This window comes from Glycine soja, chromosome 16, assembly GCF_004193775.1.
Source record: "Glycine soja cultivar W05 chromosome 16, ASM419377v2, whole genome shotgun sequence".
In the NCBI taxonomy this organism is placed as follows: Eukaryota; Viridiplantae; Streptophyta; class Magnoliopsida; order Fabales; family Fabaceae; genus Glycine; species Glycine soja.
In genome coordinates, this window is record NC_041017.1 from 25,026,096 (window position 1) to 25,170,274 (window position 144,179).

The 144,179-nt window shown below is 34.9% G+C and overlaps 7 protein-coding genes and 1 non-coding gene across 12 annotated transcripts in view; 3 read left to right on the plus strand and 5 right to left on the minus strand.

Moving 5' to 3' along the window:
* Positions 1-4,100: 4,100 nt before the first annotated feature.
* On the minus strand, positions 4,101-9,383 carry LOC114389175 (monosaccharide-sensing protein 3-like). The gene is made up of 5 exons (XM_028349793.1): positions 9,177-9,383; positions 8,214-8,780; positions 6,635-7,431; positions 5,513-5,700; positions 4,101-4,806 (listed from the first exon to the last, which is right to left on the minus strand). Exons 1-5 carry the CDS (start codon positions 9,253-9,255, stop codon positions 4,380-4,382), a joined length of 2,058 nt encoding a protein of 685 aa, XP_028205594.1. The 5' UTR covers positions 9,256-9,383; the 3' UTR covers positions 4,101-4,379.
* Positions 9,384-18,066: 8,683 nt separating this feature from the next.
* LOC114390953 (plant intracellular Ras-group-related LRR protein 4-like) lies at positions 18,067-22,633 on the minus strand. 3 transcript variants are annotated; one of them, XM_028351900.1, is made up of 5 exons: positions 22,371-22,633; positions 21,437-22,124; positions 20,123-21,030; positions 19,185-19,382; positions 18,067-18,389 (listed from the first exon to the last, which is right to left on the minus strand). In XM_028351900.1, exons 2-4 carry the CDS (start codon positions 22,020-22,022, stop codon positions 19,230-19,232), a joined length of 1,647 nt encoding a protein of 548 aa, XP_028207701.1. In that variant the 5' UTR covers positions 22,023-22,124; positions 22,371-22,633; the 3' UTR covers positions 18,067-18,389; positions 19,185-19,229. The 3 variants fall into 3 exon arrangements, with proteins under 3 accessions (XP_028207701.1, XP_028207700.1, XP_028207699.1); XM_028351899.1 differs by having other exon boundaries at positions 22,365-22,633; XM_028351898.1 differs by having other exon boundaries at positions 21,437-22,633.
* A 13,929-nt stretch (positions 22,634-36,562) lies between these two features.
* On the plus strand, positions 36,563-44,247 carry LOC114389656 (RNA polymerase I-specific transcription initiation factor RRN3-like). Of its 2 annotated transcripts, none has more exons than XM_028350383.1 (16): positions 36,563-36,772; positions 36,914-37,041; positions 37,143-37,226; positions 37,341-37,412; positions 37,499-37,570; positions 37,662-37,898; positions 38,347-38,457; positions 38,543-38,653; positions 40,590-40,715; positions 40,815-40,883; positions 40,987-41,093; positions 42,323-42,406; positions 42,516-42,603; positions 42,909-43,028; positions 43,230-43,414; positions 43,531-44,247. In XM_028350383.1, exons 2-16 carry the CDS (start codon positions 36,928-36,930, stop codon positions 43,832-43,834), a joined length of 1,884 nt encoding a protein of 627 aa, XP_028206184.1. In that variant the 5' UTR covers positions 36,563-36,772; positions 36,914-36,927; the 3' UTR covers positions 43,835-44,247. The 2 variants fall into 2 exon arrangements, with proteins under 2 accessions (XP_028206184.1, XP_028206183.1); XM_028350382.1 differs by having other exon boundaries at positions 36,901-37,041; positions 43,531-44,211.
* A 20,839-nt stretch (positions 44,248-65,086) lies between these two features.
* LOC114391330 lies at positions 65,087-65,193 on the plus strand. Its single transcript, XR_003662122.1, has one exon. It is a non-coding gene; the product is annotated as a small nucleolar RNA R71 (small nucleolar RNA).
* A 12,296-nt stretch (positions 65,194-77,489) lies between these two features.
* LOC114390962 (trafficking protein particle complex subunit 11-like) lies at positions 77,490-85,731 on the minus strand. 2 transcript variants are annotated; one of them, XM_028351916.1, is made up of 8 exons: positions 85,135-85,731; positions 84,696-84,872; positions 84,485-84,608; positions 84,003-84,083; positions 83,220-83,561; positions 80,565-80,731; positions 79,657-80,483; positions 77,490-79,214 (listed from the first exon to the last, which is right to left on the minus strand). In XM_028351916.1, exons 1-8 carry the CDS (start codon positions 85,491-85,493, stop codon positions 77,728-77,730), a joined length of 3,564 nt encoding a protein of 1,187 aa, XP_028207717.1. In that variant the 5' UTR covers positions 85,494-85,731; the 3' UTR covers positions 77,490-77,727. The 2 variants fall into 2 exon arrangements, with proteins under 2 accessions (XP_028207717.1, XP_028207718.1); XM_028351917.1 differs by lacking the exons at positions 84,696-84,872; positions 85,135-85,731 and having other exon boundaries at positions 84,003-84,067; positions 84,485-84,605.
* A 39,160-nt stretch (positions 85,732-124,891) lies between these two features.
* LOC114390548 (3-hydroxy-3-methylglutaryl-coenzyme A reductase 3-like) lies at positions 124,892-128,897 on the plus strand. Its single transcript, XM_028351301.1, has 4 exons — positions 124,892-126,186; positions 127,014-127,195; positions 127,293-127,639; positions 128,167-128,897. The coding sequence occupies exons 1-4, from the start codon at positions 125,195-125,197 to the stop codon at positions 128,407-128,409; spliced, it is 1,764 nt and encodes a 587-aa protein (XP_028207102.1). The 5' UTR covers positions 124,892-125,194; the 3' UTR covers positions 128,410-128,897.
* A 7,887-nt stretch (positions 128,898-136,784) lies between these two features.
* Positions 136,785-139,783, minus strand: LOC114388975 (thioredoxin reductase NTRB-like). Its single transcript, XM_028349528.1, has 2 exons — positions 138,224-139,783; positions 136,785-137,138 (listed from the first exon to the last, which is right to left on the minus strand). The coding sequence occupies exons 1-2, from the start codon at positions 139,335-139,337 to the stop codon at positions 137,068-137,070; spliced, it is 1,185 nt and encodes a 394-aa protein (XP_028205329.1). The 5' UTR covers positions 139,338-139,783; the 3' UTR covers positions 136,785-137,067.
* A 1,031-nt stretch (positions 139,784-140,814) lies between these two features.
* The window catches only part of LOC114389884 (glucan endo-1,3-beta-glucosidase-like), a 4,083-nt gene continuing 718 nt past the window's right edge, over positions 140,815-144,179 (minus strand). Inside the window, exons 2-3 of the mRNA XM_028350596.1 lie at positions 142,511-142,598; positions 140,815-141,769 (exon numbers count right to left, since the gene is read on the minus strand). Of these exons, the coding sequence (XP_028206397.1) occupies positions 140,841-141,769; positions 142,511-142,598 (1,017 nt within the window). The 3' untranslated portion in view covers positions 140,815-140,840. The remainder of the gene's footprint in view (positions 141,770-142,510; positions 142,599-144,179) is intronic.

Below are 144,179 nucleotides of genomic sequence, written 5' to 3' on the forward strand. Positions count from 1 at the left end.
AAAGTTTCAGGATCATTTTTAGCTCCAATATTATAGTCAGATTCTTTCAAATATACAATATAATCATTAGGAATAACTGATTTTCTTACTCTAGTAGACCTCCTTAATGTTGCATCAACATTTTCTTGGGGATCATGTTGTTCAACTGGTTGTTCATCATTTTCATGAATTTGATGATCAACTTGATCTACTGGATTATCAACAACAGTTTGTGGAATGCCAATCATGTGTTGTTCATCATCCCTTTGAACTTGAGGGGTATGAATTACAACCAATCTTTCATTTGATGTGGAAGGTTGAGACTCTATATAATCAATTTCAGAACCTAAGTCCCTCAACTGATCACTCCCACTGATCAAGTCATTTTCAATAAACTTGGCATTTCTTGATTCCACAATCCTAGTAATATGATGTGGACAATAAAACCTATAACCTTTAGACCTTTTGGCATATCCAATGAAATACCCATTAATGGTCCTCGGGTCAAGTTTATTCTCTTGTGGGTTATATATTCTCACCTCAGACGGACAACCCCAAACGCGCATATGTTTCAAACTCGGTTTCCAACCTTTAAACAACTCAAAAGGTGTCTTTGGGACAGCCTTGGTTGGAACACGATTTAATATATACACTGCCGTCTTTAGTGCTTTAGCCCACAAGGATTTAGGAAGATTGGAGTTGCTAAGCATACTCCGCACCATGTCCAATAATGTCTGGTTCCTTCTTTCTGCCACACCATTCTGATTTGGAGAACCAGGCATAGTGTATTGGGCAACAATCCCATGTTCTTGAAGAAACTTTGCAAAGGGACCAAGTGCTTGTCCATTTTCAGTATATCTGTCATAGTATTCTCCACCTTTATCTGATCTCACTATTTTTATTTACTTGCCACATTGGTTCAACTTCAGCCTTAAAGACTTTGAAGGCATCCAATGCTTCATATTTGTTATGAAGCAAATAAACATTCATATATTGTGAATAATCATCTATAAAGGTGATAAAATATTTCTGACCACGTGCATCCATATCTGGACAACAAATATCAGTATGAATTATTTCTAATATGCTCGAACTCCTGTTAGCACTTTTCTTAGACATGTTGGTCTGCTTACCCTTAATGCAGTCCACACAAGTCTTAAAGTCAACAAAATCTAGAGTATTGAGTATCCCATCTTTCACTAGCCTTTTAATCCTCTCAATGGAGATATGTCCTAATCTCCGGTGCCATAACATAGAGGAATTCTCATTAATATTACACCTTTTAATGCCAGTTTGAACATGCATTGAACTATAAGTGGCACTATTTTGTAAACCAAGAAGATAAAGACCACCAGACAAGATAGCATTCCCAACACATTTAGAATTATAAAATAACTCAAATGATGTGTCTTTGAAATTAAAGGAATATCCAAATGGTACAAGTCTTGAAATAGAAATCAAGTTTCGGGAAAACTTGGTATATAAAAGGTCCTTTCTAATTTTAAAATAAAGCCACTACTTAAAGTCAAAATGCAAGTTCCAATGGCCTCCACATATGAGCCTAGCTTATTGCCTAATAAAATGTTTTGCTCACTTCCCACTGATTTCCTTAGGTTTTGCATACCCTATAACGAATTTGCAATATGAATAGTAGATCCAGAATCAATCCACCAGGTGTTAATATTAACACTAACCATATTAGATTCATAACATACTAATGAGATTGATTTACCTTTCTTCTCAAGCCATTTCTGGAACCCGGGGCAATTCTTCTTCATGTGTCCCTTCTTTTTGCAAAAGGAACACTTTGCCACCTTCTTAATATCAGCTTGAGGTGGTATTTTACCATTCCCCTTCTGATTAGCTTGAGACTTAATTGCTTTGTTCTTCCCATAAGCAGTAGTCAGCAATGCACTCTCACCCATCTCCATTACAAGCCTTTCTTCTTCCTGAACACACATGGTCATTAATTCATTGATAGGCCATTTATCTTTATGTGTGTTGTAGGAAATCTTAAACGGCCCATATTCATGTGGAAGGGTGTTCAAAATGAAATGCATTAGGAAGGACTCAGACACATCAACCTCTAGTTTTTTAAGTTGAGCTGAAATATCGCATTTTTATAACGTACTCACACACACCTTTCACACTGGTGATCCGAAGAGAAGAGAACTTCATGATCAAGGTGCTTGCTAAAGTCTTATATGAAGTTAAGAACTGGTCATCAATGGCCTTAAGCAAGTCTCGGACCTTTTCATGCTGGTCAACAAAACCATGTATCACAGCCGAGATTTTAGTCTTAATGAACATCACGCTGAGCCGGTTGGATCGCTCCCTCCACTCATATAGCGCAATGTCAACTGGGCTACTTTCATCAGTTATTGCAGGTGGTTCGTCTTTCCTTATAGCATAGTTTATGTCCATCCACCCCAATTGTAGAAGAATTCTCTCCTTCCATATCTTATAGTTATCTCATTTGAGTTCGGGAACATCACATTGAATATCAGAAAAACTAATAGTTTGAGAAGCTGCAAAATTCAAAGGCTTGTCAAAATTTGAGGCATACTAATCTTAATTGTATCTTTTACCAATGTAAACATACCATAAAATTGAATCTTATGACATAAAAATTGCCTGTGGGCTAAATTTTTAATTCAATAAGAAACAATTAAACCTTATGATAGAATAATCAAATTACTTGCTCAAATTCATGCTTTACGGATATAACATGAAAATAATTTAATTTCTATCGCAAATATTTACTTTATGATAAAATCGACAAATTATACATACCTCATGATGCCTATGGGTAAATCATGAAAAATAATATATCATTTTATCCCAATTAATTATACAGATATAATAAAAAAATTCCTGTGGGATGAAATTCATTATATAAGTATAATTAATTATAATATTATGTCTAATTCCTTATATGATCTTTAACCAACTTAATATATAATTTTAATCAAAATATAGATGTTGCGGCTAATCCATAATTAATCAAAATTATAAAGATCACTTAGACATAAAAATTTATTATATGAGAATAAATGGTATTATGCATTTTAAAATCAAGATACAATATAATTATGAATAAGATTCTCATATAATTTTATAATTGAAACATAATATTATGCATTTGATTTCATATATATATGCATAGAATACAATTTTCCAGAATATATTCATGCATAAATTAAATCAAAATTCCAAAATTGTAAAGCAGAATGAGTATATAACATATGAAAAACGAGTACATATAAAAAAAAATACTGATTTAGTGGTCTGCACGTGCTATAGTGTCCTATGAGTGATGAGTTTGACACCCAGCTAGCGCAAAACTAGGGTTTTTCGTAAATGTTAGACTAAACCTTTTAACTTGTGATGTTACAAACTACAAAAGAAACACAGGTCATTAACAAAATGCGGAAAATAAAAATCAATCATACCTCCAGTCATTGCCATGAAGAGTTTTCTTGTTTTTTGGTTCTTTCAAGCTCTCTCTCTTTCTGTCTCTAGATGATGTATTAGAATGAATTCGAAGAGATGAACTCATGGACCAAATACATGTGTTATATATGAACATTTTAATCAAGAATGCATTTAGTAGTCATTACCACTCATTATTGACTGTTACAATTCATTGGTGGTTATTACCACTCATTATTGACTGTTACAATTCATTGGTGGTTATTACCACTGATTAACAGCCATTCAATTTGGTTGGCTTCCAAGACTGAGGAGAGTTTTCAAAATGTTAGGAACATAAATTATTACATATTTTTCCAAAATTGTGTTTAGATTTTTGTTGAAAAGTATGAACATCACCCGTTAATTGACTAATAGCCTGTGATTGTTTTATTTCCTAAAATAATTTTTATATATAATTTTAATAATATAAAACTATTTTAAAATTTATATATATTAAATAAGAAAATTTTAGTGGTCTTCTAAAAATAAGGTCTTGGCGATCGTTCAACTCAATCGTGCTATCAGAACCATCACTGTATGTTATCGCAACGCAGTTTATCATCACATCCAATAGCAATACAAGAGCCATGTTAGTATTAGTAGCTTCGGTTAAGAAGTGAAAGATTATGTCAAATGAGTCCCCAATAGTGTATCCAGACAAGCTGTAGGTATAATTACATTGTGTCTAAATAAATATTAGATTATTATAATCTTCTTTTCAAAGGAGAAAAGTAGAAAGTTCCCGAAATGGTGTCAATCTTCCTCCAACAAAATTTTAAACTCATAATTTTAGGGGAATCAAAAGCAATCAAACTTGAAAATATTTCAATGGCAATATCCTTCTTTCCATCTTCCTTGTGATGAAAATTATGTGAGTATTAATTCAGCTTTTAATTTGCTTCCGAACCTTGCAAGATCAGTACGTTTCATTCAGGCTTCGCACCAATAGAGAAGAACTCAATGATGACTTCAAGAGGCATGCCCTTTGTTTCAGGAACTTTCAAGTAGACAAATATCCATGCAATGATGCACCCAACAACGAATAATCCAAAGACCCCAGTAAGACCAAGGAGATGGAGCAAGAAGGGAAATAAAGAAGTGACTATCAATGTGCAGATCCAAAATGTGAGGGAGCAAATAGAAATGCATATTCCGCGAACACTTGTTGGGAAGATTTCTGAACACAAGATGTTTGGAATCACACCAAGTCCCATGCAGAAGCAGCTTTCGTATACCATAACACTCACTGCAGTGATTGTTGCATTAAGGGTGGAACCCATGTGAAATGAGTCCCGAAGTACTAGTACCATGAGAGACACTACCAGAATGGGTATTGTGTATAGCATTATTGACCTGTCATGAGAAAATATATAAAAATGTCATTGTCATCACTCATCATGATTTGTTACATTCTAGTTTAAATTTTGGCTTAAATATTGTTTATAGTTAAAGTAATATATACTTGTTTTATGGTTTTAGTTGCTATAAATTTTTTCTAATAATTTTAATCCAATAGAATTTCATTTTATCATTTTAATCCGGGTTACTGTTCACCCATAATGTGGCAACTATCTATTGAAAAAATAGACTTTGATTTTTCTTAAATAATAGATATTAAAATGAATATCTTCTTTTTTTAATTAAAATTAAAATTTATATCTCCTAATTGAGGGACTAAAATCAAAAGTTTACAGATTTATAAGCACTAAAAAATATCATTAAAAACTAAAACTATAAAATAAAATTTTATAAAAATCAAAAGTGCAATTTTTTTATAAGAACTAAAACCAAAAAATAAATTTATTATAAGAACTAAAAATATATTTAAGTGTTAAATTTTTTGTTTTTGTTGCACTAATATGATGGAATTTAACTACCATGTTATTTTTAATTGGGGAAACGGACTAAAGGGACAGAAAATGGAGATAAATTATTTCAATTCCTAATAGGACACTATCTAGCCTTAGAAATTAATGAACCTTGAAGTAGTAACCTTGTAAAACTGCTATACATTCCACCCATCTAATCGAGTACAAACTAAAAGGAAATTCAAGCATACCTCCTGCCAGCAATATCCATGAGCCTCATGGAAACGGCTATACAAGGGAGCATAGTGAATGTTGTAATGACATTTACAAGTAATGAAGCAGATCTTGAACTAATACCCAAATTTGACAGAAGTGGCCCAACACCTGCCTGTTCAAGAATCTGGGGAGCATAGTATAGAAATCCATTTATGCCAGCAGCCTGCAACAAAAAAACTTCTGTTTTTAAAATCTAAGAAAAGAATCTAGTATAGTGTGTAATTAACACAATACAACTACAGAAAATATGCTATTTTAACTTTTCCTATCAACATATCTCTTTTGCTATAACCAAGTTCAAAACAACACTTGGAAGCATCAAGTACTAAGCATATGGAAAAGAACTTTGAAGATTGACTGTAATAGAATTGAAGTCCTTAGGATGTTGTATAATAGAGTAAATGTGAAAGAAGAATTGAATGTATAATAGAGTAAATGTTCTATATGGTTGGGTTGGTTATATATAACAACCTTTTAGAGTACAAGTGTGTAAATGTATCCATAACAAGAAGAAATTTGATTCTTAGATTTTTTTTATTGTTGAGAAGGAAAGTTAAGAGGGGCTAGGTTGCCCCATTTCAAAAGCAGAGCATCTTAGCAAAGGTTAGATAAAGTACTAATGAAAGATCATAATCAGTTGATTCAGTACGAACCAAAGACTTCTTTTGTTGATATTGTTCAGTTCTACTAGTTGAGCTAAACCTCATTAACTACTATTGCACAATATTTGAGGTACACAATGATCAAACGACACCCTAATACCAAACTCATCAGTAGGAAAACTAGAAGGTTGCAAGGGAGTAATACCAATTAGTACTTTGTTCTTGTTTGGATAAAATCTTCAGTATATACTTATAGGAGAAGAAAATAAGAATGTAAAATTAAGTAAGCTTCTTCCATAAGTTAAAAAGTAACTTATGCATAAAGTAAAATCAACTTTTTAGAAAAGCTTATCAAGATAACTTCTACAAAAAGTGAAGTGCATAGGTTGCTTTTAACTTATAGAAGTTAAATTAATTCATTTTATCTTGTTTTTTCTTATTCCTTATGTAAGTACTTATCGAGAAGTTTATCTAATCAATCCTGTTTTGTTTTACCTGCTGAAGAACTTGCAGTCCAATTCCAACAACCAATGCGCGCCTGACTCCTAAATCCAACAAACCTCCCCAACCAGTACGTTTGGCAGCAACTTCTGGTTTGATGCTCATATCCTTAGGGCTGATAACTGAGTGACTAACAAGTGCAGCTGCTGGAAAAGCCTCAGTACTACCATCTGCATGCAAATCATAGCCAGAAACAAAAGATCCTTGCTGAGACAATACTGCAGCATTAGGATCTGCACGCAGATACACCCTTTGGCGTGCCCCTTCCCTTTTCCCACCCTGGTCAGTTGATTTATAAACCAATTTCCAACCTCCACCAATGTCAGTGTTATTGCTCCCAACTTTTAACATGTCTTTGGATCCAACCCTCTCCACAGTGCTCCCTTGTGCTGAAAGCAATGGAGCATGCAGGTTCTCACTGTTGCCATAGGGGCTCTGATCTGGCTCCCCCATTAGCATGCTTCTTGAACCTGCACCAGCTTCAAGGGGGGTAACATTCTCATGCATGCTCCCAAAGAGATTGACTAGAGGGTCTTTGAGATTTGCAGCCTGTGCAACAATGCTTCCTTGGCGAGACAAGGTTAACATGCTGCGAGATACCATGCTACCTTGTCCACTCAATGGTTGTGCAACCATTGAAACTCCTCCTTGGTGGGGTCCATAGAGCTTTATGCAATCCCTTCCTGCTTCCTTGTTGGCTATGAGGTCACCGGCGGGGGCTACTATGTACTCTTCTATGGTGGTGTTTTCACCCCCTGGATTCATACCCTCAGCCAGCAGAGCCAATTCCCCTATTGATCAAAGCATAAGCCAAATTAGTGTCCTTATTCCTATGTTGAACCTGCACGGATACTGGTGTTGAGCATATTCTAAAAGATTAGCATACCCTACAAATGTTTTTTTTTTTAATCCATAGCAATCCAATATATTATTAAGATATTTATAATTACTTACATACTTTCTTCGATCAACTAAGTTAGATCTGCTTAGTCATACACCACATATGCACAATATTAAATAAGATGTAATTGTATATTTGTATATGTATTATTCAAGGTTTTGTTGTGATCTTTATATTACGAAAATTAAAAAAAAAAAAAAAGTGACTGGTGCGACTGAAATCTCCGTCTAAAACCATCGTATATTATTAAATATTTTATAAAAACTTAGTCAAGTCTTAGTCTTGTAATAGTTTCTTAAAAGCAAAAATAAAACTTCTTTGAAACAAGGATATTTTTATGGAATATAAAAACTATCATATAATAACTAAATGATGTAATTATCCTAATTAAATGTGTACATGCATGTATTGTAACCAAGCAACCAAAAATCATTTTTATATAACAATTATGTTAGTTATTATAAAAATTAATAAAATTATATATATATATATATATATATATATATATATATATAATTGTCTGTGATTTTCTGTTAGACAGTAGAATGTCAGTGCATATAATATTAATTATTGAAGTTGAAGTATTGGAGTTGGAGCATTAGAGTGAGTATAAGCCAGTGATGATGGTAACATTGTTATAACAAATTAAGAAAAGTTTAGCTTTAGAATCACCTGAAACATCGTCAGTGCCGCGAATTCTTTGCAAAACTTTCTTAGCCTCAGTGATTCTCCCTTTACTCACAAGCCAAGGAGGAGATTCAGGGAGGTAAAGCACAGCCAGAAAAAAATAAGCAACAGCAGGAACAGACACAACGCCAAGCATTGCTCTCCAACTTGGATTCTCCATCAGGGACAACCAGAACACCATGATGTACGCCACAAACATTCCCCCGGAACACGAAAACTGAGGGAGAGTGTTGAGAGTGCCTCTGATGTCAGGTGGTGCAATCTCTGATATGTAGAGGGGAGTGAGTGTTATAGTCAGTGCAATGGCTATTCCATCCAACAGCCTCGACAACAGAACCACGAGAACATTAGGTGCCCACAGCATCACCAAACCGCTGAGGAAAAACATGATCGATGATGTTATCAGCATAGGACGCCTTCCGAGCATGTCGGAGACTGTCCCAGAGAATATTGTGACAACAGTGCCAGTGAGAAACGATGTGGACACAATTAGACCCTCTAGGGTGGGGTCTGTTTCCAAGTGGAACTCTTGTTTGATGTAACTCAGCCCCCCTGCATGGATCTAAATGTCAATGCCATTGGCATCACCCAACAACACAAGTTTTTTTTCTTGTTACTTTCTAAATTTTGAGACTTGGAATATTTGTTTCATATGTACTAGAAACCCAAAAGAGAATAACATTTGGGAGAAAGATAAAAAATATATATTACAAATATTAATCAACAATTTCACTTTAATTTATGTCACAATTTTATGATTATATTACAAACCTCATTAGTGTACAATGGTGATGATGATGAGGTTTAAACTTAAGACATGAAGTAAACTATTGGAATTTTTTACCACTAGGTGGACACTGATGAGATTCGAATAAGGACACTGACGACATATATAGATTAGACTATAAAAAAATGTTAAAGAAGAATATGAGTATATTTTATTTATACCAGCAATGGTTGAACTATCCCATCCAACCAGAAGATTCCCAAGTGTAGCAGCAATTGCAACAATCACAACCTCCCTCATTGTTTTTCTTGGCTGATGAGAACGTAATTAACAAAAGAATCCAGAACACAGTTTGGGTGACATGTATGTATTCAAATAAAAAACCTTGGACTATATATTCTGCAGAGATCTGTATATGAAATGTGGTAATCTAGATAGTAGGGTTGTAAATGTAAAAGCACTTTACGGCAATACCAGGGTTTGAACAACCTCTAAAGTGTGCGCATTTTATAGTTAATTACTTGCATACGTGTACGGTTTTCATTAATTAATGCGTCTTAAGTTTTTAAGCTGTCCTCAAGTGTCTCTCATATCTATGGTCTAGCAATGATATTGTTGAAGTGGGATTTTGTTCAGTTAATTAGTTGAAGGTCAAAGGATCAATGGCAACCTCAAATTTCTTGTATGCATGATGCTTGCGTGTTCGTGACTAGTTATTGAAAACGAAATATCTGCAAAGTTTTGTGAGTGCTATGCCGCCACGATTATATTTTACTATTTTAGAACACAAAGGTGGTAGTGATTAGCACTGTAATAGGATCAAAACTTAGCAATATGCCACGATCCATTCCTCAAACCTCCATTTTTTTACGTAATTCTTGTAATAATAACAGAAAAATAAAGGAAATGAGGCAAATCGAATTAATATGAAATTCTTCATTCAATAATAGCAATGATTACATTATTTATAATCTGTATAATGGGAATAAAATGACCTAGAACCTAGGAGAATAAAATGGAATCAAAACATATTCTTGTATTATTTGTAGACAACTCATAATGTAATATATATAAGGAAAGGGAAATAATGCTCTCATAAATGTAATATATATAAGGAAAGAGAAATAATGCTCTGCTCTCGAATAATATTGTTGTTATGTGGTATTTAAGTTAGGATTATATGCTTTCTCTGTTAGCCCGCAAAAATATTTTGTAACAGCAGCTTGGAAAGATTGGTGCCGAAGGATTGAGGAGGGAGAGTCTTTGTGAATATATCCGCAAGTTGATTTGAAAAAGGGATTGGGAGCAGTAACATCAATCCAGCTTGGGACTTTTCACGGACTAGATGACAATCAATGTCCAAGTGTTTGGTGCGTTCATGAAAGATCGGATTGACAACAATGTGAAGAGCACTATGATTATCACAGTAAAGTACGGAAGGCTTGGAAAGGGGAATCCGTAGATCTCTTAGAAGATAAGAAAGTCATTGTAATTCACAAGTTGTGGAAGCAAGTGCTCGATATTCAGTCTCGGAAGAGGAACGTGAGACTATAGTTTGCTTCTTAGTTTTCCATGAAACAAGTGAATTGCCTATAAAGAAGCAATAACCAGTAATAAAGCGCCTAGAGTCAATACACGTTGCCCAATCAGCATCACTAAACCCAAGTAGATGAGGAGAGCAAGTCCTTGGAAAAAATAAGCCTTTGCCTGGACACCTTTTGAGATACCAAAGAACACGGACAGTTGCAGCATGATGGGCTTTTGTTGGTTTTGACATAAATTGACTTAGTTGCTATCTAGCAAAGGCAATATCAGAGCATGTGCTTGTCAAATAGACTAGTCTTCTAACTAGGCGTCTATAAGATAGGGGATCATCAAGAAAACTAGAGGAATCATTATGGAGTCGAAGAGAACTATCCATAGGAGTGGAGGATGGCTTACACCTAAGCATACCTGAATCTTTCAGTAAATCCAAACAATACTTACATTGGCATAATGAAATTCTTTTATCAGAATGTGCAACTTCAATCCCCAAAAAATATTTCAATTTCCCCAAATCCTTAATGTGAAAATTAGTGTGAAGAATATGCTTAATATGTTCAATCTCAGCAAGGGAATTACCGGTTAGCACAATGTCATCAACATATACAGTTAGAGCAGTAAATTCAGAATTATGAGCCTTGATGAATAGACTATGATTAGTATGGGCATGTGAATAACCACAAGTCAGCAATAGATTAGATAATTTTTCATACCATTGTCTGCTGGATTGCTTTAATCCATAGAGTGATTTCTTCAATTTGCAACTCTGACTTGATGTGTAACCAAGCAAGCTAGGAGGGATCTCCATGTAAACGTCCTCCCTGAGATCCCCGTGTAGGAAAGCGTTGCTAACATCTAATTGATGGAGGTGCCATCGATTAATCGATGCTAGAGCAAGAACAACTCTAACAGTGGCCATCTTAACAACAGGGGAGAAGGTTTTAAAGTAATCTATGCCCTCAATTTGAGAGTATCCTTTTGCAACAAGACGAGCCTTGTAACGCTCAATGTTGCCATCCGGTAGTCGTTTGATTTTATATACCCACTTGCACCCAATTGGTCATACATGAGAAGGGGTTTGAACAATGTCTCAGGTTTGATTCAACTGTAGAGCCTTGATCTCACATTTCATGGCATCACGCCAACATTGATGTTTCACAGCTTCACGAAAACTGTTGATGTTTGCGTTCCACTTTTCCATTTTGTTGAGGGGTATACAAACAACTAGTTTGGTGAATTATACCCTTCGAAGAAAAAAAATCTTAAAAACAAAAAATTAGGACCATTATCTGATCGAATGCATTTAATTTTTGTTTCAAATTGATTTTCAACCAAATTAATAAAATTTTGAACATGTGTTTTCACTTCACTTTTTGATTTTAATAAAATCACCCAAGTATATCTACTAAAATCATCAAGTATAGTTAAGAAATATTTATGTCCATGAATTGATGATTTAGAAAATGGTTCCCAAATATCCATATGAATCAACTAAAATTTTTTAGAGCTTCTACTCGAACTAAGAGAATAGGGCAATCGTTTTTGTTTAGCTAAATGATAAATGTCACAAATTTCATTAGAATCTTTTGAAATAAAAGGGAATTGTTGATTTAAGACATTAAAAAGATTACCAGATAAATGACCTAATCTAAAATGCCAAAGCTTAGAGGTATTGGTGTTGGTGGTCGTGATATTGTTGGTAGATGGGCTTTTATCCTTTCCAACTATCAAGTGAAAAAGGCCTTCCTTCAAGTCAGCCAAACCAATCGTCTTCAATGTGCTCATGTCCTATATTTCACAAGAAATTTTAGAAAGATCACTAGAAAAAATAATACGACTTGGGAAAGTATATAATAACTTTGGGATAGACAAAAGATTGAAGCTAAAATCAAGGACAAAAAGAACATTATGGATAACAAAATCTGGAGTGAATTTTATGTTGCCCGAAATGTGAGCTTGGATAGTGGATCCATTAGGTAAAAGAATCTTTACTGGTGCAATTGTAGAATATGTATAAAAACAATTTAAGGAACAATTTATATGGTCTGTGGCTCTAGAATCAATTATCCATGGTACGGTGTGTGAACTAAGATTGTTAGGTGCGTGTGTGGTGGGAATAGAAAAAACAAAATGATGACCAAAACCAGAATTATGAATTTGATTTGGGTTAGAATGAGTGAGGTTGGCTCGTGTAAGAGTAGTCTCAGATATTGCACCACCAGGTCCAGAGGATTTGTTGAGAAGATTCATCAATTGTTGGTATTGGGCCATTGTGATGTGAGACAAGGAAGGTGATGGTGGTGGAGTGGGAGGTGGAGTAAGATCGTCCTCACCAGATGAGTCGGAGGTAGTCATAGGGAGATGGCGACTGGAAGCTTAGAGGGCTCTTGATACCATAACAGAAAAATATAGGAAATGAGGCAAATAGAATTTGTAGAAGCAAATGCCTTTGGTGTTTTGATGATGATCATGATGATTTGATGCAAATGATGCAAATGGGCTTTTCAAGTTTAAGTTCAAGACAATGATTCAAGAATACAAGCCACAACATCAAGATGATCACTAGTATTTTAGGAAGGGAATTCCTAATTGATATAGCAAAAGGTTTGGCCAAGTAATTTAAGTTAAAAAGTGTTTTTCAAAAGATTTACTCTCTGGTAATCGATTACCAGAGGATGTAATCGATTACCAGTGGCCAAAAATGCTTTACAACAGCTACTAAATATTTGAATTCAAATTTTAGACTGTGTAATCGATTACACAATATTGGTAATCGATTACCAGCAGTTAATAAACGTTTTAATTCAAATTTTAAAAGTTGTAATTGATTACACAAATCCTGTAATCGATTACCAAACAAGATTTTCAGAAAAATGTTTCTAAGAGTCACAACTTCTCAAAAGGTTTTTACATGACCACCAATGGTCTATATATATGTGACTTAGAACACGAATTTGCTCAGAGTTTTTCAGAACAACAAGTGTTTATTCTCTCAAAGAGCAAAATCATTTTATCCTCTTAAGAATTCATTGGCCAATCCACTTGCAATTCATTAAGGAATCATTTGAGTGCTCAGATTGTAAAATCTATCTCTTTCAAGAGAGATTCATTCTTCTTCTCTTTCTAATTCTCTAAGGGATTAAGAGACCGAGGGTCTCTTGTTGTAAAAGAATTCTAAACACAACGGAAGGATTGTCCTTGTGTGTTTAGAACTTGTAAAAGGATTTTACAAGATAGTGGAACTCTCAAGCGGGTTGTTTGGGGACTGGACGTAGGCACAAAGGTGTGGCCGAACCAGTATAAATCTGAGTTTGCACTTTCTCTTCCCTTAAACTCTTTTATTTATTACTGTTTTATATTTATATTCAGATTGTTCTATTTGAATCAATATTTAAGAAGTTCATTATTAAGGGAATTTGTAACTTGAATAGAAAGTGAAATAGAATTTTAATTGGGAAAATAGTTAGTAATATCTTAATTCAACCCCCCTTTCTTAAGATATCTGAGGTCACTTGTCTAACAAAATTGATATGAAATTCTTCATTCAATAATAGCAATGATTACATTATTTATAGTCTGTATAATGGGAATAGAATGACCTAGAACCTAGGAGGATAAAATGAAATCAAAGAATATTCTTATACTATTTGTGAACAACTCATAAATGTAATATATATAAGGAAAGAGAAATAATGCTCTGCTGTCAAATAATATTTTGTTGTCATATAATGCTCTGCTGTCAAATAATGTTGTTGTTATGTGGTATTTAAACTAGGATTATATGTTTTCTCTGTTAAATAATTCATTTATAAGGATACATATTTGTTTAACTAGTTCTTTTTACCCGTGTCATACACTTGGACTATTGTTTTAGTCATTTTTATGTATAAAATAATTTTAAAATATTAATTATAATATTTATAAATAAAATTAAATGGTTTCTAAATTTTTAAAATAATATGTACTTAGATAATACTTCTTGTCGTCTTTATTATAAATTAAAATAGTAGTTATTATTATTCATTCAAAAAAATCAAAGTAAATTAAATCTTTTGCAATAAGTTGGTTAAAAAAGTGAGACGGTGGCTCCAATCAAGACTATTTTGATCTACTTTAAAAATTTATTACAAAGTTACAACCTATTGTGTTGTTTATCGAAACATTTACATTAAAAAAGGATGTAAGGACATCAAAATGAAGGTTGCAACAATTTAAAAATTTAACAACAATCTTGAATCTTGATACCTACAAAATAAATTATGATTTAATTTAAACATAAAGATAATAATATATTCATAGTAATAATAATAACAATTTAAATTAAAAATATAAAATATTAATTTTTTTTTCTTTTTCTTTTTTAGTTGTACATTTTCTTATATAATTTGTTGTATAAATATCATTTTTCATTTGTTTTTGCTGAATCTATTCAATTGAAGGGGCAGAAAAGAGATAGGGAAAACGACATATTTGATTCCCACTTGAAAGAACCATTTTTTAGTATAGCGTTGCTACCCCATCTCATTCGATGTTTAAATGAGCCCTGACATTTAGCCATGGAACCATGAATGCGTTTGACATTTATCTTGTTGAAAGAATACACAATGGTATTTGGTGGTCACCGCTATCACACTCTCTGGCATTGGGGAAATTAATTTGGCGTGAATCTTTAATATGGTTCGTCATGTATTTTCACTTGGCTTCTATTAGCTGAAAAACTACGATTTTGAAAGATTGATGATGATTTTGTGGACCCTACTCAAAGAGGTGGAAGAGACTTAAGAGAACTGAGTGTTGACGTTCTTGTCATAAGAAAATATGCAGGATTTTTCTATACCGTGTTATTAAATATCCACTCCCAACCAATTATCATTAACTAATTAATAATAATTTTTGAAAATAAAAAGCAATTACCTCACTTTTTTATATAGGTTATGTTAAATAAGATATTTAAGTTAATTTTAAATTTTTTACTAGTTAAAAAGTTTGTCTAGTTGTTTGATAAATAAATTTTTTTTAGAACTTAGTATTTTTTTGGAATACTATTTAAAATATTATTTTTTAAAATATTAGCTTCTAACTTTTTATATTTTTTTATTTAATTTTCTGTAAAATATTAAAATATTATTTTGGAATACTTTTTTATATACCTGTAATATTATTTTTAAAACATTACCTTCTAACATTAGCTCCTCAATACATTTATTTAATTTTCTAATTATCTTTTTAAATAAATCATAATTTTATTATTTTGATATTATTTTATACTTTTCAACTATTTCAATAATTAGTTTTATCAAATATTTATAATTTAATAAATTAACTTTATATCTTTTACCTACATACCATCTAACTTTTTAATTTTTAATTAACTTTTTAATTTGGAGATAACTTTTGAGATAATTTTGTCAAACGTAACTCTATCTCTTTTCTATTACAACAAATACTCTGGCTGCTTCTAAACTCTAAAGTTACTCCCTTGCAACCAAACTCACTCATCACTCTGCAACCGAAGCATCAAGTTTCTTATTAATCCAGACTTTCCCATTATTGTAGGAGATAAATAAGTATTGTAGCTTATTAAAAAAAAAACAAAGAGGTATCATAGCTCCCTAATTTTTCTTTATTTTTTTTAATTCAAACTCTACTACTCTCTAGCAACAAATGTTTTTTTTTCAAACACAACGCTATATAGGTAAATGTGGGAATGAAAAGTGAGAATGAACCAGAAGTGTAGAAATCAGTACGCGGATTGCAAGATCCCTTTCGAAAGGAGAGAGATAATATGTGAGTTGTAGCAATTAACTTTGGAAGAGAAATTACAGATATATATTATATGAAATTGACTTCTCTGTTAAAACTATTTCTGTATTAACCCTATAAAATAACGTTATTTTGAGAAAATATTAACACAATTTTCAAAATGATGTTATTTTGAAATAACAGCTACAAGATAACTTTAAAAGAAAAAATAAAGAGATTAATATGTTAGTCAAAATTAATTGAGTGGATATTTAATGACTAAAGTTACACAGGATATTTAATGACTAAACCTGTCCAAATATGCAATTCCCTATTGCTGTTAAATATTTAGATAATGACGTGTGATCAACCTTGAAATCATGCCCAAATTTGTCTCCGGGGTAGAGGGTATTATGGGCAGAGCACGATGAAGCTTCAAAAACGTCATGGTGACAGATAGACCTAATTTAAGTTCACATGCCATTGAGTAGTAATCAACTAAACCAAAACAAATACCAATAGGTATGTCAAGCGTTCTACAGAGTGCAACAACAATAGGACTCCATTTGAAGCATGAAAATGAATAATAGGATACGGTGAGATAGCTTAGGAGACATAACATTATAAGGCTAAGATAAAATTTTAATAGATATAATATAAAAAATGGTCTTTCATTTGAAAAAATTGAAACCCTTCTTATTGGATGACCAAGATATTTCCCAAAAATCTCCCAAAAATCTCAACCCTTCTTATTGGATGACCAAGATATTTCCCAAAAATCTCAACCCCTGGAAAGACACAACATTAAATAAGGCCCATCATTTCACAGGTAACACAAAGCGTTTCAATTTTTGACAATGATAGAGTAAAGCAACATACCTGTACACAAAACACTCAAGCTTTTTGACAGAGAGAAGACGAAAGGAAATAATTAGGTGAGAAAATAAAATAAGATAAGGTGAAACATAGAGTATAAAAAAAATTATTTGATTGGAAAATAAGTGAGAAATAGAATAAAATAGAGAGAAATGATTTGAAGAATTAAAGTTATTTGGTAGATAAAAAATATATTAATAAAAATACATACCCTTCACTATTTTTTTCACATTGACTCAAATCATACCCGAATGCATAACCAGTTATATTATATAGCCACTTGGAGGAAGACGGCTCAAGAGAAGGGACAAAGTACCCCACGTTCACGCGAGCCTGCAGTGAAGGAACTAATTTTAGATAAATCGTTTAATTATGTTTGTAATCTTAGATCAGTGGTTCTTTTATTTAATCTCTTAACTTAGAATTTATATTTTTTTTAATCCCTTATATTCAAAAAAAAAAGAAATTTAGTTCCTCCTCTCAAATAAAAATTTACATTTTTTATTCCTTAAAAGACATAATATTCTAGCCAAATAGCCTTCCCCTTGTGTCCAAAGCCAGTGCCAGCCAATGAGACACGTCATCCATCCCCTACTTCTATTTGATCGAGAATGGATTCGACGTTCTTCACATGGATGTATTCAATGAAGAAGTTAGTAAAAGCAAAAAGGTAAATAAAGTGTTATTTCTTTTTGTTCTTTATTTTTATGGTTAACCACAAAAATACTATCTTATTTTTATTTCAGTTTTATTTTAAATTTTTATATAAGATATTAAAAAGGTTTTTACAATTTTTAATAATATTAAAAAATAAATAAGATTATGTTTTTGTAACTAAAAATAAAAGCATTTTTCTGAAGAAAATTTCGGGAAAAGATATTTTAACAGTTTTATATAGAATTAGAAACAGTAAAAAAAGTAAATGGGGATATCAATCATGCTGCCTTCCTCTGAAAAATGAAATATTAAATTATATTGAAGACTGAAGTGGCACTGTGGCAGGAAGATATACATACAATAGAGTGGAAGTAAACATAAATGGCTGTACACTTGTTTCCATTTTCGAGATACCAGAAATACAAATGAAAAAATATTAAGTTCTACAAAGGAAAAAATATATATATAAATTGAACAGGAAATGTACAGTATGTGCCTCAAAGTTAGCAAATTCCAACAGCCAAGGAAGATTCCCATGCCTATTCATTCTCTCGCAATGTTGACCGGAGACTGACAGACATATCTTTGTCCTTTTTTATATAAACAAATGCATCTCCCTGTCATAAACACAACATTAGCCAACAAATGATTTGGTAGCTTTACCAATTAGTACCAATCTATATTGTAAAAGTAACAATTAAATTATGCAATGCATTCACTCTATGCCACTACTTCCTCTAATGGAATTAGACATGACAATGGGCGATGTCGCGAAGAGTATTATTTCTCTAATTTCTAATCCTGACTCTTTAAATATGTTTTTATATTTGTATTCGATACTTGACGGAATAAAATTTATTATTTCATCCTTGTATCTGTTGGGTATCAGATATCTCTGATTCCGTATCCGATTAAATTAGAAAAATATTTGTTTATAAAAAAAATATAAAAATTTGATTTAAAAAAAAATAAATTGATTGTCAAACATTTATTTTTAACTACTTATATATCAATAAATTTATTATAACAATGTGTCTACAAAAATTATTAAGAAAAGAATATTAAATTATGTAAAAAATTTAAAATAAAATTAACTAGTAATAAAAATTCTAGACCTTTTAATTTCGGAACGGATATAATAATCTCATACCCGTACCCATATCCAACTTTTGGTTATCAAAAAAAATCTAAACCCGAACTCATACCCGATTTGGGGTATGGATTTTCTTGCCATATCTAAATGGAATCTAACCTTGCCAAAAGTGCTGATTCTAGGTCAATTAAGGCCACAAGTGTTACAGGTGATTGGTGAACAATGATTAAACCTACAATTATTTCATAATCCATACCCAACTCCCATGTGACATTACAAGCATTGACCAATGACCAGGAAAATTAACTCAACCACTTACTCATGGAATCTTTTGCTTGCCATGAATGGCTTTTGGGGAATTTAATCAGGTTTTAACAAAATCAACGCCGTCACGCTTCCTTTTGTTTGACTTTGAAAAGAAGCACATATGATGAGCCCAACCCTTTTTCTTCTTAATAAGTGGCTGCAATTTAGCATCCTTCTTCTCAACAAGATCAGCCATGTACCTGACCACAGCCTGCGATGCACCATGACTTGAAACATGAGATTCATATAACAGAAGGATTTTTTTTAGCGCAAAAAGAACTTGAAGAAAAAGGAAAGGGAGAGGGGGGGAGAGTTTGTTTTAAGAAAATAATTTCTGTTTTCATTATTTATTTTCAGATATTTCCGTAGTGAAAATAAAAAAAAAATATTTTTCAATAATTTTTTTAAAACAAAGGAAATTAGTATAAAAAAAGTGATACTTTTGTAATTAAAGAAAAATAATATTAAAATGAAAGCCTGCCAATCCACTTTAGTTCTTGATAACGGATAAGCATTGATTTTCAAAATCAAGGACTAACGTGAAATGAAATTTTGGTAAAATCATACCTACCATTATGACAGGCGCAAACAACATCAGAAATTAAGGGTAAGTTTGATTTCTTTTTCACTTTTTAGTTTTAAAAACTGTTTACTAAAATAATTTCATAAGTAATTAATTTCTTGTTAAAAATAAAAAAATTTGAAAATTATTTCCAAAACAAGTATCTAAAAACTAAGAAACAGAACTTGTTAAGAAACATTTATTCATTATCTTCTTTTGTTTTGTAATTCTAACTCAATGATGTGGGTCATTTCCATCCAATGGTGTTGTATGGGGTTAAGCATAAGCTTAGAGTGAGTATATGTTTTCTTTTTAAACTAAAAACAGTGTTTGTAAATAGCAATATGAACACCCTAAACCTGGTTAAATTGAGAAAGGCAGTTAGTTACCTGTGCTCCCTTTTCAGCTACATGTCTTGGAGGTATTTCAAGAGGATTCTCTTCCACTTTCAGGACACGTAAACGAGTGAGCATCCTAAAAGAGTCAGGAAGGACACGAATCTGATTGTTGCTGATATCCAACTCCTCAAGCATTTCAAGGTTCCCAATGGACCTCGGCAAGGATCGCATGTCAGCAAAGTTGTTCCCTATGTTCATCTTCACAAGCGAGGTAGCAAAACACAGGCTCTCAGGCACGTACTCAAGCTCATTAAAACTCACATTGAGCTCCTTCAAGTTCGACAGAGACGACATTGTCGTAGGTAGCTGTTTGACATTGTTGTACCTCACAGACAATACCTCAAGGCTCTCAATCTTCCCCACAGCCTCAGGCAGGGCCTTGAGCCTGTTATAATCTGCACAAAGCTCCCTAAGTGCAACACAACGACCAATGGAATGCGGAATTTCTTCTATGTCATTTGTCTCCACATTCAGTACTTTTAGGCTGACAAGAGACCCTATGGCATCAGGAAGCACTGAAAGCTGGTTGGAGCTCAAATCAAGTTCCTCAAGATGCACCAATCTGCCCAACGAAGCAGGTAAAGATGATAACTGGTTTCCCCCTACGTTTAGATACACAAGACTTAAGAGATCTCCAACACACTCCGGAAGCTCCGCGATCTTATTCGAATGCAAATTCAAACTTGTCAAGGAAGAAAGGCCTCCAATCGTTGAAGGCAGCACCGTAATTCGATTCTCAGATAAATCCAATTTGATCAAACTAGATAACTTCCCTATTGAATCAGGAAGCCAATCAACTTGGTCCATCAACTTGTTCTGTAATATGAGCTCGCGTGTACCTTTCTTCGCAGAAACTTCCATCAAGCTAGCCAGTTTTATCAAACTCAACTTATCTTCACCTACAAAATTAAAACCCAATTTTAGAATAAGCTATTGTAGTTATCCAAATGGAACAAAACAAAACTTACATGCAGTATCTTAAGTGTTTATCTTCAATCCGAATTGAAATTTTACCTTAATAACATACATTGATATTTAATGCAAACATTTTTTTATGCAAATTACTGAGATGAAACTTTAATTCTGATCGAAAACAATACATCAAAAACCTCTAAAAAAATTATGATAATCTTATATTGATCGGATACCTAGTAACTTATGCTGATTTTTAATGCAAACATTTATTATACAAATCACCGAGAAAAAAACTTCAATTCAAATAAACAATACAAATATTATATATATATATATATATGAAACTGCATCAGTTTTGTCCAAAATAGAAACTACAGGAAAATCAGATACCTGAAGTGGACGCGGGTATTATCGAGGAGTCAAGTATCAGCGGTTTGGATGAGACACTGGGCCCAATTGTATACCCATCAGGGTAGAAATTGGGTTTGATCTTATTCATATAGTTATCATCTCTCGTGAACAGTATCTCGGAACTCTTCACAGGCTCTTTCTTGAACGCAGAAACAGAAACGGAAGAAGAAGAAGAAGTTTCCCGTTTCAAAACGGAGTTCTTCGAACCCGAGCGCGAGGAGACGCAATTGGAAGCTCTCTGAATCAATTCGTCGAACAGGACATGGACGTTTTCGAGATCGAGGAGTTTGAGCGCCTCGCGCCTCTGTTCCTTGCTCTGGAAGAGCACCACGCTCTTCTGCATCTCCTGCAGCACCGCGAAGAGCTCCTCCGGCACGTGCGGGCCCTTGCGCTCCCTCGCACGTGCCACGGCCTCAAGCTTCGCCTGGTCCTCGCGCTCCACGTTCGCGACCAGAGTCCTTGCCGCCTCCACTTCCTCGATTCCCAGCCGAGCCGGTAGCGACCGGTGCAGCCTCATTATCTCCTCCACAGTTTCGTCCACGGATCGCGCCGGTAACAGGTTCATTCTCGGTCACGCTCGAGATCATACAACACCAACAACAACAACAACAACAACACCTTCAAATTAAAAGCGTAACTCAATTTTGCTTCGTCGAGTTTCTAGAAACTAGAAAGCAAAAATATTGTATTAGTATATAATAATAAACGGTTAATTGACACTTCACAGTTCACACGCTACCCACCAAAGAAACTTGAGAGCACGTAAAGACTCAAAATTAAAAATGATTTTTAGGAATAATTAAGTAGTTTGAAAAAAAAAAAAAGGAGGTGGTGTTGTTAGAAAGGATTCAAGTTCAAGTTCATTTCAGTTTGGGTTTTCTAATTCGGGGAGGAGTGAGGAAATTGCCTTAACTACTGACTCCTTGCGGTTGCGTGATCTTTCGTGGCAGACATCAACAACAACGACTCTTTCCATGCCTTTTTGGTTTCTCTTGAAAATAAAAGAAGGCATTGAATTTTTTTATTTTTTTCTTTCATGGTCCTCATGATGATAATATTTTAAGGACCAGAGTGGGTTGTATTAAAATGAAAGGGGGGGCAGCAGCGTCTGAGTCAGAGAGCAGTTTTGTTTGAGAAAGCAGAGGGGGAAAAAATGGAGCAAGGAAGGGATGGGTGGAAAATTCAAATAAATAGAGTGTAATCGATTAGAAAAGATACCGGTTATGATTTCACTATGATTGAGTTACATGACTTACATCAACTGCTCTACCCTTTCACTCGTTGGCTACCTTTTTCTTGTTTTTTTTATTTTTTTTTAAAAAAAAAAAACCTTTTTATGTTTGTCTTAGAATAATGATATATCGATCTTTTTATTTTAAATATTTATTTAATATTTTTTAACACTACTGTTTTTTTAGACAACAAAAGTTGCTTAAGTAACTCATCTCATAAGAATCTCATGCATTTAATTCTCATTGATGATGTGAAAATTTTATTAATAAATAATATATAAGTATGTAAATACTTATATTAAACTTTAAAAATTTGTTTTGATGAACTCACGAGATTCAATTCACATAATTTTTTTTAATAAAAAATTATACTACTGTTTTTGTAAGAGACAATCTTATTCCTGTGATGTAAAATCATTACAAGGAGTACAATTTTTCTAATAAAACTCTTTTTTTAATATTCAATGCAAATGTAATTGTGAGACTTATACTAAAAAAACTAATTAAATAGAACAATTTTGTGCTAGTTAATTCATATATTCAATTATATAACTTTTTCTTATCTTTTTTTCTCTTGGTATATTATATTTTAAATTTTTTTCTAATCGTTACTTACAATAAAAATGTGTTACAATATTTTCCCCTTGTTTTATTAGCTCTACTTTGCCTCTTGTCAAATACAGTATAATAACTTAAAAACAATAATTATTTATGTTATACTGTTGTATATTTTTTATTTTTCTCTAATTATGATCCTTATAAGTAATACAATTTTTTTTATTTATTAAGAATTAATTAATATACTTTTAGCTATTGTCTATTTTAAAAATTAAGAGAAAATAATTATCAAAAGACATCAAAATTTATAAGTAAGTTAAAATTGTAAATTCTTGTATGATACAAAATTGCATTTTAATTTTTCTATACATGCAATGAATTATCTTTTAGTGGTTTATTAAGAATTAATGCATTTTTATTTGCTATTTGTTTTACAAATTGAGGGGGGGGAGGAATAACTAAAAAAGTTAAAAATAAAATATAACATAATGTATACTTATTGAAACATATTTTAACTAATCATTAAAAATTAAATTAAATCCATATGTTTTAGTCTTTCCTTTAAATTTATAATAACAAGATTGAAGGATAACAAAATTTATAAACAAGTAGATATAGTATTTTGCCATCAAAATATATAAGCACCAAATTATAACTTCTTGTGGAAACAAACATACAAAATTAAGGGAGTGCATCAACCATAGTCAATTAACAGTCAAGAAAAATAGTGCATTTTGTTGGCAAACAGAAAATTAAGAAGCAAGTGGAGATAGGTTAGAATTGGATTGGATGGGACTTTGTGCAAATGGTGATGTTGGAAGTAACGGAGAGAGAGTGCAAACAGCAAAGAGAGTTTTAGGAAGGGGCACACGTGGTAGTTCATGAGCCCAGCCAAATACAGCTGGCAATGCCATTGCTACTTGGCTTCCTACTACTGTCAGTGTTACTTACTCACACAATAACCGTTTTGCTTCTTTTCCTTTTCTTCTTCTTTTTTTTTTTTTGCATTAGGAAGTATTTGAAGTTTTTTATTTTTTTATTAGCCAATTTAAAACTCAGATTCTTATAAGATATTAATTTGATTTCCACCTACCAAACCAATCATTATTAGTTGAAGTTTCTTATTAGGCATTCGGATAATCTTCTTCCACTAATTAGTCTATTTTAGGATAAAATAATATCTCCAAAATCTATACCCTAAGTTCCTAACCAAAGATTCAAATCTCAAATTTTGATCAAGAGACTCATGTATTGATTCACCAGAACATTTTGCCTTTTTTAACCGTTTTGCCTTTTGTAGCAGAGAAAATTTAAAGCATCAAAATAGAAAGGATATTGTCTATTATCTGATTGGTATCAATTCTATCGCACTCAGCAGCCTCACGTGCTGTGTAATTACCTGTCTCTTCGTCCTTTTCTCCGTTCAGGCGAAGCCCATGCACATGTTGCCGCTCCTCCTACATCTTTTCTACACGTATACACTCCACAATTATAACCAAACATTTGTTTCCATACAACAATTTGTATAGTTTTTATAACCACGAAAAAAATAAGTAGAACCAATGTGATCTAGTAAGTAGATAATCATGTCAACTTAAATATGTTTTATCTTTAAATTTAAATATGAAAGATTATTTGCTAGATGAAGTTAATCTTTAAAATAAATTTCCCTATCGGAAGATTAAGCCCTAACTTGGTAAGAGATATTTTGGGTTAAAAAAATAAAAAGAGAAAAAGTAAACTAAGTAATTTTATAAAAAAAATCAATGAAAATATTATTATTATAAGTCTTTCAAAGTTATTTTTAGAATAATTTAATCACTCATTATAAAAAATAGTGTAATTTATTATAAATTATCTTTATTTTTGCTATTGCATTTCATTTACAGTCTTTACATTGGAGAGTGGAGATTCAAATACACATGTACAATCAGATTTTGAGTTACATGTTTCTAACACTAAAATTTGCATCTCTCTTTCATTTTCAAGAATCAAATCTTTTTTTGATTTAATATTGAAGCAACCTTGTCTCAGTTTTGAAGCAATGCTTAACCTTTGATTATTGAAGTAATCTTAAAAGCAACATTGTTTGATTATTCTTTAGCATCATCAAAATCATGTATTCATACATTCACAGTTCGTCCCCAATTCATTAATGTATTCCACTCCAACTCTCGCATGGTCACAGATTCTAAACTACTTACCTGATACCCAATCCCTTGGACATACCGACATAAGCAATCACCATTAATGGTCGAGAATTAGCGACGTGTAACCAATATTATTCTATCCCTAGAGATAATCTTATTGTTTCACGTTTGAGTTTCAACAAGGCTCATAAAAGCGCAAGTCAATTCCTGAATTCATTTATAAGATGGTCAATCAAATAAAAACATTAAGTATGAAAACAAATAAAGAACTCAAGATGAAATATTGAATTGATAGAATTAAAGTGAAACAAAGTTCATCCTTTTCTCTCCTAGGTGGAAGGAATTGCACTCAAAAATAATATAATGAAACCTAGAGTGTCTAATGGATTAATGGAGGTATCTAGTAGGTGAAAGTCTAAAATATAATTCTAAGAATTACTTGGGACTTCTACCCCATTACAATGAAGGTCTAGCCTCCTATTTATAAAATTGTAGTTAGGTTTAATTAAGGAGATAATCATAAAAAATTACAAACAAATAATATCTCTAATTAATTCAAGTATTATCTTCTTCTTTGGCTGATTTATCTAAGAAAAATATCTTGTTCTTGATTTTTCTAATTTTTATCTTCAATTTTTACAATTTTTCCTTCTAAAACTTTCTTTTGATTTTGGGCCTTTAGAACTCTTATCGCAATGACCTGTTTTTACTGAAAAACTATAAAAAAAATTCATTAAACATAACTAAAACATAAAATTCCATCTAAGATAAAGTAAAAACTGAATTTAAAGCTAATTTGATTAAAAAAAGACCTAAAATTAATTAAAATGTCAAATAAACACCCCCAAAATGCATATAAAAATCCAATAAGCTTAACGTTTATCATTGAACCTCATTAATTTTATTAAATATATATAAATGTGCTTGAAACAATTCCTCCCGACCGATTCTCTTGGGATTTTTACCTCATGTATCTTTTCATAAACATCTTCCTTCATGACGAGACTTTGGAATCCCTTTAGGATTAACATATGATACATATACATTACAAAATTCGATAGTTTCTTCTACGACGTATTTTTCATTAATAGATGTTTTAAGATAATGTTGATTTTTCACAAAATCTAAAAATATCTATTTTATTTACAAAAATACCAAAGCATTTTTTTTATCAAAATGATTCCTTTATAATCAATCTAAAAGGCTAATTTAAATTCTGATTTTTGCACTAGTGACATTAGCAAAAGTCACTTCCCCACCAAAAAGTTGTTCATCTAGAGGAGATTTACTTATACCCCATTATCCCCCACTTTGTAACTTTGATAATCTAGAGGAGATTTACTTATACCCATTATCCCCCACTTTGTAACTTTGATAAAAATTCTTCTTAATTGTTTCCTCATCATATCATACAATTCTTCCGCCTAATATTATAGAAAAAAGAGCCAAAAATCTCTTTCTCTTAAACCCTTACCTTGTGTTTGGATGGAGCAATTAAAGTGAGTAAAGTATTTTAACTGAGCTATTAAAATGCTTCTTATATTTTAATATGTTTGGATAAAGTATTTTAGAAAGTAATTAAAATGTCATCATTTTCTTGAAGCATTTTAATAGACTAAATTAGAAGAATTTTAAATTCTCACAAAAACCACAGGAATTAAAATTCCCCATCCCTCTCTTCCACTGTTAGCCACTCACTCACGCAGCAAACGCTCTCTTCCACTTTTCCCCTCTCAGCCACTCTCTTTTCCCCTCTCAGCCACTCTCTCATGCTCTTCCCCTCTCAGTCACACTCTCTTCCCCTCTCAGTCACTCTCTCACGCTCTTATCCTCTCAGCCACTCTCTCACACTGCAGACGCAAGTAAGTTTTCTTTGCGATTTCGATCCACACTCTTGTTGTGTCAAGTGAATTCATTTTTTTTCGTTAATTTGTGATTTATTTTTTATTTAGTTGTTTGATTTCATTGGTTTTGTACTCTGGGTACTCATTGTTTGATTTCGTTGCTAATTGTTTGATTTCATTAATTTGTACTGTGGGCATTTTTGCAAATTTGTTAGGAACAGACCTTGCACTCTAGGTGCTTGTGTTTATTCTTCAATGAGAACTTTGGTTTCTTCACTTTGTGTTTATTCTTCAATGACAACTTTCTTTTCACAATGTGTTTTTCTGGGATAGGGTTTTGGTTTGTAAATTTTTTGGATTAATTGAAGGGTTTCAATTGTGTGGTTAGAGTTCCAATTACGGTGTATCGTTTGCTATTTTGATTTTGATTGATATGCTCTTGCATTGTAATGTTTGATTCTATTCACCTCCATTCATCTTAAACAAAACTTGAATTTCAGTACATTGTATGGAGGGCCTGTACATTTTTCCTTGCTTCAAGCCCAAAGGGCTCTTCCATGAGGGGACATGTTCAAAATAAAACTATTGGAATTAGTAGTTAAATGCCTATTGTTCACCAAAAATAAAGTAGTTAAATGCCTATTGTAATCTGTAGCAACTAGCAATTATTTTTCAGATTCATGTACATAGCTATTCTTATACTAGAGTATATTGTCTAAGGAACTAGGATCATCCTTAATCTCCTTATAATCATTGTCAAATTGTATATAAATACTAGATAAGCTGAATAACTCCCTCAATCTATTCAGAAAATTCATTCTCAGCTGTTAATTTGTGATTTATTTTTTATTTAGTTGTTTTGGATAATTGAAAGATTACCTCATTAGATTCTGTTGGAATAGGGGAATGTCCTAGAGTCAAGTTTAGTAGTCAATCATCATTACCGAGCATCAAAGTTAGAAATTGTTTCACTAAATTGTAAGTATATAAATATTGCCAATACTAAGTTAACAAGAGCTTTAAGATATTAATTTCTCTATTAGTATACAAACTGATTATAAATAGGTGCTGTGCAGATTAACTATTGCCCTTTGTACTACTTATTTGCTGCATCAAACATAAGTGATAATTTATATTTTATGCAATCAATATCACTAGAAGGTAAAGTAAAATGAGCCAAGAAATATACGTACGAATGGTTTTTTGTTTGTTTGTACATATATTATAAGAACTTGTTCTCTTCACCTGTGGAAGCTTCAACTTGAGACGCCCCCAACATGAAAGTCTCCCTCCATTTGTTTTGCTTCTAAGAGATGAACTTTTTTCCATGACTTCGAGATAGCTTCATTCATGGAACGAAACTTTAGTCTAGCTTGTAGTGTTTGTGCTTGGTGGGGGTGTTATCTTAATTCTCAATTTATTTGCTAAGAATTTTAAGTGTGTGGTAGAGAATAATGTATAACTTAAGAAAAAACCCTTTTTGGGTTAGTAGTAGCTAGATGATATGTATGGAGAAGCAATACTATTAACATCTGGATTAACCTCTTGAGGAATAATGTAGTTATCTCTATTCTTTACAATAAATATTACAAAAGAATAGAATATTTTATGAAAATATAAAATGATAAGTAAGACTTAAATAATATTATTTACATACTTAAATTTCCAAAAAAAAATAATTAATTAATATTATTTTTTAAGAATAACCTAATATAAAAAATCTAATGTGGAAAAATCAAGGGACCAAGGCCCCCCTCATGTAGCCGTAGGTCTGCCCCTGATCATGTATGTTTGAAAAGTTGTTTAAAAATATGTCATTTCCAAAATGCAAAGATATATTTAGATTCATATTATTTAATATATTTTTATTTATTTATAAGAATGGAAGATAAATATACTAAAAGAATTACATCAATTTACGCATCTGTTAAATAACTGAGCTAGAAGTCCCCTTAGTTCATACTATTTAATATGAACAAATAAATTTGATATATTGTAATTAAATCTACACCAGCTTGAAGAAAGTCACAAAAAGATGAAACTGAAGAAATGGTGTGTGCAATGTCATGGGAGGGGGGAAAAGAGTGCAGCTAAAAAGTAATAACAGGAACTATAGTCAACAACCCATGACATGCTCCCTGAAGTCATTATATCATCATTGTTTAAGACACTATTGATCTATAGTCATACCCAACAAATTTTACAAACCATAAACCAATAATAACATGAACTTTATTATTAGCATTCTAGAATCAAAATTTCAACCATTATGCAGTTGTTACTCATATATTGGCCCTTTTTCCATGCCAACTTCCTCAGCTACTTGGTTAATTCATTGTTGTCCAAGTGATATGTTCCTCTAAATAAAGGAAATGTCTTAGACAGTCTTTTAGTCTGTGTTTGATGAGTTAAAGTTGCACTTTTTTTACTGTTGAATATTGATACTCTGATTTTGAAGTCTGTAGATATGGAAATTTATTTTTGTTTTGAAGTCTGTGTTAGTATTTTTTTTTTATAATTTTTTTATATATGTTGAATCTAAAGCACTTCATTATAGAATTAATTAATCAGTACTTTAATTACATACTTTTAATTCTAACAGATAATTTTAACAAATCTTAAAAGCAATATATCTAAAACCTGTACAATCATATATACCGTATCAATCACATCCCCTTTGCCTCGAGTTTAATTTTTTGTTATAGGGGTCTAATCAAACCCAAAAAGAAAAAAAAAACTTCTTTTTTTGTTGTGTATATATAGTTAAGAGACATTTCTTGTCATCCAATTTATATTCTACTAAAGTTAACCTCTAGGCTTTTGCTTGTGACAGCCTAATGTAGAAAAATATGGACATTAAAATTTAGAGCTTATTTACATCTTTTCCCTACATATTTGTTTTAAATCTCAAAATATTATCTTATATCATTATCATGCAGTTTGGATTGAGAAGAAATGGATCCTAGCATAGTTGACACTACAATGACTTCAAGGAAACGTAAAAGAGAAGAGTATAAGAAGATAATCTTATTAGCGGCTGCTTGTGTTGTTCATATGGTCATTGGTGTAGTGACATGGTATCACAATAATTATTTTGTTAAGGAACCAACCCGTAATTGGGAACTAGAACGTCACAGCTTCCTTAATCGTCTTTATAAAGGAACAAATAAAGATTGCATTGAACAATTGAGGCTTAGTAAAAATGCATTTTTTAACCTTTGTAGAATTTTACAAGAAAAGGGTGGATTAGTAAGAACAAGAAATGTTCCAACAACTGAAGCAGTAGCAATGTTTTTACATATCCTTGATCACAACCTAAAGTATAGGGTAATGCAATTTAGTTATTGTAGATCTAAAGAAACCATAAGTAGGCAATTCAATGATGTCTTGAGAGCGGTAATGAAAGTGAGCAAAGACTGTTTGAATTTTCAACCCTGTACTTTAGAAGGTCCGGAAGCAAACAAGTGGAGATGGTTTGAGGTAAGTTTATCAATTGTTAGGAGAGATTAGTTAATTATAAAATTTTCTTAGAATCTAAAAAAATTGTCTTGTTTGTAGAGATGTATTGGAGCACTTGATGAGACTCATATTCCGGTTACAGTTTCTCCTGATGAGAGACCTAGATATCGTAATAGAAAGGGTGGTGTCTCTACAAATGTGTTAGCTTCTTGTGGTCCAGATTTAAGGTTTATTTATGTGTTACCTGGGTGGGAAGGGTCTGCAGGAGATTCTCGAGTATTATGAGATGCATTACGTCATCAAAACAAACTTGAAATTCCAACTGGTAATATTTCTTAGAAATAATTTTTTTCATTTTTTTTGGTCTAGTTTAAGTCTATGTTTGTTATTTTAAACATTGTAGGTAAGTATTTTCTTGTGGATGCGGGATATACCAATGGTCCGGGATTTTTAGCACCATATCGAGGGACTAGATATCATTTCAATGAGTGGATTGGAAACACCCCTCAAAGTTACAAGGAGTTATTTAATCTTCGTCATGCAAGTGCCCGAAATGCAATAGAAAGGTCATTTGAGATCTTGAAAAAAAAGATGAAGTATATTAAGAACTCCTTCATTTTTTGATATAAAGACACAAATAAGAATTATCAATGCTTGTTTTGAGTTACACAATTTCATAGGAGACGAACAACAAACTGATCAACTTTTAGAAGTTCAAGATTTAGAATTCTTATCTGTTGTTGATGAAGAGTTAGTCCATCAATCAAGGGAGGGAGTTCAAAATAATGTCATAGATGATATCACAACTATTCAAGCTACCGAGGAATGGACAAGATTTCAAGATACATTAGCTATGAATATGTTTGCTAACTATCAAGTTAGGAGAAACTTTGCTTAGGCATAGTTCTTTTTTAAATGTAATTTGCTATTGTAGACAAACTTTGTGTGCTTTGTTACTATTGTACTTTTCTATTGAAGATAGACTTTTATGTACTTTGCTATTGCATAAAAACTTTGCTTGAAATATTTTCTATGATTGTGCAGTGGACTAGTCAAATGAATAAAGTAGGTTATATCTAATATTTGTTATGTGCAGGTTGAATAAGTGACATTAACTTCAATGGAGTCATCTAATGAAAAAATGATGGACAAAAGAAAAGTTTTAGGAAAAAATAATAAGGAAACAAGAAGTTATTTTACATGGAATTTGGAAATGGTTGACTAATGTACTTAGAGATCAAAGGAATTTGGGCAACAAGGGTGACGGAGGTTGGTAAAGGTCAGCATTGAATGCTGCAGCCGCAGTGTTGTCTACAAGCTTCAATGTTAATGTCACATCAGATAATGTCAAGAACCATATCAAATTATGGAGATCGTGGTATGGTATTGTAAGTGACATCCTTGGTCAGGGTGGATTTGAATGGGATGACACTAAGCACATGATCACAGTTGAGAATGAAAATGCTTGGAATGAATATTGCACGGTAAGTATTCTTTAATATGTTGCTATTTGTTATTCAAAGTAGATTGGATTTGACTTTTTTGTTGTTCAGTCGCATAAATCGGCTAAACCGTTTCGATTCAAGGTGCTTCAAAATTGGGATGATATAGTGGATTTGTGTGCTAAAGATAAAGCCACCAGTCATGGAGCTGAAACTGCTATGGATGCTGATGAAGCGATGAGTAGAGAAACAAATGAAGTGGAATTCATGGGGTTAGGTGCTACTGCCATAGATTTAGAAGAACCAAGATCTAATACAAAAGGAAAAAGACAAGGTTTCTGGCACACATCCTCACAAGGGAAAGATGGGAGAAAAAGAAGGAATAGCAGCGTCTTTGAATAAAATGGCCAACTCTTTTAACCAAATGGTAGAAAAAAATGGATGGAAAAGTTGATGATGAAGATATCCAAGAAGTATTACGTGAGACAACTTTGATACAAGATCTTAATAGACAACAATTGGCTAAAGCTATTAAATGGTTAGCTGATGATCCAAAGCCGTTAGCTACTGTGAAAGCCCTTCCAATTCACCAAAAAGATATATTATGTTTTAACACATCTTAGAGAATGAAACTTGGTGAGTAACCTTTTGTCTACATTTCCCATTTCAACTTTCAAATTATAAATTTGTGTCTTTTTTATGCCTAATTGAGCTCATATTTTCACTATAGTTATTTGTCTTTTCTCTTGTGACTTATATTATCTTGTTTCTTCTCCCCTAAATGGCAGCATTAGATGTTAATTATTCAGGTTCTTCGACCTTTTACACTTGATGATGAATGAAGATTAAGGAATGAAGAACATTGTTTTTTTTTTAATTTGGACCTTGTAATTCTTGTTTAAGATCTTTGTTTGGAACTTGATTAATTAGGACCTTGTAATGCTTGTGTTGACTGTGTTTATGCGTTGGTGCGTTATTAACAATTTGAATTTTCTTCCCGTACGAACAATGAAATTAATATCATTTGAATTTTGTACGAGATAATTGTCCTTAAATTATATAATTATTTAATTTTAATATGTTTTTTAAAATTATTGCAAGACTAGGTAATTAATTTTTTTTAACAAGAATAAAGAATTACATATCATTCATCTTTTAATTTTGCAGTGTTGTTTAATCCAAGTTTTTTTTTGTGTTATTATAAGAATATTGTATAAGACTCAAAATTGTTTAGCATTAAAATTATTTTGATTATTTAATTATTAAATATTTAAAAAATTTATTATTATATATTTTATAACATTAAATTTATTTTAAATATTTAACTATTTAAAAAATGACTCATGTTTATTTTTATTCAATATTAAAATTTTAATTTTTAAATAAATATTTAAAAATAAAAATTTGAATTTCATTTGTCTAAACAAAAAAATTAAAATATAAAATATTGAATTACCTCGTCCAAACAAAATATTTACAAAATGAAAAGAATTTAAATCTAAGGCAATCAAAATGCTATGAATTTGAATTTCTCATATATCTTTAAATTTCCTATCCAAACACAAGTTATTTTCTTAAATCGTTTGATACCGGAAACTCTTACTATTAATTAAGTGGAAAAACTAAAGAGAATCATTGTTATTGATACAACGATCCGACTGCATGCAGTGTACCACACGGACTGCAATTCTTAGTATTAGAATTCAGAGCGTAATCCTCCTCCATACCACCATACCAAAAAAAAATCCGAACGTAAGATTAAGAGCAAAACGGCAACTGTACCTTAGCTTGCCACACTCTTGCTAGCCTATCAATTCTAGATGCCAAGTAAATTTAAATAAAAATAACGCCCTTTCCTTACATTAATTTTCTCATGTGGATAATAAAAAATATTTTAAATATATGATGTTTTTTTTGGAGCAAAAATATATGATGTTTGACATGTATCAAATATATATGTTCAATATGTGTCGAATATGTAAAAAGTTTAGACATGGCTTCGAATTGACAAGGAAATCTCCGTTTTCTCAACCGTACAGAGAAGGAAATATGTGCGTTGAAAGGCAAACAGAGCGTTCATCGAGGAATTTATATTCGCCATACAGCAAAACGACCTAAAAAGGGATAATTTTTTTTTCTAAATTACCAAGGATAAATTTTAAATAAATATTCATAAAGGGATAAATTATAGGGTATTTTAAATAAAACTAAAAACAATATACAAATTCGTATATTTTTTATTTAAATTAATATTTTTATTTAATAATTTTTATATTGTTTTATTTAATATTTTTTGTATATTTTTTATTAAATGTTTTCTATATTTTTTTTATTTAATATGTTTTCTATAAATGAAGCACTAATAAAATAAATAAAACTCTGACTATGTGTACTACTTTAAAGTTGAATTCGTTGGAATGTATTATAATTAGGAAAAAAATTCTTAACATTAGAAAAATATAAAAAATATTAAATAAAAATAATATAAAAAATATAAAAATATTAAATAAAATAATATAAAGATATAAAAATATTAAATAAAAATAAAAAATTAATTTAAATAAAATTATTTACGACTTATTTCTTTTTAGACATTTATTCAAAATTTATCCCATTTGATAATTTTAAAAAAATTATCCCTAAAGAGTCATTTTGTCTTCGCCATACTCTCCCTTCATTTACGGCTTCATTCATTTTGATCATCTATTTATTTTTATCACTACTTTATATGTTTGAAATTGGTGAGGCTATCCACGAGTTGGTAGCTTCCATATTCCATTCCTGTGTGGCCCTTTTCATGTTAGAAGCTTTTAGCTGTAGGGACTTTATCACCTACTACACTCGTGTGGGTTAGGGTAAATGAGACATAGTTAATAGTTTATACATCATAGTTCTACTTTCTGCATTATTTAAGGACTGTTTGGTTTTAAAAAAATATTTTTAATTTTTGTTCTCATTTTTATTTACAAAAATATCACTTATTTTTATTTAGCTTTTTGTTTTAAAAAAATTACAGAAGAAACAATTGAAACATGTTTTATTATTATTTTTATTTTATATTTTAAACATTTTTTGTGCAAACTTTTAAAAAATAAATTCCAAATAAAATATATTTTTTTGTAATTAAAATATTTTCTCAATTCCGTCTCCATATTGTTTTGTTTCTGTTCATGGTTTAGGTCATGTTGGTCTAAAGGCGAGTAGGCTGGGCTAAGGCAAGTAGGCAACCGTAGGCTTTTTACTTCTTGCACCTCCCAAAACACTTAAACAGACAAGCTTACCCCTGTAGCCAACCACCGAACATCATTGTGTCCCACCGAAACCCAACTGCCTGCAACTCTAATGCTGAGAAGAAGGTGCAAACGGAGTTGAAAATGAAAGACAGGTGTGGAATGCGATCCTATTCCAAAAAAGCTTGTTTTGAAGTCACTATTTTTCTTATACTTCTAGAAAGACCTTTTTGAAAGCATGCTTTTATACTTTTGGCCTCTTTAGAAAGTGTAAAAAAAGATATAGTGTCTCCCAGAAAGACTATTTCATTAGTATATTTTCATAATTCCAAAAAGGCCCTTTTCAAAAGTGTAAAATAAATAGCGAATTCCAGAAACCCTTCTCCCGAAGTTACAGGGCTATTTTGCCAAGTTCCTTACAGAGAGTTGTCTCGCGCCCCTAGGTATTCTCTACCTACCCACCTGTGTCGGTTTCAGATACAAGTATCCATTTGTTGAAAGTCGTTCGAGCTTTTCCTAGGAGTATGGGATGGATTACTTCAGCGCTGTAGCGCTTGGTACTCGAACTTTAGCTTGAGACATTTTCTCTATCCCTTATTACCCTGAAAAAGCAGGGGCACCTTGCATCTTTGAACCGATAACCATCTTTCGGCTAACCTAGCCTCCTCCGTCCCTCGAGACCAACATAGGGTAGTATAGGAATATTCACCTGTTGTCCATCGACTACGCCCTTCAGCCTGATCTTAGGCCCTGACTCACCCTCCGTGGATGAACCTTGCGGAGGAACTCTTGGGTTTTTGAGGCATTGGATTCTCACCAACGTTTGTGTTACTCAAGCCAACAGGTTATAAACCTCATCGATGTGGTGCAACACGAAGTCCTAGATGTGTTTAGCATCACCCTTGTGGTCTTTGAAAGAGGTGTTTGTTGATGGCATCAACCTCAAAGGGGAGGGGGTTGGTCGTGATGCAGGGGTATTTGTGTTCATTCAGGTTTTTTCGGGGATACAGGTAGCAAAAGGAGGTGCAGGAAGTAAAATCCGGCAACGTATTCAGTTAATTCTTGAAACCCAATGGGCCAAAATCGTGCGAGGTCGACAACGGGCTCCCAAAGGCTGAAAGGGCCCAACCAATAAGTAATTGAAGGAAAAAGAAAAAACCAAAGAAGGATGCCTATATAAACCACGAGTTTCCCTTTTCTCAAGACCCTTGTTGCTGTTCCCTCTTCGTAGCCGCAATTGTTCACTCTTCCTTCGCGAAGAAGAGGTAACAGCATCCGACACCAGCGCCAGTTACCGTTTTCCGCGCGCTTCCTTCCTTCTCGAAACGCCGTCGTTTTGCTACCACACCTATATTTAGCATACTCCTTCGAACCTCCTTTTTCTCACCGACGCAGCTTCCGTAAGCGTTCTCCGTTTAGTTCACATCTGCGTATTGCCGTTATTATTTATTAGCTTATTCTAAGTGCTTTTCGTTTACGCTTTGCGATTTCTCTCTCTCTCTCTCTCTCTCTTTGTTACGTGTGTTAGGGTTTTTGCTTAGGGTTTTAAGAGAGCATGGGAAGGGTTCAGGTGAATAACAAGGAAGAATTTTCTCAAATGGAGAACGATGATTTCAGTGATTCACAGTTAGTTCGTCACTTCAGAGGCGTGCTTGTTGCAGTAACAACTGTAAGCTATTCTAGAAAAGAATAACTGCCACGAGTTTTGCCCAATTTGATGTTTATGTTTCTATTGGCATTGAAAATAAAATTTGGATTGTTGTGGCTCAGGGTGATCGAGAGAATTACGACGAGCTCGTCGGTTATTTGCACCCGAAGAAGAATCTTAATCCTGATGAGGTTGCTATACTTGTGGTAGGTTCTTAATTTTAACATCATAATGAAGTGCAATGTTGCATTGTTTTATTAAACTTAAATTTAAGCCACTGTGCTGACCATGTGTTACAATTTTATATCTTATGGTTGCAGACGACTTTGAAGGCGCTTTCTGGAGCAGTGTCCTATATAGATTCTGTTCATCATGAATCCCTGCTCTTTGCTGTATGATTTTTTACCGTGGTTCTTCATGATGTGTTTGGGACTTCAAATTTGTTCTTCCATGGCTGATGATTTTTTATTTTGTCCAGGTTTCGAGAATGAGCCTCTGGAATTATGGAATTGATATTATGGATGCGCTGCTGGAACTCATAATATCTTTGGTACTTGATCATTTTGCACCACCCCTGGATTTGTAATATAGAGCCAATCGTGAATTTTTGTTAAGTTTGCTGTCAATGTATTTTTCTGCAGGCTGCTTCCAATGGAAAATACATCGATTGGTGTTTGGAGATGCTTGTGAAACATTTTGTGCCGCCTTTTTACCTCTTAGATTCTCTGAGACAGGAGAATGGAATTGACAGAAAAAATAAAGTTCTGTCACGGGTACATGCAGCTTTGAAAGAGATAGCTGATTTGGTGCCTCTTGCACCTTTGCGACTATCTCCAATAGTTATCCAGAAAATGCCAAGTGTCTTCAGTAAGGAAACTGTGAGTTCATACGACTTCCTCTGGATACTTAATGTGTTTGTTGTGCATTATGAGATGATGTATCAATCAGCTTGCTGCCAATTGTCATTATACATTTTTTTCTTGTCAATTTTACATTCAGTATTGTAGATGTTCAGTATTTCCACTTTTGGTATATAATATGGCTAATGTAGGGGCATTGTTTACTTTTGTGTTATGCAGTACGCAGGATCTTTTAAGACTCCATTTCCTTGTCCTTGAATTATTTTATATCACAGACAATATATACCATCTTTTTTTTTACTTTTTAGTATGCATTTTGATTTTGAAACTTTATGTAGAAACATTTGTTGTTGTGGAGAGGGCTGATATGCAGTTTTCTACTTTTGTGTATTGCTAACTTATCTATCAAAGAGATATATTTAACTGTAATCTATTAAATCAGAGTTCACCTTTTTGTTGCTTGCAGGAGATTGTCATGTATGTCGAGAATATGTTAAGGCTGGAGAGTGGTGCAATTGGAGAAACTGTCGGTTCTATAATGCTGCCTGCTCTTGTGGATAGGTTGCTAGAGTTGGATGTAAGTTGGTTAATCCTCAAACATTTTGTCAAAGAAAAGTTGGGTCCTTTGGCCAACAATATAATTCCTATTAAACTGGTTGTAGGTGGAAATTGGATGGGATGGAATCCTGCAAGAAGATGCCAAAGGCATATTTGAAATGGAGTTAGAAGATGTTACTGAATTTGCAGATGAGGATGAGAATTGTGATAGTATGGTATGCATCTTATTATATATTTACAGTTCATGTTGTGGTCTAATGATGGAATGGTACCTGGAAAATTAAAATATGCACCTCATTAAATTGAAGATAGAAATTTGCTTGAAGGTGAAAAATCTCTTATTCCTGTCCTTGGCACTGTATTGCTTGTCTGATTTGTATTCTTCTATACATTTTGTGTGTTGTGAAGTTGTTTGATGTTTATTCCTTCTCTGCACACATTGTTTCCTGAAATGATAATTGCATAGTTGTTAGAACCAGATTGAATCGGCTGGAACAACAAGGAACCGGTCAAATCCGGTTTGATCTACCCTCAAAACTAGCCTGGCAAATAACTGGTGTAAAATCGGTTCCCTGCAAAAAAAAAATAATTAAGTGAAGAAATGGTGGACTTGAGGCCCAAGGCCCACAAGATTAGAAAAGAGAAAAACACACCCTAAGAGGCTAAAAACCTTAGATCAGCCCCATCTACCCAGGTTGTCTGTTAGACAGGTAGCTCATGCTGCTTGTGAAAGTGAAACATTAATGCACTCAAATGAAAGAGAGGGAGGTCGGTGGCGATGTGATGGTGGTCGCAAAGTGTCTGGCACGACGGTAGTGTCCAAATGCCTCGGAAATGTGATCATGCTGCCATGTTCTGCTGCGATCGTGGGCATGGGCATGACAACCGCACCATTGAAATGCTCCACAACTGATTTTGACAACATAGGTTTACACCAGTAAGCATTTCCACTCATCCTTCTTAGCAGGGGGAGTGTGGCCATTAGTTGTGCTTAACCTGTATATGTCTTGTAGAATCAATACAAAATTTTCAGTTGAGTTCAGTTGGTAAATATTTGTGTGACCTCGTGTGAGTCCATCAATTGAGCTGGGTATGTCTCCTTAGTTAATCCTGGTGACTGGTGTGTTCTTGATCTGTAGTCAAAGGTGCCGCCTACCTTAAAAAGGAGGTGATGATATTAGATGTTAAGTATTAATATTGCATTAGGTTGCCAAGTGTATCTAGTTTGCCTTTGAGGTGAGCCAACCTATGGCATTGAATATTTAGTATAGATGCCTGGCAGCAGCTATCTTGTACATAAATTGATCTGCACATACAATCCTTGTTGCTACTGTCTTTTATTATACTGTAACCTGATGATTTTTATGAGCTGGGCTTTGTCAAGTCCACTGCCATTAACAAGGAACTTGCATGGAGCTCCATCTCTGTGAGGAAAGCTCCCTCAAGTTGCCTGAGGTGCTCCTTATATCCAATCTCTTCTCTTGCCTCTTGTTGGACTTGTATGTGCATCTTCTGGCTGCTTTAACTCCAATCATGTCACTACTAACTGAATGCAAAAGCAGCTATACCTGTAGGCTGTAAGGAGTAATATTTTTCCTTGGGTAGTGGAGTGTGAAATAATCTGTTTAGATTTTCCTTTTAGATAATTGAATTGTTTGGATAACATCTACGAATTTGAGTGAGCTAAGTTATCTGATTTCTCATCAACTGTGATACTTGAGATTCTCTCGGTTTAAGGTGCAACATGCAGTTTTGAGGAGCATGATCTGATGATCCTAAAAGAAAGGTTAAACCTTTAGAGACATTGATTGGTAATGCTAGACTTTGCAGGTGGTCTAATGCTTTCTTAATTGGCTATGCAGCGTATACCTTTATGCTAGTGTTTCAAATTTTTTTTGTTAAGTGCCTTGATGATTAATGACTAATTAACTGTTATATATAGAGTTATTGTCTATCTCTGAGCACTATGTTTATTCATTATGCAATGCTAGTTATTTGGGGAGTATAAGTAATCTTCTTTGCTGATCATTAATATTTATCTAATACATTATATGCCGTATATTTTGAGTCTTCCGCTTATATTTCCCATAAATTTTATCATGTTCATTAATATTTATCTAATAATTATCATGATTTTTGGCCTTTTTACAGCCTCCGTCAGAGTTATTAAATAGAAAAAATTTGCAAGGCAACTTGGTTGTTGAGAAATTAGATAGCCTAATGGTGCTGGCATTTTTGCACCTTGAATCCTGTCAAAGCAGTGGCCGTTTGACTGAGGTAATCCCATCTATAAAATTACACATATTGCGCACACGAGTGCTTTTTAGAAGTGCATCAACAAGACTTCATAATATTCTAATTGTTATCTTTGATTAGGTATTCGATACTCTACTAGCTTCATTTCAGAGAACCGTATTGAATGCGTACAAGTCAAAATTTACCCAGGTACTGTTTTGCTAATCATTACTGTTTCTTACTTGTGTTATGTTTCTTGCCAGTACTATTTCTGTGAAATATGTTCTCATTAGTGGCGTAAATTTTGTTTCAGTATGTGATGTTCTATGCATGTGCACTGGACCCTGAAGGATGTGGTGTGAAATTTGCCATGGTTCTTGCTGATATGTTTGGATGTGATGTTAATCCCCCTATTACTAGGTAAATTTTTATTGTTGCATTCAAGAATTATAATTCTACTGAATCCTGATCGATAATGCTAAATAAAATATATAGTTGGAATGGGGCTTATTTATACACTCGTCACACTTGGCATAATTAAATTTACTGCCTGCATTTTTTTTCCATCTGATCAGTGTTGTTAATGGTGGATGGCGGTTCATGGCAGAAAGCCAAAAATCCGCCATATTAAAATATGGCGGATGGTGTAGCGGAAAATGGCGGACGTCATGGTGGACAAAAAAAATATATAATTATATATACATATAAATATTAACAAAACAATAGATAAAAAATAAATATAAATAAAAAATTAAAAAAAAACAATGGATTGCATTCAAATAAATTAAAAAAGTTTCATGAGTTCACATAATAACCAAGTACCAGCACCAAATAAACTCATTCAAGAGTTCAAAATAACAAAAGGATAAAAGCATAAAAAACAGAAAAACGGGTGTAAAACAGAAAAATATCATAAAAAAGGGCTGAACAGAAAAAAAAAGCAGAAGCAAAAATAAAAGGGGTGTCAAACAGAAAAATATCATAAAAAAAGGGCTGAACAGAAAAGAAAGGGGTGAACAGAAAAAAAGGGGTGTCAAACAGAAAAAAACAGAACAAAAACAAGCAAAAAAAAGGAAAACAAAAACAGAATCACGTTGCCGTCCGTTGCAGACTGTAGCGCCATTGCCGTCGCTGTTTGCCGTGTGCGTGGTGTGTGCCCGCGTGCGTGGTGCGCTGTTGCTCGTCGAGTTGTCGCTGCTGGGTCGTGTGGGGGGAACACGGGGTCGTCGCTGCTGGGCTGCGTTCTGCATGCGGGTTCGCGGCTGGGTCGCGTGGGAGGGGCTGCGTTCTGTGCTGTCCATTGTGGTAGGGCTGCGCCATGCCACCATGACCACGAAAAAAAAACCCTATAATCCGCTATTTTCCGCCATGCCACCATGACCGCCATGACGCCGCCATTTGCAACCCGTCACGCCACCGCTATTTGGTGGCATTTTTTCAAAAATTCACCACGCCTTTCCGCCATGGCCACCATTTGACAACACTGCATCTGATCATGTCTGTAACTTGGTCATCAATAATTTGAGTTACAGTGATGCCGAACTGTTTGTCCTCGGTTAATGCCGCAATGAGCATGATAATTTTTTTTTTCCAACCAATTTCAAATGTAACTTATGGCATTGGTAATTGTATTCATTCATTCTTTGCAGGATGAGTGCTGCTGCTTATCTTGCTAGTTATTTGACTCGTGCAAAGTTCCTTTCAGCTGCATTGGTCACTAACATCATACAAAGGTTTGGAAACATTTTAAATGCCCACTATCCATTTATGATCAAATGTTTTATTTTGTAAGAAAAGCACAATTTTATAAATTGATTTTATGATCTTTGGTTGAAATTTCAGCTTGGTTGATTGGTGTTATGCATATTGCAAGTTACGTGATTTTGATATGAACCCACGAGCACATCAAGTTTTTTATTCTGGGTGCCAGGTGAGCCTTGTCAGATTTTTAATTGGTGATCTGGGGGTGGGGGGATGGGGGGGCTGTAAGTATGATGCCTTTTCATTATTTCTGACAAGGGAATGAAAGTAATGCAACTACTTTTGAACATCACCCCCATCACCATTTATATTGAATTATTGATGGATTATTGATTGACGAAGTCATCAATAGAATTCATTGATTTTGCCGTCTTAAATCTGGTGGAAACACTGGTTATTTCTATGAACTGCAAAAATTATCTATATTCTTGCAGAATATTGATTTTGTTCGTTATGTTTTTTTGGTGTGAGCAGGCCATTATGTATATTCTGTGTTTTCGCATGAGATCTTTGATGGATATTCCTAGGCTTAAATTGCAGCTGCTTAATATGCCCATGGAGGCAATCTTGAAACATAAATTGAGTCCCTTGAAGGTAACGAACTTTACAACAATCATGGTTTTTATTAATAAACAGATTTAGTTGTCAGATTTTGTGTATAAAATGATGGGGAGACTGTATTCATGCCCTCCTGACATTTGATGGGTGAAGACTGTTTGAACTTTTTCTATTACAACGTTGTGCTGCTTTTGTCTGAAACAAATACTTGGAGATTGATGTAAACTTTTCTACCAGGTGTGTTTGCCTACTGTAGTAGTGGAATTTCTTAGACAGGCAAAGGCTGCTCAACTTTTCATGGCGTCAGAGTCATTTGTTTTTGATGATATGCTTGAGTCTGATCTTTCCAAGGCTTTTGGCGGGATTGATAGACTTGACATGTTTTTCCCATTTGATCCATGTTTGTTGAAGAAAAGTGAAAGGCAAGTGTTATTCAACTAAATTTGTTTGATTTGACATTAACATTTTATTGAATTAAATTTTATGCTTATGTTGCTTTTTGTTCACCACAACAACTCTCAATGTGGACTGTCTTCAGCTACATAAGGCCACATTTTGTTCGCTGGTCAAAAGTCAGAACTACATATGATGATGATGACAATGACGAACTCAGTGATAGTGGCAGTGAAGTATCAGATGATGATTTTATCGACAGGTACACAAAGGATATGATTGATGATGATATGATGGTGAGCGTTGAAGGTTTTGATTTTAACCCTGACTTGAACAAAATGTCTATAACCCCCAGAAAATCTTTTAAACATGGGTTTGAGACACAGTTGAATCAATGTAAGCGAATGCCAGCTAGAATCAGACCATCCACTAGTCCGGAGTCTCTGTGATACCTATCTGCTTGTGATCTCTTTTACGTAAAATAGGAAATCTGTCGATTTTGCAGTGTTCATTACAGGAACTAATCAGCATAGTGGTGTCCTAAAAAATAGGGCATTGATATTTTTTGGGCCGTTGTAATTTTGGATGAGTCCTATACAACTACTTAAAAGTAAAGTGTGAAATTATAGCCGTTGATTTAAGTAATTCTGCACATTAGAGAAGCAGAGACAAATTCGTAATGTTCATACAGTATTCATTTTCTACTGTGTTAAAGTGAGTAGGAGCAGCAAACTCTAAGATTCGTTCCCTGCTATATTGTAAGTATAATTTATGTTTTGAGGATACGCTACATGAAATACAGTATTTGTTGAGTTGGAGGACAAAAGAAGTGTGCGTATAAGTCTATTATTTTTGTGCGCAGGTCTGAATCCAACATGGTTTGTGTACGGTATTTGAATTAAATTCCTATGTTTTGAAGCTCTTGTAGTCGAATGCATATGGTTATGATGCTTGGACTGATGAAAAGAGATACGGTTATGCTTGGGATTGATGAAGAGATATAATGAAAGAGAATGTAATGAAATTAATTAATTAAATATAAATAAAACCAAAGAAACATTTATTGTTCAGATAGTGGAAGAAAAAAAATAATTTATATCTGAAAAGTACTGTAAATTATATACCTTATTGGCTTATGCTCGCATTTTAACCTTTTTGTTAACATTGGTTGGCTTGATTAGAAAGAAACATAAATTTTTTAAAATGTTCCTTAGAGTATGAGAATTTTAATTGAGGAAAGTAATTTATTAGAGAATTTGAATTTTTGTAATCTAGAATTCATTGTTTGGATGTTTTTTTGTGATGAATTTAAAATTTTGGAATTTTAAAACAGAATTTTAAATAACTAAAAATTTGGAATTTCAATTTTCTTCTAGAAGGGGAGAAATTGAAATTCTATTCTTACCGTATTTTTTCAAGAAACACCGTTTGAGATTGTGGAACATCGTTCGGGGCCTAAGAACGTAGAACGTAGAGGAATTTTTCTTTTTTTTTTTCATTCATTTTTTTTTTCACCCTCATAATTTTAACTTTTTTTATTCAAACACAAAATTTTGAAAATAAAAGAATTTCAATTGAAGCATTTAAAATTCTTAGAATTTAAAATTTCTCAGAATTTTAAATTCCTCCATCCAAACACATTCTTAATGTTTTAGTTGAAGCATTTCAGTCATTCAACTTTGAGGTATTTCGATGACAAGTCTTTGGTTTTCAAGTCAATTTTTAAAACAAAATGTATTTGATAAAATTAAAGCTGGAATAATTTTTAAACACTTTTACATTTATTTTCAAAAGTAAGAAAAAATACATCTCACCATCTTTGTTATTACTATGATTACTATTGTGGTTATCCTTATCTGTGGTCACTACCACAACTATCATCATCACCACTATCCTCCCTAACCAAAGATGCCTTTAAATGAGGTACTCATAAACAACAAACATTCGGAAAAACATTTTTGAAGGCAACACAAGAGACCCGTTGAGAGGAGGTTGAAATGATAGAGGGATGAGAAACTTTGAGCAAACACCCCTAGAAATAAGAAATCAGATTTGTGCAGAATGCAAAACCACTTAAGCATTGATATTACAGAAGAGAATCTTCATTAAGCAAACTTCCTGAGTCCAGCTCATGAACGAGCTTTTTGCTGAAATCCAGATTCTTTTTCTTCCTATTGGCCAATTTTTTCTTGCTGGATTTGGATAGAACAATAGAAAATTCTTTGTTTGGAGGGTGTCTAATTTAAGGTTCATGAGAAGAGATGAGTTTCTTCCTCCACCTCATCGGCCCAGAACCATGAAATTCTTCGAAGATCTCCAGGAAAAGCTGTCCTGGTTGGTCATCTTGAACCCAAAAATTAAACCCCCGTAGATAAGGACTCCGACACGTGATCATGAATGTCCTCTAAACCTTGGGCAGATCCTTTTCAAGGTTAGCAAAAATCGAAACATCAGTAGAAACTGACGCTGTGGCATCCTGATGTTTAGCATTCGCTGCCAATCCATGAGGAAGTAGGTCTAAATCAGAAAGGTTATTGCCAACTGTGCGAGGAGCAATAAGATTGTCCTTCTGAGGAGTCTCATTAACCAAGGTATGGTTTTCAGTGCCTGCTGGATGCTTAACTACAACTTGAGTTTCTATATGCCCACCACCTGTTTGTTTTTTGCTCTGGGAAGCATCATGGTCAATTGTGTGGCAAAAGCAACATAATTTTGGCAATTTTTCATACTCCACCCCCACGATAATCCCTCACGTTCAACCATAAACTCCTTGTGGAATTCCCTTTTCAAATCAACATCCACAAAAATACACGCATAATGGTTAAACACTGTTTCGTGAGTGATAGGCACTCCTATACTACTCGAAATTTCTAATAGGATTCTAGGCCGCCAATATTCCTGGATAACCTGTGAATCTAATCCAAACTCTCACGTGGGATTGCTTTTGGTTGTGAGGATTGAAATATAGGAGCCATTGGTGAAGCCTAAGCATACATGGCTAAAGATTCAAACATGTTGTAGTTGGTGAAGTCGAAAATCACGAATGCAGTTAAATTTTCTTAGACATGATAGTCACTGACCTAAAAGGTTTATGTGTGGTGTTTCACTCAAACCGCCTAGGATATAACAGGAAGTGGAGCTAAGGTTACAAAACTCGCCAAGATAACCAACCCAGGAATAAAGAGGGAAAAAAATTAATTAAAGCAAAGAGGAAGAATAAATAGTAATAATAAAAAAATGATCAAACCAAGTTGCTCAAGTTGGCACCCATATTTTTTTTTTGAAACAAAAATGCCAAAGGAATATGCTTATGTGTACGTGGTGAAGTAGGTGGTGTCCTTTGCTTTTTGGCAATTCATCCCATGGAGCTTTCACATGCACTTGCTTTTATGATGTGCATTACCTATGTGGTGTAATAAGTGACACATGTTAGATGGTGAGTGTTAGTTAATTAAACAAATATATGATAAAATCACAATCGAAAGATATTATCAATTAATTGTTTTAAATCGTTAAAGAAAATATTGTTAGTTAACAAAATCTCTAATGTTCAAAAACAAATTTAATTATTAAAATCTCCAACTTTTGAAACAAATTATGTTAGTTATAAATCATTTACAATATTCTTTAATTAATTTTTTTAATAAAAAAATTCTTTTGAAATAAACATTAAAATTACAACAATCTCCCACATATTTCAAAAGAATAAATTATATTTAATAAATAAAAAAAATTCATGGGTTAACATGAGGTGTAAAGCATCGCACCTGATACAACAAGATATATGAACCTAGACTAATAGGACTTTGATCGAGGCCATACCCGAATCAAATAAACATGAAAATGCAGTAACTAGGAAGTGATCCTAGGTCGTTTCCCAACGAGCAGTGACAAACCAAATGTTCATAATATACTTGCAGTAACAGTAACGATGGGGGGGGGGGGGGTTTGGTTGTTTGGTAATTAAAGAGCAGAACAAATAAAATGGAATACGAAACTACTAATATTAAAAACGGGTTGTTTCCTCTGATTCAGAAGCCACTCTCTTATCCTGGGTTATGGAGAATTCGTCCCTAACAGTCAACCACTTAATCCAACCCTATTTCAATTTACTAAGCGAAAATCAACTTAGGGTTTTCAATACGTGATTAGGCACCACATACACCAGTTAGCCCTTCGTTCATTAAGCATGAACGCAAGTTAGGCTCAGAGGCAATTAATCGAACACGAAGCGTGCACTGATTAATATTCACGAAATTGGGATAACTGGTGAAGGGAAAACTGCCAGGAAACCACATTACAAACGAAACCTCAAAGAGAGTTGGGCTTCGTCCTCAAAAGGAAACAACACCAGAAAATCTAGCCTTCCATGGATTCAAACAGAAAACGCAAATGAAACATGAAGCAGAAACGTAAATGAATAAGAACGTAAATGAACAAAAACGTAAATGAAAGTAGAAGAAGAAGCAAGAATGAACTCGTAATTAGAAGCAGAAAACGGAAATTTGCATTAAGAACGAAAACTGTAACAAGGGAACAGAAAAACGTGAAAACCTAAAACCAAACTCTGAATAATGAAAATAGCATAGCAGAATAGAATGCCCTGCACGAATCCCAAGGCAGCTATTTAAAAAGAGTCACTCAAAGTCACTGGGCCCTATTACAATACTCTGACCCAAAACGAAATAAACACTGAACAACATAAAATAAAATTGCGAAATTTCCTAATTAGAAATTAACTAAGGTAAGCGATGCTTTATTTGTCCTCTTCAAGTCCACAACCAAAATCCGGATTAAGCCCAATGTTTCATTAATTCCTAAAATTAGATTAAAAACATCAAATTAGCTAAATGAGCCCAAATAATAAAACTGCCTAATTAATTGACAATTAAGACCAATCAATAATTAAAATGGTGCAAAAAGGGTTTAGAAAATAGAAGAAAATGATGGCACATCAAAACCCCCCATACTTAGCCTTTTGCACTCCTGGACAAAATGAAACAAAGAACAAAATCCAAGGATATCAAAGGGAGACAAACAAAAACATTCACATATTTCTCAATGAACATCAAGGAATGGGTAACATCTAACATAAGGAGATCCAAAAAGTCAAGACATTCATGAAAATCATCCAAGCAACCCAATCATGGCAAAATAGTTAATCAGCTCAAGAATGAAAAGTGATAAAGCCTCACAAGATATACACTCTATCTCTCAAGTGTCTAGGCTACTATTTACCCTCAAAGCACCCATGAAAGCAAACACCACATAAACTTGGCAAGATTCTAAAATTGACAATCAACCCATAAACACAAGCACATGAGGATCAAAAGGTCTTTTAAGGTTGTAATGGGGCCAAGGACAAGGTATGGAGAAATATGGAATAAGTGGCTAAATCCCAAAGGAATAGAGGAGCAAAGGGGAATAAGTGCATATTAAGAAAAAAAATAAGAAAATAAAAAGAAGTAAAGATAAAAATTAAACATGAAGAGTAGAACCAAGAGTTTCATCATTCTTGTGCCATTTAAGATCTTATTCACTCAACTTTATTGCTTTTCTTTTTCTTTTTTCGAATTTTTTTTTTCGAATTTTTTTTTTTTTTTTACTCTTAGCCTTTGAGAAACAACATTTCATTCAGCATGTCCAACATTTAACCAATATACAATGTACATCAAGTATGGCCCAAAATACATCATGAAGCATAGCCAACAAAACAAGTTGTCCAATGAAACAAAAACCCCCCACACTTATTCCCAAAACAATTCCAAAGCTCCAAATTTCCTTAAGGATATGGTAATATCATGGTTTTTCACTTAAGGCTTGTAGTGAGCTTCAAAACAAGGAAAGGGAAACAAGGCTCAAAAGGGCTATCAAAGGAATTAATTCAAGGTAAGTCCATTTGGCTAGAAGCTTATAAGAACAAAATTGCCTTAATCATTTCCAAATATGCATGTGAATTAGGACGCATCAACAAGAATCAAGTCAAGGCTATTGTGCAAGCAATCAATGGGGCAAAACACACCAAATGATTATAATGATGGATGGCTCAAATTCTCACAAAGGTAAAATCATCACTTTCAAATTGAGCTTTCAAAACTATCATGACATGTAGAGAAGAATCAAGGATTTCAAGTCACAAAATGTCAAGAACTTTTATTTTCAAAACAATTACCCATTTCTTGAACATATCCTATAATTCAAAGAAAAACATGCAAAGTCGTACGTGCACACGAAATTGACCCAAAATATTAAACTGAAAATCCGACGAAAGTAACAACATTAACAAATTAACACAACTAAAAAATTAACAAAACCAACAAAACTAGCAAAACCAAAGAACACTCCCCCCCATACTTAAACAACACATTGTCCTCAATGTAGCACAATTAAAAGATTAAAAACAATTAAATCATCAAAGAGAATCGGACAAGTGTAATAAAAGCAAAGAAGGAGATAGGAAAAGAAAAACTCCCTAAGTCATGGTGGAGGAAGAGTAGGGTGGAGTAAGGAAGTCTCTTCCACCACTACGTCCACTAAAGAAGGGTTTGTGAGGAATGGCTTAAGTCGATGTCCGTTGACCTTGAAGCTCTTGTTTGTGGAGTCGCTTTTGATCTCAACTGTACCATAAGGAAAAACATTAGTAACAACAAAAGGACCAATCCACTTAGACCTCAACTTACCACTCATGAGTCCAAGCCTAGAATTATACAATAACACTTTTTGCCCAACCACGAAGTCTTTTTTAACTATCATGCTATCATGGAACTTCTTGGTCTTTTCTTTGTAGAACTTGGCATTCTCGTAGGCTTCTAGGCGGATTTCATCTAACTCACTCAGTTGCAACTTCCTTTCCTCACCAGCTTGATCCATAGAGAAGTTGCAAGTCTTCACTGCCCAGTATGCTTTGTGCTCAATTTCCACTGGAAGATGACATGCCTTTCCAAAGACAACCCGATAAGGAGACATTCCTATGGGTGCTTTGTAGGCAGTCCGATGTGCCCAGAGAGCATCATCAAGCCTGGTACTCCAATCTTTCCTGCTTGGCTGCACAATCTTCTCTAGAATTCTCTTGATTTCCCTGTTAGAAATTTCTGCCTGTCCATTAGTCTGGGGGTGGTATGGTGTGGATACCTTGTGTACCACCCCGTACTTTTTAAGCAGGGCATGCATTGTCCTGTTGCAAAAATGGGTTCCTTGATCACTAACAATTGCTTTAGGTACTCCAAACCTGCAAAATAGATTAGACCTGACAAAGTCTGCGACAACTTTAGCATCATTAGTTCTAGTGGGCTTGGCTTCCACCCATTTTGAAACATAATCAACTGCAAGGAGAATATAAACATAACCAAAAGAGACAGGAAAAGGACCCATGAAATCTATACCCCAGACATCAAACACCTCACAAAATAACATAGGTTGCTGAGGCATTTGTTGTCTCCATGTAAGTGTATTTCCTGCTCTCTGACACTGCTCACAAGTGCTGCAGATCTTCCACGCATCTTTAAAGATGGTGGGCCAATAAAAACCACAATCAAGCACTTTGCGAGCTGTCATTTGAACACCCAGATGACCTCCCAGTGCGGAAGAATGACAGAACTGCAGGACTGAGTCAGTCTCATGATCTGGAATGCACCGTCTAATGACCTGATCACTGCACAATTTCCACAAGTAGGGGTCATCCCAAATAAAATGCTTAGCATCACTTTTAATCTTATCTTTTTGGGCCTTAGATGCTAAGGGAGGAAAAACAGAGGCAACTAAATAATTGACAATGTTAGCAAACCAGGGAGTAGAAAGAGAGTCAAAAATACTATACAATATATACAAATGATCATCCGGGAAATCATCCCGAATAGGTGAATCTGCATCAGAGACACGTTCGATCCGACTCAAATGATCAGCAACTAGATTTTGTGCTCCGCTCCTATCACGGATCTCCAAGTCAAACTCTTGGAGCCAGAGCATCCATCGGATCAACCTAGGCTTAGAATCAGCCTTCTTCAACAAGTACTTTAGAGCTGCATGGTCAGTATAAACAATAACGCGAGTACCAAGCAAATAAGATCGAAATTTTTCAAGAGCAAAAACAATGGCTAGAAGCTCTTTCTCAGTAGTAGTATAATTTGTTTGGGCAGCATCTAAAGTCCTAGAAGCATAATATATCACCCTGGGCAATTTATCAATTTTCTGAGCAAGGACAGCCCCCAATGCATAATTTGATGCATCAGACATAAGCTCAAAAGGGGCTGTCCAATCGGGTGCCTGGATGATGGGGGTGGTAGTCAACGCTCTTTTGAGGCAATCAAAAGCCTCTTTGCATCTGTCATTAAAGTCAAACTCCAGCTCCTTTTGCAACAAGTTGGACAGTGGAAGGGCTACTTTGCTAAAATCCCTTATAAAGCGCCTGTAGAATCCTGCATGACCAAGAAAAGATCGCACCTCTCGCACACAAGAGGGGTAAGACAATTGTGAAATAACATAAATTTTTGCAGGATCTACTTCAATACCCTTATTGGAAATAATGTGGCCTAAAACTATACCTTGCTCAACCATAAAATGACATTTTTCAAAATTTAGAACAAGGTTAGTTTCAATGCATTTATTCAAAACTTTTTCCAAACTATTCAAACAACAATCAAAAGAGGATCCATATACAGTGAAATCATCCATAAACACCTCTATGCAATTTTCTAAAAAATCACTGAAAATACTAATCATGCACCGCTGGAAGGTACCAGGGGCATTGCACAGGCCGAAAGGCATCCTCCTATAAGCAAAAGTGCCGAGGGGGCAGGTGAATGTGGTCTTTTCCTGATCCTTAGGAGCAATAGTAATTTGCATATAACCAGAAAAACCATTAAGGAAACAGTAGTGGGATTTACCTGCCAGGCGTTCAAGCATCTGGTCAATGAATGGCAGGGGAAAATGGTCCTTTTTGGTAACCTGGTTCAGCCTCCTATAGTCAATGCAGACTCTCCAACTGTTCTGCACCCGAGTAGGAATCAGCTCCTCCTTCTCATTTCTGATCACTGTGAGGCCAATCTTTTTCGGGACTACCTGGACGGGACTCACCCATTGGTTGTCAGAGATAGGATAAATGATTCCAGCTTGCAAAAGCTTGGTTATCTCCTTCTTCACTACATCAAGAATCACCGGGTTGAGTCTTCTCTGTGGCTGTCTTACTGGTTTAGCTCCATCCTCTAAATTTATTCGATGCATACATGTGGATGGGCTAATACCAGGAATGTCCGCCAGGGTCCAGCCTATAGCCTTCTTATGCTTCTTGAGAACTGACAACAACTTCTCCTCTTGCTCATCAGCAAGGGAGGCAGATATAATCACTGGAAAACTCTTGCTATCATCCAAGTAAGCGTATTTTAAATTTGATGGCAGAGGCTTCAATTCTGGTGTGGTCGGCTGGACAGTGGTAGAAGGAGATGGTTTCTCAGCCTTTACCTCATAAAGAAAGTCAGAGGTATGTGTACTTCCTGAAACATGGTTAGTCCTATCTGACTCTATAAAATCAATCTCAAGAGGTAAAACACTACCACCAGGCATGCAATCAATATCACTCTCAGCATCAAATTCAAACATATGATCAAGTACAATTTCAGACTCAATGCATGAAGAGTGAGAGGCATGCAGATTAGAATAAAGATCAGTCATGTATTCATCAACAACATGGTCAATTATTTCAGCACGAAATACAGAAAGATCTTCAGATGGGTATTTCATAGCATCCAGAATATTAAAATGAACAGTTATATCACCAAACTCCATGGACAGTATGCCTGCATAAACATCTATCTTAGTTCTAGCAGTTTTCATAAAGGGTCTGCCTAGAATGATGAGAACTGATCCTTGAGAAAATCCATCTTCCATATTCAAGATATAAAAATCAACAGGGAAAATCAGTTCACCAACTCTAACTAAGACATCTTCTATGAAACCAACAGGATAGGCAACACTTCTATTAGCTAAATGAATTACCACATCAGTTGACTGCAAGGGACCTAGAGATAGAGAATTAAAAATCGACAGAGGCATAACACTAACAGAGGCTCCTAAATCTAGCATGCCATTGTCAAACTTACTATTCCCTATAATACAAGGTATGCTGAATGTACCTGGATCTTTGCATTTTTCAGGAATTTGAGGAACAGATTTACCAATCAATGCGGAGACATTTCTGCCCATGCTAATTCGTTCACTTCCTTTAAGCTTCCGCTTTTTAGTGGCACAGCTCCTTCAAGAATTTGGCATATCTTGGAATTTGCTTTATTGCATCCAACAGAGGTATGTTTACCTCTACTTTTCTAAACGTTTCCAAGATCTCTTTCTCTGCCTCTTCCATTTTTTTGTTGGAAACTGCTCTTGGAGGAATGGAAGAGGGGGAATGTGCTGCTTTCTGCAAATCAGAATTACCTGTGGAAGAAGATTCACCTGCACAGAAATTGTTAGGTAGATTTTTGTCATCACCTTTTTTCTGGAATAAAGTGAAGTTTGGCAGGTTCATTTGCAGATGAGGAAGGTGCTACGGGTTGAGGTCCTTGACACTGCTTTCCCGACCTCAATGAAATGGCACTGACATTTTTGGGATTTTGGACAGCTTGTCAGAATTCTGGGACTGTTGTTGATTCAATTGGGTAGCTAATAGTCCCATCTGATTGGTTAAGCTCTGAATGGAGGCTCTGGTCTCTTGCTGAAACTGCATGTTCTGCATAGTCATTTGCCTCACAAGTTCTTCGAGGGAAGGTTGTGGAGGGGCCTCAACTGTTGGCTGTTTCTGGGGTTGTTGTTGTTGTTGGATTGGTGGAGGAATGTATGGTCTACTTGGGCCAGCAGCATTTTGGAAGGAAGGAGTAGACTGCTGTTGTTGTTGCTGAGGGTTGGACCATCTGAGGTTAGGGTGATTCCTCCATCCAGGGTTGTATCTGTTGCTGGAAAGGTCATAATTGCTCTGCTGTGGTTGATTTTGCTGCTGAGGTTGAGGAGGTCTATTGTAAATATTTGCAGCATAAGCTTCAGGCTGCTTAATTGCTCCAGGTTGCTGCATGAAAGGGCAAAGGTCTGTATGGTGGTCAGCAGAGGAGCACAACCACAAACCCTTGCGACAGGTACAGATTTCTGATTCAAGGCCAGCTGGGTTACCAAGTTGACCAACGCATCCAGTTTGCCTTCAAGCTTCTTAGTTTCAGATGATGCAGATGGGTTTGTAGCTACCTCATGCACTCCTCTAATGACTATGGCATCATTTCTGGCGCTAAACTGCTGGGAGTTGGAGGCCATCTTCTCAATTAAATTTCTGGCTTCAGCAGGAGTCATGTCTCCAAGGGCTCCACCACTGGCAGCATCTATCATACTTCTCTCCATATTACTGAGTCCTTCATAAAAATATTGGAGAAGAAGTTGTTCTGAAATCTGATGGTGGGGGCAACTGGTACATAGTTTCTTAAATCTCTCCTAGTACTCATACAGGCTCTCTCCACTGAGTTGTCTAATACCTGAGATAATCCTTCCTGATGGTTGTGGTCCTGGAAGCAGGGAAAATTTTTTCTTAGAATACTCTCTTAAGGTCATCCCAGCTCGTGATGGACCTTGGAGCAAGGTAATACAGCCAGTCTTTGCCACTCCCTCTAATGAATGAGGAAAAGCCTTCAGAAATATGTGATCCTCTTGGACATCTGGGGGTTTCATGGTGGAGCAGACAATGTGAAATTCTTTCAAATGTTTGTGCGGGTCTTCACCTGCAAGGCCATGAAACTTTGGAAGCAAATGAATCAGTCCAGTTTTAAGAACATATGGGACATCCACATCAGGGTATTGGATGCACAAGCTTCATAGGTGAAATCAGGTGCAGCCATTTCCCTTAGAGTCCTCTCACGAGGTGGAGGTTGTGCCATGTTCTCAGAATGTGCAAAATCAGAATGCTCAGAATCAGAATGCTCAAAATTATAATGCTCAAGATCAGGATGTTCAAAATCACCAATAACAGAATGTACAGATTCACCAGTTATGGAATGCTCAGAATGATCAAAAGGTATAAAATGATGCCTAACTAATCTATGAAATGTCCTATCTATCTCAGGATCAAAGGGTTGTAAGTCAGATGGATTGCCTCTAGTCATACACTACATTCAGCATGCACACAACTAGTTGCCTTGTCATGTAAATAAAGGTGTAGGTTGAACTACAGCTACCCTCAAATGATATCCAAATGACTTAAAATTTTGTGAGCAACCTTATAAAATGATGAGAAGATAGCACAAAAATTTCAGACAAAATTCAAATTCTAACTATGAAAGCTAAAATTGGTAGGTTAAGAAAATAAGTGAATAAAACTTGAAAAATAAAAAACTTTTGACAGAATCGCTTTTTTTGGACGATGGAGACCTCAGCCGGCCTATGGTGGGCTGCCATGGCGTAGGAAATTTTTTTCTACCCCAAATGCATATATAAAATTGCGATTCTGATAACCGGAGCAAAAGTTATGGCCATTTGAAATTTTGACAAACACAAAATTTGCTAGTTTTTTGGAACTTCCAAATCTGACCAAACTAAAGGCTCTAGCTATTTTTCCCACATAATATGGATTAAAAGAAGTTACCACAAAAAATTCAGCCAAAAATAACAACCCTAGCTACTAAAACAAAAATCCCAATAATTCAGCATGGTGTGGTCGCTAAAATCCGTCTCTAATTGATTCTACTACTAGCAGAGACTCCCAGTGCGGAAGAATGACAGAACTGCAGGACTGAGTCAGTCTCATGATCTGGAATGCACCGTCTAATGACCTGATCACTGCACAATTTCCACAAGTAGGGGTCATCGCCAAATAAAATGCTTAAGCATCACTTTAAATCTTATTCTTTTTGGGCCTTAGATGCTAAGGGAGGAAAAACAGAGGCAACTAAATAATTGACAATGTTAGCAAACCAGGGAGTAGAAAGAGAGTCAAAAATACTATACCAATATATACAAATGATCATCCGGGAAATCATCCGAATAGGTGAATCTGCATCAGAGACACGTTCGATCCCGACTCAAATGATCAGCAACTAGATTTTGTGCTCCGCTCCTATCACGGATCTCCAAGTCAAACTCTTGGAGCCAGAGCAGATCCATCGGATCAACCTAGGCTTAGAATCAGCCTTCTTCAACAAGTACTTTAGAGCTGCATGGTCAGTATAACAATGAACGCGAGTACCAAGCAAATAAGATGCGAAATTTTCAAGAGCAAAACAATGGCTAGAAGCTCTTTCTCAGTAGTAGTATAATTTGTTTGGGCAGCATCTAAGTCCTAGAGCATAATATATCACCTGGGCAATTTATCATTTCTGAGCAAGGACAGCCCCCAATGCATAATTTGATGCATCAGACATAAGCTCAAAAGGGGCTGTCCAATCGGGTGCCTGGATGATGGGGGTGGTAGTCAACGCTCTTTTGAGGCAATCAAAAGCCTCTTTGCATCTGTCATTAAAGTCAAACTCCAGCTCCTTTTGCAACAAGTTGAACGTGGAAGGGGCTACTTTGCTAAAATCCCTTATAAAACGCCTGTAGAACCTGCATGACCAAGAAAAGATCGCACCTCTCGCACACAAGAGGGTAAGACAATTGGTGAAAAACATAATTTTTGCAGAATCTACTTCAATACACTTATTGGAAATAATGTGGCCTAAAACATACCTTGCTCAACCATAAAATGACATTTTTCAAAATTTAGAACAAGGTTAGTTTCAATGCATTTATTCAAAACTTTTTCCAAACTATTCAAACAACAATCAAAAAGAGGATCCATATACAGTGAAATCATCCATAAACACCTCTATGCAATTTTCTAAAAAATACTGAAAATACTAATCATGCACCGCTGGAAGTACCAGGGGCATTGCACAGGCCGAAAGGCATCTCCTATAAGCAAAGTGCCGAGGGGGCAGGTAATGTGGTCTTTTCCTGATCCTTAGGAGCAATAGTAATTTGCATATAACCAGAAAAACCATTAGGAAACAGTAGTGGATTTACCTGCCAGGCGTTCAAGCATGCTGGTCCAATGAATGGCAGGGGAAAATGGTCCTTTTTGGTAACCTGGTTCAGCCTCCTATAGTCATGCAGACTCTCCAACTGTTCTGCCCCGACGTAGGAATCAGCTCCTCCTTCTCATTTCTGATCACTGTGAGGCCAATCTTTTCGGGACTACCTGGACGGGACTCACCCATTGTTGTCAGAGATAGGATAAATGATTCCAGCTTGCAAAAGCTTGGTTATCTCCTTCTTCACTACATCAAGAATCACGGGTTGAGTCCTCTCTGTGGCTGTCTTTACTGGTTTAGCTCCATCCTCTAAATTTATTCGATGCATACATGTGGATGGGCTAATACCAGGAATGTCCGCCAGGGTCCAGCCTATAGCCTCTTTATGCTTCTTGAGAACTGACAACAACTTCTCCTCTTGCTCATCAGCAAAGGGAGGCAGATATAATCACTGGAAAACTCTTGCTATCATCCAAGTAAGCGTATTTTAAATTTAATGGCAGAGGCTTCAATTCTGGTGTGGTCGGCTGGACAGTGGTAGAAGGAGATGGTTTCTCAGCCTTTACCTCATAAAGAAAGTCAGAGGTATGTGTACTTCCTGAAACAATGGTTGTCCTAATCTGACTCTATAAAATCAATCTCAAGAGGTAAAACACTACCACCAGGCATGCACAATATCACTCTCAGCATCAAATTCAAACATATGATCAAGTACAATTTCAGACTCAATGACATGAAGAGTGAGAGGCATGCAGATTAGAATAAAGATCAGTCATGTATTCATCAACAACATGGTCAATTATTTCAGCACGAAATAACAGAAAGATCTTCAGATGGGTATTTCATAGCATCAGAATATTAAAATGAACAGTTATATCACCAAACTCCATGGACAGTATGCCTGCATAAACATCTATCTAGTTCTAGCAGTTTTCATAAAGGGTCTGCCTAGAATGATGGAACTGATCCTTGAGAAAATCCATCTTCCATATTCAAGATATAAAAATCAACAGGGAAATCAGTTCACCAAACTCTAACTAGACATCTTCTATGAAACCAAACAGGATAGGCAACACTTCTATTAGCTAAATGAATTACCACATCAGTTGACTGCAAGGGACCTAGAGATAGAGAATTAAAAATCGACAGAGGCATAACACTAACAGAGGCTCCTAAATCTAGCATGCCATTGTCAAACTTACTATTCCCTATAATACAAGGTAATGCTGAATGTACCTGATCTTTGCATTTTTTCAGGAATTTGAGGAAGATTTTACCAATCAATGCGGAGACATTTCTGCCCATGCTAATTCGTTCACTTCTTTAAGCTTTCCGCTTTTTAAGTGTAACATCTAACATAAGGAGATCCAAAAAGTCAAGACATTCATGAAATCATCCAAACAACCCAATCATGGCAAAATAGTTAATCAGCTCAAGAATGAAAAGTGATAAAGCCTCACAAGATATACACTCTATCTCTCAAGTGTTTAGGCTACTATTTACCCTCAAAGCACCCATGAAAGCAACACCACATAAACTTGGCAAGATTTAAAATTGACAATCAACCCATAAACACAAGCACATGAGGATCAAAAGGTCTTTTAAGGTTGTAATGGGCCAAGACAAGTATGGAGAAATATGGAATAAGTGGCTAAATCCCAAAGGAATAGAGGAGCAAAGGGGAATAAGTGCATATTAAGAAAAAAATAAGAAAATAAAAAGAAGTAAAGATAAAAATTAAACATGAAGAGTAAACCAAGAGTTTCATCATTCTTGTGCCATTTAAGATCTTATTCACTCAACTTTATTGCTTTTCTTTTTCTTTTTTCGAATTTTTTTTTTCGAATTTTTTTTTTTTTTTACTCTTAGCCTTTGAGAAACAACATTTCATTCAGCATGTCCAACATTTAACCAATATACAATGTACATCAAGTATGGCCCAAAATACATCATGAAGCATAGCCAACAAAACAAGTTGTCCAATGAAACAAAAACCCCCCACACTTATTCCCAAAACAATTCCAAAGCTCCAAATTTCCTTAAGGATATGGTAATATCATGGTTTTTCACTTAAGGCTTGTAGTGAGCTTCAAAACAAGGAAAGGGAAACAAGGCTCAAAGGGCTATCAAAGGAATTAATTCAAGGTAAGTCCATTTGGCTAGAAGCTTATAAGAACAAAATTGCCTTAATCATTTCCAAATATGCATGTGAATTAGGACGCATCAACAAGAATCAAGTCAAGGCTATTGTGCAAGCAATCAATGGGGCAAAACACACCAAATGATTATAATGATGGATGGCTCAAATTCTCACAAAGGTAAAATCATCACTTTCAAATTGAGCTTTCAAAACTATCATGACATGTAGAGAAGAATCAAGGATTTCAAGTCACAAAATGTCAAGAACTTTTATTTTCAAAACAATTACCCATTTCTTGAACATATCCTATAATTCAAAGAAAAACATGCAAAGTCGTACGTGCACACGAAATTGACCCAAAATATTAAACTGAAAATCCGACGAAAGTAACACATTAACAAATAACACAACTAAAAAATTAACAAACCAACAAAACTAGCAAAACCAAAGAACACTCCCCCCCATACTTAAACAACACATTGTCCTCAATGTAGCACAATTAAAAGATTAAAAACAATTAAATCATCAAAGAGAATCGGACAAGTGTAATAAAAGCAAAGAAGGAGATAGGAAAAGAAAAACTCCCTAATCATGGTGGAGGAAGAGTAGGGTGGAGTAAGGAAGTCTCTTCCACCACTACGTCCACTAAAGAAGGGTTTGTGAGGAATGGCTTAAGTCGATGTCCGTTGACCTTGAAGCTCTTGTTTGTGGAGTCGCTTTTGATCTCAACTGTACCATAAGGAAAAACATTAGTAACAACAAAAGGACCAATCCACTTAGACCTCAACTTACCACTCATGAGTCCAAGCCTAGAATTATACAATAACACTTTTTGCCCAACCACGAAGTCTTTTTTAACTATCATGCTATCATGGAACTTCTTGGTCTTTTCTTTGTAGAACTTGGCATTCTCGTAGGCTTCTAGGCGGATTTCATCTAACTCACTCAGTTGCAACTTCCTTTCCTCACCAGCTTGATCCATAGAGAAGTTGCAAGTCTTCACTGCCCAGTATGCTTTGTGCTCAATTTCCACTGGAAGATGACATGCCTTTCCAAAGACAACCCGATAAGGAGACATTCCTATGGGTGCTTTGTAGGCAGTCCGATGTGCCCAGAGAGCATCATCAAGCCTGGTACTCCAATCTTTCCTGCTTGGCTGCACAATCTTCTCTAGAATTCTCTTGATTTCCCTGTTAGAAATTTCTGCCTGTCCATTAGTCTGGGGGTGGTATGGTGTGGATACCTTGTGTACCACCCCGTACTTTTTAAGCAGGGCATGCATTGTCCTGTTGCAAAAATGGGTTCCTTGATCACTAACAATTGCTTTAGGTACTCCAAACCTGCAAAATAGATTAGACCTGACAAAGTCTGCGACAACTTTAGCATCATTAGTTCTAGTGGGCTTGGCTTCCACCCATTTTGAAACATAATCAACTGCAAGGAGAATATAAACATAACCAAAAGAGACAGGAAAAGGACCCATGAAATCTATACCCCAGACATCAAACACCTCACAAAATAACATAGGTTGCTGAGGCATTTGTTGTCTCCATGTAAGTGTATTTCCTGCTCTCTGACACTGCTCACAAGTGCTGCAGATCTTCCACGCATCTTTAAAGATGGTGGGCCAATAAAAACCACAATCAAGCACTTTGCGAGCTGTCATTTGAACACCCAGATGACCTCCCAGTGCGGAAGAATGACAGAACTGCAGGACTGAGTCAGTCTCATGATCTGGAATGCACCGTCTAATGACCTGATCACTGCACAATTTCCACAAGTAGGGGTCATCCCAAATAAAATGCTTAGCATCACTTTTAATCTTATCTTTTTGGGCCTTAGATGCTAAGGGAGGAAAAACAGAGGCAACTAAATAATTGACAATGTTAGCAAACCAGGGAGTAGAAAGAGAGTCAAAAATACTATACAATATATACAAATGATCATCCGGGAAATCATCCCGAATAGGTGAATCTGCATCAGAGACACGTTCGATCCGACTCAAATGATCAGCAACTAGATTTTGTGCTCCGCTCCTATCACGGATCTCCAAGTCAAACTCTTGGAGCCAGAGCATCCATCGGATCAACCTAGGCTTAGAATCAGCCTTCTTCAACAAGTACTTTAGAGCTGCATGGTCAGTATAAACAATAACGCGAGTACCAAGCAAATAAGATCGAAATTTTTCAAGAGCAAAAACAATGGCTAGAAGCTCTTTCTCAGTAGTAGTATAATTTGTTTGGGCAGCATCTAAAGTCCTAGAAGCATAATATATCACCCTGGGCAATTTATCAATTTTCTGAGCAAGGACAGCCCCCAATGCATAATTTGATGCATCAGACATAAGCTCAAAAGGGGCTGTCCAATCGGGTGCCTGGATGATGGGGGTGGTAGTCAACGCTCTTTTGAGGCAATCAAAAGCCTCTTTGCATCTGTCATTAAAGTCAAACTCCAGCTCCTTTTGCAACAAGTTGGACAGTGGAAGGGCTACTTTGCTAAAATCCCTTATAAAGCGCCTGTAGAATCCTGCATGACCAAGAAAAGATCGCACCTCTCGCACACAAGAGGGGTAAGACAATTGTGAAATAACATAAATTTTTGCAGGATCTACTTCAATACCCTTATTGGAAATAATGTGGCCTAAAACTATACCTTGCTCAACCATAAAATGACATTTTTCAAAATTTAGAACAAGGTTAGTTTCAATGCATTTATTCAAAACTTTTTCCAAACTATTCAAACAACAATCAAAAGAGGATCCATATACAGTGAAATCATCCATAAACACCTCTATGCAATTTTCTAAAAAATCACTGAAAATACTAATCATGCACCGCTGGAAGGTACCAGGGGCATTGCACAGGCCGAAAGGCATCCTCCTATAAGCAAAAGTGCCGAGGGGGCAGGTGAATGTGGTCTTTTCCTGATCCTTAGGAGCAATAGTAATTTGCATATAACCAGAAAAACCATTAAGGAAACAGTAGTGGGATTTACCTGCCAGGCGTTCAAGCATCTGGTCAATGAATGGCAGGGGAAAATGGTCCTTTTTGGTAACCTGGTTCAGCCTCCTATAGTCAATGCAGACTCTCCAACTGTTCTGCACCCGAGTAGGAATCAGCTCCTCCTTCTCATTTCTGATCACTGTGAGGCCAATCTTTTTCGGGACTACCTGGACGGGACTCACCCATTGGTTGTCAGAGATAGGATAAATGATTCCAGCTTGCAAAAGCTTGGTTATCTCCTTCTTCACTACATCAAGAATCACCGGGTTGAGTCTTCTCTGTGGCTGTCTTACTGGTTTAGCTCCATCCTCTAAATTTATTCGATGCATACATGTGGATGGGCTAATACCAGGAATGTCCGCCAGGGTCCAGCCTATAGCCTTCTTATGCTTCTTGAGAACTGACAACAACTTCTCCTCTTGCTCATCAGCAAGGGAGGCAGATATAATCACTGGAAAACTCTTGCTATCATCCAAGTAAGCGTATTTTAAATTTGATGGCAGAGGCTTCAATTCTGGTGTGGTCGGCTGGACAGTGGTAGAAGGAGATGGTTTCTCAGCCTTTACCTCATAAAGAAAGTCAGAGGTATGTGTACTTCCTGAAACATGGTTAGTCCTATCTGACTCTATAAAATCAATCTCAAGAGGTAAAACACTACCACCAGGCATGCAATCAATATCACTCTCAGCATCAAATTCAAACATATGATCAAGTACAATTTCAGACTCAATGCATGAAGAGTGAGAGGCATGCAGATTAGAATAAAGATCAGTCATGTATTCATCAACAACATGGTCAATTATTTCAGCACGAAATACAGAAAGATCTTCAGATGGGTATTTCATAGCATCCAGAATATTAAAATGAACAGTTATATCACCAAACTCCATGGACAGTATGCCTGCATAAACATCTATCTTAGTTCTAGCAGTTTTCATAAAGGGTCTGCCTAGAATGATGAGAACTGATCCTTGAGAAAATCCATCTTCCATATTCAAGATATAAAAATCAACAGGGAAAATCAGTTCACCAACTCTAACTAAGACATCTTCTATGAAACCAACAGGATAGGCAACACTTCTATTAGCTAAATGAATTACCACATCAGTTGACTGCAAGGGACCTAGAGATAGAGAATTAAAAATCGACAGAGGCATAACACTAACAGAGGCTCCTAAATCTAGCATGCCATTGTCAAACTTACTATTCCCTATAATACAAGGTATGCTGAATGTACCTGGATCTTTGCATTTTTCAGGAATTTGAGGAACAGATTTACCAATCAATGCGGAGACATTTCTGCCCATGCTAATTCGTTCACTTCCTTTAAGCTTCCGCTTTTTAGTGCACAGCTCCTTCAAGAATTTGGCATATCTTGGAATTTGCTTTATTGCATCCAACAGAGGTATGTTTACCTCTACTTTTCTAAACGTTTCCAAGATCTCTTTCTCTGCCTCTTCCATTTTTTTGTTGGAAACTGCTCTTGGAGGGAATGGAAGAGGGGGAATGTGCTGCTTCTGCAAATCAGAATTACCTGTGGAAGAAGATTCACCTGCACAGAAATTGTTAGGTAGATTTTTGTCATCACCTTTTTTCTGGAATAAAGTGAAGTTTGGCAGGTTCATTTGCAGATGAGGAAGGTGCTACGGGTTGAGGTCCTTGACACTGCTTTCCCGACCTCAATGAAATGGCACTGACATTTTTGGGATTTTGGACAGCTTGTCAGAATTCTGGGACTGTTGTTGATTCAATTGGGTAGCTAATAGTCCCATCTGATTGGTTAAGCTCTGAATGGAGGCTCTGGTCTCTTGCTGAAACTGCATGTTCTGCATAGTCATTTGCCTCACAAGTTCTTCGAGGGAAGGTTGTGGAGGGGCCTCAACTGTTGGCTGTTTCTGGGGTTGTTGTTGTTGTTGGATTGGTGGAGGAATGTATGGTCTACTTGGGCCAGCAGCATTTTGGAAGGAAGGAGTAGACTGCTGTTGTTGTTGCTGAGGGTTGGACCATCTGAGGTTAGGGTGATTCCTCCATCCAGGGTTGTATCTGTTGCTGGAAAGGTCATAATTGCTCTGCTGTGGTTGATTTTGCTGCTGAGGTTGAGGAGGTCTATTGTAAATATTTGCAGCATAAGCTTCAGGCTGCTTAATTGCTCCAGGTTGCTGCATGAAAGGGCAAAGGTCTGTATGGTGGTCAGCAGAGGAGCACAAACCACAAACCCTTGCGACAGGTACAGATTTCTGATTCAAGGCCAGCTGGGTTACCAAGTTGACCAACGCATCCAGTTTGCCTTCAAGCTTCTTAGTTTCAGATGATGCAGATGGGTTTGTAGCTACCTCATGCACTCCTCTAATGACTATGGCATCATTTCTGGCGCTAAACTGCTGGGAGTTGGAGGCCATCTTCTCAATTAAATTTCTGGCTTCAGCAGGAGTCATGTCTCCAAGGGCTCCACCACTGGCAGCATCTATCATACTTCTCTCCATATTACTGAGTCCTTCATAAAAATATTGGAGAAGAAGTTGTTCTGAAATCTGATGGTGGGGGCAACTGGTACATAGTTTCTTAAATCTCTCCTAGTACTCATACAGGCTCTCTCCACTGAGTTGTCTAATACCTGAGATATCCTTCCTGATGGTTGTGGTCCTGGAAGCAGGGAAAATTTTTTCTTAGAATACTCTCTTAAGGTCATCCCAGCTCGTGATGGACCTTGGAGCAAGGTAATACAGCCAGTCCTTTGCCACTCCCTCTAATGAATGAGGAAAAGCCTTCAGAAATATGTGATCCTCTTGGACATCTGGGGGTTTCATGGTGGAGCAGACAATGTGAAATTCTTTCAAATGTTTGTGCGGGTCTTCACCTGCAAGGCCATGAAACTTTGGAAGCAAATGAATCAGTCCAGTTTTAAGAACATATGGGACATCCACATCAGGGTATTGGATGCACAAGCTTTCATAGGTGAAATCAGGTGCAGCCATTTCCCTTAGAGTCCTCTCACGAGGTGGAGGTTGTGCCATGTTCTCAGAATGTGCAAAATCAGAATGCTCAGAATCAGAATGCTCAAAATTATAATGCTCAAGATCAGGATGTTCAAAATCACCAATAACAGAATGTACAGATTCACCAGTTATGGAATGCTCAGAATGATCAAAAGGTATAAAATGATGCCTAACTAATCTATGAAATGTCCTATCTATCTCAGGATCAAAGGGTTGTAAGTCAGATGGATTGCCTCTAGTCATACACTACATTCAGCATGCACACAACTAGTTGCCTTGTCATGTAAATAAAGGTGTAGGTTTGAACTACAGCTACCCTCAAATGATATCCAAATGACTTAAAATTTTGTGAGCAACCTTATAAAATGATGAGAAGATAGCACAAAAAATTTCAGACAAAAATTCAAATTCTAACTATGAAAGCTAAAATTGGTAGGTTAAGAAAAATAAGTGAATAAAACTTGAAAAATAAAAAACTTTTGACAGAATCGCTTTTTTTGGACGATGGAGACCTCAGCCGGCCTATGGTGGGCTGCCATGGCGTAGGAAATTTTTTTCTACCCCAAATGCATATATAATAATTGCGATTCTGATAACCGGAGCAAAAGTTATGGCCATTTGAAATTTTGACAAACACAAAATTTGCTAGTTTTTTGGAACTTCCAAATCTGACCAAACTAAAGGCTCTAGCTATTTTTCCCACATAATATGGATTAAAAGAAGTTACCACAAAAAAATTCAGCCAAAAATAACAACCCTAGCTACTAAAACAAAAAATCCCAAATAATTCAGCATGGGTGGTCGCTAAAATCCGTCTCTAATTGATTTCTACTACTACTCTGTTTTTCCGCAAGCTGATTTCTACTACTACTCTGTTTTCAAGCACAATCTTCACAGCAAAACACCCAAGACTGAAACAGGGGAAACGCTTAATGGGAAAACTGAAACAGAACACACATTAAACAAAATACCAGGACACTAAACAACACTAACACAATACTAACAATTAAACATAAAACACGAAAGGATTAAACACACAACACTAGCTAGCTATTATGAACCTTTGGACACTGCTCCCCGGCAACGGCGTCAAATTTGATTGAGGCCGTACCCGAATCAAATAAACATGAAAATGCAGTAACTAGGAAGTGATCTTAGGTCGTTTCCCAACGAGCAGTGACAAGCCAAATGTTCATAATATACTTGCAGTAACAGTAACGATGGGGGGGGGTTGGTTGTTTGGTAATTAAAGAGCAGAACAAATAAAATGGAATACGAAACTACTAATATTAAAAATGGGTTGTTTCCTCTGATTCAGAAGCCACTCTCTTATCCTAGGTTATGGAGAATTCGTCCCTAACAGTCAACCACTTAATCCAACCCTATTTCAATTTACTAAGCGAAAATCAACTTAGGGTTTTCAATACGTGATTAGGCACCACATACACCAGTTAGCCCTTCGTCCATTAAGCATGAACGCAAGTTAGGCTCAGAGGCAATTAATCGAACACGAAGCGTGCACTGATTAATATTCACGAAATTGGGATAACTGGTGAAGGGAAAACTGCCAGGAAACCACATTACAAACGAAACCTCAAAGAGAGTTGGGCTTCGTCCTCAAAAGGAAACAACACCAGAAAATCTAGCCTTCCATGGATTCAAACAGAAAACGCAAATGAAACATGAAGCAGAAACGTAAATGAATAAGAATGTAAATGAACAGAAACGTAAATGAAAGTAGAAGAAGAAGCAAGAATGAACTCGTAATTAGAAGCAGAAAACGGAAATTTGCATTAAGAACGAAAACTGTAACAAGGGAACAGAAAAACGTGAAAACCTAAAACCAAAGCTCTGAATAATGAAAATAGCATAGCAGAATAGAATGCCCTGCACGAATCCCAATGCAACTATTTAAAAAGAGTCACTCAAAGTCACTGGGCCCTATTACAATACTCTGGCCCAAAACGAAATAAACACTGAACAACATAAAATAAAATTGCGAAATTTCCTAATTATAAATTAACTAAGGTAAGCGATGCTTTATTTGTCCTCTTCAAGTCCACAACCAAAATCCGGATTAAGCCCAATGTTTCATTAATTCCTGAAATTAGATTAAAAACATCAAATTAGCTAAATGAGCCCAAATAATAAAACTGCCTAATTAATTGACAATTAAGACCAATCAATAATTAAAATGGTGCAAAAAGGGTTTAGAAAATAGAAGAAAATGATGGCACATCAGACTTAACACACAATGTAGTTGGTGTAACAAACTATATGAACCAAAAACACTTGGTGTGTGGTAGTGGTTTACCCATCTTAGCCACAACTATTGTTGATTGGGAATCACAATGCATAGACGTTGATGAGGTTGGTTTCATTTTCAAAGGAATGTTAGCTAGGAAAATTTTCAACTACTTAGCCTCACTACTAGCCATTTCTAGAGAAACAAACTCCAACTCCATTGTTGATCTAGCAACAATAGTTTTTCTAGTTGATCTCCAAGCTACCGCACCACCACCAAGAGTAAACATATAACCACTAGTGGATTTTGTTTCATCTGAATCAGAGATCTAGTTAGCATCGTTATATCCTTCAAGTACTACTAGAAATCCACTGTATTCAATACTATAATCCATGGTACCTCTCAGATATCTCATGAGTCTAGCAAGTGCATCCCAATGGTCCTGATTAGGATGACAGGTATATCTACTCAATCTGCCTATTGCATATGCGATATCAGGTCCAGAAAAGTTCATCAAATGAAGTAAGCTCCCAATGATTTGGGCATATTGAGTTTGCACAATTGGTTCTCCTATATTTTTCTTTCATTGAAAGTTAGCATCATAAGGGGTATTCAGTGACTTAAAGTCATAATATTTATACTTCCTAAGAAGTTTCTCAACATAATGCTCTTGGGATAGTAATATACTATCTTCCTTCCTTATAATTTTAACTCCCAAAATAACACTTGCTTCATCCATGTCTTTCATATCGAATTTAGATGCTAAGAAAGATTTAGTTTTAAAAACTATATCATTGCATGTACCAAAAATAAGCATGTCATCCACATATAAGCATATAATAACATGATCGTCATTCACAGACTTTGTATACATGAATCTATCAACATAACTACTAGAAAAACCATCAACAAGTAAAGTCTTAATAAATTTTTCATGCCATTGTTGAGACGTTTGTTTTAAACAATATAGAGATTTCAAAAGTTTGCACACTTTGTTCTCTTGACCATCCACCACACACTCCTTGGGTTGTGTCATATATATCTCTTTCTTTAAATCACCATTCAAGAATGTTATCTTATCATCCATTTGATGAATCACTAACTTATGGATTGCAACTAAGGCTATCAAAATCCTAATGGAGGAAATCCTTGTAATAGGCACAAAGGTATAAAAAAGATTTATTTTAGGTTTCTGAGTAAACCCTTTATAAACCAACCTTGCCTTATACTTATCTATAGATCCATCAGGGTTATACCTCCTCTTAAAGATTCATTTATATCCAATAGGATTTGCACCCTCAGGTAGATCTACTAAAGTCCATGTATTATTCTTTTTAATAGAATCAATTTCAATCCTTATGGCTTGCTCCCAAAGGTTTACATCTGAAGAACTAATAGCTTCTGAAAAACTTGAAGGATCATCCTTAATAAGATATGTATAAATGTCGTATCTGAAAGATTTCTTTATCCTATGTCTTTTACTTCTCCTCAAATCCTCACTTATAGGTTCACTATAGGTTTCAACTAAGTTGTTCAAGACTAGAAACATTACTGGAACTAGTACTAGATCTCAAAGGGAAAACGTCTTCAAAGAATTCAACATTTTTAGTCTCTGTAACATCCCATTTTTCTCATAAATAAATTTAAAAATCTTTTTAGTAAAAATAAATAAATAAATAAATATAGAGCAAATAATAGGCTGAGTACCCTAGGTATAAATAGCTATGTTGAGTCAGGTGCCTCCTCTTTGCCTCATTTTTGTTTTTCCCTTTTCTCCTCTCAAATCCTCTCTTTTTGCCGCAGACCATCGAACTTGTCTCAGAAAAATGACGATCTCGGACTCATTCACCGTTTGATCGTCATGAAATTTAAGAACCAGGTTCGCAACCCTGTTACGAGTATTCTCACCATTGGGAATTTGGATATCATGTATGAACTGAGAGAAATACCCTTCGCATAGTAGCCTTTTCCTTTTCCGCAGAAACCCAGAGTTGTCTCGGTAAAACTATGATCCCGGTTTGCCGTGAAATTTTGATAGGTTGTTCGCGATCCAATTCCGCATACCTTCACCGTTGGGATTTGTAAAAAAATGTCTGTGGATGGAGAAATATGCATCGCACGAAGCAGTACAGAATGAAAGCTTCAATCCCTTCTCTTTCTCTCTAACGTTTGGGAACTCTATCAGAACAATCAGAGGAAAAATTGAGGAATCTCAGAAAATTGCTAAAGATGCTGCTATCGCTTTCAGAAGACACGTGAGTTCGCTTAAAGGTAAGGGATGAGTTATTCACAATTGGAGATTAGTGAGAACATGTGTAGGGATCCTTAGAGTATCAATTGGAATGAGTTTTTGGGTGTTTTCGTTATTTTTTATTCTATCCTTATAATTATAATTGTGAATTATATATGTTTGACAAACCAATTGTTGTGAAATTGATATGCTATTGTGTCGAGTGTGAACCCTATAAATCGAGCATTTTTCTAATTAGCACGAATTTATGAAATAAAGTAAGGAGAAATTTAGAGTGAGATATTGATTTTGTATTTTCTCTGTTTCATGCTTTTTAGGTTTTTTTTATATAGTTTAAAATTAATATCATAATTGAAATTGACCAAAGTGTTTATATAATTATTTAGAATTTGTGCATTGAAAGCTTACTTTAAATTCGTGGTCCAATATGATGTATGCTAGTTTATATATATATAGAATTAGTTATATATTTATTTATATTAATATTTTATGTAAATAATATTGTAGAGTTGTTATAATATGATTCTAAAAATTATTAAGTGTTGGAGTTTGAGAATATTATGGTTAGATTTGATAAACATGTGTATGTTGTACCTTGTGAATATCATTAGGAATGTTATGAGATGTTAAATTGTGGGTATGATAGTTGGTTGTGAATAAGTGGATGTGTTTAACATTTGATGTTACAATAATGATATTGTGAGCTGTGAATTATACAATAATCCGACCAATGTTTATGCGCATTGTTAAAGAGAAAGTGTAGGTTCCTAGTTAGGAACCAGTATTAAATTGTAGCACAATGTGTTAAACATGTTTGAAACATAATTGTAAGGTTGTGGTATTGTGTAATTCATGAGCAGTGTTTATAAATGGAATATATGATGAATTGTGGAATAACATGTTGCTTTGAGATTATAATATTGTTATTGAGATTGAGTATAAGTGTAAAGTTTAACATGTGTTAATTTGTGAGATACGTGTAAACATGTGATGATGAATTGTGACACTATGAGATATGAAATTGTGAATGAGTTTTGGTTGTGGATAAGTGTGTAGTTAACACTTGATGTGACATTACTTGTGTTGTAAGCTATGAATTGTATAATAACCCGATCAGTGTTATCTTGAGAAAAGCGTTGATGCGCAGTGTTAAAGAGAAGTGTAGGTTCCTAATTAGGAATTAGTGTTAAAGAGAAAATGTAGATTTCCTATTTAGGAACCAATATTAAATTGTAGCGCAATTGTGTTGAACGTGTTTAAAACACAAGTGTGAGGTCATGAGTATTATATAATTCATGAGCAGTGTCTGCATGCAAAATTACTTTAGGGGTTGGACCTGAATCAGGAGGGAGAGGCCCTGACGGACTCTTCGGAGTGTAGGCCTTGGGGGTCACCGGGTTTGAGTGCTCCTTTAAGCCTATGCTGATCCCATATGGTTGGAGCATTCTCGCAAAACATCGTGACCTTGACTGGTCTCCCTATGATCTTACTTAGTGAGAGTGATCTAACAAACCCATTGTGTGGTGTGTCTTGTTATGTACTCCTAAGCGCCCAGGGTGGTTTTTCACTGACATGGTACCACATTGAATATAGGCTTGAGTCTTAGCATAACTGTCTCATGCGCTTGCTAATTGCTTATTATGAAATTGATGTGCTATTATGTCTTGATCAGAGTGTGTGATTCTTGTGTAGCGTGATTGATGATTGAAAAGTGTGATTGATGGTTGAAAAGTGAACTTTGATTGACAAAGTGACGGAATTACATTAGTTGCGTGTAAGTAAGTTTTATTTGGTTTATATGATATGTATATCTAGTTGTCTTGCTTCTCTATTAGTTAGGAATGTGACAACTCACTTCCTGTGTGTTATTTGTGTTTGGATCCTGTGATGATCTTGAACTTTGTGTTCGGGGGAGCAGATGACCAGGTGAATTGCTTTAAGGAACCTTATGCTGAAGGACGTCGGGACACAATGCTTTAATAGGATGTGATAGTGGGACATAAGTTTTTATATTAATTGCATGATGTTAGTCTATTTTATTTTATCTCACTAATTTAACAAAATATTTTTGTAAATTTTGACGGCCTTATTTTAAGCCGAATATGTTTTAATAAGTTTTAATTGATAATAGTTAAGTGAATGTGAACCTTTTACCCGTGTGAAATTGGTTACCAATATTTTTATATATTTTGTTTATTTATATATATGTCGGGGTAGAGGGTGTCACAGTCTCCATGATGGTGTCACACTCAATCATATAACTCTTAAGAACTAGAAACCTATAGGCAACACTATGTTCAACATAACCAATAAACAAGCTGATGTAGCTCTATGTGGAGCTTGTAGGCCTTGGACATTCTTCGTCAATGGAGTCTTTTGCATCTTGAAGATCAATGGAAGAAGAATGGAGAAGGAAGAAAGATGATTGGAGACGCCACTTCAAGGAGAAGATGAGTCAAGAACAAGCTCACTACCATAGGAAGTCATGGATAAGAGCTTGAAGGTAGGAGAAGATGAGTGGAGGGAGAAGGAGCACAAAATTTTGTGCCTCAAGTGAGGTCTGAACTTTGAAGTGTAATTCTCAAATGATTAAAGTTAAAAAAATTCACACATATGACCTCTATTTATAGCCTAAATGTCATACAAAATCAGAGGAAAATTTGAATTTCTATTCAAATTTCACTTGAATTTGAAATTGAATTTGTGAAGCCAAATTTTGGAACCAAAATTTTACTAATTATGATTAGTGAATTTTAGCTATGGTCCAGTCCACTAATCCAAGATCAAGTCCAAGATTTTCCACTAAGTGTGCTTAGGTGTCATGACTCATGAGGCATGTACAACATGAAGGATATGTACAAAGTGTGACTATATGATGTGACATTAGGGTGTAGCAAGCAAATGTTCACCCCCCTCTAAAATTTAATTGGATTGGGCTTCTCCCAATTCAATTAAATTTATTTTCCAATACACATATCTAATATTCACTTAATGCATATGAAATTACAAAACTACCTCTAATACAAAAACTAGTCTAGGTGCCCTAAAATACAAGGGCTGAAAAATCCTATATTTATAGGGTACCCTACCTACATTATGGAGCCCTAAATACAAGACCCAAAAATAATGAAATCTTAATCTAATATATACAAAGATAAATGGACCCAATCTTGGCCCATGGGCTCATAAATCTACCCTGAGGTTCATGAGAACCCTGGGACCTTCTTCAGCAGCTATAGTCTAATCCTCTTGGAACCTCTTGCTCATGGCTCTGGTGACTGGTCCGTTTCTAGGGAGGATTACACAAGCAATCAACAATCTTAGATCCTATTTTCCTTTTCTTTGGATTAGGTAACATCACTTTGGCTAAGCACTCCCACACTCTCAGATATTTCAGGTTTGGTTTATATTCTTTCCATAACTCATAAGGACTTAAACTTGTTTTCTTATGTGAAATTCTATTTTGTAAAAAACAAGCAGTCGAAAAGGCTTCTCCCCAAAGATGGTTAGGAGCAGAGGAACTAACAAGTAAAACATTCACCATTTCTTTAAGGGTTCTATTTTTCCTTTCAACTACTCAATTTGACTCGGGTGAATATGGCGGAGTTACTTCATGAATCATACCTTCCTTTTCACAAAAGTCATTAAACAAAGTGTACTCACTACTCCTATCAAATCTCAGTCTCTTGATTTTTCTATTCAATTGATTTTCAACTTCGACTTTATAAGATAAAAACATATCAAACGCTTCATCTTTATGTCTAATTAGATAAACTTTGGTGTATCTAGAGTAATTATCTATAAAGGTTGCAAAATAACTCTTATCTCCTCTTGTCATAGTTTGTTTTAAATCAGCAAGATCAGAATGAATTAAGCCTAGCAGTTCAGCTTCACGTTATACAGAAGGACATGGTTTCTTAGTTAATTTTGATTCAACACATATTTCACATTTCGTACTTTGTTTATCATGCATATTAATTAAAACTATTCATTGCAATTGCATAACATACGTTGGATTAACATGTCCTAATCTAGCATGCCATATATCATAAGAACCAATCAAGTAAGCAAAAGAAGATTAACACATCATTCAAAGCCAGCATTTTCCCAAATCTGAGCTTCAGAAGATTTTTTCCCTTTTCTTGAACCAGAGTAGTTCTCGAATCATCAAAATAAACTTGTTCTTCTTCATCCCCTATAGCAGTGTAAGAGGTAAACATACTCTTATTATCATAGATGTGCCTGGTATCCCCAGAGTCTACCACCCATTTGTTCACATTGGTGACAACATTCACTTGAGAAAGTACCCATATTTTTTGGAAACAAAAATGCCAAAGGAATATGATTATGTGTTTGTGGTGCAATACATGGTGCAGGTTGTTATGCTGGTTGGTGAGTGTTAGTTAGTTAAACAAATATATAAATATACGTTAAAATCAAAATATAAAGATATTGTCAATTAGTTATTTTAAATGGTGAGAGCAAATATTGTTGGTTAACAAAATCTCTAACCTTCAAAAACAAATTAAGTTAGTTATCAAAATTTCTGTCGTTTGAAACAAATTATGTTAGTTATAAATAATATATAATATTCTTTAATTAAATATATTTTTAATAAAAAATTCTTTTGAAATAAACTTTAAAATTACAACATATCCTACAACCTAAACACTCCTAAAATCTTCTAACGACTCAAGGCTGGACTTGTAGAAACCCTTGCCTAGAGGTATTTGTTTCTAGTTTCCATTGGCTTCCAAAGAATATCGTTTGGTTCTCAAGTCTGCGACCCTAAGAAGCGAGTTCCCTTTAGCTAGGATTAAGCAACCATGTAAGTTTTTCTTATTGCTTTCAAGGCACGGGTAATATTCATTCTAAGATTTTCATCGAAATGGAATCCTACTTAGGGGTGTATATAGGTCGGTTTGGATTGGATTTGACGAAACCTATAACCTAACCCAATCAAATTTGAACAGATTGATTTGCGGTCTATTTTTCACCATAAATAATTAAAATTCAATCCAAACAAACTTGTTTGTAAACATCATGGGTTGGGTTGGATCAACGGGTGAAAACATTTAAGTTTTTCTATTATTTTTCAAAATAATATTTTTTATAAGCTAAATTTTTTTATTAAATATAATATTGAATACATTACTTATAATTATTACGTGTAGTCAAATCATGGAAGAAAAGATTAAGAGAGGAATCAAATTGTTGTCATCGTCATCATCACATAGGCTAACATACTAATACTATGTTAAATACCGTTTAAAAATTAAAATATAATAAACAAGTTCAAGAACTACACCCACGAAGCCTAAAAACCCAAAAATTAAAACTATTGCAATATATGTTAAAAATTTCAATGTTCTCAAATAGTCAAATGAGTAGTATAGTCAAAACTTCAATTAAAGCTAAAATAATTTGAAATAAATTAAAAAACAAAATAGACGATCTTACTCTTAGTTACTAATACTCAACCTGTGACAAATTAAAGAGTCAACATATCAGTGGGTTTAAATATTAAAACCCGTGATTCAACTCAAAACTCAATAGATTTGAATGGGTTGAGTTTGATCTAAACATAAAAAATACTCAACTCAAATTATTTGAATTGGTTTGGATTAATTTAAGTTTATGGGTAAAATGTGCTCGTGAATACTCCTATGTGGCAATTGACTTATCTTGTACAAAACTTTTGTTTTGTAGGGGGCAGAAAATTTAGAGGAGAAAACATAGGGAAGGAGAAAGCTCCATGGACATATAAGGTTACCGTCAACCATGGTGACACATAGGTAAATAAAAAGATAAATAGTATTTATCTTAATTACAACTTAATCACTTCATATTAAATTTTTTATTCTATAAAATTGATTTTTATTTTTTCTTTTTGATATTTTAGAGACTGAAATAAAGTATTATTGTTGATGTAATAGTAATTTTTTGTATGTCATAAAAAATAAAATTAAAATAAACCTTTTTAATAATATATTAAAATTTTATGTTGTTTGTAAATATTCTAATTAAAATTAAAATAACCTCTTCAATATTAATAATAATCTTATATAATTTGGTTTAAATATATTTTTAATCCTTTAAATTTGAATAATTATTTTGTCCTTAAAAAAATCTTCTCTAACTAGTTGCTCAAATTTTTGAAACATTGCTTTTAGTCAATCTCTGCTCATTGTGTTCATGGTGATACAATTTGTGATGAATTTTTACTGCTATGTTTTTTTTCTTTTAATTGCCCACAAGGCTTAAGTCTTTTTGTGACTGAACAAGGTAGTGAACTTTACGGGCCACCACATTAGAGGTGCACCACGTATATATATATATATATATATATATATATATATATATATATATATATATATATATAATATTAATGTTTTTATTATTTTTTTCTAGTTAATTAAAGTGTGGGTACGAGTAATTAGGTATCCAATGAATAAGGATATGAGTATTAAAGTTATTAGTGATGTAGGTATTGATCTAGATACATATATTCTTGAATGTAAATATGAGAATGAGTATTATAGTAATTTACTTAGACCTTATCCATTATTATTCTTAATGGATCATTGTTTACCTTACAAGGTTGGATTAGGTTGACTCTACGAAGCTAATGCAAGTAACAATAATGGAACATTATGTCAAGTAACACCCAAAATTATCTTGCACTAAAGGTTTTATTGAATAGTGAAGTAAGGATCTATTTTCTATCGGTGACTAGTGTTACTCCGAAGACTGTCTATTATCGTTAGCAGTCCTTCACGGTTTTTGCCTCAGTTTAGTTTCAGAGAAGCAAAGAACTTAAGATCAGTACTTAACTAGAACAATTTCGAATGAATAAATCTACACACACGATATTCAATTAAAATATGTTATTAGTCATGCCTATGGTTTTTATATAAGATGTAATCAATACCTCTCTATTAATGAAATTAAAACATAGTTATGAATTATGATATTGTTCTATCACTATTTTCTGTTTACTAAATTTGGACAATTGAAAGTATTATTTTAATATCAAGTATAATTTGCTAATGTACTAAAACTGAAAAATAAGTGAGATATATGTTAGCAAATATTTGCAAAGTGTCAGTATTCTGCCTTAATATCTATAATGTGCAAATATTAAATAAGAGAACATGTTTCGTACTTCACTAGCTACATTAAACATGGATACCAGCAACAAACTCTCTTAACATTCCTTCAAACATACTCTAATATTGGAATTTATTAAAAATTATAAAATCACCACTCGTTAAATAAGATTTAGAGCCACAAAAGTTTGTAATTTTCAATAAAACAATAAATTTCAGTTAATAATAAAGAATGTATTAAAAAAAAGGCGTTAGAAAGTATGTTGTCAGGATTTGTCAACCACTAAGGCAAATATTTGCATAGTGCTTTAAAAAAATCCAGCACCAAAAACATTTAAAGCAAAATCAATTAGAATATTATACAATGGAAAGTGTATTTCTGTATAGCTAATGAAAGAACATGATATACTAACCCAGTCAATGATAAACTAGTAAAAAGGAAACCAACACAGATCATGTATGCAGCCTTTTCATCTAAAATATGCAGTTCACCCCAACCCGAAACTTGGAGGAACGAGGGTTACAAGGAACGGGAAAAAATTGAATAGGAATTAAGGGTTTACAAGGATCTATTCATTAGCAACTGACTCCACCCTAGAGTTAGTTGAGACTGTAGCCTTGAAATGAGGCTTGGAAGGGAAAACAAAAACAGAATTTGAAGAATTTGAAGGCTGATATGCTGCTGAATATCTCACTGAAGTCATGGACAATTTAGGTAACTGTTGCATGCCTGAGACAAGTGGTACAAGTTTGTAGCTGAGAATGTGCTCAGATTTTGGAAGAACATATATTGTGTCATTATGATACCCGGACAATACAAAACTCTGTGCGTCCGCAAGTGAGTATTTGATTTCTTGCAGTAATTGCGTTTGGTTTGAAATTCTAATATTATACGTGAAGGGGTCGCCCACTACGGCATAAGGGGGACATTCAAAACTCACAATCATTGGAGGTAACTCCACGTTCACATCCGGCAGCTTTTGTTTAGTCACAACCCAAGGCAATGTTGAAGTAGAAGCAGATTGCTCTTCAACCCCAAGGTCTCTCCTCCAACTCAAACACATGGTTCCCAGTTTGAGCTTGGAAATGTTCATATCAGAACTGACTGAGAATACCTTCTTGAATTCTTCCCCAGGAACAAGAAGTGAGGGGTTTGAAAGCTCCTTAGTTCCATGTTGAATAGAGCACGTCCTTTCAGCATCATCCTCTACTTCTATGGAAATGGATTTTATCCTCAATGGCAACTCGGTGCAGTTCTTTGCACTAACAATGAGCACATTTTTTTGATTCAAGGGCAGTGATTCTGGCTGATCAGACTCGGATGCTTGCTTGTTCTTAGAGAGTAACAATGGATCTCGTCTGAAAGGCATCAAATAATGGTGGTTAAGAAGAATAGCAGTGTGCCCTTCAATTTGCAAATTCTTGTGAACATGGACTGTCTGTGCATTTAATTCATTACTAAATGGAGTATAACCCAAAGATACATAAAGCATAATAGGTTTAGGTCGGTGCCACTTGATTTCTAATTTGCATGACCAGGAAGCTCCATTTTTAAGAATGGGAACGGAAATTAATCCAAATGATTGCTGTATTTTCTTTATCTTGTCAGAATCCAATTGAGAATCATCTTCTCCTTCTGGTCCAGATATACCAAGCAACTGGACATGATGACTATCCAGAGCATATGGCTCAGAGTCTCTTGGGCTAAACAAGCCACCCCCCTTCACATCCACAAGATTGATCTTCAATTCACCTGAGTAGACATCATGTCCTTTGGAGACCAATGTTACAGGTACCAAGAAAACTTCTCCCACTAGCGCAGGACCAGCGGCACCAAGATGCAGATCCACCTGTGAGTCTGGTTCTTCAACTTGGGTGGACTTCTGACCAGATAACACAAGTATTGGATCTTTTATTGGAACAGTTTGTACACGATCCTCCAATGCCCAAAGAGGTAAACTATCCAGTGAAGCAGGGCTTTCAGCTCTGCAGCAGATTGCCAAGTGTGATCCAATTTTTGCAATAACAGATAAGCATTCAAGTTTTCCACTTTGATCTGGAAAATCATATAATAAACCCAAATCACAATCGACATAAGATAGCTACAGTGGAAGCAATACTTCCAATGGTAATAGATATGTATATGCATGTGTCAAGGTGGAAATTAAACAAGTTAGGCATAAACCACACTATTCTACTAGAGTACCATGGATAATGGACAGATCCTGTTGAAAGAGTAGTCTGATAAATCCATTTCAATTTTGAAAGACATAGCATTCTTTTGCATGATTTATATATGAAAAATCATCCTATTGTTAGCCCCAGAGAGCATCATAAACAACAGAAATTAAGGATCACAAGATATTGGGGTAGGGGGTATCAGATAGTATTGAATGTTTGAAATGTAACATGCCTAGGTTATTTGCTTATAAAAACATTTGAGGGTGCATTGAATGAACTTGACAGCTAAATAGGAAAGTGAAGAGTATCTGACTTACCAGATTGGATGTCATAGGTCAACCTTAGCCATTTGTTTGATTCAAGTGAAAGAGAAGGTTCCGTCTCGGTTCGATGTTGTTGAATTCCATTACTAACTTTTACTGACTGAGGTTTTTGGGCATTTGTAATGAAGAAATTACAATTAGATTGGTTGAACTGGATTTCTAATCGATCAATCTCAACAGTAAGGGGTAACTGCGAAAGAAGTGATACTGTAATCAAAGTTGATGCCCCAGGCTTGATTGTCTGTTCATGGAAAGCAACTGATGCAAGCATCACCAACCTAAGAGGACTGACAAGATCAACCTCAAGCTGAAGTGATTCATCTCCCGTGATCTTAAGATTACTGGGGTGTTCATTTGTTGCCTTTCCTGAAGCTCCACGGACAAGCTCAAAAACCTCATTCTGTACAATTTCTCTTTGCAGTAGATTTACAGGACCGGCTGGACCAGTGTCTCTCCGGACACCAGTATCAGATGATATTGGCAGCGCAGCCATTTCAAGGGAATACTCAACAAAATCTTTAATAGTACCATTTTTCCTAGAGCATTCACGCAAGTAACCCAAGACATCCCATAATAAAGTTACCCATCCCTCTTTTCTGTATAGGCTAGCTATACTATCAAAAGTCTTTTTTGCATTACTAATATCACCTTCACCGAAATATTCTTTAGACATCTGGAATGCACAAAAAGAGCTCATCCTCTGAATTTTCATACTGCTGTAGGATTCATAAGCTTTTTTAAGAAGAGCAATAATTTCAAGTGAATCTCGGAACCTTTTTCCTTCAGAAATGGCATAGTGGATGTATTCTTCATCAGTGAGACTGCAAATTAAATGAAAATAATGATTTAAAAGTTGATAAATATCAAAATGTGAACTTGTTTACCACTCAATTATGACTTACGGTAGCATATCAACATTATCTCCTTGCTCGAGTAATTGGGCAAATTGACCCACATAGACTGAAGGAACTACTGAATCAGCAACATTATCAATCTGATCGGAAGTTTCTGACATTGAGATTGCAAGTTCCAGTGCTGATCTCTTCTCACTCAAGTAGTGAGCTGCTAACTGTTTCAGAGATGAATGCAGTTACCCATGGAAGTTTATAGAAAAAACACGTAAACTGATTCACAAAACAACTTTGCATGCACATTCAGATAAGGATAAACTATTAGATTTTGATAGAAGCACACAAAAGCACGTTGCAAACATATAAATATGTGGCGGCATATGTTACCAGTGCAGGAAAAGACACAACACAGTACAGCATCACATTACAAGTAATGAAGGCTATCAAACTACTGATTTGAAGGTTGATAAGCCAATTGCAATAACGATTCCCAATACAAAGAAATAAAATAAAGATAAAGATAAACGGTGAAGACAAGGCTATTAGGCTAATAGCTAAGATGGACAGAAAAGAAATTGGTGTAGATAGTGTAACAGGGAGGGAAGGAAATAAATTTAAGGAAAAAGGAAGGGGTAAAATGCAATTTTCCTTCTCTTGTTTTGATGTTTAAATTAGAAATGGATAGGAAACACATAGTTAAAAAAAAAGATTAATTATAATCCACTTTATAGTTTATCTTTTTGTTATAAACAAATATTGCAGTTCTACAATGACAACAAAATTTAGAAATATTTAAAAGGCTATAACAGTACCACAGTTTCTCCACCAACATCTCCAAATTGGAGGGGAACTCAAAAAATAAGTGTTGATTATTTTGGAGTATTAGTTATAATATGATCCATGATTTCCCTTCCCCTTATTTTGGGTGGGTTTCATGACAACATTTCCTTGCTCTCCCATATTTTCCAGCCAAACATAACCATAATGTTCATTAACATTAAACTAGAACCAAGCAATAGTAAAATAAACAAATGGCAGCATTGATAGAGATCTAAATAACAGTGAGAAACATACCAAAAAGCATGTTAAGTCATAACTATGGCATATCTAAGATCATCTGATTCACCAAAAATCACCTAGAAGATCTGTTGAATCAGAGAAATTGATGAAGGTTTCAAATTCATGTGAATGAAAGTAGACTCAAGGAGGTAGGCACTAGGCATGCAGAATAAGAGAAGCTCAAGCTAAGATGATTCTCTGTCAAGATAAGCCCAGAATCAACGAGATTAACTAAGATTGAAGCACAAATGACAAATGATTGTTTGGAAACTCATGATAGTTAATCTCTAAATGATCTAACACCAGGATTAAAAAGGCCGACCAAGTGCATGAGGCTCACACCAAGTGGGGTCTGGGGAGGGTAGATGTATGCAGACTTACCACAGCAAAAAGAGGAGCTGTTTCCTAGATTTGAACCTGTGAACTCCAAGTCACAACAAAGTAGCAACCTTACTATTGTGTTAAGCTTGCAGTTATCATCATTTGAGAATAAAAAATCAAAACAGTATGATTAAACAATGTAGTTAGATAAATGTTTCAACTAGGGTTTTTAAAATCAGACTAGACCGGCTGGTTCAACTAGTTAGATGACCTGTCCGGAGACTCTAAAAAACTAGAGCATTTCAGAACTGGTCAAGAACCGATCAAAACAGTATAAAACTGGCCAAAACCGGTGTTGAACCGGCATAAAAAACCGGGGTTGAACCGGTCTTTAAATTTTTTTTTGTTTTTTAAATTTTTTTTATTTAATCAAAATATTTTTAAGATAAATAAAATTACATTAAATATTTCACATAAGTATCAACTATTAATAGTTTTTATCTTATAAAACATATAATTTAGTCATGTAAACTAATTTATAATTGTTTTAGATCCTAATTTTTTAATTATATATTATCTTATTACTTAAAAGATTATATAACATTAAAAAATATAAAACCGGTTCAACAATGGTTGAACCATTGAGCCTTGAACCAGTTCTTTCATCAGTTCAATCACCAGTCTGGTTTTAAAAACATTGGTTACAACCCATGACTTGGCAGTTTATTTCCTAGTTGGCAATGCTGCCATGTAAAAAGTCAGGTACCATTATTAAAAGCTACAAAACATTGAGGAAAAAGGATTGGCATTCTAAAGTAAATGTAAATGACAAATAAGTGCAGCAAAGGTTAGACTGTCATAGTGGAGAGGGAATGAATTAAGAGAAAGTAGGATATAGCAGGTACTAAGAATATTGTAAAAACTTGCTTAAGGTGATTTGGCCATGTAGGGAGAAGAAACAAAGGCTGTAATGAGAAAAGTGGAATAAATATGAAGATATTTCAATTAAAAAGAGAGGGAAGACTGCAAAATAACTGTTGAGGATGTTCCACATTAATTAAGAACAAAGACTTGAAGAATCCGTCTCCTTTGATCTTATGGGGATGAGTTATCCAGTCTTAGTGTTGGACTACCTGCAAATGTTGAGTCCTACAAACTTTACGCTTTAAAAGTCAATCTTGGGCATGAGGGGTGTGCTAAGATGTCTTGCATTGATTAGAAATATGGCCAGAAGAATGCCTCCCTATAAGGGTGGAGATCTAACAAAAGTGGTAGTCATTTCCCTTTCTCAACATACAGAGTATAATACAAGTAAAAAGTGCTCACTTGGTAGTAATAAGCAGAATAATATTCCCACTCAGACAGAGGCTTGGATGGATTGCCTAGGACAATAGGTGAAACGCCTTGAGTTATTTTTGAACTTGTCTCCAACAATTCACCGAATACCAAAAACTGCCTACTCATCCACTCCCAGTGAAGAAATATTCCATCTGGTGCACCAACAAGCCTTTTATATGCATTCATGTGCTGGCGAAACCACGTCACTGCTTCTGTAACCTTCCCACTGTGCAGTAACATGGTTGATATTTTGAAATGCAATTGTTCAGATATGGATTTTATCTCAACTAAGCGTTGTACTGCTGGCAACCTTGTTGTCACCCCAACAATCTGTATATAACAAAAAGAAAACGTACATTACAAAACTTTTTTGGATACAGATCTAGTAACCACACAAACATGTAAAAGATAGCACAGATGCAACTTTATCCACTCATTGTGGAAATCATAGGAGAGACAATATAAGATTTTTCAATTCCAATACAAATGAAAGAAAATTCAAGTAGAATATGTTAAGCATATGAACAACTGTAAAATCAGTTGCAACAGATGCACTTGGAGGATGTGAAAATTTGCTACTTACAAGGCTGACTTAAAAGAGCAAAATATTAGGAACAATGATGAGTTTTCTTTTATTAGTTAACCCAACCAATAGCTGGAGGGAAGGCATACAACAACAATAATAGCATTTTCACTCTAGGGATATATCATGAATGGTGAAACAAAATTAAAAAAAAAAAAAAAACACAAACTAATAGCAGCCACACGCACCTCTCGCAGTGTATGATAGGCCTCCTCATAAAATTTCATTGCTTCAGTCCAATCACTTCGGAATTCTGCATATACAGCAACCTAGCAATTCATGGCATCTAAATAAATAATGTACAATTTTTATTTTGATAAAAACATAAACAACACAAACTCAGACAAGTTCCCGAACAACAAAGGGTACAAGAAAGTCAAAAAAGAAAAAAGAAAACATCCGCTATCATAGAGCATGATCAGTATAGTTCCAGTCTCCACTACAATTTTTTTTTTTTCATACAAAAACTGATACTTCTAAACATGGTTATAAAAAATGGTTAGTGATCGCAATTTAGGCACAACTTCAACGTTTAGACTAACCACGGCCGCAATTGCTGCCCTATCGGCTGCATTTGCTCGCAATTTCCCAGTGTCAAGTTAAGATAGCAATTTAAAACCTTGCTTATAAACATAAAACACAACCGTAGCAGGGAAGAAATTATTCATACTTTGAAGCAGTAGCGAACAATCAACTCAACCGAGCTAACATTCTTCTTCTCTACCCGCTGCTTAATCCTCCTCCCTTCTTCTCTATAATACGTGCCGGCCAATTCAGAAAACGTACTCGCTAGCCTGCAAAAACGACAGTGTCGTTGATAATGGAGAGAAAATTAACACAATAAAATAGCGAAAAAAAGAGAGCGGGTGCAATGTGCATGCCTGTGAAGAGACTGTTTGAGATCCGAAGTGTCGTTCGGGTTCAAAACGACGACGTGTTTGGCATCCACTTCCGCTCGCTTCCGCAAGGCAATCATTCTATCTTCGCTGATCTCATCCGCATTGTTCTGAACGACGACAACCACCGCGAACTTGATGTTCCTCCCGCGAATCACAGTCCTGAAAACGGAACAAGAGAAAACGAAGTGAATCTTTCACTCATAATTGGTTGCAACCAAAAAGTTGTTAGTGCTGGTTCGAGACTCGAATCCTTAACAAAGGCCGGGCCTGGCTTAGAGTTCGAGTCACAACTGGAAGTACCACTTTGACCCAAAATAGGCAGATTCGGTGGGAAGGGATTAGTTGGGTGAAAGAGAAGTTAGTCTAAAACGAATCTCTGGTCTCTGACAAAAAAAAAAAGTGAAGAGGAGAGAGAGGGTACTTGATGGAATCGAGATCGGAGCAGACTTGGAGCCACTGGGCGGGGTCGCCGAGGAGGTGGTGGGAGGGGAAGAGGGCGGCGAGGACGGAGGGGAGTTTGGTGCGGTGTTTGAGCAGCCAATCGCGTTTGAGGATGCCGGCGACGATGGGGGAGGGTGAGGTGGCAGTTGTTGAATCGGTGGAGTCAGTGCTTTTCTTGTTGAAGAGGTGGATTTTGGAGAAGTCGGGGAGGGCGAGGGTGTTGATGGGAGGCTGCGCCGACATGAGGTGGGTGGAGATCAGAGTGTGGAGCTCCGGGCACCCCACCAGGGACGCTAGCGTCACCGGCGGAGTGCGCAACTCTTCCGGGTACTCTTCCATCGGATCGGATCGGATCGGATCTCTAACTCACCAGCAACAAGAGCTGCTGTGTGTATGGGTGCGTCCGTGTGCTATTCACTTGCGAATTGAGATTTCCACTGCTCTTTAGGCTGCCTTCCCGTGATAACTGATAACACAACAGCTCATATGCACCCTTCGTTGGTTGCCGTTGATGATACTAACAAATGGACGCAAGACCAACATGGACACAATGATATCAAGGGGCATTTTACAAGTGAGTTTTTTCATACTCCAAAAAATATATTTATGAGAAAGTCTATTCCTTGGGAATGTGTAAAGACTCCTATAAAATATATAACTAAATTTTTTTCATCATTTGGAAAAGTTAGATTGCTATCTCCTTGTTGGAAATATTGTTAGATAAGTGACCTCCGTATCTTCAAAAGGAAAAGTTGAATTAAGATAAAAAAAATTTCCAAATTAAAATTTTAACTCTCTTTTGGATTAAAAAATACACCCTTAATATGAATTAATTAAAAAACAATTCAAAATAAACTTCTTCAAAGCAAAAGATAAACTGTAATAAATTAAAAAAGTTTAAGGGAAGAGAGAATACAAACTCAATTTTTATATTGGTTCGGCCACGTTCGGTGCCTACATCCAGTCCACAAGCAATCAAGTCGAGATTTCCACTATCTTGTAAAAAAAATCATTTTACAAAGTCTGAACCACACAGAGATACCCTTCCCTTGTGTTCAGAAATCCTTACAACTTAAGAGACCCACAGTCTCTTGAACAATAATCTCTTGAGTAAGAAGAAGATAATTTCTCTCTTGAAGAGAAGAATATTATGATATGAAGATCTCACAAGAATCCTTATAGATTTTGCAAGTGTTTGACTAAGGCTTTTTTTTAGAGGATAAGACAATTTTGGTTCTGAAAAACTCTCTATTTAATTTCGAATCCCAAGTCACCTATTTATAAGCCTTTGGTAGCCATTCAAAAATCTTTTGAACAATTGTGACTTTTGGGAGTTATTTTTAAAATTTCCTTAATGGTAATCGATTACATAAGAGAGAAAAACATCTTATTTTGAAAACAGAGTTTTGCTAAAAAGCTTTGTAAGATATTTTCCTCAGCCAAACCTTTGCAACATCGTCTAAGAAATTCTTTTAACATCCTATGGACTAAGTTCATCGTTCTTCTTGAATTTCTTGATTCTTGACTTGGATCAAACTTGAATAGCATTCATCTTTGGCATCATCAAAACTTCATATCACATATGCTTCTACAAATATTTTTGCGAAAAAAATGAACTAAAATTAATTTATGAGAATCATAATTTTCTAGCAATCTTTTTTTATTAATTGTGAAAAAAGTGAACTAAAACTAATACGGACTAAGTAGAACTAAGTTCAGATAGACAAATGGATGTTGTAGATAGACAAATGGATGTTGTTAGATGAGTACATATTGGTTTTGCGGATGTCATACTAAAGTAATTCAACATTTTTCTGAATGTATTCCTTCTACAACAACAACAACAACAACAACGCCTTATCCCACTAGGTGGGGTCGGCTACATGGATCAACTTCCGCCATAATGTTCTATCAAGTACCATACTTCTATCCAAATCATTAAGTTCGAGATCCTTCTTGATAACCTCTCTTATAGTCTTTTTGGGTCTTCCTCTGCCTCGAATTGTTTGCCTTCTCTCCATCTGGTCTACTCTCCTCACTACAGAGTCTACCGGTCTTCTCTCTACATGCCCAAACCACCTAAGTCTATTTTCCACCATCTTCTCTACAATAGGCACTACTCCAACCCTCTCTCTAATAGCTCCGTTTCTAATTTTATCCTGTCGAGTCTTACCACACATCCACCGCAACATCCTCATCTCCACTACACCTACTTTATTCTCATGTTGGCTCTTGACCGCCCAACATTCTGTTCCGTACAAAATCGCCGGTCTTATCGCAGTCCGATAAAACTTTCCCTAAATGTATTCCTTCTAACATAGAAAAAACTTCTTTTGGACTTGATCCCTCTTGATCTTCAGGCCCAAAATATTTTGAGTAGCTCCCATTTCCTTCATTTCAATTTCACTGCTAAGTAGTGACTTTAGCTTTTGAATTGCCACCAAATATTGAGATTCTTTGAGCATGTCGTCCACATAGAATCATGGATAGATATGGGAATCATCCTCCACCTTGCTATGATAAGCATGAGTCCTAGAGACTTTTGATGTACCCATGAGAGACAATAAACTCATCTAATCTCTTGTACCACTGCCTTAGTGATTGCTTCAGCCTATAAAGAGACATCTTCAATCTATAGACAAAATTTTCCTTTTCTTCCCGATTAAAATCGTCAAGTTGTTGCATCAAAATGTCTTCCTTTAGTCATCCATGGAGAAAGACAGTTTTGACATCGAGTTGCTCTAACTTCATGCCCAAAGTTGCCATTAGAGGTATTAAAATAGAGGTGCATTGAACTACTAGAGAGAATATGTTGTTGTAGTCCACTCCTTCCTTCTGATTGTAGCCTTTAACTACTAGACGTGTTTTGATGTAGCTTCATGTAGAGCTTGTAGGCCTTGGATCTTCTTCATTAATGAAGTCCTTTACTTCTTGAAGATCAATGGGAGCGAAATGGAGAAAGAGGAAAGGCGATTGGAGACCCCACATCAAGGAGAAGATGAGTCAAGAACAAGCTCACCATCATGGGAAGGTAGGAGAAGATGAGTGGAGGGAGAGGGAGAGAGGGGGGAACGAAATTTATGCCTCAAATGAGGTCTGAACTTTGAAGTCTAATTTCTCAAATGATCAAAGTTCAAAAAAATGCACACAAAAGGCCTTTATTTATAGCACACAAAATTAGAGGGAAATTTGAATTTCTATTCAAATTTCAGTTGAATTTGAATTTGAGTTTGTGGAGCCAAATTTGGAGCCAAAATTTCACTAATTATGATTGATGAATTTTAGCTATGGTTCAACCCACTAATCTAATATCAAGTCCAAGATTCTCCACTAAGTATGCTTAGGTGTCATGAGGCATGTAAAACATGAAGGACATGCACAAAGTGTGACTATATAATGTGACAACAATGGGATGTAGCAAGCAAATGCTTACCTCCCTCTTAAGCTAGTCTGAAATTTAATTGGATTGAACTTCTCCTAATTCAATTAAATTTCTCTCCCAACACTCACATCAAATAGTGCACTTAATGCATGTGAAATTACAAAACTACCCTTAATACAAAAACTAGTCTAGGTGCCCTAAAATACAAGCACTGAAAAATCCTACATTACTAGGGTACCCTCCTTACACTATGAAGCCCTAAATACAAGGCCCCAAAATAATGAAACTCTAATCTAATATGTACAAAGATAAGTGAGTTCATACTTAGCCCATGGGTTTAAAATCTACCCTAAGGCTTATGAGAACCCTTGGGCCCTTGGGCATTCTCCTGCATCTCTAGCCCAATCTTCTTGGAGTCTTCTATCTAATGTCATTTGGGGGTAGGATTGCATCATCCCCTTCCCCTTGAAAAAGATTTAAACTCAAATCCAGAGGTTCTTGAAACTCTAGGCTTCTTCCCTCAACACCTGTAAAAAGAATAAAAACAAATATATTAGTGGTGTTGGGTATGTTAGAGTATGGTAAGGTCTGGAAACCCCTTTCTTGGGAATCTTCCCATAAGGGAACATGGTTCCTCACCAACTCAATGAGTGGTGCTACAAGTATAGAAAAATATGGGACAAACATTTTGTAAAAGTTTGTTGAGTCATGGAAGCCCCAAATTTCCCTTATACTTGGTGGAGTGGGCCACTCAAGAATGACCTTTATTCTCTTAGGTTTCATGGGAACCCTTTGATCGCTATTTAAAAAATTAAGGAAAGTAATGCGATAAAACATACCTTTTTATTTATTTTCGTGTTGATTACTCCTACCAAAAAGTACCACAAACCTAAGGTGTCCCATATGAGCACCTAGGTTTGTATTGAAACCAAAAATAAGAACAAACCTACCTAAAGAGTCCCTATGTACGCGAATCATGAAGATGTTGGGTGCTTGGGTGATTTTACAAAAGAGGGTTGCACCACTAAACACATTCATCATACCACGTATCTTAGGGATTTGGTGCCTAATAATACCTATTTTGGACACCAACAAAGCACATGGATTTAAGCTCTTATGAACCAAACCCTCATCCAACAACTCCTTTACGTGAGGAATAACCTCAATCTCAAGAGGTGTGGCAGTGCTAACTAGTATCGTTTTACAAAGGAAAAGATGTGGAGGTTGTCTAAGAAGAAAAGTTTCTTTAATGTTTGTCTTTATTGCAAAATGACTTTCTTTCTTAGCTAACCTCTTGGAGGAGACACGTATCTCCTTACACTCATCCTTAACCATTAAAGGTTGTTCTTCTTTTCTTTTTCTATTCTTTTCCTCATCCCATTTGAGTTTTATTTGTACTTGATCCCCAACCACTTGTGAAGGTGTCAAGGGAACAAGTTTGAACTTTTTGCTTCCATGGGTGAGGGTTATTTCATTGGTGAGACCATTGTTGATTGCTTTCTTGTCAAATTGCCATGGTCTACCCAACAAAATGTGCCCTACTTCCATAGGGATTATATCACATAAAACTTCATCACAGTAGTCTCCTATAGAAAAAGGGTATCTTTACTTGTTGATTGACTATCATTTCCCCTTGCTCATTGAGCCATTGAAGCTTGTAAGGCTTTGGGTGGAAAATGATAGTGAGACTCAACTTGGATATCAACCTTGTGCTACAACAATTGCAACAAGACCCACTATCCACAATGAGAGAACAATTTTTGTTTAAAACCTTACATCTTGTATGAAAGATGTTCTCTCTTTGAGTTAGGGTTAGGTTACAAGATTGACTCCCAAGGAGCCTTCTCACCATTAGAAGATTACCTTCTTCATAGGTGTAAACCTCATTAATATGCTCATCACCCTTGGCTTCACCCTTACTTCCATTTGAGGAGGGAGAAGAAGTAGCCTCCTCTTGGCTACTATAGATGTCTTGACTCCTCATGATCGTGGTTTTCTTTGTGGGGCATTGAGAAGCAATGTGGCCTTTCCCAATACATTTGAAGCACTTGATGTTACTAGTTCTATCTTGTGAACTAGCCTTTGGAGTGATTTCCTCTATGTTTTTACCTTTATCATCCTTTGGCTTAGAAGGCGGTACTCCTAACACACTTGGAGCTTGGTCCTTCTCTGTAAGAGTAATAGGTAGAGTTTTTAGAAGATGACTTTCTCTTTAATTGTTGCTCTACCTTTATACAAAGTTGAACTAGATCATCTAGGTGCCTATATGGAAGGAGTTCAACCTTGTCTCTTACTTCCATATTTAAACTGCTTAGGAACCTATCAATGCTTGTTCTTTCCTCTTCCCTAAGTCCAGCTCTTAAAAAGAGTAGTTCCATTTGTTGTCTATATTCTTTGACACTCATACTCCCTTGTCTAAGTCTTTGGAGCTTGTCCATAAGCTCTCTTTCATAGTAGGAGGGAATGTGCCTTTTCCTAAGGCCACTCTTAAGATCATTCCAATACTCTATTGGAGGATCCCCATGAATCATTCTTTCCCTAACAAGGGAAGTCCACCAATAGAGAGCATACCCTTGGAAGCTGAGGGTAGCCAATGAAAGTTTTCTCTCTTCACTAATATGATGGCAAACATAGTGTTGTTCAACCTTCATTTCCCAATCTAGGTAGGCCTCAACATTATCTTTTCCATGGAAATATGAGAGGCTAATGTTAACCTCTTGAGGCCTTCTATCATTTTATCTTCTTTGGGAGTGATGTTTAGTATGTGACCTATGCTGCCCTCCATAATAGTCGCTAAGTTCTTCACTTAAACTCCTGCAAGAATCATGACTACTATAGAAGACATGTTTTTCTCTTTTCATTTCTTTCATTATTCTTCTTCATCCTTCCTCTCTTATTTTCTCTTTTTCATCTTGACTTATTTCTTCCACTCTTTTCTTTCCTTTTTCTTTTCTCTTTTGTTTTTTTTTTTTTGCATAATTTAAGGGATCTCAACTCATCTAATATCCTATACAAGGGATCCTTAGGAGTAGAACCCTCACCATTAACACTAGATAAAGAATGAAGACTCATGTTAGTTCCCAAGTAATGGTTCTTTCTTGTTGGGGGTTTGAAAACAAAAGGTAAAAGAAACTATGGTTGAAACTAGTCAAAATAAATCCTAAAAGAGGTGTGAAAGATAAGGTAAAAACTAATTGGTAAAAAGCAAGCTATCTAGGCAATTTGATAGTGGAAGGTAAAGGAAATTTAAAGTGAGCTAGACTGTTTCCTATATGAAGGCTTGGATGACCCTTTGGAGGTCCCAACTGGCTCTTCACTTAGTCTACACAGTTTACACTAAGCTATTACACACAAATAGAGGTTTGGGTGGTCTCTTGGAGACTCCCAATACACCTCTGAAGAATGTCCAAATACAAGGAATTGTAACATAAAAAATTCAGCACTCAATTGTTCTATTACAACAAAATTTTACAAAGCAATCAAGGTCTTCAAATTTGTCTTCAATGCTTGTTTGTTTTCTTAAGTGTTTTACTAAAAATTTGGTGAGACTTTGGTTGCTTCAAACCCAATGGGGCTCCTAGGATGGTTAACCTCCAAGACTAAAAAATATTCCTTCAAGCAATGCACCAATTTCCTCTTCCAATTTTTATTGTAGGCAACACTTAAACACAAAAAGAAAAGAAGAAGACAAGCAAGAAACTAAAAGATCAAATGAAAACTAAACAAAAAGGAAATTTAACATGACATTATTTCAATTAGATTCAAGGAAAAATAAAACAAAAGACAAGACCACAACCCAAGGTGAAACACAAAGGAAGTCCTAGAATGACGCTAGATTAGATTGAAAAATTAAAACAAGACTCAAAGAAAAATTATAGTTGACACAATTTGGCAACACATCTAAAATATGAACAACTCCAAGAAGTCAAATAGGCTTGTAATACAACTCAAAATATTGAACAATTTTCAAGAAAATCAAGCATACACTTTCTTTTATATTTTTGTTGTTGTTTAGGACGTGTATTTTGACGTTAATCTTTATCACATTTTCTTACTCGTTTATTTTTCGTTTTTGTTCATTCATTTTCCATTGTTTTCGTCCAGACATCTATTTTATCCAATTAAAATTTCAGCTCAAAACTCAAAGTATTTAAGCCATAACAGTGTTAAGAAGACAATGTGCTATAACGGACAACAACCATAATTTCAACCTAGAAATCAATAGTAATGTTTATGTTGTTTAAGGCTTGGATAGTTACAATTTATGTTTGCTTATGCTAAATTGTCTTGGATAACACAATTCAAGAGAGCTTAAGACTTATTTTGATTCACAAATTCAGCCACAACTCAGCACCACAACTTAATTTCTTCATAGGAATCATATAGGAAACTTAGAAAACAAGAAAAGTTCAACAACAAGACTGCTTCTAGGAATTGATTTAGAGCATGTTATGAACTAAATAACATGCATGAATTATGAATTAGACCCGAAATTAAAATGATAGGCTAAAAATTGCAATAATACATAAACAAATGTATCTAGAATTGAATGAACAAAATCAAAACTCAGCACAAACTTAGAACATAATATGACAATTATTATGACTAAACATGATTTACACTTAGATTTTTGTGTTTTCTTTTCTAATCAATAGTTTGCAAGAAAATATAAATATAAAGGTTCAAAACAAGAAGATTATGAATGAAAAATGATAGAACCTAAAATCAACAAAAAAAAACATGATTCAAAAGTAGATCTATAAAATTTGAACCATAGAAATGCAAGAACAAGTGTAGATTGAAGATTTAATCGACTTAATTTTTTTTTAAATCTACTCTAAGCATCACCAAACCACAAGACAATGGAGAAGATGATGAAGAACAATGAATTAAAGTGAATTGACCAAACAAAAGATAGAGGAAGCAAAAGAACATCACCTAGATGAAGATGCTCTGATACCACATGGTGTAGCTCCATATAGAGCTTGTAGGCCTTGGATCTTCTTCATCAATAAAGTTCTTTGCTTCTTGAAGATCAATGACATCAGAATGGAGAAGGAGAAAAGTGGATTGGAGACGCCACTTCAAGGAGAAGATGAGTCAAGAACAAGCTCACCACCATAGGAAGCCATGGATAAAAGCTTGAAGGTAGAAGATGAGTGGAGGGAGATGGAGAGAGGGGGGAACGAAATTTATGCCTCAAATAAGGTTTGAAATTTGAAAAAAAAAATGCTCACACAAGGCCTCTATTTGTAGCCTAAGTGTCACATAAAATTGGAGGGAAATTCAAATAACTTGAATTTGAATTTGAATTTGTGGAGTCAAAATTTCAATAACTATGATTAGTGAATTTCAGCTATGGTTCAACCCACTAATCTAAGATCAAGCCCAAGATTCTCCACTAAGTGTGCTTAGGTGTCATGAGGCATGTGCATGAAAGACATGCACAAACTGTAACTATATGATGTGACGATGGGGTGTAGCAAGCAAATGCTCACCTCCCCCTTAAGGTGGTTCAAAATTTAATTGGATTGGGTTGCCCCCAATTTAATTAAATTTCTCTCCCAACGCACACATCAAATAATGCACTTAATGCATGTGAAAAACTACCCCTAAACAAAAACTAGTCTAGTTGCCCTAAAATACAAGGGCTGAAAAATCCTATATTACTAGGGTACCCTCACTACATGGTAGTCGTGAGAGAGATTCAAAGCTTTGTTGCGAAGGTGCCCAAACCATAACTTTGATGATGTTGCACAACTGCATATCTTCTTTAGTGGTTTGAAACCTCAAATCAAGATGATCCTTGATGCCTCAGCTGGAGGCACTGTGATGTCCAAGAGTCAGGAGAAAGCTATTGTAATCATTGACTCCATAACAACGAGTGATTACCAAAGTCATCATGATAGGGCTCTAACTCAAAGAAAAGGTATAATGGAGCTGGACACTTTGAGTGCAATTCTAGCTCTAAACAAACTCTTGACGCAACATATTGAGGCCTTAACAAAGCAGATAGGCCAACTTACTCAGTAATATCACCAAGGTGGACCACAAAAAACACATCAAGCTCTCCAAGTTCAACAAATTTTGAGATGTGATTTTTGTGGTGGTAAGCATCACAATGGCCACTATTCAGCACCTGGTGATGGAAAACAAGAAGATAAGGCCTATCATATGCAAAACCAAGCCAAACCTCAACAAAATTTTCAAGGAAGATACCAATGCTATAGAGGTGGCCGGGTTCAAATAAGCCTTATGGCTAGAGACCACAAAATTCTGGTCCCACTAACACTTCTTTTGTAGGTCCTTCTAACAACTCTTATAGAGGTTTTTCCAATAGGGGTCCACAACAATGTTAGTCGATGAATACGACTAACTTTTGTGTAAGAAATCTGTGGAAATTGTATCTAACTCCTCCCATTTATGGTTATTTTGTAGTGTCATAATTACTTTTTGTTAAATATAGGTAATAAGTACTTAGTACTCCCATTTTGTGTATTTAATAATCATTTCCTTTCAATTTTAGGTTAATTAGGAAAGTTTGTGAAGTGCTGATTTTTAGCTTCTCACTAAGCCAATCTGTCGGCTTAGCGAGCCATCCACTGAGAACACCACTCTTGTGGCTGAGCGCGAGGAAGAATCTAGAAGAAGGATGAGATGGACACACGCGCTAAGCAAGCACTCATCCTTCTAAGCACATTGCTTGCATGCATCCGCTAAGCGAGAAGATGAGCACTAAGCCGAAATTCACTTATGCGCGCTAAGCGAGCTAGAGTTGCGCTAAGCGCACAAACACCAACAAGGCCACCTATTTAAGCCTGAAATCAGAAGTGGAGGAGGAGTTTGGGCTTTTCCTTGAGCTTCTGCATTTTTAGAGATTTCTAGAGAGAGAAAGGTCCAAGTTCCAGAGAGTTTTGAGAGCTTTTGCTGTGCGAAGACTGGCAGAGAACTGAGCTTGAAGAGGAAGCCATCCTGAGAGCATGAGATGAGTCTGTGAGTGATTGTGAGGTTCTAGAGGTGGAGGAGACATTCCCACTACTTGTATTTCTTCAATCCTTCATTTTTCTCTTCTCTTTGTTGTAAAGGAAGCTTCCTAGATATGGAGAGCTAAATCCTCTGTTAGTTCTTCCTTGTAGGTACTTGATGTAAATACCTTTATATCTATTTAATGATGTTTTATGTGTTCTTTGTGCTATCAATATGTCATTTCAGTGTGCTTTTGCCTTGATCACATAAATGCATGCTTTGTTAGGATCATTCAATAGTAGAAACTGGTCTGATTCTTAGAACTTGATAGGACAGGGCTAATTTATCGTATTATCATGAGGGATCGGGGTACGGTAACCTAGTTGTTTGTATGTTTGTCTTAATGCAGTTTTGGTCGAGTTTAGTCCAACAAGATGGATTTGAGGATGATGCTTGATCAAGATTAGGCTAGACTATCATGAGGGATCGGGGTTTAGCATTTCAGGAGACACCATAGAACACATGAGCATTGTTAAGTAGAGAATATCCTTATAACATCAGGCACTTAATAGGAAGACCAACACGTTGTCTACTTGTCTTTACACATCATTCCTCACATGATTTTCCTTTTTAATAGTTAGTTTACATACCTGTTCATAGTCCACACATATCTTTTCATACTAGATACATATTCATTGAATATAGCTTTATCAAGTAAAACAAGTTCCCTAAGAGTTCAATACTCGATTCTTACCGTTTTATACTACTTGCACAATCTGGTGCACTTGCCGGGTTCGATCAAGTTTTTGGCGCCGTTGCCGGGGAACTTCTTTCTATTTGAAAAGTTAGTTCAGTCCTAGGTGTCTATTCTTTATTCTTTGATTAACTGTGAATATTTGCTTTCAATTCATATTTGTTTTCTTCTTGAACTGGATAACCGATGTTTCTATTAGTGTTTTGTATGTATAAAATCTCCTATAGGTAGCCTAGTTATTCTAAAGAAATACAATCTTCTACCGCTGTATCATGAAGATTGTTATCTCTATTCCATTAAGAAATTGTGATTTTGCTGGAGGAGAGCATTATCAGGACAATTGTTATTTCTATTCTATAAATAAATTTGACTGGAGATAGGAGTCGACCATGTACAATCATCATGAGAAAGGAAGAGCTCCTGATCTTGAAAGTGTATTGGCAGACTTCATGACATATCAAGCTAGCTCTAAAGGTAATTTCTATTCAACACAACGACAAGGAACTCAATTTGGAAAGGACTATTCTTTTGAAGATTATCAATGGAAATCAGAATGGCAACCTTGTTATCAAAATGAAGCAGAAGGATTGTCTAATCTGGATGACCTGTTAATGCAATTCAAGGGTACAGTAGATTCAATGCAACAAGCATTTAAAAGAGCTGAGACTCAGATACGTAAGTTGGTGGATGACATGACTAAAGTTGTGGTCAAAAGAGAAGAAGAGTATGCAGAGATTGAAACACATCAAGAAAGTACTCTTCAAGTTAACACAATCCATCCTCAATTGATCACCAAAGAAGAAAAGGATGAAGTCTCCATTATTCCAGAATATTCCTGCATGGCAACTACTGGCTATGTTGTAGGCAAAGATAAAGGTCGATTGGAACTCAATGTAGAGGATCAGAAAATCTCCTTTAACCTTTTTGAAGCAATGAAACACCCAGATATGAGTGATGCCTGTTTTGAAAAAGAAGAGGTGGAGCAAGAGATAGCATTATCAGCTTCAACCATGGTACTATAGTTCCCTTTGGAAAAAGAACTTGATTATGTGACAGACTACCTAGCTTGTGATGAAGAGATTGATGATCCAAAAGATAACTCTGTTGGTCATGTGGTTTTTGAAGAATTAGAAAAAATAGACCAACGGAAAAGTCCAAAGTAGAATTGAAGACCCTTCCAGCGCATTTAAAGTATGTATTCTCGGAGTATAATGAGACTAAACCCGTTATAATTAGCAGCTCCTTGTAGAAGAAAGAAGAGGATCAACTGGTGCAGATTCTAAAAAGCCGTAAAGTTGCTATTGGTTGACACATCTCTGACTTAAAAGGAATCAATCCATCATATTGTATGCACAACATCAATTTGGAAGCTAATTACAAGCATGTGAGACAACCTCAAAGAAGATTGAATCCTATAATGAAAGAAGAAGTAAGAAAAGAAGTGCTCAAGTTGCTAGAGGCAGGGCTCATCTATCCAATTTTGGACAGTTCATGGGTTAGTTCTATTCAAGTTGTTCTGAAAAAGGGAGGTATGACAGTGGTCAAGAATGATAGAGATGAGCTAATTCCTACAAGAACAGTCACCAAGTGGAGAATGTGTATAGATTATAGGAAGCTCAATGAAGCTACCAGGAAAGACCATTACCCCCTCCCCTTCATGGATTAAATGCTTGAGAGACTTACAGGGCAATCTTTCTACTGTTTCTTAGATGGATACTCGGGCTACAATCAAATTGTAGTGGATCCTCAGGACCAAGAAAATACAACTTTTACATGTCCAGAGATGTATGATGACAATTTTTGCTGACATGGTAGAGAAATGTATTGAAGTCTTTATGGACGATTTTTCGGTCTTTGGTACATCTTTTGGAAATTGCCTAGCAAATTTAGAGAAAGTGTTACAATGCTATGAAGAATCTAATTTGGTGCTTAATTGGGAGAAATGTCACTTTATGATTCAAGAAGGTATCATGTTGGGACACAAGATTTCTAAAAGAGGAATTGAGGTGGATAAAGCAAAACTTGATGTTATTAATAAACTTCCACATCTGGTTAATGTGAAAGGCATACAGAGTTTTTTGGGTCATGCTGGATTCTATCGGCGATTCATTAAAGACTTTTCCAAAATTGCTAAACCACTAAGTAATCTGCTGAACAAGGATGTTGTGTTTGTGTTTAATGACGAATGTTTAGAAGCCTTTAACACCCTCAAAGCCAAGTTGGTCTCTACTCCTGTGATCACAACACCAGACTGGGGACAAGAGTTTGAATTGATGTGTGATGCAAGTGATTACGCAGTAGGTGCTGTGCTGGGACAGCGGAAGGACAAAATGTTTCATACCATCTATTATGCTAGCAAAGTTTTGAATGATGCTCAGATTAACTATGCCACCACTGAGAAAGAATTGCTGGCAATCATTTATGCACTTGAGAAATTTCAATCTTATCTGGTGGGATCAAAGATAGTGATTTACACTAATCACACAACAATTAAATATTTGTTGCGCAAAGCTGATTCCAAGCCACGATTGATCAGATGGATGTTGCTGCTTTAAGAATTTGATTTAGTCATCAAGGACAAGAAAGGTTCTGAAAATGTGGTAGCAGACCACCTATCCAGATTAGTGAATGAAGAGGTCACTTTAAAGGAGGCTGAAATAAAAGATAAATTTCTTGATGAATCTTTGTTTTTGATTGTAGGGAGACCCTGGTTTGCTGATATGGCTAATTTCAAGGCAGCAGGTGTCATTCCCAAAGACCTCAATTGGCAGCAAAGAAAGAAATTCTTCCATGATGCTCGACATTATATTTGGGATGATCCACACTTGTTCAAAGTAGGTGCAGATAATCTTCTTAGAAGATGTGTGACAAGTGAGGAGGCCAAGGGCATATTGTGGCATTATCACAATTCACCATGTGGAGGGCATTATGGCGGAGACAAAACAGCAACTAAGGTTTTACAATCAGGATTTTTCTGGCCAACACTCTTTAAAGACGCCCATCACCATGTCTTAAAGTGTGACCAATGTCAAAGAATGGGGGGAATTTCTTGAAGGAATGAGATGCCTCTGCAAAACATTATGGAAGTTGAAGTTTTTGATTGCTGGGGTATTGATTTCATGGTCCATTTCCTTCATCTGTAAGAAATGAATACATTTTGCTAGCTGTTGATTACGTGTCTAAATGGGTGGAAGCTATGGCCACTTCAAGAAATGATGCTAAGACTGTGGTGAAGTTTATCAAGAAGAATATTTTTGCTCGATTTGGGGTACCTCGAATCTTAATCAGTGATGGTGGTTCGTATTTTTGTAATACACAACTTCAAAAGGTGTTGCATCAATATCATGTGAATCATAGAGTGGCATCCCCCTACCACCCTCAAACTAATGGGCAAGTTGAAGTATCTAACAGAGAATTAAAGAAAATACTAGAGAAAACAGTGGCGTCAACCAGGAAAGATTAGTCAGCCAAATTGGAAGATGCACCGTGGGCTTACAGAACTGCATACAAAACTCCAATTGGTTTGTCTCCTTTTCAACTGGTGTATGGCAAATCATGTCATTTACCAGTTGAAATGGAACACAAGGCATATTGGGCTTTGAAATTTCTGAATTTTGATGAGAGGGCATCCAGGGAGCACAGAAAGATCCAATTGTTGGAGCTGGAAGAAATGCGATTAACAACTTATGAATCTTCAAGACTTTACAAAGAAAAAGTTAAGACCTATCATGATAAAAAGCTATTGAAGAAAGACTTCAAACTGGGATAACAGGTACTACTTTTTAATTCAAGATTGAAATTATTTCCCGGTAAGTTGAAATCCAAATGGTCTGGACCCTTTGTTATCAAGAAAGTTCGATCTTACGGTGCAATAGAGCTATACAACCCATAATCTTAGAATCCTGACAAAACATGGGTAGTAAATGGCCAGAGGTTGAAATTGTACCATGGTGAAGAATTTACACGGGCACACAACATCGTACATTTTATCGCCCATTGAGGTAAAAGCATCAAGCTAATGACGTTAAAGAAGCGCTTCCTGGGAGGCAACCTAGTTCTAATTCTTGCTATTTTGTTTTTTTATGCATTGTATAATGTGGAACTTGCTTCATAATCATTACATTGGGGCATATCAGCTTGTTTTTGAATGATAGATATAAAGGTTTCAAATTCTTGAGAAAAGGACTGAAATAGAACTTAGAAATTTTTTTTCTTTTGAAAATCAGTCCTTTCGCTAAGCGGAAGCCTCGCGCTAAGCGCATCTTTTGTCATGCACTAAGCGGATGTTTCTCTACATGAATAACATCAATACAATGTCTATCATCTAGATCGGACGAGTACAGAAGATCAAACAAAATCGACCTTTTCTTCCATATGTAAGTCTTAATTTTTTCCTTCTTTTGGATATTTCCAAATATGGTATTCAAGTATTAAACCCGTTGAAAGACCTGGTGACCAGTTAATGATATCGGTGCACTTTCATGCTCTTGACTTCCATTAAATGCTCTTTTTAATCACCGATAAAGGTGATAAGGTTTCAGAAAACGTCAATACCTAGTGTATATTGTTTTTCTAGCATGTTTCAGTTGTATGTAGCTTGTGTCTTCTTCACAGATGGGGCATGCACGATGGCCCTTAACATTGTACCTGCTCAAATTCCCATATGTTGGAAAGTCATTAATGGTACAAAAAAGAATTGCACACAAATCAAAAGTCTTATTTCAAAACCATCAAACACTAAAACCCCCCTCATCCCACAACTTTGTCAAGTCTTCAATCAAGGGACTGAGACAAACATCGATGTCATTTCCTAGCTGTCTAGGGCCCGATATCATCATAGAAAACATCATGCATTTTTGCTTCAAGCACATTCAAGGAGGCAAGTTGTAAATTACTAGCAAAACTGGCCACGAACTGTGTTGAGTGCTTAAACTGCCATATGGATTCATTCCATCAGTGGCAAGTCCCAGCCTAAGATTTCTTGCCCCTTTGCCGAAGTCCGAATACAAACGATCAATCTTCTTCCACTGGAAGGAATCAGTCATATGACAGAGCATTCCATCGTAGTTTCTCCCATTTGCATGCCATGTAAGGTCTTTTGTGTCGTCTCCATTAGCAAATAGACGCTTAAACCTTTGAATGATTGGAAGATACCACAACACCTTCACTGGGGGCCCCTTCTTTGAGTTTTCATCACTACTATACTCGTCATCATCCTTCACTTTGTACCGTGATACCCCACACCTAGGGCATTTGAGCATTTCTTCAAACTCATGTTTGTATAGTATGCAGTCATTAGGGCAAGCATGAATATTTTGATACTCGATACCCATCAGACACAATATCTTATTGGCCTGATAGTAACTTTTTGGCAATGTATTTTCCTCTAAAAGCATATCGTGCACTACTTTAAGTAATGAACTAAACCTTTTTTTCACTTCACCCATATCTGGCCTTCACATTAACTAGACTTAAGACTGCTGACAATAGCGTCAAGGAATTGTTGCACCCTAGATACAAAGGCTTATTTGAATCAGTTTGCAATGTATCATACATAGGGGCATATTCTTGTTGAAAAGGCTCTAGTCCAAGATCATGAATCATATCCTCTAAGCGATCTCCCATTTCTACATCAAATGGTTCAGATTGGGACTCCCTCTGTATATCTATCAATTCACCATGTCATATCCATGTTGTATAATTCTTCTTAATCCCATCACACAACAGATGCTTCCATATGTCGTCCAGTATCTGCTATCTCCTGTTCAAACAATTTATACAAGGACAAAAAAATTTCGTCCCCATCCGTTCGACTTCTTTCGAAAGCAAATTGCCAAAACTGTTCCACGTCTTTGTCATACGCAGGGCTCATGCGACTTTCATTCATCTAACTTCCATCCATCTGAATAATAACTCTGTGATACTCACAAAGTTATTTGATGCATGAAAATCTCACTTTTTCATTAAAGGTGTGGCCCTATCCTATTCAAGAAAACATTTTTTTATGGTAGATTCATACGTCAAGGTTAAGTCTATTTTGTTAAATTTGATGAAATTTTGGAAGCATTTCGCATTGATCTCCAAGTACATAACATAAATGCAGTGACATTAATTCCCTGACAATCAAGTATGAACTCAGAGAACAACTAGAAATGCATTGTACCAAAATTTCATCAAATTCAAAAAAATAATCTTAACCTTAACGCATGAATCTACCATAATAATATGACTCTTCCAAAACTGTCCAAACAAACAATTCAAGATTCAATACAATGATTAATGCAAACTGTCCGCAAGAATCATTGAATTCAATCCCAAACGGGAATCTAAGGTTCAATCATGATGAACATTAATTATATACAAAACAATAGTCATTAATCACATAAAACAACGTAAAAAAGGACTTTAACAAAAAACAGCCCAAGAGAAGTATATTTTGCATTCGTACCTATGATAATGCTCACTAACAGTCTTCAACAATGACGATGCAAACAGCAAAATGATAAGTGCCTACAAAATTACCATGTCCATGTTACCCACTGAATCTACTTTTTTTACCGTGCCCATGTTATACATTTATTTTGGTGGACATAGGATAAGGATTTAGTGTTGATTGAAGGAAAGGCTATAGGATAAGGATGTTTCGATAATTTAGTCCAAGCTCCTATATACTACCAAATAGACAAGCATTTAATATATAGAGTGGGTTGGAAATAATATTATATGAATTGCATGCTACACGAGGGTGGAAAAATATTCCCTTGATAGTCGATAAGAGTCAAATATTTGACAGAGGTAATGTTTTATTAATAAACGTATTAAATTTTATTATACTTATTTTATACACTTATGTCTCACAACATGATGATGATTGGTAAAAAAAATGTGTTACACAGAAATAAGAATATGTTACATACAATTTCATTGATCAAATGTACAACTATACAATGTGCAATAAAAAAATGATGAAGAAAAGGTAAAATACCTCCTGACTCAATGACATCCTTTTGTCATTTTAATCATGGAGGTTGACATGTCCTTAGGTTGGAAACTGCTCAACCTGGAGCGCTATGATGAAACCATTGATCTAGACGAACACTTGGATGTGTTCCTTACCTGGGCTAATCTCTACACCAATGATGATGTGATCTTGTGTCGAGTTTTCCATACGTCCCTTAAGGGGGTGGCATTCAAGTGGTACGGAGAAGCCATGACACCCTTATCGAATGCTTCAATTCTCAATATGTGGCGAGTCGGTCACACTGCCTGACTTTGGCTACCCTGACCAACTTACGTCAAGCAGATGATGAGTAACTTTGCAAGGTTCAGTAGACTTGTTGTCCAAATCAAGAATCTTAATCCTGAGGTGGCGTTACACTCCATGCTGCTTGCTCTACAACCTGGTAAGTTCGTCGACAGTCTATGAAAGAAGCCTCTCAAGAGCATGGATAAGTTATAGGAATGAGCCAAAGATTACATTCAGATGGAAGAAATGTTGAGGTTCAGAAACGAAGTCCGACAAGCTGGACAAAAGTGGGAGAAAGGCAAAAATAGCCTAAGGACTTACTCACACAAGTCGGACAAGCGACACAAACCAAACAAGCGGCATCCTTTTCCCAGGGGACTGAAGTACGAGTGTTATACACCCTTGACAAGAAATCAAGCCATTATTCTCAAAGAAGCCTTCAACACAGAGATACCCATACAGTTACCCCTATACCTCCTCCTAGAGGTGGACTACACAAAACCAAGCACTGCAAATACCATCACAACCACGACCACAGTATTGGAGATTGTTGGGCCCTCAAGGACAAGATCGAGAAACTCATACAGGCTGGATACCTAACCCAGTTTGTGAAGAAACCTGATGACAACCGAATTGGAGGTAGGTCCAGGGGGCACCAAGATGACCATTGCAGGAATCGAGATGTTGATGGAAGGAGGGACCAAACAGAGGCGAGAAGGAGACAGAGACATCACCCACAAAGGTGTGAACGTTAACCCCAATAAGAGCAATAAGACAGACCTGCCAAGCAAATTAGAGGTGTAATCAACATCATTGCAGACATATTCTCCTATAGAGGGTTATATTGCTAGTCCCGAAAGCGTCATCTCTATGCCATCAGAGATATTGACATCAACTATGTCAACATACAGTCACCGAGAAGCCTCTCTCCCATAACATTCACTAACAAAGATTTCAAAGTCATCAACCCCATCAAACAGGATGAGCCCATGGTCGTCTCTATTATCATCGACAATTTCATGGTGTCTAAAGTCCTTATTGACCAAGGCAGTTCCACAAACATACTTTACTGGAAGACATTTCAAAGACTTGAAGTGTCACTTGACACGACTCAACTACACTATGGACACTCCTTGGTTTTGCTGGAGAGAAAGTGGAAACCAGAGGTTATGTAGACCTAATGACCACCTTTGGTTAGGGCAAGCTCTCACGAAGTTTCATTGTAAGATACTTAATTGTTGATGCAAATACTTCTTATTTTGCTTTGATTGGCAGGAAAACGTTAAATGAGCTTGGAGCTATTCTCTCTACACCACACCTAAAGATGAAGTTCCCGATTTTAACGGAAGAAATAGTAACTTTCAAGGTAGGCCAAAAGCAAGCTCGATAGTGCTACGTTGAAAGCTTGAAGGTGGCTCATTATCCTCCCATCAGAGAGCCAGGCAAGCCTCATCCCACCTCTAGTGGCAACAATAATCAAGTCATGAGCATGGATGATGAATCCCCAGTAATGACCTTGATTGTTTACAAAATAGCTAGGGGAAATCAAGACGATGTATTCGACATAGTTGGACCCAAACCTGGGCAATGCACTCAACTCAACAAAGACCTCACCAGTCATGAGTATAGACATATAATCGAATTCCTATAGAGGAACACAGATTTATTCGCATGGCAACCATCTGATATGCTAATATCCATCCCAGCATCATATGCCACAAATTGGCCATCTGTCCTTAGGCCAAACTAGTTTCACAAAAGAAGAGAAAGATGGGAGAATAACGATGAAAGGCGGTCAGGGAAGAGATTGACAAGTTACTCAAAGCTCAATTTATTAGAGAGGTCATATACTTGACCTGGTTGGCCAATGGGAAATGGCGCATGTGCACTGACTACACTAACCTTAACAAGGCATGCCACAAGGACACATATCCCTTCATCTTGCCCTTTCAAAAGTGATAGTTTGCTCCACTCAAAGATATCATCTTTATATGTGCCTCCATCATTCAAGCAAGTAGAAAAACAACCCCTTAACCAAAGAGCTCTGGTACCACTCTAATGGAAAAACAGGCCAACACAATAAAAAAAACTCAATAACAAAGTAATAGGCAATAGAAATAAATTCCCCAAAACTTGCAAGAACCTGTGAGAAGCACCAATAAAATATAGAGCACAAAATAGAAATCAAGAGCACACAAGAGACATAATTTGTTTGACGTGAAAAACCTCTCAATGCAAGGGTAAAAATCATGTATCGTCTAGATCAAAGAAATAACTCCACTATAATCAATAAAGGTACAAGAGAGTCTCCAATAAGTTTACTAAAACATGCTACAAATAGCGAAACCAAAACCAAGCACCAATGCTTACAATAGAAAAACAAGAAGATGGAAAAACACTAAATGCAGAGTAGGAAATGCGAAGCACTTATCACCGTCTCTAGATATTATTTTGACAATCCAAGAAAACAATTTTAACTATCATGTGTGTGGAATCTACTATCCAAGAATTAGCTCGATCCAATGGCGAATGAATCCACAATTGTCATATGAAAAACACTCTTTGGTGGATGTGCAAAAATCACAATGACTTTTCCTTTGCTTTTCCTCTCAATGTTTTGAAACCGTTTTTCCTCACAAACGAGTCTCTCAATCTCCATCCTAATCTAACCCCTCTCCACTTAAACAAGAGAGACAAAATGAGTCTTCTCACTTGGGTCTTTACTCCATATAAAAAGGAAACCCAAATAATCCAATAGGTGCATCAGGTGTGTTGGTTGGAGTTAGGCAAGGAACTCACGAAGGCTCAAAGGAGAAAGTCATGGTTCTTCTTCATGAGAGAATGGTGTCATGTTATGAAGGGTGAGGTGCGTGAGAGAATAGGTGGGAAGAAAGTAAGGTTGTTATGTGAGGTGTGCCAGCCCTAGGCCGTGTCTAAATTTCTTGGGGCTTGGATAAATTTTATGTTTATATTCTATTCTTTAAATTTTTAAACTTTAAAGTTGTTAATTCTAATTTAATAGTTGGAAATTTTCAACTTCTTATTATATATTCATTCGATCTCTCTTGCAATATAGTTGATATCAAATTGAATATAAAAATTTACTTTTGAAAATTTCTTTTGATAATGACCACAATTTGCAAGTATTATTAACTAATATTATTTTATAAACATTATTTTCTTTTTTTAATATATTTTTAATACCTTCAATTTAGGGAGAAAAAATTAAACCACAAATATCAAATTAATGTTCATTGAAACTTAAATTTAATTCAAGAATATATATTTGTAATTCATTCTTCTTTAAAAATCTCAACATTGGAATCAAATAAAAAAAAAGTTTAAAGTGATTTTATATTTAATTTTTTTCAGATAAAATAAATTCATTTAATACTTACACAAACTAATTAAAACTAAAAGAACTAATCTTTATCTGAATGTGTGATCTCAATGTTATTTTCATCAAAATTGTTTTTTATGAATCATACTATTTCTATGAAATTTCATCGCTATATTCATTTTAATGTCATTTTTTATTTTAGTTCAAAGCAAATGTAAACTAATTTTCTTATACCATTTAAAATGAATAATAAAACTTCTCAAATAAATATTTATGTGTGTACATATTTTTAGATCGTATAATCTTATTAATAAATTAAGTATAAATAATTTAATAAAGTTTGTCACTAAATAATTTAAATTTAACTTTTTTCTAAAAAATATATATATGTGTGAAGAAATAAAAAAAAAAATTGAAAGGAGGCCTAATTAAGGTTGCGCCTAGTTGGTCTCGCGACAGCCACCACTCTAGGCAATTCTTTGTGATGCAAAAGTATGTGATGATTCTTCGTCTTCTTTTTACTCGTACGGTTCAAGCTAGGTGGTGAAGAGGATTGTTATACTAGTGGTGGTGGTGGTGTTGGTCAGGCAGGGATATTTTTTTTTGCATTGTCGCAACGGAGGGAGAGGGAGTTCAGGGCAGTGAGCAAGAGCAGCAGTGCAAAGTAGGTGTTAACGATTCAGGTGTCAAGCAAGTAATGATGATGATAAAAGGCTGCGGGCATGTCACAGGATTGAGGTTTGTAGTTGTGGTTGAGAAGCAAAAGCAATTGTATAATCAATTTAGCGAAGAAAATGCGGACATTTTTGTCCTAAAATTTCATTAAACAAGTATGACAAACATGTGATGGATTTGGATTAAGAAAGTGATAAGTTATGGGTGAACCTGTAACGAAAATTCAAAAAATAGGTTATAATGTGCATTACATATACTAGAATATTAGTTTTCAAATAATCACCAACAATAATTTATACAATTATTACCCATTAAACAAGCATATTTGTACACTTATTTTTTTTCCTTGTTTCATTTTTCACTATATTTAGTAATTAATATTTCTAATTTTTTTATTCATGCATATTAAAAATAGGATTACATTTATAAATTTCTAAAAATGATGGGTTAATACTAAATACCACATGTTAGAGCGATAATGAGAGAGAAAAGATAAAAGTTATTTAGATAACAATAATAGATACTTCCCGTAACATTTTATTACTCATTCGTTCATTAAGATTAAAAAAATGGTTAATTTAATTGATAATAATAAATTTGCGTTAAATTTATGATTTTTTTTAAATTATCATTATCATTAATATTTATTTATTTTCTAATTATTTATCAATATATTTTTATTTTTTTAATTAGGGATATTTATAAGCCAAAAAATTAATGTTATAAAACCCAGTCCAATCATTGACCCGGTTGAAATAATGGGTCAATGGTTCAACTGATAAACAAGTAATTGGCCCGGTTTGACCTGATATATATTAAAAAATTTAAAATTATATATATATATATATATATATATATATATATATAAATATATAACTAACATTATGTGATTAAAAAAATTTATCTATACTCCAAAAATCAAAATAACAATTGAAGTATTAAAATTGATAACACAAGTCCATAAATAATAATTCAATAACACAATTACACAAGTTCATGAATAAGTTTTGAAATGAAAACACAAATAGCATCAACATGACAACATCCATAATTTATATCCAAGGAGTTAATGTTGGGTCAACTTTAGGTAATGTTTCTCCATCAAAAGAATGAGACTCTTCACCAATATTGCTTTCATTTGGATTAACATCTTTCATGGTGTTGTTTGGTGGTTGGGACACATCATCATCCTCATCTTCATCAAGATTTAATTTATCTATGGCAACATCATTATAGATTCAAATTAGCAATTAACATAAGTACATAAGTGGTACCTAATAAATACTAATGTTATTAAAAAAACATATCAATATCATATGAAGTTGATTGAATGAACATGTTTGCAAGATCATTACGTAAAGCCTCCACCTCTTTACAAGTTAAGAATAGTGGTGATTCCTCCAACACCCAATTAGAATGGTCATCAAGGGTTTCCAAATTGATTGGGTCATAATTTTGCTGCCTTAGTCAATTCCTAAGTTTATCAAAATGCTCATATATCAATAATAAAAAATCCAAGCAAAATAGGTAAACAATCAAAGCATAATCAATATAATAGTATCGTTGTTGTAACCTCTGTGGAAGCAAAGCTTCCAAGCTTATTTTGATGATGCCAAAGACTCAAGTCAAGAATCAAGATTCAAGCAAGTTTCAAGAATCAAAGAGTCATTCAATCAAGAATCAAAATTCAAGTGAAGATTCAAGAAAATACTCAAGATATGCAAGAACCTTAAGAAAAGCATCAAGATAAGTATAAAAAGAATTTTTCAAAGAAAATATTGAATAGCACAATTTGTCCAAAAGAATTTTTCAAAGAAAAATCTTTTACCAGAGTTTTTACTCTCTGGTAATCGATTACCATAAGGCAGTAATCGATTACCAAAAGCCCAAAATAGTTTTATAACTATTTTACAAAGTAGTAATCGATTACCATGGCCATGTAATCGATTACCAATGTTTTTTAACGTTGAATTTCAAATTTCAAAAGTCACAACTTGTGATAAAACATTTTCAAACTTGTGTAATCGATTACACAACATTTGTAATCGATTGTCAGTGTTTCTAAACGTTAGTTTTCAAATCTAAACATAAAGAGTCACAACTGTTGATGTGTAATCGATTACACTATAATGGTAATCGATTACTAGTGACTGGTTTTGGAAAATAAATTGCCAAGAGTCACAATTTTTAAAGTGACTGGTTTTTGAAGAATTTGCCAAGAGTCACAACTTTTAAAGTGACTAGTTTTCAAGAGAGTCACAACTTTTAAAGTGACTAGTTTTGAAGAAATTTCCAAGAGTCACAACTTTTAACATGGTTTCTTCAAGAGCCATCAAATGGCTATAAATATGTGACCATGGCACGAATTTCTAAACTGATTGATATACAGAATCATTCTTAACATCTTTATAAGAGTTTTTGTTCAAACACTTGCTTTGTCAAGAAAAGTTCATTGGGCAAAAACTTGTGTTATTCTATTTTTTTCCTCTCCTTCATTCTTACAAAAAGATTTTCAAGAGACCTATTCTTGGTGACTGTTTTCAAGAGAATGTCTTCTTGATTGAACACTGAACACAAGGGACCGACATTCCTTGGGTTCATTGTAAGAAGCAGGATTTGCTTCTTGGTTGATCACTGTACAAAAAAGACCAATGTCTTTTGAGTTCATTGCAAGAAGTGGGTACAACTTCTTGGTTGTTATCACTGGACACAAGGGACCAATGTTCCTTGGGGTTCATTGCAAGAAGTGGACATAACTTCTTGGTTGTAATCACTGAACACAAAGGAGGGGAGTCCTTTGTGGTTCATTGCTTGTAACGGATTTTACAAGGATAGTGGAAATCTCAAGCGGGTTGCTTGGGGACTGGACGTAGGCACGGGTTGTGGCCGAACCAGTATAAATCCGGTTTTGCATTCTCTCTTTCCTTAATCTCTTTTACTTTCTGTTGTGTTTATATTTCTCTAAGTTTACTTCTCCTTATTTTTTATTCGAGTAACTTACAATTAAAGAAATAATTGAATCTAAGGAATATCTAAGAAAGGGAAATTTTCAATTAGGAATAGTCAACGAAATCTTAATTCAACCCCCCATTCTTAAAATTTCTGAGGCCACTTGTCCAACAATCTCAAGTTATAACGAACATAAACAAGGTCATTAAGCTTTTGATGCTCTAGTTTATTCCTTTTTTTGAATGAATATGTTCAAATACACTCCAATTCCTTTCACAAGCTGAAGCACTATAAGTTTGACTTAAAAACACGAATAGCCAATTTTTGCAATTATGGAACACTACATCCATAACAATCCCACCATTGATCTAGGATACAAAATATAAAGAAATAAATCAATATAATGAATATATTATGACTCCTAAAATAAATCACAAATCAGTAATGTTATCAAAGTATCAAACACTAAATTTACCTGGCATGACTATGTTCCGTTCACATATTGCAGCTCGTCATGCAAAATATCCTTTAGAATTTTTATGTATCCTCATGCCTTCATTTAATTTATCTTGCAACTCAAGATCTCCAAGTGTATATCTACCAATGAGTTCCAAAATGCCAAATTGTGTGTCCTTATGATTCTCAAATTCTTCAGCATTGAATATAAAAGGTAGATTTAACCAATAACCAGTTGCATATAGATCTTTGTGAAGCTGTGAATCCCAACGCCTATGAAGGACCTTCAAATAAGGTTATTTCTCTAAAACCTCCTCAACATCTCCTCTCTGGCCTTATACATAGCTTGGTAAAGAAAACCTATGGTAGGTTTGTGTTCACTGTCAACAATACGTATCACACAAACCAATGGCTCTGTAAGCTTCACAATATCAGCACATTGTTTCCAAAAACCAAAGTCCAAGATTTGTTCCATAAATTTTTTAGCCTTAGAATCTTTGGCATAAGCTTAGCTTGTCCAATCCTTAGATGTCACCATAGCCTTCAATGCATCCTTCTGGGCCAATATGCTTTGCAAGACAATGAAATTAGTTGCAAACTGAGTTGGAGCTGGACGGAGTATATCTCTTCCACCTATATGTTGTCTCATCAAGAATAATGCATAACAATAATTATATACGTACTTAGTAATTTTTTAGGCACATGAAACAATCTCACTTACTTCCTCAAATTTTCCAAAGTCTTGCAACATCAAATTAATGTAGTAAGCAACACAAGGAGGCCAATATAATTCAGGAAACTCTTTTTCCAATAACCTACCAGCAGCAACATAATTTGTTGCATTATCGATCATAATGTGAACATTTTCTGCTCCAACATATAACATCATCTCCTTGAAAAGCTTAAACAAAATTTCAACAGTTTTAGAAGCATAGGAAACATTAACATACCTTAAGAAAACAATCCCTTTAGGACAATAAACAAGAAAATTAATGAGTTTTCCTAGAGCGGTCAGTCCACCCATCAGGGTACATCCAATTTCCTTCCAAACTTCTTTGTAACTTTCAACAAGCTTTCTAACTTCATCAACCCACATATTTAACAAAAGGACCACGAATTCTATAAAAATTTGGGGCTTTATACCCTGGACTCATGCTACTAATAGCATCAATCATAGATTGATAATATGCCAAGTTAACTGACGTAAGCTCTATTGGAGCTTGAAGGCCTAGGATCTTCTTCATCAATGGATTCCTTTGCTTCTTGGAAGATGAATGGCAGCAGAAGGAGAAGGAAGAGAGAGAGGAGACGCCACTTCAAGGATAAGACGAGTCTAGAAGAAGCTCACCACCATAGGAGGCCATGGATAAGAGCTTGGAGAAAGAAGGAGATGAATGAAGGGAGAGGAAGAGAAGAGCACGAAATTTTATGCTCTAAAAGAGCTCTGAAATCTGAAGTTTAATTTTCAAATGATCAAAGTTCCAAAAAATGTACACACATGACCTCTATTTATAGCCTAAGTGTCACACAAAATTGGAGGGAAATTTGAATTTCAATTCAAATTTCACTTGAATTTGAAATTGAATTTGTGGAGCCAAACTTTGGAGCCAAAAATTCACTAATTATGATTAGTGAATTTTAGTTATGGTTCAGCCCACTAATTCAAGATCAATTACAAGATTCTCCACTAAGTGTGCTTAGGTGTCATGAGGCATGTAAAGCATGAAGGACATGCACAAAGTGTGACTATATGATGTGGCAATGGGGTGTAGTAAGCAAATGTTCACCTCCCCCTCTAAAATTTAATTGGATTGGGCTTCTACCAATTCAATTAGATTTATTTCCCAACACACACATCAAATATTCACTTAGTGCATGTGAAATTACAAAACTACCCCTAATACAAAAACAAGTCTAGGTGCCCTAAAATACAAGGGCTGAAAAATCCTATATTTCTAGGGTACCCTACCTACATTATGGAGCCCGAAATACAAGGACCAAATATAATGACATCCTAGTCTTCTTCAGTACAAAGATAATTGGACCCAACCTTGGCCCATGGGCTCAAAAATCTACCCTGAGGTTCATGAGAACCCTAGGGTCTTCTTCAGTAGCTCTAACCCAATCCTCTTGGAGCCTCTTGCTCATGGCTCTAGTGACTGGTCCCTTCCTAGGAAGGATTGCATCATTAATTGCATTAAATGGCACTAAAACATCCATGATCCATTTTGCAATGGCTTTGTCACAATTTTCTATAATTTGCTTATTTTGCAAGACACTCTTCAAGCTAGGTTAAGCTCCAGGAGTTGTTCTAGACACGAAATAATCATCTACATAAGGAGTGTTCTTCCCTTTTTGAGACTTGGAAGAAACTGGTTTTGGAGTTTCTCTTAATTCCTCAACTATTCTCACAGGATCTTCATCCATTTCAAATGTATTTATTACTTTCGTTAAATTGTTCCTGCACTTTTATTTTTTATTTTTTTTCAAATTGTTTAAGTAGTTGCTTCATTTGATGTTGGACATTAGCAGGAACCTATTGGAATTTTAGGGAATCCTTATAAAATACCAATAACCACCAAGAACACATTATATTAGATTATCAGGAAGAGTTTTAGGAATACTTGGATCCATAATGATTGATCAACAAACGCAGTGGAATCTGAATCTGTAGGTAACCGGTGGCTTCATGGTTCTTCCTTAATCGGAACCTCTTTATTCCTTAATAGGACTTTTGTAACTCTTCAGATGGAGAGAAGAGAAATTATATGTGACGGCTCGGTATATTGGGGACTATAGTGTTCTTATAGTGTGCTAACTTGATAGGATTTCCATTATCCCCTAATGGGCCAACAATAACATCTGCTCATTTAAGTTCATATAATTTGATTTGGTTGTCTAACGGACACACTTAATTTGATCACATAAAATAAAACTCACTAATGATAAATAGCTAATATAATTGTCTTATAATATTAGCCCACATTAATTATTGAAATAGAAAATTCTAACAATCTCCCACTTGGGCTACATATTGTAACAATTTTATCAAAATACCTTAAGCGTGCATCTGCATGCTATTTCCCTTTAGACTTCCACCTTAACAACCTGGTTCATTTCATGCATCAATAATGGAATCATTGTGTCTTTGTCACTACAACAAATGTAACTAGACCCCAATGACTAGCACATCAGTACACTCAATGACATATGTCAATATGGATAAGCAACATGAAAATTACATGCAAAGTGATCTCAGTCATGCCTATTTCCATTGGTCCAAACTTTATTCTTTATAGAGATCAATCCAAACACAACATAAATATTGCAAACAAAACAAGCTTATAATGAAATGATTAACTTCAACTTTATTTATGCAGAAAATCCAAACAACAAAATATTTGTAAACCATAAGATATAGAACATAAGACTCTCATTCAACTAAGGTACTATCAGGAATTACACCCATATGAGCATCGTCCTCATGAAAACTTTAAGTGTCATACCTCTAGTAAGTGGATCAGCTAGCATGAAATGAGTCCTTATATGTTCTATACAAATCTATATTTTATGGATTCTTTATTTAACAACCAAATACTTTATGTCAACAAACTTTTACTTACTTGAATCCTTAATAAGACCGCTAAGATATTGTCCCAATAAACACCCGATGGCTACTTAATGTTGGCGACAACAAGCAAGCAACAGGCAAGCCAGTTATAATAATTTAGCAATCGTAAATTCTAGTATGATGTCTCATAGCAAAATATTAACTCCACCTACATGGTTAAATGTGGATCCTTATGTGAAGTGATTGCTATTAAGACATTCTGAAAAGATCAAAGTCAAAATACCCAATGATCTCTAAACTTCTAGACTTTTGATATGAAAATATGTAGTTTCTTGTTCTCTTCAATTAACGCATAATGCACTTTACTACTTTCTAGTGTTGCATACCAAGATTACTCATATATCACCTTAGGACTCCCTTTTCAAACTCTAAATTTTATACATGTAGATTTGGGATCACATAATATGAGTAATTTAAACCATAGTAGTAACAACAACAACAATTAAAGAAGAGAACAATAAACATGCAATGCACAAATAATCTTTATGGTAAATTTCAAGACCCAAACAAGATACCTATCGCACCATTAATCCTCAATCTTTGGATTGAAAAAGACTAATTGTAACTAGTATTCTCAACGCATTGATCAAACATTGGTGATAAGTCATGTCAAACAAAGGTTGTTTTAGGACACTTCATTGCTCACATGGAAAACTTATATGATAATTGCTTTGGTCAAATAACGATTGTCTTTGAACATTTCATTATTCACATGGAAAATTACATTATTTATAATCATCACATGTTTACCATTGCAAGGATGCAATTATTTTTCCAAATTGTGTCTTCCTTTAGGCTGAGCACACTTCACATGAATAATTTCATGCAACATCCATGTAAATTCAATCAAATTAACTTACGCAACAGAGGTTACTTTGGAAACATGTTGTTTCAATCAATTTAACCTAAAAATTACAAGACAATTTAATATAATAAATGGGAGGTCTTAAAATTACATAACTTTCACATATAATTTAGTTATATAAAAATATATATAACAAAATATGCAAATATTTTGCAGAACAGACCCATCACAAGATACCTAGTACAACATTAATTCCTAGTCTTTGGACAGAGAAATAATTTATAATTGATACTCTCAACGCAATGATCAAATATTGACAATAAATTCTGTCAAATAACAGTCTTTCTTTGGACTGACTATTATTCACATGAAAATACATTTATAATTGTCACACATTTATCATTACATGTACAAAATATTATTTGGCCAAATTGCATCTTCCTTTGGGCCGAACACAATTCGCATAAATAATTTTATACAAAAATTTATGTAATTTTAATCAAATCAATTTTCACAACAGGGATTACTTTGACAATATATCGTGTCAATCAATTTAATTAAAAATCACTAGATATGAAAATAAATGGGAAATATCTGGTACTGCTAAATTAACTTCAATCATGATAGCAAAAAAATATAAAACATTAATTACGACAAGTAAATATTATATACTTAAATTATATTTAATGTTATCATTGATTTATCCTTAAAATACCACAAGCATCTTTCTTTTGTTTCTTTTGCTTAGAGCAGCCTTAGTTTTCCTTTTTTATTCTTAGAGGTTAACCTTAAATGAGCACTTTCAAATGTGTCTTTCTATAGCCTTTCTTCCTCTTGCACATAATGAGATATAAGCTCATTAATGGACCATTTGTCTTTCTGAGTGTCATAGCTCACTTTGAATTGCCTAAAGTGTACAATAAGTGAGATCAAAACTAAATGCACAAGCAGTTCTTCACCAAGCTCTATCTTAAGTGCTTTCAATTTTGATGCCAAGTTAGACATTTTCATTATGTACTCTCTTATATAACTTTTCCCCTCTTTTTTTTAACAAAAAAATAAAAAATGCATGCACAAAAAAATTCCTTATATATATTATGAACAATACCATGAAGAGAAGTCGTTAACAAATCCAAATAACGATGTTAAAAAAACAAAATACACCCGAATTTAAATCAAATATCCAATTTACCAACAATTAATATGCGTTGTTCCAAAAAAACTTGGGTTCATATAACCAAAGCAATCCAGGTATGATTGGAATCAAATAACTTTAAATCTCAATAATCTAATAGTAATGGCGGCTCTAATACCACTTGTTGGAATTTTAGGGGATCCTTATAAAATACCAATAACCACCAAGAACATATTACGTTAGATTATTAGGAAGAGTTTTAGGAATACTTGGATCCATAATCATTGATCAACAAACACAGCGGAATCTGAATTTGTAGGTATCTGGTGGCTTCATGGTTCTTCCTCAATCGGAACCTCTTTATTCCTTAATATGACCTTCGTAACTCTTCAGATGGGGAGAAGAGAAACTATATGTGATAGCTCAGTATATTGGGGACCATAGTCTTCTTATAATGTGTTAACCTAATAGGGTTCTCATTATCCCCTAATGGGCCAACACTGACATCTGCTCATTTAAGTCCATATAATTTGATTTGGTTGTCTAACGGGCTCACTTAATTTGATCACATAAAATAAAACCACTAATGATAAATAGCTAATATAATTGTCTTATAATATTAGCCCACATTAATTATTGGAATAGAAAATTCCAACAAAACCTTCTTGCAAACCTCTACTTTGCCTTTTTGTCTAGTCAAGTGAGCCTTAAACCGATTAATACCACCTCCCTTAACTTGATTATCACAATAAAAACACATCATTGTCAATTTTGTAGCACCCTCCTCAATTTGCTTATAATGTCCCCAAGCTAGATCATTTTTCCTAAGTATTTGGAGTGGATGCTTCTTGAGATGATGGGGGTTTCAGGAGATGGCATCTTCAAGTCTAATTGCAAACATTAACAATCAAAGAAATTAAAAATAACTAAAATTTTAAAAAGACAGACTTAATTAGTTTGTGATCATATCATCATATATGGTATTCAAAGAAATTCCAACAAGAATAGATACAAAATTTCTCAAGAAAGTATTGTATGAAATGAAATAAATAAATGCATTTAATGTCTTGAAAATACAAAATGCATTCAATACTAAAATTCAATCAGTAAAACCCAAAGGAGTGGAAAACTACATCCAATAAAAGCTAAGATTATAAAACCAGAGCATGAACTAAACGGATCATAACGTTTTCACACTTCAAAGTTGAAAGAAAACCACTCTACATTCAAATCTTTTTCACCTGTTAAATTTGCTCTAAATATTTTTAATTTGCCCAAACTTTGAAGTGCCAAAAGGTGACATATTTTTTTAGTATTATCTGCAAAAAACACCAATGTAAGTGCTATTGTTCATGATAAAATTATATTAGGATTATTTATTCTTCAATGCAACTTTAAAAGGGAGATCAATTGGCCTAGTACGTACTTCTTGTTATGGGCTAACCAACTAGTCTTTAAGTACCTTTTTGTTATTTTTGTTTTCATTCCTCAGATGGATTGTGTTTTTGGAACTTTGTCTTTTGGTTAAAATAGCACTAGTAAAGACCCATAGACAGTAATAAAGACCCAAAGACAATAAAAAAAAAGGCAAATTGATACATATGGAACTATCTATTGGATTACTCTTTAGGGGATCATTATAAAATACCAATAACCACCAAGAACACATTACGTTAGATTATCAGGAAGATTTTTAGAAATACCTGGATCCATAATAATTGATCAACAAACACAGCGGAATCTGAATCTGTAGGTAATCGATGGCTTCATGGTTCTTCCTCAACCGGAACCTCTTTATCCCTTAATAAGACCTTCTTAACTCTTCAAATGGGGAGAAGAGAAACAATATGTGACGGCTCGGTATATTAGGGATCATAGTCTTCTTATAGTCTGTTAACATGATAGGGTTCTCATTATCCCCTAATGGGTCAACACTGAGATTTGCTCATTTAAGTCCATATAATTTGATTTGGTTGTCTAACGGGCTCACTTAATTTGATCACATAAAATAAAACTCACTAATGATAAATAGCTAATATAATTATCTTATAATATTAGCCCACATTAATTATTGGAATAGAAAATTCCAACAATCTCCCACTTGGGCTACATATTGTAACAATTTTATCAAAAATCCTTAAGCGCATATCTGTATGTTATTTACCTTTAGACTTCCACCATAACAACCTGGTCCATCTCATGCATCAATAATGGAATCATTGTGTCTTTGTCACTACAACAAATGTAAATAGACCCCAATGACTAGCACATCAGTACACTCAATAACATATGTCAATATGGATAAGTAACATGAAAATTACATACAAAGTGATCTCAGTCATGCCTATTTCCAATTGGTCCAAACTTTATTCTTTATAGAGATCAATCCAAACACAACATAAATATTGCAAACAAAACAAGCTTATAATGAAATGATTAACTTCAACTTTATTTATGCAGAAAATCCCAACAACAAAATATTTATAAACCATAAGATATAGAACATAAGACTCCCATTCAACTAAGGTACTATAAGGAATTACACCCATATGAGCATCGTCCTCATGAAAACTTTAAGTGTCATACCTCTAGTAAGTGGATCAGCTAGCATGAAATGAGTCCTTATATGTTCTATACAAATATATATTTTATGGATTCTTTATTTAACAACCAAATATTTTATGTCAACAAACTTTTACTTAGTTGAATGCTTAATAAGACCGCTAAGATATTGTCCCAATAAACACCCGATGGCTACTTAATGTTGGCGACAACAAGCAAGCCAGTTATAATAATTTAGCAATCATAAATTCTAGTATGATGTATCATAGCAAAATATTAACTCCACCAACATGGTTAAATGTGGATCCTTATGTGAAGTGATTGCTATTAAGACATTCTGAAAAGATCGAAGTTAGAATACCCAATGATCTCTAAACTTCTAGACTTTCAATATGAAAACATGTAGTTTCTTTTTCTCTTCAATTAAAGCATAATGCACTTTAATACTTTCTAGTGTTGCATACAAAGATTACTCATATATCACCTAAGGACTCCCACAAAAAAATTATTTCAGGACAATAAAAAAATAAACGTAAGCATACATGATAAATTGTAATATATCTGCTTTGCAAAAATAAGTTGTATGATGATAGTATGATGCCATCAACATACAATACCAAAATAATAAATTTACTCCCACTAAACTTTTTTCACACATAATCGTCAACCAAATTTACCTCAACACCATAAGAGACAATCTTGATGAATTTTGTAATACCATAGACGAGAGACTTGTTTAGAAGCATAAATGGATTTCTTTAGTTTGCATACCATAGACTTTGGATCATCTTAAATAAGGTTTTCTGGTTATACCGTATAAATTGTTTCATCAATGTTTCCATTTAGAAACATAATCTTTACATCCATCTATGCAAAACAATTATCAAAATGATCTACAATGTTATTGTAGTCCTAAGAAAGTCTCTCTAAGAAATCAGAGAGAAAGTTTCTTTGTGATCCATATCTTTCTTCTTATAAAACTTTTGGCGACAAGACAATCTTTATATATCTCAAAATTACCCATTGAATCCCTTTCAACTATATTTATCTACAACTTATGAGTTTCACACTTTCAAGCAATTTGACGATATCCCAAATGTCATGTTCAACCATCGATTTTATTACATCATTTATGACATCAATCCACTTAAGAGTTAGAACACAACATGACTTGACTAAGGTCAATTAGATCTTATCAGTCAACCTAATGTCATATTCATGTTCTTAAAGAAATATGATATAATCATATCAAATTACATTTTTCCTTTCTCTAGTGGATCTTCTTAATGACACTTCTTAAGGTTATTGAGTTTGAACTTTAGGTGGTGCTTGAGAGGAAATCTTAGTGTTGTCTTGTATTTTAATAATGTTATGAGTGACATCAATATTTAATTACCATATCCATTTCTTAAACAATGATAAGTACAAAGACTTATCTATTGCCAATAACAGATTATTCTTTAAAGACAACATTCCTTGTGTTTCCTTCCCCTCCAAACTTAATGTCCTCAAGGAATCTTGCATGTGTCAAACATGAACTTAAAGTGGGATTGTAAAACTTATACATGCGAGAGCTTTAAATGTAAAAAAAACAAAATTATAAATAATTATCTTTAAGTCCAACTTACCTTCATGCAGCCTATAAGACATTGCTTCAACTGAACATCCCTAAAAGTGTATATGCCTAATGTTGGAATTTCCCCGACTCATATCTATAGGATAGTGACTACTTTAATTGGTACCCTAAAAGGATATAAATTACATTCTTTAATGTCTTTCCTTAAAGCAACTTTGGTATAGAAGAATTAAACTTCTTACCATATCTGTACAGGTCTGGTTTCATCGTTCTGCAACTTTGTTCATGTTAGGTTCGCCTAACATTGCATGTTGTAAAAAAATTTCACAATTATTGAAGAAACACACATGGGGAGTTCCAAACGTTGTACCTTATATCATATATACCATAGTATTCTCCACTGTCACATCTGACAACCTTAATTTTCTTTCTTGTTCTTAGTTGAAGTTCAACTTCATCTTTGAAAGAATGAATGTCTAGAGGCCAAAATTTCTCATAATTTAAATAAAGAGAAATCATCTATGAACATAATAAAATACATTTGTTCATTCAATGAATCCATAAGGAATAAAACATAAATATATGTATGTATTAGTTCTAAGACATCCTTATTTCTTTCAGCACCTGAATTCCATTTTGTTTGTTTATTTTTCCTTTATATTCTCAATATAGACTATAAGGTTCAACCGATATAAAGGATCCAAAATTTCGTATACACACAAACATCCAAATTATCTATTAAGAGATATGACTTAAGCTCTTATGTTATAAAGTAATGAAATTCTCATTTAATTTTAAGTTTTATACCACCCAAAAAATGTTTGCAATAGGAACACTCAAATATCCATAAAAGAACTCATAACTTGCAACATTTGAATCACACGAGAGACTAACTTTATTATTTCTAATTGAACAAAAATAACTATATTTGTCCAAATTAGAAATAAAATTTGGTTTGAAAAATAACTCAATATATGTCTCAACCAAATTCAAATGAAATTGAGTCTTTTAAAGCAACATAAAAGTTCTCATATCTTTAACTATAACTTTATGTCGTCGCCCATATAGAAGAATCTTTTATTATCACTTGGCGGATATCTCCATAGGTAGCATCATATAGACATGCTTTTGTGAGTAGTAAAACCAAAATTTATCCACTAACGTCCTTCGGTACAAAACTAAATTAATATTAAAACAAACAAAAAAGAGAAGTTTACGATTTTCACACACTAAATAGTGTAAATATGACTCTTTTTTTTATATGCTTCATCCTACAAAATCAAAAAGGAAATTTCTTATATTGTTTTCTTATTTCTTCTCTAAAAAAAATTGTAATATCTTAAACTCTCAACTGACTCCCCTCAAACTCTAAATTTTATACATGCAACTTTGGGATTTAAATAATATGAGTAATTTAAACCATAGTAGTAACAACAAAAACAATTAAAGAAGAGAACAATAAACATACAATGCACAAATAATCATTATGGTAAATTTCAGGACCCAAACAAGATACCTAGCGCACCATTAATCCTCAATCTTTGGATTGAAAAAGACTAACTGCAAGTGGTACTCTCAACACATTGATCAAACATTGATGATAAGTCTTCTCAAACAAAGGTTGTCTTTGGACACTCCATTGCTCATATGGAAAACTTATATGATGATTATTTTAGTCAAATAATGATTGTCTTTGAACATTTCATTATTCACATGAAAAATCACACTATTTTATAATCGTCACATGTTTACCATCACAAGCATGTAATTATTCTATCAAATTGTGTCTTCCTTTGGCCCGAGCACAATTCGTATGAATAAGTTCATGCGACATCTATGTAAATTCAATCAAATCAACCTACGCAACATATGTTACTTTGATAGCATGTTCTTTCAATCAATTTAATCAAAAAATACAAGATAATTTAATGTAATAAATGGAAGGTCTTAAAATTACACAACTTTCACATATAATTTAGTTATAAAAGAATATATATAACAAAACATGCAAATATTTTGCACTAGCACAACATTAATTCCTAGAGAAATTAATTTGTAATTGGTACTCTTAATTCAATGATCAAATATGGACAATAAATTATGTCAAATAATAGCCTTTCTCTGGACAAACTATTATTCACATGAAAATACTTTTATAATTGTCACACATTTATCATCACAGGTACAAAATATTATTTGGCCAAATTGCGTCTTTTTTTTAGCCGAACACAATTCGCATAAATAATTTCATACAAAATCTATGCAATTTTAATTAAATCAATTTTCACAATAGGGATTACTTTTGCAATATATCGTGTCAATCAATTTAATTAAAAAAAATACTAGACATACAAATAAATGAGAAGGATTTGTTACTGCTAAATTTACACTCAATCATGATAGCAAAAAATATAAAACATTAATCACGACAAGTAAATATCATATGCTTAAATTATATTTAATGCTATCAGTGATTTATACTTAAACTACTCGAAGTAAATATTGCATCCGTAAATAATGTTATCACAAATTTATGAAAGGAATTTAAAAAAATCATGTATAAATTCCTAAAAGAAATCTTTAAAGGATTTTGTATGAATAAAAAAATAATAAGATTATTCATAAAAATATTTTCTTAGTACTGATTTATGTTTGTGATGTTTGTGTAATGCACCTTGGAGACCGGAGAAACTTCAAAGCAACATTATTATTATTATTATTATTGACGAAACAAAAAAAACAACCCAATTCCTTTAAATCAGTTTATTGCAAAAAAAAAAAACTTTCCTAATAATCTAACAGTAATAAACATGCTCTGATACCACTTGTTGGATTATTCTTTAGGGGATTCTTATAAAATATCAATAACCACCAAGAACACATTACATTAGATTATCAGGAAGAGTTTTAGAAATACCTGGATCCATAATGATTGATCAACAAACGCAACTGAATCTGAATCTGTAGGTAACCAGTGGCTTCATGGTTCTTCCTCAATCAAAATCTTTTTTATTCCTTAATAGGACCTTTGTAACTCTTCAGATGGAGAGAAGAGAAACTATATGTGATAGTTTGATATATTGGAGACCATAGTCTTCTTCTAGTGTGTTAACCTAATAGGGTTCTCATTATCTTCCAATGGGTCAACACTGACATTTGCTCATTTAAGTCCATATCATTTGATTTGGTTGTCTAACGGACTCACTTAATTTGATCACATAAAATAAAACCCACCAATAATAAATAGCTAATATAATTGTCTTATAATATTAGCCCACATTAATTAATTATTGAAATATAAAATTTCAACACTATCAACTTTATCTTTCGATTTAAATAGCACTAGTAAAACTTACCCCAATGTCGAGCAAGATTCTGCAAGAACGAATCAGCATTCAACACGGTTGGCTAAAAAAATGACCATTGATAAAAGAGAGCAAGAAGAAGATAAGCCAAGGGCACGTTTGATTTAGAGAAAAAAAAGAAAATGTGTTAAGTGTAAGAAGTAGAAGACACACACCGAGAAAAGGAAAAAAAAACAGGATATAAAGAGTGAGTACCTGTGGTTCTTGGATTTGAGTGGCGATGCAGTGCGGTGGCGGGGCCGAGCGGTGCGGCCGAAGAGAAAAGAAGAGCGTGGTGGACTGGTGGCCATGAAGATGAAAAGAAGGCTCTCGACCCTTCTCAACTGAATATGAGCGTAAAGAGTGTATTATTTGACAAAATGACGTCATTTTGAAGTTTTTTTCTTTTAGGATTGATTAAAATGATGTCATTTTGAATTTTATTTAAGCAAAAAACCTGGATTTCCAAAATCGAGGGGATAGTTGGGTTTATACATGGTTGATGGAGTCTAATCAAATCGATTTGGTTATGTCATGAGATTCCGAATGGACTGATTGGACCGGATTGAATCGAATTTTTAAACACAACAAAAAATAATTAACTCAGGAAATATTATATATTGAATTTTATAAAAAGAAATAAATATTATTTTATATTTAAATTTTATGAATAGGAAAAAAAGTCAGTAATAAATAATAGAAAAATATAATAAAAAAGAAATAAAATAATAATAAATATTAATAAAATGTGTGGAGTAACAATATCATCACATGTGTTTGATAAATTTCGGGAAAAAAAGGTCAGCAATAAATAACAGAAAAATATAATAAAAAAGAAATAAAATAATAATAAACATTAATAAAATGGTGGAGTAACGAAATCATCACATGTGTTTGATAAAGTACTCTACCAAATCGCGCGGAGAATAAAAAAGCAAATAAGTGCGATAAACAAGGGTTGCACGCTCTCCGCGTGGGCAACGGTGCTGCGCGGCAACCTCTATCTCTTTTTCTATAAAAAACCTTCTAATTTCAAGCTCTTCCTTTCAACTCCAATTCCAACGGATCTCAACTCCCATTTCTAGCTCCCTCCCTCCCTCTGCTTTTCTTCTCTTCTCATTTTCCTTCGAACCTCCTAATCTCTCCCTCCAGCTTCTGGGTTCTCCATTTTCCCTCGTTTTCTGCATCTGCATTTCGTAGATTCAGTTCTCATCGGAAAATGGACGTTCACCGAAGACCCATTCCTTCTTCCGGCGAACACCGAGAAACCCAGAAGCTGAAGACCACCACCACCACCACCACCGATTCGAAATCGCAATCGCAGGCGCTTCTGCCTCTCTACCTCACCAACGCCCTCTTCTTCGGGGTGTTCTTCTCCGTCGCGTACTTCCTCCTCCACCGCTGGCGCGAGAAGATCCGCACCGCCACTCCCCTCCACGCCGTCAGCCCCGCCGAGACCGCCGCCATAGTCTCCCTCGTCGCCTCCGCCGTCTACCTCCTCGGCTTCTTCGGCGTTGCCTCCCGCGCCTCCCTCGACGAGCTATCCGACGACGAGATCATCCTCAAGGAGGACTCCCGCGCCCTGGGCCCATGCCCCGCGGCGCTGGCGGACTCCTCCTGCCTGCTCCCCAACAAAATTCAAAACCAATTCCCTCTATCACCCAAGGCCATCCACAGCGTGACGAAGGAACCACAAGTGGACAGCCCAGTCCCCATCTCCTCGTTCTCGGATGAGGACGAGGAGATCGTACAAGCCGTAGTGTCGGGCTCCATTCCATCCTACTCACTCGAGTCGCGGCTCGGCGACACACGCCGGGCCACGGCCATCAGGCATGAGGTGGTGCAGAGGCTGACTTCCCGATCCCTGTCAGGTTTACCCCTGGAAGGTTTCAACTACGACTCAATATTGGGGCAGTGCTGTGAGATGCCGATAGGGTTCGTGCAGATCCCCGTGGGAGTAGCGGGACCACTGTTGTTGGACGGGAAGGAGTACACCGTGCCCATGGCCACCACTGAAGGGTGTCTCGTTGCGAGCACCAACAGAGGGTGCAAAGCTATCCACGTCTCCGGTGGGGCATCCTCGGTGTTGCTCAGAGATGGCATGACCAGAGCACCCGTTGTTCGGTTACCCTCCGCTCAGCGCGCCGCGCAGTTGAAGTTCTTCTTGGAGGATCCTCTCAACTTCGATTCGCTTGCTGTCGTTTTCAATAAGTATTGTTCTCTTCTTCTCTGTTTCTCCAACGCTTTTTAGTTTGGTGGAAGGACAGTTTTTTTTTTTAACGCGCTTTTTTTAATTTCTTTTTCAAGTTTCTTTCAAAACGTTTCTTTTTTTAAGAGAGTTAAGTTGCGATTGCGATGTTTTACGTCGGTATTGCCAAAACCACGGGCTAATAGCTCTGGTGTGAATAATGAATATGACCACCAATGATTGCGATGTGGTTGAGGAAGTTTCCGAAACCATGTTTTAGGGAAAGAAAATAGTAAGTAAAGGGATATTAGTCTTAAAATCTTAGGCCTTTCAACTTTCGTGAGAAACCTTTTTTGTTACGAGTTTTGTTATCGAGGTTTCACTATGTAGTGTGAAGATTAGGAAATGATAGTAAGTGATGGAATGTTATTTGTTTTTTTTTTTTTTTTTTACTTTTTACGTTTTTTTTTTTTTTTTTGCAATTTGACTGAAAATGTTTTATGGGCAAGCTGTGTTGGTTTAAAGTTGGTTGAGTGAGTGTTTGGTAACAAATTGAGAATCCACGTTCACTGTAAAATCACAGTGAAATCAACATAAAAGCAACTATTTGTTATTTCTAGAAGCCACGTTGAGTGCAAATCAACGGGTTGTCAAACACACTATGAATTTTAGCCGTGTCTTGATGATTTTGACAGGAATATGCTACATTTTTATTTTTTATTTTTTGTTGATTGTAGGATTTCTTGTAATTACATGTGTGGAAATGTTATGGCTTTGTGTTTTTGAGAATTATTGCTAGTCATAATTAATATGGTTTCTTAATGTGCTATCGTTTAATGGACATGCGCAGGTCAAGCAGATTTGCCAGGTTGCAGAACATTCAGTGTGCTATTGCGGGCAAGAATCTGTACATGAGATTCCGATGCAGCACTGGTGATGCCATGGGGATGAACATGGTGTCAAAAGGTGTTCAAAATGTTCTTGATTTTCTTCAGGATGACTTCCCTGATATGGATGTTATTGGAATCTCTGGTAAACATGGCCCTCTATATGTGTTTTTGCTACATTGTTTTTTGCCATGGTTGAAAGCAGTTGCTGAAATTGTCACATACCCTTTGTTCTGTATCAGGCAATTTCTGTTCGGACAAGAAAGCCGCAGCCGTGAATTGGATTGAAGGGCGTGGCAAGTCTGTGGTGTGTGAGGCCATAATTAAGGAGGATGTTGTGAAGAAGGTGTTGAAAACCAGTGTGGAGGCCCTGGTCGAACTTAATATGCTCAAAAACCTTACGGGCTCAGCCATGGCTGGTGCTCTTGGTGGGTTCAATGCTCATGCTAGCAATATTGTGTCTGCTATCTACATTGCCACTGGTCAGGATCCTGCCCAGAATGTGGAGAGTTCTCACTGCATCACCATGATGGAAGCTATCAATGATGGCAAGGACCTTCACGTTTCGGTGACCATGCCCTCCATTGAGGTACCACTGTTTCTCTGATCTTAAATGGTGTTGTCCTTTTTAGGTAGAGTATAGTTCATATTTTATGAAGTGGATATTCGTCTGAATTAGTAGATGCAAGTGCAAGTGGTGGTCCCCCATTACACATATAAGCATGCCTTGCACGGTTGTATTGACACATGATCAAGGTAGTGGGCTGGTGGGTTGGTCCTTTGCCTATCTCTGGACCTTGCATTTAACTCCTAGAAGAAAATATCATCAAAATCTAAGATTCAGTGCCCTCAATATTTATGTGAAATTGGTTTTAGCTCAAAATTGTTTTTTTCATTGTCATTGTTCTATGTCTGCATTCTGTTTTTCTCACCTTAGATAGTGGAAGTTATTTCTTGCAGTGAGTATTGTACATGGCATACTTATCACCATGTTCTTTGTGAATGAATTCAACTAAACCTGTTTTATTCTTACTTTAATTCCTTCCTTTTTTTCAATTGCACCCATAAGCATAACTAGCTTCAGGATAATGATAACATCCTCCTTGTGGTTCTCAGGTTGGTACTGTTGGAGGCGGCACACAACTCGCATCTCAGTCAGCATGTCTTAATTTACTTGGTGTCAAGGGTGCCAATAAAGAATCTCCCGGTGCAAATTCTAGGCTACTGGCCACCATTGTAGCCGGTTCAGTCCTAGCTGGGGAACTATCACTCATGTCTGCAATTGCAGCTGGACAACTTGTTAAGAGCCACATGAAATACAACAGATCTAGCAGGGATATATCTACAATTGTCCAATGAGCTGGCCAAAGTACAATTAACTTGTGTTAGAGACTAATAAGCGAATCATCAGATAACGACAAAAATAACTAAAAAAATTGGTATTGATGGTGGGAGGGGGTAAAATAAAGTGATGATTGGCATCTTCCATGAGCAAATCCAGCTCCCCAGAAGCATGTGGTTGGTTGGTTGGCATTCATTGAATATTGGCTTCGCATGAGGCATTTTCTGTTATGGAGATTGTACAGAGGGACTTGAATTAGAGGGTGGAGGTAAACAGGAGCCTCACTTTTGGGATTAGAGTTCTCTTTGTTTTCCAAAAAAGGGAAAATCAGTTTGTGTGTTGTGTTATCCTCTTGTTTAAGGCTTACTGCTTCAGTGATGTGGTATTTTGGCGTGTTGTATTTTTATGTGTTGTAATCTCCATCTTGTTAATTTGTAATTGTAGCAAGAGATGTCTCCCATTGGGATGTAGAGTTGTTAATAATAGTTTCTGGTTGCTCAGCATACTTTTTCTCTGTCCCTAATTACCCTTTTTTTTTTTGGAAAAATGTAAATTATATTAAATCTAAAATGATATAATAATAAACGTGGTTTACCGCAGTTAAAGAAAATCAAAAGTCTCTCTAATACAAGAAGACTTATATCAAGATGCTAAAACAAATGCAACAGGTGTGTTTGTCTATACATAAGAAACTTAATTTTGCTAATAACTTCTATTATAGAAAATTGATAATCTTCAAAAATTAACTTGTTCTTAGACAATTACGATGTAGTTGTAATTGTAATAGTCAAGTTGTAATTGTTATAGTCAGCTAACTTAATTTTCCTCGAACACCTGGTGTGGATTTACCCCTCCCTAATTAGAGAGTCACTAATTACATTTTTTTGGGGGTTGGCATGTTGTGTGGATCTTGTTACATTGGTACCGTCCTTTTGATGGTTGGTATGCATGTTGTGTGGATCCTGTTAATCTGGTCTTTTAAACACGTGAAAAATATTTGAGCCATTATTTTGTGGTTAGTTGTTTGTGCGCACCGGCATATGTGGACGGGAATAAAAGTAAATTCTAAAAAATCCAAAATCATTTTTTTTAAAAAAAAAATCGGTTTGAAGATGGTTTTTAAAGTTTTTCTAAGAATGAAAATGAGTGTGAAAGTGGTTTCAAATTTATTTTCTCAGGATTTTTTTTGTGGAAGATCTGTTCGAGTGATGTAAACTATGCATGTTTTATTTAATGAGCTGTCTAATCGTGGATTTAATAATAATAATAAAATGACATTTAATATTTTTTTATTTGAATTCATTTATAATAATTTATATTCTTAAAAGAGTAGGATAATAATTTTTAAATTTTATATTATAAGAAAATGATTAAAGATCCGGTAATTTTATTCATATTGTTTAAATCAAGTTTTTTTTTAATTTTTTTCAATAAAATAAAATAAAATAAAATTTATTCAAATTATATTGTTTAAAATAATTTTTTAAAAATTTAAATACTTTGTTAATAATATTATTTTAAAACAAAAAATAAAGTATTTTTTATAATTTTCTTAAACATTTATTTTTCTATTTATACAAAAATAACTTGGATGTATAGTATCTCTCACATTCATAAGTCATAACTAGATTTTTTTTAAATACATTTTTTCTCCTACTTTTTTTCAATCTACACTATTTTGCAATTTAATTTTCAATATATACTACTTGGAACTTTCTCTCTCCTTTTTGTTTTTTTTTTAAATTAAAAATATTATAAAATATAAATATTATATTATATAATTTTTTTATTTGGTTTTAAAATTACTTATTTATTAAATTAAATTTTATAATTTTGTTTTATAATTTTTTTAAAGAAAATGATATTATTAAATATAATTATTTTTGTTTTATTATTTAATTTACTTAACATATTTTTTAGGTGAATATTTTTATTTAAAATCTGAATTTTCTAATAGAATTATTTTTAATATAATTATATTACTGAATATAATTAGTTTGTTTATGTCATTAGATTTAATTAAAAATGAGAAGACTTTTTGTTTAACAATTTATTTGTAGAATAACATTATATTGCATTATCAATAAAATACTAAAACAATTACACTTGGCTAAGGAAAAAACTTAAGATGGACATATGTTAGGACAATTGTTTCTGTTATAACCATGTTGCCGGCAAATTCCACATTTTTTTCTACTTTCTTGTTCTTTTTCTTCTTCGTCCATCTCAGTAGGAATGCGAGTTGAAACGGGATGACCCTTTGCAGCCTTCTTTCTCCTTCGATCAGGACCCCACTGATCTCGTTCATATTTTTGCCACATTGATTCAGGTGGCAGTAAACCAAAGGAGTTCTCGTAGACGTGCAAAATGTGTTGTAAAGTTGATAGCATCGACACATAGTTTATGGGATCAACATTGACAAATTTACAGGCAGCCATGACAGGAGAACACGGTAAGTGTTTAGCCTGATATTTACCACAATCACACTTTTGGGATTGTAACATTACTCTAAACCTTTCAGGTGGTCTGGGTGTTTGAAGTGGGGATTGAGTCTTTGTTATAATAAAAGTGTGATTGTGTCTGTCAAATTCATTTACAATGTGTGTATTAGATTCTTGTTGACCATTATTCATTGCATTAGAGACGACTTCAGAATATTGTGAGCTAGAGTTGATCATTGCCTGAGTTTGTTGACCTCTAATAGCAAAAAGTTGTGTGGTTTTGAAATAAGTCTCCTCAACCAACGATGACACTGGCAAATGTCTTGTGTTTTTTAACATGGAATTAACAGACTTAGACAAATCGGTAGTCATATGTCCCCAACGTTTTCCCTCATCGAAGCAGTACCCAATTTTGTTTGGGTAATTGATCAAGCCATTTAGCTGTACTTGGCTTATTCGCACGGATATCCCCAAGATGTCGCCAGCGCATCTTCTCAGTGTATGCGTAACCTGTAAATATTCAATCAATCTATTACGTTATAAAATTTAATTGAAAGTAAAATTTAAAGAATATATAAAATAAATTCTCACCAGCCAGCAAGAGTGGTTTTTTTTTTAAATGTTTGCAGTTTGAGTTACCACGAAGAAAGCTTTGTGCAATGTGGCACAGACAAAAGAAATGGGATGTGTCCTGAACCCATAAGTTAGTTAGGTTGTTGTAGGCACTTATAATTGAGGGGTGTCTGTCTGATATGAGAGAAATGTTAATTTGTGGAGTAACATGTCTTCACAAATTCTTTAGAAAAACCCTCAAGCTGAAGTTGTCTCCCTCCCCTTCTACAATGGCATAGGCAATCGGGAAGATATGGTTAGCTCCATCTTGTGCGGTAGCTATCAACAGTGTGTCAGTATACTTCCAGTAAAGCCATGTACCATCTACTTGTATTATGGGTTTGCAATATGCAAAGCCTTTAATGCATGAACCAAATGATCAAAAGACACGTTTAAACATTCTTTTGTCTGGTACAATTTCTCCTCTGTCATACACAGATTCTGTTTGAGCAGCGATCACAGTCCCGGGAACAGAAGATTGCAAAGATCCCAAAAGTTTTGGCAGTTTGGCATATGATTCTTCCCCGTTTCCATGAATCATCTCCAACGCTCTTTGCTTTGCTAACCATGTCTTCTTGTAGGATGGGATATAATTCATGAACGTTTTGATCTCTGCAATCAATGTCTTGATGGAGACGGTTGGGTTTATTTTGAAATTGGTTGGATGATCTGTGCTATGACGTGTTTGTCAAGTTACCGATGATCTTGTCTGAGCATTGGCGCGAGACAAGTGTGATGACCTCTGATACTCTTGATAATCCATTTGCTATGTCTCTTTGAATTGCATGCGCCTAAGCTCCACGTATAACCATTTTCATGTAATTTACACACGAAGTTTAGCCTTCTCTGGTTAGAGTAAATTTTTCTGCAGTCAAAAGGATTTCTTATATTGTATTCTTTGACTGCTCGAATACATTGTGCTTTTTCATCGAAAGCCATGCCAACCTCAAGTGCACCTGTTGGTGGTTGTACATTATGTTGTTGCTAAACAAAATGGTGTCGATCAATGTAGTGTGGTAGGTGGTCAAAGTTCAAGTCTACTGGACACCTAGGTTGGTGATACTACAATGGAGGTGACGGAGGTGTCATTGGTCTGCCAACACCCTCGTCATCACTTTGGTCATTGCTATCCTCATTGATGTGATCAAAGAACTGTTGGTCCTCATCCTCACTAAAATCATCCATGTTTTCATCATGAAATCGTATAATGAGATCTTCGTTAGTGATGGGATGTTCATTTCGGTTTGATGTTTGCGTTTGTAGTTGTTGTGAAGGTGGTGTAAAGGGATATGAAGGATGGTTTTGTTGGGCATCAAAAAAAGATGGATTTTCGGATAATAGTTGTGTGTATGAAGTATAAATGTCAAAGGAGTCTTGTGTTTCAAGGTTGTTGTATGAAGATACTAGATTATTGAGGTCTATGTTGTTATACGGTAATTGTTATGGGGGTGATAGTTGTTGTTGTGGACATGAGGGTTATGGTGATGATGGTTGTGGTTGAGGAATAAGGTTTGTAACAACATAGAATTCGGTAGAATTCAATTGTGGATTCTAAAGAATTGTTTCCATCGCGCTTCTGAGATCGTCATTGTCTTGTAGTTGTGCTGAAATATAACGTGTTTGACCCTGATGAAATGAAATAGGGACACAAAATAACAATTGAACAATTTTTTCAGTTGCTCAAGTAGGGAGACGATTCTTATTTTTTCGAATGAATTGTGTAAACGTAATAGAACGATTGACGTATATAAATATTGGGTTCGCAGATGTGTACATCGATCCACAAACTGAGTTGTGTGCAATGTGACCATTGTGGTAAATGATGGTCGAAATTTCTTTAGGTGGAGTCATTGTGGTAAAGAAAGGGATAGAGATAATAACAGAAAAGAGAGGAAGAGTTCTCTGGCTAGAGAGTAGTAGTGAGAGTGCTCTAAGACTCAATATCTTTTCTCCTTGGCTTGACTCCCTTTATATTTTTTATATCTTTTGGATTTGTTTTGCTTTTCTTTTCATATCTGCAAGTCATAAATAAGAAAAATATCAATTCACATTATTTAAGCAAAAAAAAACTGCTAATTAAATATCTTTAAAGATATTTTCAATATATTTTTATTATAAAAATAGCTCATATTTAGCAATTATCAATATCTTTTGGATATTTTAATCTTTTTTTTCATATCTGCAAGCTATAAATAATAAAAATATCAATTCTTATCACTTAAGCCAAAAATAATTGCTAAATAAATATTTTTAAAGATATTTTCAATATATTTTTATTTAAAGATATTTTCAATAAATATTTTTAAAGATATTTTCAATATACCAGTTACTACTGTTTGAAATTTTATGTCTATTGTATATGATAGACATATCAATTATTTTTTTACTGTATTTTTTAGTTTATTTTAATACTACTAACTAATTTTCTTATTTTTTTAATTAACGAACATAATACAAAAATATCAACAACACATAAATTTAACTATAAAAGTATATACAAAGTAACTAAAAAATTGTATTATAATTTTATTCAATTTTTTTTATTTTTCTTTATCTGTATATTTTTTCTTTTAAAAAAATAAAAAATAAAATTATAAAATTTAATTTAATAAATAAATAATTTTAAAACCAATTAAAAAATTATATAATATAATATTTATATTTTATAATATTTTAAATTAAAAAAAGGAGATAGAAAGTCCCCAGTAGTGTATATTGGTAATTAAATTGTAAAGTAGTGTAGATTGGAAAAAAGTAGGAGAGAGAATGTGTATTTATTAAAAAAAACCTTCATAACTACCATACATGATATAAATCAGTTTTAAAAAAATTATATGTATTTGAAATTCTGTTTAGATTAGGTTATATAATTAAAAAAATAAAAATAATTCAATAAATAATTATAAAGTTTATATGATTTAAATAATTTTTAACCTTAAGAAATGGTGTGACGATATAATTGATGAGTTGACTGGATTGTGCGTGTAACAATAGTAAATTGGATAAGTTTTTCGAAAGGTAAAAAAAAGTTTTTAAATTGAATATAATTATAAAAGAGAATTTCAAACAAAATAATAACAATAAAATTGAAAGCAAAAAAGCTAGTAACTTTTAAACTACCTTATTTTTCCTAAGCTATTATAAGCTAGCTTATCAAAATAAGTTACTTAATGTTATTTGTGAAAAATAAACTTTTGTATTAACCAAACTTATTTTAGTCAAAGTATAAGCTAGTTAAAGGAATAAGGAATTTATAACCTAAGAAGAAAGATGATTTTGGAATTAAGATTTTGGTGATAAATTTTTAAAATCTTAATAATACCCTTCTTCTCCGCGTCCTCTGCCTCCTCTTCAATCCTATGCTCTATGCTCGTGCTTTTTGTTGAATCAGAATGTGAATTGGGATTGTGCAATTATAGGTAACTTGTTGAATTAAATGCTTGATTTGATGATTAATTAACCAGCACTTTCCATTTCATCAGGTCAAAGTCTAGTCATGATTAGTCAATATTCTTAACTAAATACACAAGTAGAAATTTAGTAATTCGATCAAGCTTATATAGCCAAGCCTCTTTTATCTTCCTTGGACCTGAATGTTTTGGGTGGGCTTAATTTGGGAGTCCAAATCTATTTCTAACTTTTATAGTTAGGGGAATCTAGAAAAAAATTTAGAACCTGATGTTATGTTTACCACTTAAGACTCTCATTTCCCAAGCAAACTATTAAGACTTGAGAGGAATTCTCATCCACTCTCTTCCTATTTTCCAGGTGACCATCTTTGAAGTGGGAGAAAATTTTGCCTTATCAAGAGTTAGGGAATCTATTTTCCATGTGACCATAGTTGAAGTAGGGGACACTTTTCCCTTATAAAGGATTACAAGATGGCAGTTATAATCTTCTAAGCAATTTCCAATATCTCTCCTTCTACTTACTCTTTAATTTATTGTCCTTTTATTTGGGATTTTGGTGTATCTGTGGAAAAGTGAATGAGAAAGGAATGTTGTAATTTCTTATATTTTACCATTGTGATCTAGTGGAATTTCTAAGGGGAAAGACCTCTTGATAAACCTCAATATCTCTCCTTCTACTTACTCTTTAATTTATTGTCCTTTTATTTGGAATTTTGGTGTATCTGTGGAAAAATGAATGAGAAAGGAATGTCGTAATTTCTTATATTTTATCATTGTGATCTAGTGGAATTTCTAAGGGGAAAGACCTCTTGATAAACCTCAAGAATCATGTCCACGGCTCTTGAGAATGAAAAATTAAATTTCTTTTAAAAATAGCATAATGAAGGCTTGGATTGGCCTTTATCTTGTTCTTTACTATTCAAAAAATGTTAGTTGTGCATCTTTACGAGATTTTGCTTAAAATAATTAGTGGATTTTGTTATGTCTCGACCTTGATGGATTAAAGATGGACTGAGTTTTTTTATTTCTTAAAGTCAAGTCTATATTGTGAGTATTTGGAACTATGAGGAATTGAAGTTGAATGGATCCTAATGTTGGTAATTTCGGCATATGTATGGGTCAGCCAAGTAGGCTTCAAGTGCTCCAAAGATTTGTTAAACTAATGATAAATTTGTGACCTTTAGAATGCATTGTTTGGAAGATTGAAATGCATATGATTGATCTCCTTGACCTTTGTTGTTTCCACCAAGACATGGGTATAATGACTTGCATACTTTCTTAATTTTTATTATTTTAGTAATTGATAATAATGTTCACAAAAAAGTAAGTAATAATAATAATAAATATTTGAATGCACATTTTCGATAGAAAATATTGACTGTAGAAGAATGTGGTGGACGGCTACTTGATGAGAATTAAGTTGTTTGATTTATGAACAGATTCTCTATTGAATTGAAACAAATTATTTTTTTTTTATTAGAGTTTGTTTGTGAAAAGTTAGAGCTTAATCCACTACAAATTGCGCTAAGAATTTGAGCCCAATAATTTTTCACTCCACCCATAAGACTAATAATTGAAAAGGACATAATTTTTCTATTAGATGCCACAAAAAGAGTTTTTCTTTCTCCTTTCAACAAATAATTAGCAAATGAAGGTCGTGATGGACAGTTTATGAGAAGTCTCCTAGATCTTGGCACCTCATATTATTAGAAGATGTAGCTTTCCTCGCTTCGTGAATTAAGTTTTTTTTTTTTTGCTTGTTTTAATTTCCTAGCTATAAGAAAAAAAATTGATAAAAAATTGGTATTTCAATCCCATTTTCCTTGTTTGAGTTGTTTCTATTTCCATCTACTCCGTATTCCTTTCTCTTTTATTTGATGCCAATAAGGAGAAAGTATTTTCAGTAGGTCTCATAAAAACAACTCCTCATTTCTCGTCAAAGATATAAATGATAGAAATTTAGTATTTCAATGCAATTCACATTATTTCTATTTCCATCTAGTCTGCCTTTCTTGGCAAACAGAGGGTAAAGCTCCATATAAACGTTTACTCAAATGATGTTAGTCTATTTGTCTCTGCAATCAAATATTCAAATGATCAATATCATGGTACAGATAAATATGTTAACAGGGTAAGGAAAAGCTTTCACTTTCTTGTATGGATTCAACGTTGCTTCTAGTGAAGCATCTTCTGAACTCCGGGTACAACAACATCAAACACTCTTACCCTCCTGCAAACCAATCCCTTGCAAGTAATGTTCTGCATCCAAGGCTGCCATACACCCTGCAACAATAATATGATTTCCATTATCCTTTGGGAGAATAAGGCTTTTGCTTCATTTTATCTGATTTTGATTGTGTTATGCATATGATTGTTGATGCTTAAGTGCAACGAGCCAATGACCAACAAACACAGTCAAAGCTACAAACAGTGAACTCATTTTTATAGCACGATATTAGTTGTAGTTCAAAATTTTCAAATGTAAGGTAATAGCTGATTCCGAATTCTTATAATTCGCCGCCTTCAATTATTTATATCAGAATAGATCCCCTTATTTTGACGCCCGTTTCCCAAACAAAAGAAATGCAAAATTGGGTTCATAACCAAACTTGCATCAATGACTAAGCCAATTTGAGCTTCAAATCCCCGTATCCAAATAATAAGCGTACTCTTTCTGTAATTTATTTTAATTCTGTATTCAGTCTTTTTTCCCAAATGAGAAATGGAAAATAAAAACGCAGGAGTTCATTTAGAATCACTATGATTTCTAAAGTTCTAACAAAACATGGTTGATAGAAATACTATTATCATAATGTGAACATAACTGAGGTGAAGGTGAGGCTACTAAAGTCTATGGCCTCTATTAAATCTCTTCAACAATCAGAAAACGTGGAATACTAGACGGTGGAACACTGAACAATCAAAAAGTATGTTGAATGATATTCCAAATGAGATTCTAAAACGTGGATATATCTTACACCTAAAGTCTGTGGACTCCATCGAATCTCTTTAACAAGTAACAAAAGGTCAGAAAACGTGGATTACTAGATGGTGGAACACTGATCAATCAAAACGTGTCTAAAGATATTCGAAATGTGATTCTATGAAATGTTGTTGCCAAACAAAAAAAGAATACAGTGAAAACATGAGTTCCAAGTCAAGGTTTGAAAATCAGGCATCATGTGAACCTAATTATGACATAACCTGTTCAAATCTAATTTGCTTCAAAATGATGTATAATGGGACACATAGAAAAACATGACCATAAAATTCAAAATCAGGAATCATCAAATAACATGAATCCACAACTATCACAAAACACAACAATCTAATTTATTTGAATACAAAGATTATGAAACAAGAATTACCAGTGCCAGCAGCTGTAATAGCTTGCCTATACTTTTTATCCTGAACATCACCAGCAGCAAAAACTCCATCAACACTAGTCTTTGTGGTGCCAGGTTTGGTCACAATGTACCCATCAGAGTCCAATTCAAGTTGACCATCCAAGAACTTTGTGGCAGGCTCATGCCCAATTGCAAAGAACAATCCAGAAACCTTCAAATCAGACACAGCCCCAGTCACCACATTCTTCACCTTAACCCCTCCAAGAATCCTACCCTTATCATCCCCATGAGCCCCAACCACCACTGAATTCCACAACACCTCAATTTTGGGATTACTCATCACCTTTCCCTGCATGACTTTAGAAGCCCTAAACTTGTCCCTCCTATGAATTATATACACCTTGGAGCCAAACTTGGAGAGGAAGGTAGCTTCCTCCATCGCCGAATCGCCGCCGCCGATCACCACCAGCGGTTTGCCGCGGAATATTGGGGCGGCGCCGTCGCACACAGCGCACGCGGATATGCCGCGGTTCCAGAACCCGTCAGGGGCGTCACCGGCGCCATCGAAATTAAGCCGTTTCGCCACAGCGCCGGTGGCGACCACCACGGATTCGGCCTCCACGGTGGTGGAGTCGGAGTAAACCCTAAACGGACGTTGGGAGAGGTCGACGGCGGTGACGGTCTCCGTGACTACCTCGGCACCGAAGCGTTGCGACTGCTGGCGGCAGCGGTCCATGAGGTCGGTGCCGAGGATGCCGGCGGGAAATCCCGGGAAGTTCTCGACGTCGGTGGTGGTGGTGAGCTGGCCACCGGGAGCGACGCCGTTCGCCATCCAGCCTTCAAAGAGGACCGGCTTCAACTCGGCGCGCGCCGCGTATATGGCGGCGGTGTGCGCCGCCGGCCCGCTTCCGATGATGCAGAGCTTCGTTTTCAGTATTTTCCGGTGGACGATTTGGGCTTCGGAGGAGGAAGAATAGGAGGAAGAAGTATCGCCGGTGTCGGAAGAAGAGGTGGATGATGGAGAAGAAGACGCGGCGGAAGTGGAGGCCGCGATGGTGGCGGCGGTCGAGGAAGCGAACCCGAGGCCTATGAGATTGCGGGCTTTGGTGAAGAACGTGTTTGGGAAAATTCTCATTTGCACTGTCCCCGTTTGGTTTCCGCGAATCGCGTTTCTGTTTTTTTTTTTTTTAATGTCACTCTCTCAGTCTCGGCAGTTCCGAACTAGTGATGGGAAAAAGTGCGTTTCAGAATTTGAACAATGTGGCGATTGAAACGAGTGCGGAAAATGTTGTATAAATTGAACTGGTTATCGACTCGATCAAGACAATGAGACACTAGTAACTGGTTTGAGAAAGGGTAATAATGGATCCGTTGCTTGAGAAAGGTAGTGACTTGGATAACGGAAAGAATGTGTGATGGTGTTGGTTGGGTTGTGCTTTGTTCGGGATTTCACATCTGCGAAACGAAGCTTTGGTTGTTCTTTGCTTTGTTTTCTTTCTAGTTCGGTGGATGCCTGATCCGGAAAAGGTAAGAATAACACAAGGTTTGAAATTGGTTCTGTCCCACAAGGGTTTCCTTAGGGTACATTTGATTAGTTAAGAATCACGGTGCCGGACTTTTGCTCCACGTTTCGAAAAGTGATTGGAGGATAATATAAAATGCTTAAATATATTTTTGGTTATATATATATATATATATATATATATATATATATATATGTTTTTAATAAATTTTTTTTTAAATTTGGATTCATAATATTAGAAATTTTTTATCTCATGTTCCTGCCGTTATTCCAAAATTGTTAATTACCTATGTAACGATTATCCGGACACGTAAGATTATACATGTGATGTCACGTGTAGTCATTTGTATTAATAAAATTACACGTAGGATTAATGCTTTTTTAAAACAAAGTTAAAACGATGTTGTTTCAATAATATTATGTAGGTTAAAAAAATGACGTCGTTTGTGTCATATAGAAGGGGGTAACAACATTACTTCATAAGACGATACTCTTTTGCTTCCTAGATTTTCGTCAATGTTCTCCATAAAAAGCAATTAGGGTTAATGATTTGGTCCATTCTTGCTATCGTGGAGAGTTTGTTTAGACGACGCGTGGTGGCGATGTTTGGTCTTTTCTTCGTCTTCGTTATTGTTGTCCCCGTGTTTTCGGGATTAGGGTTTGGTACTATTAGAGAAAGATTTTGGCGTAAAAGCTTGTGGTCCCAAAAGTGAAGATTTGTCAGTATGTGATGGAATGCACATGATGGTTGTGTTATTAATTAAAATAATATTTTTTTGGATTAACAAAACATTTTGATATATAACTCTTATTTAAGGATAAAAAAAAAATCAATATCTTTTTAAGTTTTTCTTATTGTTGGGTCGACCATCCGTGTTCTTGACACAATCACAAGGAGAAAAAGTCATGGAAGGCCTCACCTTTATGCAATTTGTGACAATTTAGCCTTATGCATTGATAGCTTCTCTAGCTTATATATCATTTGGCCTTCAAGACCCGAGAAGACCACATTATTTTCAAAATACACGAGTTCCCATCTTTCAAATTTTGGAAGATCCTATGTTGTACCAAACTAAACCTAAGAGCATATATCTATTCGTTTCAATTCAAAATGTGTCAGTATTTGGATGATTTATCAGGATTGAATAGACCAAAATGTCGCTCAGTTTCCGCACCTGGCTTTTGGTTTTCGTCAAACATGGCAAACAAAAATGTTTGTATAGGCCTACCGGGTCTCTTTGGAGTTCCAATCTCACCATTGGCATGGTTTAACAAATTATAGTAATAAATGCGTGCATTGTCAACCAAGGCTCCGTCTCCGCCTGCAGATGGCCACCCACTCTCAGATACAACAATCTCCAAATTAGGCGCGCCTATCTTTTCAAGAGCAGCGTATATTGAATCCAACATAGCATCGAAGAGGTTTTGGTACCCAATATCATTGGTTCCTTGCTGAGTAAAAAGAGCATAGGGAAGACTAATGTCTTGCTGATTATTAACATAAGCGAAGTAAGGGTACACATTGGCAAGAAGTGGGGCTCCATTGTTCACTAGGAAATTGATAATGGGCCCTATGTATGGGCTTGCATCTGCGGTGAAAACACCGTTGTTGGGTGGGTAGGAATCGGTAACCAACGTGGTGTCTATTGCTGTTGACACCTTGGTTTGCAAATTGGCTGATGATATTGCATTCTGGATGTTGGTCATGGCAGGTAAAATGTACGGGGCAACATCGTAATTGGGGTGAACTTCGTTTCCAACAACAATGTACTTGAAATTGACATCTTGTGAATAGGATGTTACATAACGATGGACCCAATCAGTAGCAACATTGGGATCTGTAAGAGATTGAAGGGTTTCTCCAGTCACGTCCATCGTCAACTCTATATTTGAACCTCTAAGGGCTTGAAGTGTTTCTTCATCTGGAGAGTATATGCGCATTCTGGGTATACCCTTAGATTTATATAAATCCACAACTTCTTGCTTTGATGGTAGATTATTACCATTTACTCCATAGCAAATTCCTACAACTTGTGTTTGTGCAGCTGCGTAACATTTGACTAATAGTTAAGTAACTCTTAGAGGATAAAAACATCATTAATACAAACAATAAAATACAATATATAATGTCATGTAAAAAATTGAATGAAATTCAAGAGCAAATAGTGGTGCAAAATGTAAAATTAAAACACATATGAAGATGCGCGCGTTGGACAAATGAACGTTCTAACACTATTTTTATTTAGTAAAGAAGTTCAAGTGAATAGTAATAAAGTAAAAAATAAAAATTGGATAGTAATATAACATAAAGGAAAGTGGAAATGTGTGTTGGTTTTGACAGGATATGGAAGGAAGCGGGCAAAATATCACAATTGTCAAGATATACTCACCTTGTGATTTTGAGGCCCAGCAAAGGCTTTGGGAGGAATTAAAGGAGAGAAGACAAAGAAGCTCTTGCGATAGGTGGTGTGTAGGTTTACTATTTAGTTTTTTCGTATGGGGCCCATTTTTATAGGCTATTTTTAAGCCAAGGCTTTATGGCTTGCTTGGTTACTTTCTATTTACCTTATTGAGGTTAAATGGCTATATTAACCAGGGATACATGATGGGTTTGTTTTCTTTTGTATATGTGTGATGCTAACCCTTGTCAATATATTAATTTGCTGATAAAAGAAAAATAGGGATACATCATGGGTTTGTTTTCTTTTGTATATGTGTTATGCTAACCCTTGTGCCATTATCAATATATTAATTTGCTGATAAAAAAAAGCGAAAGAAGTAGGGACCTGTAAATTCTAGTACTCGAATGGACGATAATATTCCAACAAGTAGCAAGATGGCGGAGACAAACATTGCAGTGTTAATCTTTATCGACTATATCAATGAGTTGTACTCAAATATAAACCAAACTTAACACATGACTATCCTTCTACCCTTATGGTTTACCTATTTATACAAGCAGAAAGAAGCTAATATCTAGACAATTTTGTTCCGTGAATCACTATCATGATTTGCTTTTGAATTCCAATTAAGATCCAACCATATATATTTTTCATGAAGGAATATTCATTACATGATATTGATATCTCAAATATAGTTAATAATTATCTGCACATCATGTAATAATATTCCTTGATGGCAGTTTAATATTGGCATGATCATTTCTGCCTACGTTCTTTACAATTATTTAATACGGTTAAATTTTTTTAATTTAAATATACTTTTTTTCTACAGTGATTTAAATATTATAGTATTACTTTTATTAATAATTATTAATTTGCATGCTGTAAAAAATAGTTGTTAGTTAAGCATATTAGTAATGTTTTTTTTTTGTCCGGAGAAAACCCCAAACGAAAACTTCTATTAGTAAAATATTTATATACATGATTTATCGTAAGTATTAGTTTACCTAGTTAGTATATAATTATCAATTTATCTTAATGAATAACTGTACTAAATACGATAACATAAAGTTAATGATTATAATAATCTTAAAAAAATCACTACTAGTATGATATCTAATTCTAAAAAAATAACGAAAAAATTAGTTATTGAAGTAATTAAAAAGTATAAAATAACATATAAATAATAAAATTATTATTTATTTAAAAAGAACAATAAAAGTTTTTGATAAATATATTAAGAATAAAAAATAAAAAAATATAAAAAATTAAAAGATAGAAACTAGCATTAAAAAAATGTTACTTCAAAGGAGTTGGAAGCTTTAATTTGTATCTCTAATTTTAATAAACTTTTGAGAGATGTTTGATGATGTCTCTGGATATTAAATGGCTACCTCCTCCTATTGATAAGTTGAAATTGAACTGTGAGGCCTCTATTAGCCTGGACTTTCGTGTTTGATGATTTTCACTTTTGCTGCTAATATTGGTCTTTTTAGTTTTAATGGCTGAATTATGGGCCATGTGTATTGTGATCTCCATAGCTTGGAGTAGTGGCTTCAAATCCTTTTTAGTTGAGAGTGATTCCAGCTAGTGATTTTAGTTCTGAAGCTTGGATGTAATTCTTCTAACCTCTGCTATGTTGGAAATAAGACTTTTTATGTTTAGGAAAAGTGTTTAGGAATATTGGAGACTTTGAATAGAAACTTGATAGGAAGGAGAATTCTTTATGGAGGAGAGAACTTTGTATTTTTGCTTGATACAAATGTGTAGGATTACATCTCTATTTATACTATTCTAAGGAGAACTCTAGACACACTAATTCTAGAGAGTTCTCAACTCTAGAGATCCAAAGAGTATTCTAGAGAATATTACAACCATAAGAAATATTTAGACACTCCAAACACTACAAGAATTCTCTAGAAACGTGACCCATAATTACTTAAACCCAAAATAACTAAGTCCAAGGAACCAAATAATTAATTTAGGCCCAAATCAAGTTTATATTTCAACATCCCCCCTTAAACTTGATTTGTGACTCCAAGCATACTCCTTA

Coding starts and splice junctions, on each gene's coding strand:
- LOC114388975 (XM_028349528.1), bottom strand. CDS start 139,337: ATGAGAATTTTCCCAAACACGTTCTTCACCAAAGCCCGCAATCTCATA. Junction 137,139..138,223: donor TATTACAGCTGCTGGCACTG/GTAATTCTTGTT, acceptor TTATTGTTGCAG/GGTGTATGGCAGCCTTGGAT.
- LOC114390962 (XM_028351916.1), bottom strand. CDS start 85,493: ATGGAAGAGTACCCGGAAGAGTTGCGCACTCCGCCGGTGACGCTAGCG. Junction 83,562..84,002: donor CCTATCATACACTGCGAGAG/GTGCGTGTGGCT, acceptor TGTTATATACAG/ATTGTTGGGGTGACAACAAG. Junction 80,732..83,219: donor ATTCTGCTTATTACTACCAA/GTGAGCACTTTT, acceptor TCTCTGAAACAG/TTAGCAGCTCACTACTTGAG.
- LOC114390953 (XM_028351900.1), bottom strand. CDS start 22,022: ATGAACCTGTTACCGGCGCGATCCGTGGACGAAACTGTGGAGGAGATA. Junction 21,031..21,436: donor AATACCCGCGTCCACTTCAG/GTATCTGATTTT, acceptor TTAATTTTGTAG/GTGAAGATAAGTTGAGTTTG. Junction 19,383..20,122: donor TAGCTGAAAAGGGAGCACAG/GTAACTAACTGC, acceptor GGTGCATCGCAG/GCTGTGGTCAGGTACATGGC.
- LOC114390548 (XM_028351301.1), top strand. CDS start 125,195: ATGGACGTTCACCGAAGACCCATTCCTTCTTCCGGCGAACACCGAGAA. Junction 126,187..127,013: donor CTTGCTGTCGTTTTCAATAA/GTATTGTTCTCT, acceptor GGACATGCGCAG/GTCAAGCAGATTTGCCAGGT. Junction 127,640..128,166: donor TGACCATGCCCTCCATTGAG/GTACCACTGTTT, acceptor TGTGGTTCTCAG/GTTGGTACTGTTGGAGGCGG.
- LOC114389175 (XM_028349793.1), bottom strand. CDS start 9,255: ATGAGGGAGGTTGTGATTGTTGCAATTGCTGCTACACTTGGGAATCTT. Junction 7,432..8,213: donor CGGCACTGACGATGTTTCAG/GTGATTCTAAAG, acceptor TTTGATCAATAG/GGGAATTGGCTCTGCTGGCT. Junction 4,807..5,512: donor ATGGATATTGCTGGCAGGAG/GTATGCTTGAAT, acceptor TTCTCATGACAG/GTCAATAATGCTATACACAA.
- LOC114389656 (XM_028350383.1), top strand. CDS start 36,928: ATGGGAAGGGTTCAGGTGAATAACAAGGAAGAATTTTCTCAAATGGAG. Junction 38,654..40,589: donor ATGAGAATTGTGATAGTATG/GTATGCATCTTA, acceptor GCCTTTTTACAG/CCTCCGTCAGAGTTATTAAA. Junction 43,415..43,530: donor TTGTTGAAGAAAAGTGAAAG/GCAAGTGTTATT, acceptor GACTGTCTTCAG/CTACATAAGGCCACATTTTG.